The following is a 133772-nucleotide window of genomic DNA, read 5'->3' on the forward strand; positions in this document are numbered from 1 at the left end:
AAAGAGTCTCTTGGGTTTTAGAAATTGCTACAGACTGAATCCTGTCACTCCAAAATTCCTGTGTTGAAAGTCTAACACCCATGTGGTCCGGGAGGTGGCATAGTTGATAAAGCATTGGACTCTCAAGCACAAGATCCCAAGTTCAATCCCCAGTAGTACATGTACCAGAGTAATGTCTGGTTCTCTCCTCCTATCTTTCTTATTAAAAAATAAATTAAACCTTAAGAAGAAAGAAAGAGAGAGAGAGAGAGTGAAAGGAAGGAAGGAGTTCGAGCCCCCGGCTCCCCACCTGCAGGGGCGTCGCTTCACAGGCGGTGAAGCAGGTCTGCAGGTGTCTGTCTTTCTCTCCCCCTCTCTGTCTCCCCCTCCTCTCTCCATTTCTCTCTGTCCTATCCAATAACGACGACGTCAATAACTACAACAATAAAACAAGAGCAACAAAAGAGAATAAATAAATAAATATTAAAAAAAGGAAGGAAGGAAGGAAGGAGAAAGAAAGAAAGAAAGAGAGAGAAAGAAAGAAAGAAAGAAAGAAAGAAAGAAAGTCTAACACTCAGTACCCCAGAATGTGACTATCTTTGGAGACAGGACTTTTAAAGAGGTTACTATAATCAAAAGAGTTTCACATGGGTGAGCCTCAACTTAGTACAATGAATGTGTAAGAAGAGATGACCGAGACTCACAGAGGCGCAGAGAGAAAGCCATGTGAAGACAGAGGACCATGGACGCGTAAGAGTTGCGGCTTTCAGAAGAAACAAAAATGGCTGGCACAATGACGTCAGACATGTATCCATTAGAATTGTAGGGAAGCAAATTCCCATGGTGTGAGCCGCCCAGTTCACGCTCTGACAATCAAAACCAAGAAAGCTGGAAATCACCCCAGTTCAGGAACTACTCTGTGAATCACAGTCCTTCTCCCCCCAGAGATGTGTTCTGCTGGTCATGCAGATCAGTCTGTGATACCTGACTTCGCAGAGAGAAAAACTCCTACTAAGGACATGAAATTTGCCTATGCTGACTGGACTGAGTATTTAGGCATTGATTTAAAAAACAAGATCTGAATAAGTTCCTTGCATTTCCACTGAAATTACAAACCCCAGTGAGATTGAGGCTCTTAAGCATTTCACATCTGAAAGAGCAGATAAAATACACAAATAGGATCACAAAATGTAAGACAGCATGTCACTGTAAACAACCCTAAATATCACATACTGTATTCTGAATTTATCCCTTCATTAAAGTTTAGATTGCCTTAGTATTATGGATGAACTTACTTTGATATTTTGCTAGTATTTCAGAAATCCTGGTTTGATATCTTCTAGGTCACAATTCTCACCAGACTCTAAAAATTCATGAAGATTATGGATTTTATTTTTTTTAACATTTCTGGATTAGGGCACAAAATTTGGTTTATTTCCCATGTGATTCAAACCCAAGTTAATTATTACAATGCTGAGTTTTCATTATCATCAAACACAGTTGCTAAATTACCTAGATATTTTTAAGTCCACTCCTTTCTTGAGATTTAAATTTCTTACAAGAACTTGGTATTTGCTGCTACAAAAATAATTTATTTAAATTTCCACTTGACCATGATTGTACAGTGGTGGGTATAGACTGATCTGCTAGGGTTATAAACAGCATACATGTCTATCAATGTTTTTATTACCATTAGGGGAACCACCAGGATTCCATTCCTCAGGAGCTGAATCTGTGTTTGGCAACCCTCTGCAGGATATTGAGAAATGTATCACCCTGAAATACACCACTAAACACTCTTTTTATTTGACTAGTGATACCTGATGTTGATGAGCTATCAGGCCCCCTTCCCATCTACCATATTCTATGCCTCCTGCTAACCCATAAGTTAGAAGCTCTTGGCCATTCATAGACAGTACTCATTACAATTAAATTTATTATAACTTGATGCTGAAATCGTCGCATCATCATCATCATCATCATCAGTACCTATCTTCTGCCTGAACTTAAGTCACGTGAAAAGTATCACCTAAAATGGCTGGGCAGTGTGGCACACTTGGTTGAGCTCACATGTTACAATGCAGAAGGACCTGGATTCAAGTCCCTGGTCCCCACCTGCAAGTGGGAAGCTTCACAAGTAGTCAAGCAGTGTTGCTGATCTCTCTCTATCTTTCTCTGTCTATATCTCTCCCTACCCTCTCAATTTCTTTCTGTCTCTATCCATTAAATAAAAATAAAATATTTCAGAAGGTATCTCCTAAGTCCTTAAATGAAAAAAAAAAAAACTGGTATAGTCACAGGCCCTTTGGAATATAACTAAAATAGGCCTACTAGCTATCTACAAAACAGAGACCCCTCCAACTAGATTCATGATTAGTCAACAACTTGTTTGACTTTATATGTTAACTCTCTTTTCAGCCACCAGGTTCTAGATGCTACCATGATGCCAACCAGACTTTTCTGGACAGACAAGCCCAAGAACCCTGCCCTACTAGGGAAAGAGATTGGCAGGCTGGGAGTATGGATTGACCTATCAACACCCATGTTCAGCAGAGAAGAAATTAAAGAAGCCAGATCTTCCACCTTCTGCATCCCACAATGACCTTGGGTCCATACTCCCAGAGGGATAAAGAATTGGAAAGCTATCAGGGAAAGGAATGGAATACGGAATTCTGCTGGTGGGGATTGTGTGGAGTTGTATCCCTCTTCTCCCATGGTTTTGTCAATGTTTCCTTTTTATAAATAAAAAAAAATTTTAAAATGGAATTACCCTATTATACAGCAATATCACTCCTAGGCATTTATCCAAATGACACTGAAGCACTAATTCAAAGAGACATATGTACCACTATGTTCATAGCTACATCATTCACAATAGCCAAAGAGTGGAAGCAGCCTACATGTCCATCAAGATGACTAGCTAATGAAGTTGGGGGATATATATTCCATAGAATACTACTCTGAAGTAAAAAAAAAAAAAAAATTGTATTGTGTCCTTTGGGACAAAGTGGATGGAACTGGATGTGGTTATGCTTAGTGAAATAAGTAAAGAGATAAAAGAAAACTACCAGATGGTTTCACTCATGTGGAATCTAGAGAACTGATATGCATGAACTCGAAAAACGAAAAGAAGGAAGCAAACTGTTTGTAAGACTTGTGTAACTATTGTGGTTATCTTTGGGAAGTGGGATACAGAACTTTGGTGGGGGGTGTGGTATACTGTATACACTGTAATCTTACAATTTTGTAAACTACTATGAATCACAAATTTAAAAAAAAATTAAGATATCTCCTAATCAGTTGACCTTGGAAAGCGGCTTGTTCTAAGCCCCCAATTAATCCACAGCTGCTTCCCATCCTCATTCCAAAGGGAGCAGAAAAAGGGCAGTTCCAGCCACATAGGCCTGGAATCTCTTGGGCTGAGCGGTGGAATTGAAAATAATGAATGGCATTTCCTTTCCCTTCTTTAACTTTGAATCCACCCAAAAGGCTGAGGTCAGAGGTAGGTAATCGAGTGGGATTCTGTAAGGCCACACCCAAGCTGAGCTGTTCTGGGGGCTCATATAACCAAGCTTGGCTCAGAGTTAGGAGAAAAATCCCCTGTAACTGTGATAATGAAGAGGATGATGACAGCAATGCTAAGGGTAGTTTTGGGCTACCCATTTATTTATGCCAGACCCTATGCTTTTATTTTATATGTATCATTGATAGACATACTGCCTCATTTAATAGTCTACAAAACACTCCTTTGAACAAGATAGAATTTGCCTTTCCTGTATAGAAGGTGCAGCTCAGAATGGCAATAAGCAGTAGGGCAGGGATAGCATCTAGCTGGAAGCATGTGTTTGCTTTTTTTTTTTTTAACTTTAACTTTACCACTAAAGCAAAACACACATACTGAAAAGTATCATTTGTTCTCTAGTGTAGGAAATGATGAATTATTGCAAATGAAGAACCTATTAGGGGCTGGGCAGTGGCACACTCTGTTGAGCACACAAATTACAGAGCACCAGCACCAGGGTTTGAGCTCTAGTTCCCCACCTGCAGGGGAGGACACTTCATAAGCAGTGGCGTAGGTATGCAAGTGTCTCCTCCTCCTTCTCCTTCTCCTCTGTCTCCTTCTCCTTCTTCTTCTTCTTCTCCCTCAAATCTCAATTTCTCTCATTCCTAGCAAATTAAAAAATAGAAGTAAATTAAATTAATTGGGGCCTGGCAATGGCACACATGGTTAAGTGTACATGTTACAGTGTGTGAGGACCTTGGTTCAAGCCCTCAGTCCACACCTGCAGAGGGAAAGCTTTACAAGTGGTGAAGCAGGACAGCAGGTATCTTTCTGTCCCTCTCCCCCCTTAATTTCTGGCTGTCTCTATCCAATAAATAAAGATAATAAAAAATAATAAATAAAAGTGGGGCCAGGCAGTGCCATACCCGGTTTGTAAAGTTGAACATCTCATATGGTTACTGACCATGAGAACTGCTTCATCATTCAAGACTTCCTTTGCCTATTTTTCTTATAACTCACCATGACTATTACTGGTTTGCAGGTTTTTTAGAAATAATATTCTTAATGAATGCTTTCCCAGATGTGCACTTTGCAGATCTCTTTTTTTATTCTCTGGGCTGCCTTTTCTAGTAGGAAGGGAAATGTGTAGCATGTATTGTCTTTCTGACTTTTGGAAGTCAAACTTTAGTCCTACTCACTGCTTAAACATTCCTTAACTACTATCTTATTACTCCAGTTCATTTATTCTGTTTCTGCTCTCCTATTTTTGTAATTTAATGATATATAAACTTACCCTTGCTTGTCTCTTACATATCTTGTGACCAGACCATATAGCTTGGCTACTTTATGTGTTACTTCCATGCCAAGACTTTAAATCTAGGGCAGAAATCCTTCTTCAATATTATCTTTAACACATACCAACATATTCAATGTTAGTGAGAAGTCAGTTTCTTAATCTATGGTTTGAAAAAAAACCTTAACATTTCAACAAGTATCTACTATCCACTAAGAAAAATAATGATAGGGGAGTTGGGCAGTAGCACAGCAGGTTAAGTGCAGGTTGCGCAAAGCTCAAGGACTGGCATAAGGATCCCGGTTTAAGCCCCTGTCTCCCCACCTGCAGGGGAGTCCCTTCACAAGCGGTGAAGCAGGTCTGCAGGTGTCTATCTTTCTCTCCCTCTGTCATCCCCTCCTCTTTCCATTTCTCTCTGTCCTATCCAACAACGAAGACAACAATAATAAGTACAACAATAAAATAGCAAGGGTAACAAAAGGAAATAAGTAAGTAAATAAGTAAATAAATATTTAAAAAGAAAATATAAAGTAAAAAAGAAAAAATAATAGCAAACAGAGGGTTGGGCAGTAGCGCAGCAGGTTAAGTGCATGTAGCGCAAAGTGCAAGGACCGGCATAAAGATCCTAGTTCCAGCCCCCAGTTCCCCATATATACAGGGGAGTCACTGCATAAGTGGTGAAGCAGGTCTGCAGGTGTCTGTCTTTCTCTCCCCCTCTGTCTTCCCCTCCTCTCTCCATTTCTCTCTGTCCGATCCAACAATGAACGACATCAACAATAACAATAATAATAATAATAATAATAACCACAAGGCTACGAAAACAAGGTCAACAAAAGGGGGGGAAGTGGCCTCCAGGAGCAGTGGATTCATAGTGCAGGCACTGAGCCCCAGCAATAACCCTGGAGGCAAAAAATAATAATAATAGCAAATAAACTGTTGAAACTAAATATATGGGGGCTGGTGTGGTGGCACACCTGGCTGCGCATACAAATTACAGTGAGCAAGAATCCAGGTTTGAGCTCCCGGTCCCCACCTGCAGGGGGAAAATTTGCAAGTGGTGAAGCAGTGTTGCAGGTGTCTCTGTCTCTCTCCCTCCCTCTCTATTCTCTTGCCCTCTCAATTTCTGACTGCCCTTGTCCAATAAATACAAAAGATAGAGAAGAAACATTTTTAAAAAGAAATTAAATACATGTCTTTAAAGAAGTCTTGAATACAGCCATGAAAGTATTCGTCCAACACACCTACTTTCTACAAGAGATTACTACTGGAGGGGGTGGTGAGAGAGTTTACTTTAACGTCAGCAGATGTTATTTGTTATTCCAGTCGCCAAGTGTTCTGAATACCACCTTCACCCTTAATTGTGCATTTTTATTCATGTCTAGAAACACTTTTCAACTAACATTGGTATAGTTATCCTACACTTTACTCAATGTGCTTATGATTTTGTTTTGCTTTTTTTGTTTCTGTGAGTCTCTTTGGTTGAGGACCACCCACTCACAAGTCTGAATAAGCCTAAAATGGTAAGACAGGGTCTCTGAAAATCTTATTAAGTTCATAATTAGCTACCTGGTCCATGCTTCCAAGCAAGGACAAGGGCACTGTAGATGGTGGTAGTGATGTATATTTTCAGGCATTGAGTGACACATTAGAAGCAACTAGATTTTGCCATTCACCGTTAAAACTGCTTTAAAAGCAACATATCAGTGTTCAATTTACACTTTCTGCTCTCTAACTCATAACAATGTCTGTGAACCCAGATAGAGTGTTTTTTTTTTTCTAGCAGTGAAATCTGAGCTTTATGCAAGAAAAACAACAACAAAAAAGATAAAAGCTCATTTTATTATTCCTTGGGAAGACTATTAAATGAAATTTCATTGCTTGTCTTCTGGGCCTGAGATCAAGCAAAATGTGCTGTGTTATCTCTTTGGGTGTGTTCTGATGGAGTTTATTACTCTTAGATATCAGATCACACAAGGCTAACATTCTTGGGAGGAAGAGGTCCACATATAGCACACATAACAGAATTTTTTTTCTGTATCTGATAAATCAAAGAAAATGGATTCAAGCTTGCTCCGCTAATGTGACATTTAGGAAGATTCATGAAATCTAGAGTCTCTAGAGCACATGTTAATGTATTATTGCAGCAAAGTTGGCGGAACAATGTTGCACGGCATGACCAATTCAGTCATTATTAAAACAAGGACACATTCACTATAAAGTGCTTTTTCAAGTGTTTCATCTATTATGGGAAAACAGCACTGGATAGAAACAATGCTTAGAAACCTGAGGTGAGATAGGAAAGCAGATGTTCTTCTTACCAGAAGGTTTAGTTGCATCTAACAAGCTGGCGATTGTAGCTTCACTAAATCCAGTGGGAAAGGCCCTGGAGAAACCAATGCGAGGCTGGCGAAGCTACCTGATAAAAGTAGTTCCTGTCTACTTCCTGCTCCACGATATTCAGCATAGCCACTAGTGGCTACTTCACCTCTACACACATTATAAAATCTAGACAAGAAGAAGTCAGGTGAGGGACTGAAGCTTCCTGCTGGCTGAGGTGCCCATTGTTTGTTAGTATCTGGGAAAAGTTTCCATGAGGAAACTTCTATCTCAGTTCTTTGGACAAGGGCTCAGATGATCACTCAAGCTAAAAGAGAATTTTTGGAAGTATTTTAAAGGAGATTATGTTGTTTTCCTTCCCCTGACCTCCACAACCATCACCAAAACCATACACACTTTGGGGCCAGGGGGTGGTTCACCTGTTTGAGTTTACATGCTACAAAGTGCAAAGACACAGGTTTGAGCCCCTGATCCCCACCTGCGGAGGGGGACTATTCGAGTGGTGAAGCAGGGCTGTAGGTGTCTCTCTCCCTCTTTATCACCTCCTTCCCTCTCTATTTCTGGCTGTCTCTATCCAATAAGTAAATAAAGATAATAAAATTTTTAAAAAAAAGCACACACATATTTCTGATCCTCTTAGCAAAGAAGAACAGATACTAGGTATGTAAGTCAGCAAGTCTAGCAAATCTAGTTGTTAAGTGCTAAACTTTGCATTTTAAGTCTTGTTGTCAGACAGTTTTCTAAATCTGTTTGTATTTAAATGTACTTATCTATTTTAATGCCTTTGAAAGTGTACCATAAAAATTACAAGTAGATCTCCTTTTCATTGCAGTTTGTCATCTGAATCGATTTTTCAATAAGAAAGAACAATGTGTGGTCTGGGAGGTGGTGCAGCATTGGACTCTCAAGCATGAGGTCCTGAGTTCAGTCCCCGGCAGCACATGTATCAGAGTGATAGCCGCTTCTTTCTCTTTCCTCCTAACTTTCTCATTAATGAATAAATTACATATATATATGTATATATATGTATATATATATCCAGTATTATCACTGGGACTCAGTGCTTGCACTACGAATCCATTGTTCCTGGTGGCCATCTTTTCTATTTTATTGGATAGGACAGAGAAATTGAAAGGGGAGGGGAAGACAGAGAGGGGTAGAGAAAGATAGACACCTGCAGACCTGCTTCACTGATTGTGAAGTGACCTCCCTGCGGGTGGGGAACTGGGGGCTCGAAATGGGATCCTTGAGAGGGTTCCTGAGCTTTGTACTATGTGCACTTAACCCAGCATGCTACCGCCTGGCCCCAATAAATAAAATCTTTTTAAAAGGAAGGAAGGAAGGAAGGAAGGAAGGAAGGAAGGAAGGAAGGAAGGAAGGGAGGGAAGGAGGGAGGGGAGAAGGAAGGAAGGAAGGGAAGGAGGGAGGGGAGAAGGAAGGAAGGAAGGCCACACCCAATTGATGAACTGCAGTCATTATAAATAACATATCTTGTTGTGACGCAATATACCGGCCGACCATAGGAAATCAGACACAGTGCTCTGCTGACATCACCTTGGTCACAGAGCATACAGTGATCTGTGCAAATGCACAATGAACTATGGGTGGATCCAGTCTGTGCAAATGCACAAAGCATTATGGGTGGACTGAACAGACTTAGAAGCACAGCCAGCTGGAAGTCCAGTCTCTTTGGCTGCTGCTTCTTCTCTGGTCAAATACATCTGAGCTGAGGCTGTTTGAGGCGCCCGCCATGACTACTTCTCCTGGGAACTGAACACGTGTGATTCAGCCAGCTGGTAAACTCTTTTCTTTTTTAATTTTTTTACTATCTTTATTTATTGGATAGAGACAGCCAGAAATCAGAGGGAAGGGGGTGATAGGGAGAGAGACAGAGAGATACCTGCAGCCCTGCTTCATCACTCATGAAGCTTTCCCTGGGGGCTCAAACCTGGGTCCTTGTGCATTTCATAATACAAGCGCTCAACCAGGTGTGCCATCACCTGGCCCCCCAGCTGGTAAACTCTTAAAGACTCCTCTAAAGCCATGAGTAACCTATACTTCAGCTGACAATTGTTTATCTCGTGGGACTGAACTTTTGATAACCAACTCTTGGACTTTATGGGCTTAGTGTATATATATATTTTTATTTATAAAAAGGAAACACTGGCAAAAACCGTAGGATAAGAGGGGTACAACACCACACAGTTCCTACCACCAGAGCTCCATATCCCATCCCCTCCCCTAATAGCTTTCCTATTCTTTATCCCTCTAGGAGTATGGACCCAGGATCATTCTGGGGTGCAGAAGGTGAAAGGGTTATTCTTAAACCCTCCTGATAATTGCTTATCTTGCAGTGCCTAAAATATATGCCCCATACCTCTGTACTGCCCTAATAAAACCTTTATTCATTTAAACCTACTCCCAGCCTCCACTCATGCCACACAGCTGCAGCAAAAGTCCTTTTAATTTTTTTTACAACAATATCTGGGAAAAGGTTTGTACAAGTGTCCCAATGACAAAAAAATATGTGGAAAAGATACTCGCTTTTTAAGGTTGTTGAATTATGCAAATTAAAGTTATAATGAAGTACTGTTACATACCCAGCAGAATGTTTCAGAGTAAACAGAGATAATGCCAAATGTTAGGGAGGATGTGGAGCAATGGAAACTTTAACACACTGTTGACTCTAGGATAAATATGGCGACTTAGTACAATTTTCTCTCAACCTGCAACTATGAGCTACTGAGTAATTCAGTTCCTAGCTGCATCTTTACCTATGCCCACCAAAACATATGCACCAAAGTGTTTGTATCTGCAATCAAGAAAAAGAAACTAGCCAAATGTATACCAACAGTGGAACAGATAAGTAGTAATATAGTCACACAGTGGAATAATATACAACAATGACAACACAAACTACAACTACACAACCATCTGGGTCACCACAGATTTGAACAAAAGCCGGACAGAGTCACAAAAAAGGACTTAAGGTGTGAGTTCATTTACAAAAAGTTCCAAGATAGACACAAGTGTCCTGTGTTATCCAACAAGAAGACAGAAAAGCAGTTGGCATTCCGAGAGACAAATAGTGACTTAACACAGGAAGAAGAGGACTTCTGGGTTCCTGATATTGTCCTAGTCCTTGATCTGGATGAATTCACTTTGTGGGGGAAAAACTTCAAGGTAGGTCTTTAGATCCATTCACTATTCAGTATGTATGTTACATTTCAGTAAAAGAAGAAAAAATGGGGGGCTGGGTGGTAGCAGAGTTGGTTGAGCGCATATGTTACAATGCGCAAGGACCCAAGTTCAAGTCCCCGGTTCCCACCTGCAGGGGGAAAGTTTTTTGAGTCCTATTCTTGAAAACAAAATATCTATGAATAAAATTAATTGATCCAGGGCCAATATATATATTTATATTTAGCACAAGAGCCTGTGTAACCTCGGAGAACCTATTGGTCTGAGCTCGCAATCATGACCCCAGCTGGGAACATTGTAGGCTGCATTCAATTCAGGACCACTTTCTGTCATCCAGTGGCAAGGCAGGATGACCCAGCCTCCCTTTGAAGACTGGGGCAGTTCCTACTATCATTGCTGTACAGTAAGGGAAAGGGCCTGAGAAGGCCCATAAGGGAATTTAAGATGATGCTCCTAATGTAAGTGACTATTGGTGGTAGAGAGAGGGATCCATTAGAGGTCTAGGCCCAACATATTTGTGTGGGAAAACCAAAGATGCCCTGATGAGGCCCCCAGAGGAGGAGGTGGTAGGACATTGACCAAAAAGGCCATTATTAAGTGAGCCAGTCCAAGAGACCTCTTTTTAAAGGAACTTTTATTTTAGGGAGAAGAAAATAGTCAGAAAAATGAGAAGGATTAAGATATAAGGAAGGTATATGAAGGCATATCAAGTAAATAAAACAGCACATTTATGTTGCGACCCCAATAGGAGTTTGGGACTATTAGCATACGAATGATGTCAGCCTGAGGCTGGGACACAAGGGAAAGTCTAGAAATCACAGACTCTCTTTGGCTGCTGCTGCTTCTCCTGGTCAGAAGCATCTCGGTGGAGGTGCTCCAGGTATCTGCCATGGCTACTTCTCCTGGGAACTGAACACGTGTGACTCTGCTGGCCAGTAAACTCTTAAGACTCCCCTCTAGGCATGAGCAACCTTTACCAGAGCTGGTAATTGTTTATCTTATGGGACTAAACCTTTGATAACCATACACAGACTTTGTGGACCTAGCGTATCCTTAACCCCTGATGATAACTACTTATTTTGCCTTTTACCCATTTCACCCTAATTTTAAACCCGTGTTCAGTTCCCTGCAGTTCCTTTTACGTGCTGCAGCAGCCACACAAACTCTGTTTTAAGTAAAATAACATGTTTATACATAGAAACATTAATGCAATAAAAATTGCAATTGATGCTGGAAAACCAGCATAATCATTATGCAAAAGACTCCTATGCCTGAGGCTCTGAGATCTCAGGTTCAGTCCCTAGCACCACCATAAGCCAGAGCTAAGCACTGCTCTGATCTCATCTCTTTCTCTCCTTGATAAAACTTAATTAAAAAAAAATACCTCGGCGATGGAGAGGAGGAGATGCAGAAGATGGAGATGGCGGGGATGCGGGTGATGCAGAAGAGGGAGAAGGAGAAGATGGAGATGGCGGAGATGTGGGTGATACAGAAGAGGGCCATCTCCATCTTCTCCATCCTCTGCTTCTGCATCACCCGCATCCCCGCCATCTCCATCCTCTGCATCTCCGTCTTCTGCATCACCCGCATCCCCGCCATCTCCATCCTCTGCTTCTGCATCACCCGCATCCCCGCCATCTCCATCCTCTGCATCTCCGTCTTCTGCATCACCCGCATCCCCGCCATCTCCATCTTCTGCATCCTCTGCTTCTGCTGGATTCGGGTGACGCAGAAGAGGGAGATGGAGAGGTTGGAGATGGCGGGGGGAAAAAAACTCAATTGAGGACCTGTTACTGGTACACCCATTTGAGCACAAATTTTTCCATAAGCAAGGACCCAAGTTCAAGTCCCTTTTCCCCACTGCAGGAAGGACGCATCATGAGTGATTAATTAGATCTGCAGGTGTCTTTCTCTTCCCCTGTCTTCCCCTGCTTCTCAATTTCTCTCTATCCTATCAAATAAACTAGAAAGAAATGAAAAGAATAGGAAAAAAAAAAGTAAAGTAAAAAAATGCTGCCAGGAATGTTTTGTGGATGTTTTTGTGCTGGCATTGAGCCCAAGAGATAATTCTCGTGGCAAAAAAAAAAAAAAGAAAAAAAGAAAAGAAAGAAAAAGAAGGAAGAGAAGGAGGAGGAGAATAAAAAAAGAAGTAGGAAGAGGGGAATAACGGGTTGGAGATAATTCATTATGATTATGAAGAAGACTCTCAAGCCTGAGGCTCTAAAGTCCCAGGTTCAATCCCCAGCACCACCGTAAGCCAAAGCTAATCAGTGCTCTGGCTGCATATTCTCTCTCTCTCTCTTTCTCTCTCTCTCCCCCCCCTCTCTTGCACACACATTAAAACAATTTATTGAAAAGGATGTTTAATGGGAGTCGATGGGCGGTAGCGCAGCTGGTTAAACCACCTGGAGCAAGGATCCCGGTTCGAGCCCCCGGCTCCCCACCTGCAGGGGAGTCGCTTCACAGGCAGTGAAGCAGGTCTGTATAGGTGTCTTTCTCTCCCCCTCTCTGTCTTCCCCTCCTCTCTCCATTTCTCTGTTCTACCCAACAACGATGACATCAATAATAACTACAACAATAAAACGAAGGCAACAAAAATGGAAAATAAAAAAAAGAAAAAGATGTTTACTTTAAAGCCTTGTTCTATTAAATATACAAAATAAAATAAAGATAACATTAAAAAACAAATAGCAACTCTCTAAATTGTACATGAGTGAAAATTAAATGACTACTTCCTTATTAGACAAAAAAAAAAAAAAAAAAAAAAGCCCAAATTAAGTTCTGTCAAGTTTGGAAAGAGAAACATTTAAAACTGACAGACAGAGGAAGGTGGGTGTGTTAGTGAGCACTGCAAATTCCTTTTCACTTTCCATATACCTAACAGAATTCCGGAAGCTGGCTTTGTGAAAACTGACAAATTGCCTTGGGTCACACTGATCTAGAGGTTATGCAGACCCAGAGCACAGCTGGAGTTCCTACCTAAAAAAACTGCAGCTTCTCTGATTCCCTGGTCACCTAGAACCTTATCTGAGGAAAATGTGGAGGCTTCCTGAGACAGCCAGAGCCTGCAACTACAACTTCGCTGCAGGCCCTTCCTCTCTAGCCTGCACCTGCAACCTGTCCCGAGCCCTTCCTTCACCCCCTACTCTCTATTCCTAAAACCTCTGTCCTCTGAGATACTACAATGATTTTTTTTTTTTGAGACATGAGTGCCTGCCATTGTTTCAGGTTTTGCTAAGCACCAGATTAAATATAGATTTTCTTTTCCTCTTTTTTTTTTTCCTCCAGGGTTATCACTGGGGCTAGGTGCCTGTACTAAGAAGCCTTTGCTCCTCGTGGCCATTTTTGTTGTTATTGTTGGATAGGACAGAGAGACATTGAGAGACAAGGGGAATACATAGAGAAGGAGAGAAAGATAGATACCTGCAGACCTGCTTCACCGCTTGTGAAGCCACTCCCATCAGGTGGGGAGGTTTTAACCGGGATCCTTGAGCAGGTCTTATCACTTTGCACTATATGTGCTTAACCACCTGACCCCCAAATATAGATTTTTCTTAAACCAGCCCTTGCCTCTTGATTAACTGACTTTTTGAGTGGCATGAGACAAATCTTCATTTGGTAACAAAAAGGAAAGGAAGGAGGGAAAGAAGGAAACAGGGAAGGAGGGAGGGAGAATAGATAAATACCAATACAAAGAAAGTTAACTTACATTAATGTTCACAAGATGGATTTGAAGACAAAAAGTATATTAGTGACAGTGGGCTATTAAGAGCTAAACTCAGCAGAAAGAAAATAGTCATTTTAACTGAACACTCTAAATCTATTTTTTTTAAAGGCAAAAATTCGGTTTCAGGGCAAAGTAGCCAAATACAGAAAGTACTCCTTTTCTTTTTACTATAAAAATCAGAAATAAAACAATGAGTCACTACATTGTTGGTGACTTTTTTCCCATTTTCTAAATTTTCTTGAGTGTTGTGATATTACTTTCACTTAAAACACTTTATCCCCCCAATGCAATATGGTGGCAATTTTTTAAAATTTTTATTTTATTATTATTTAATATTTATTTATTTATTCCCTTTTGTTGCCCTTGTTGTTTTATTGTTGTAGTTATTATTGTTGTTGTCGTTGTTGGATAGGACAGAGAGAAATGGAGAGAGGAGGGGAAGACAGAGAGGAGGAGAGAAAGATAGACACCTGCAGACCTGCTTCACCGCCTGTGAAGCGACTCCCCTGCAGGTGGGGAGCCCGGGTTCAAACCGGGATCCTTACGCCGGTCCTTGTGCTTTGCGCCACCTGCGCTTAACCCGCTGCGCTACAGCGCGACTCCCTATGGTGGCAATTTTTTAAAAAAATTAATTGAGGGCTTTGGTGAGCTTGATTGTAGTTTTCACTATGTCTAGAATGAGTATATGACATTTTTAACTGGTACTCCAATGTTTACCAGGCTGAGTATATTTTAAAAGTCAGTCTAACTGGTTTTTTGGTTTGGTTTTGTTTTTTGTAAAAGTACAACTTACTGGTAGGTATAAATAACTCATATTTAAATGTATCCTTTAACTCATACATTAAAAAAAAAAATAGCCTATCTGATGTATTACACCAAAGTAAAGTACTCTGGGGCTGGGGGACAGTCCGTTCAGGTCCTGGAACATGATGAGGGAGGAAGACCTAGGCAGGGAGTTAGAGTGTTATGTGAAAAACTGAGAAATGTTACACATGGACCAACTACTGGATTTGACTGTTGACTACAAACTATTAATCCCCACAATAAGGACAAAAAATAGCCGTGTTCACCAGTTTGCATTCCAAAGAATTAAATGTTTGAAATATTGCATAATAATTCACTCCAAATTTATTTTACTTATTTACTTATTTAGCAACAGAGACAGTAGGGGCAGAGTACAGGAGAGGGGCTAGGTGAACCGCAGCTCTGAAAACTCCCTTCAATATAGTGGGGGCTGGGCTCGAACCTGGGCCACACACATGGTAAAGTGGGGCACTATCCAAGTGAGTTATTTTGCTGACCCCACTCCAGATTTAAATTACAACTATGGGGTGGGGGGATGGGGGTGGGTGGGTAGTAGAATAATAGTTATGCAAAGAGACTTTCATGTTGAGGCTTCAAAGTCTCCTGTTCATTCCCGGCACCACCAGAAGCCAGAGCTGAGCAGTACTCTGGTTAAAAATGATAATAAAATAAATTACAACTACTGAAGGTGAACGTCTATATCATTTTAGATATTTGCATTACCAACAGACTCGCCTGTTTTTCTATTTGTGGTATAATATATGAAAATATAAGATTGTATAAATAAACAAGGCAACTGGAAACTGGTTCTCAAGGAAAAAAAAAGACAGAAGACTGTTTATTGATGTAAACACAGGAATCTGAACAAAAAGTACAGGACACTTGGTATGCTGGAAAACAGAGTTCAATTCTGGCACCAGAACCAGCTCATGCTAAAAATTTCTAGGCTCTGATATGTGTAGGATTTCTCTTTTATACAAAAAGAAAGGCTGACAAAAAAAGATTCACAATTAGGTATATTAGGACTAAGAGATGGGCAGAGCCTTTGAAGGTCAAAGGCTGTCCAGACTTTTACAAATACCAGAAGCTGACTTTAAATCTTTCAGGGCTTTTACAAACACAGGAGGAAGAGGGGGTTAGTTTTGGATTTATGTGTGGCTTAAAGAAGGCTGGTACAAACAGTTGCCCTTAATTTCTATACACTACTTCACTGAAAACAGTCAGTAAACACTCTTAAATATCACTCAAAAGAGATACATTGTAAATCCCAGCTAATCTACTAGAGAGTACGTGTTTTTTTTTGTTTTGTTTTGTTTTGTTTTTAATAGTTATTTAGATTCTACTGCTTGCAATTTGGGGAAAGTTAGAACTCAGAAAGTTGTTATTTCAGTGTATTTTTTAATATAAAAAAATGACAGGCACTTTAAATTATTTGTTCTACTGAATCGGTATGTTTTATAATAATTTGATATTTAATATCCAAAATATTTAGTTTATCTAATCCTTTTGCTGTCTAAAAAAATAAGAATGGAATGAATTTATTTCCAACTCCTTGCTATAACAGTAATAAAGACAAAAGGTTGGCTGTAAAGTTCAGAGTAGATTAATAAAACTTAATTTCACTGGTCCAGGAGGTGGCACAGTGGATAAAGCATCAGACTCTCAACCATGAGGTCCCAAGTTCAATCCCCAGCCACAGAGTGATGTCTGGCTCTTTCTTTCTCCTCTTATGTTTCTCATTAATAAATAAATAAACTCTTTTTTAAAAAACCCTTAATTTTAATATCTTTTTTTTTTTGTCACTGACTACTTACTACGTAGATTTGTGTATACAAAATAACACAGAAGTGAACAGCTTTGATGGATTCTCAGTGATCATAAGCATTTTATCAACACGCTATCTCATTAACTTTTAGGATAACAACCTGCTAAAACCTTAGGATAACAACCTGCTAAAACCAAAACATTAAAACCTTCAAACACCCCTCCAAAAAAGAAAAAGAGAGAGAGTAGTAAACAAGTACCAGTATGTATAACCAAATTAGGTGGGAATTTTCTGGTACTCCGTTTAAACCATCAAAGTAAGAGTGTGAGTGTGAGTGAGTGAGTGAGTGAGTGTGTGTGTGTGTGTGTGTGTGTGTGTGTGTGTGTGTGTGTGTGAAACAGAGGGGGGGGAGAGAGAGAGAGAGAGGCGCAGAGGCAGACAGGCAGTCAGACAGTCAGACACACTACTTAGTCTCAACTGGGTAAGATTCAAAACTTGTCCCAATAGTCACTGTGCATTGCAAGACAGCAGCAGCAGCAGGGGGGGGAAATGACTAAACTTCAGAACCAATTAGATTGTTTAGCAACCCGCCACCTCCAACCCCCCCTTTTCCCCCTTCCTGAACTACATCCTTGGGATCCACCTGTCTCAGCTTGTCACCTTCCAGGACAAATTCCAAGTTGCCAAACCAACTTCCCAACGCCTCCAAAGCGTTTTCTGCTTTTCTTTGATCGGAACATCTTTTTTTGTTTTTCCTGCTCATTTAAGATGGACAGGGTGACCAAACAGCCCGATCCCTGGTCTAGCTCTGCAGTGCTCAGGGGTCACTCAGACTCAGTCCTTCTTTGACTTTGCAAACACGAGCTATTCTGAGAGCTGGCTCCTCCTTTTTAATTATTTTTTTTAAAACCCTTGGAGAGCAGAGACATTTCTAGGGTCAAATCCTTTCTTGTACTATATAAATAAGAGATATTTTATTTATTATTTATTTATTTATTCTTTGTGTTCTCAGCGACATGCAAGTCCCAGCAGGAACTTTGTTTCCCACCAGCAGCCGCTTTGATGGCTTCGCTCGGGATTTACGAGCCATTTGGCTCCACGTGATGGGCGGCTTGTGAGTGCAGTAGTGGTGGTGGTGGGGGGGTGTCGTCGCCCGGAAACCCGCACTCGGCGAGTCCCGGCCCCCCAAAGAGGCAACAATGGGAGACTCCCGAGTCACCCACGACACTCTGACAGGGAGGGGGTGCAAGGATCGGGGAGGGCTCCCCGGCGCCGCCACCCCAGAAACGCCGGGCTGAGCGCGCCCCCGCCGAGAGCACAGGCGCATCCCGTCGCCAGGGCAACGCCGCCACCCGACACCGAGCTCCGGATTCCGCCTCGGAGTCTGGCCGCTGCAGGACCAGCAAGCGGAGTCTCGCAGCTCGACCCCACCGCGGGGACTCCCAGCAGTGCCCTGCGCGGCGGTTGCTGGGGGGCCGAAATCGAGAGGGTGAAGCGCCCCCCCGCCCCCTCACCCCCCACAGTGGTCCGGGGTCCCAGGCTGAGCTTCTGCCGGCGCCGCCGCCGCCCCCGCCCCCGCCCCCGGACGGTGCCGCCTGCACGTGGCGCGGTGATTGTCCCGCGCGGTATCCCTCCGCGCCCCCGACTCAGCCTCCCCCTCCTTCCCGGGACCCTCCCGGTGGCTCGCCGCGGAGGGATCGCACGCACGCGTGCGCGCACGCAGCCGCCGAGCAGCGAGGTCGCCGCGGTGAGGAGCCGCCGCTGCAGCCGCCTCAGTAGCCACGGTCTCCGCGGCAGCCCCGCCGCTGGGTAGTCAGCCCTGCGGCTGCGGGCGCGCGGGCAGGCGGCTGGGCCAGCGGGACCGGCGTTCCGCGGCGTCCCGCGGCGTCCCGCGGCGTCCCCTCCATCCGAGCCCGCAACCCCGTGGGGAGGGGGGCGGGCGGGGCCTGCGCAGAGCCGCCTCCTCCCCGCCCCCGCCCCGCCCCCCGCGCCGCGCCCGCCGCCGCCGCCGCCGCCGCCGCCGCCGCCGCCGCCGCTGCCGCCGCTGCGCCCGCCGCGCCCGCCGCTCCCGTCCGCGCTGCAGTGCGAAGGGCTCGAAGATGGCCGGGTGGCAGAGCTACGTGGACAACCTGATGTGCGATGGCTGCTGTCAGGAGGCCGCCATTGTCGGCTACTGCGACGCCAAATACGTGTGGGCCGCCACGGCGGGGGGCGTCTTCCAGAGCATCACGGTGAGGAGCCGGGCCCCGGCCGGAGGGGCGCGGGCCGGGGGCTGGGGGGCGCGGGGACGGGGTTTGCACGGAGCCCGAGCCGCGGGGCCGCAGCGGCAGGCGGGGACGACGCGGCCCGGAGCCGGGGGCAGAAGGGGGCGGCCGGGCTCCCTCCCCCACCCCCGGCCGGCCCCGAGCTCCGCTTCCTCGCGGCCCGGGTGGCTGCGGCCCCGGCTCTCCTCCGTCTCCCCCCTCCCTCCTCCCGCATCCGGCGCAGGTTCGCCTCCCGGGGCCGGCGAGCTGGGTGCACCGACCGCGTAGACGCTTCGTGAGTCTCCACTCGGGCTCCGCGGTCGCCGGCTTGCTTGGCTTTTTTTTTTTTAATGTTCCAAGATGGCGAACTGCCATTGATTTTTTTTTTTTTTTTCCTTCTCTCTCCCCCACCGATGGGGAGTCATCGATACACCGTTATCCCCAATTACGCAACAGAGATCCATCGAAGTCGGGGGTGGGGGGTGCCCCTGGCCGCCAGGCTCCTGATAATCTGCTCGGACGGAGGGGAGGGGAGGCGAGGCGGCCCCTCTCCGCGCCACTCCCGCCCCAGGCGATGGCAGCAGATGCCCGGTGGGACTCGATGCTTGGGGCTCGCCCCCACCCCGCACATACACACACGTTTGGGGGGGAGCATTGGCCCCCCAGCCTCCCTCCAGCCCCGCTGTGTTGTGAGCCCCTTGCTGCACGGCTCCCCATCTCACATCAGGGGCGCTCGGAGCAAAATGCGAGCTTCACGTCCCATCATTTCTTAGCTCCAAGCTCCTCTCCACATCAGTCAGCCGCCACCCCCAAATGGGGATCCTCAGCTGGCCGGTGCTGCTGCTCACCCCCCCCCCCAAACATAAGCACACACACTCAGTGTGCTTTAAAATCTGGGAGGTGGGGGAGAGCCCGAGTGCCCCAAGGTGTCCAGTGACAGCCGTGGGCCCTGATTTCCTACAGAGAATTGGCATCTGGCGATCAACTTTCTTCCCCCGCGGTCGTCCTCTTCTTTGTGTGCGAGTTCCCGCTGGCTGGCAGCGAAGATTGCGGGAGTGTGCTTGCAAATGGCTGGGGCCTGCTATGACTCTGCAGTTCTGATGGGGGCGACGCCTGCCTTCCTTCCTCCCTTCTTATTCAGGGAATGTTAGAAGGCTGCACGTTTTCTCCTCTCCAGCTCTTGCTGGCTACCACCTCGAGTCTCTCTCGTCTTCACTCTCCCTCCATTTTCTCTCTTCCTGTACCGTGACCGGTGCTCTGCGACTCTGCAGACAGAATCCTTTCCCCCCACCCCTTTTTGCATTTGCCCAGAAAGAAAACTGATTATTCCCGTGGGAGGGGAAAGGGAGATTAAAGAGAAAAAAGGGAGAAAAAAAAAAGTGGTGGCTAGAAAAATAGAGAGGAGGAAAATATGAATTTGCTGAGGTGTAGGAATTGAGGCTGCTCCTGTGGGGGGAGAGTTGATGCTATTCCTAACAGTAGACGTGAGCAGATAGGCGTAAGCATCGGGCGTTATTTCAGGAAACATTCAAGCAGCTTTAAATTTGACACACCGTGGCTGGTGTGAGGGAACAGGATAAACCAGCAGTTGTTGAAAGTTTGTAGGTGAATCTTTACCATTATATAAGGACTTCAAGCACCTCCTGACTTGGTAGTTTATAAATAACTCCTAAGTTAGCAGTCCCATGTCAACTACCAACTATTTGAAAGATTGTCTTCTAGACTGGCTTTAGTCAACAGACCCCATTCACCGTTGAGTCTGCAGTCTAATGAACTGATGTAAAAAGCATGTAGCCAACCATGCAGAATTAAGTAATTGTGTAGGAAAAGTCGTGAGACTTGATTTTCTATTAGTGAAATGGGGACTTCATGTAATGGTAGAATCAACTCTGGCCCACAATTTTTCCTGCTATATCAGGGTTTGAAAGGAATTAACGACAATTTCATTCTCTCTCTTTTTCTCTGTCTCTCTCTGTTTGGGGGGATGCCACAACAGCCAGTAGAAATAGATATGATTGTAGGAAAAGATCGGGAAGGCTTCTTTACCAATGGCTTGACTCTTGGCGCCAAGAAGTGCTCGGTGATCAGAGATAGTCTGTACGTCGACGGCGACTGCACAATGGACATTCGGACAAAGAGTCAAGGTGGGGAGCCAACGTACAACGTCGCCGTGGGCAGAGCTGGCAGAGGTAAGCAAGGTGTCCTTTCTGTTAGAAGTTGCACGTCACATTACAACTTATTAAGCAGTTTCTTTAACATTTTAAATAAAGGTGTTAAGTCCATAATGGCTGTTAAGGTGGTTTTTGTGAGCTGGCCAGCACTGAAGGGGAAACCACTGTCCTGCTTTAGATTTATTTCCACAACCGCAGCTGCGGGTGTAGCTGCTGTAATACAGAGTACTCACACCAAATCTTCATTTTCAGCTTGAGGAAACTTAAAATCTAAATTTGTCTCTAAAACTGCTTGAACATGCACAGGGTTAATCTTACGGTGAATCCATATCCTTTACTTGCTTAGTCTTAGCTCTTTTGTGTCTTTGACATCTGTCTGAGTCCTTTTTTTTTTCCCCTTGCTTTTTTAATTATTTACTGTTAAACGTAGAACAAGGAAAAACTAACATTGGCTCTTTTCTGTTGGAAAGATTGCTAATAAAGAGAGAAGTAACCAGATTGGAGGTTTCTGGAGTAAATTGGTATGATTATGAAAATAATTTCAGATGTTAGTCTGTGATTGCGATTTTTAAAGTAGGAAAGTGCGTTTTGTTTGTACACTTAGTCCAGTACTTCTGGTGTTTCCTGATTATTGCCAACACTGCAGAAATTCTAATCGGGTTACAAATGCATTTAAATGTGCTGACTTGTGTAAATACCTTGCAATTAAAAGGGCTTTTGTAGCTTCAAATGGCACACTTGGCACATCCGGTTACGACCACATCTGCCAGGGGCACTGCCCTGCTCTGAGTTATGCAGTTGGTGGCTGTGGTCCTCCCAGCTCCCTCTGATGGTCCCAAAGGCTACTCATACTTTGATCCGAGTTGACGCTCATGAGAGTCTCTGTAGGAAAACCAGATGACCGTGAATTAGTAGACATGTCTTTGCAAACATAGTTGAGCCGGGATAATTGTGTTAGCGCATAGCTTTGACTATGTGATGTGAAACCAGGGGTTTCCATACTTAATAGCGCTAGTGACATCTAGTGGTAGCGAATATAAAACCTCACATTATTTGGGGGATAGACCTTTGAACTGTATCACAGAAGACTGTTGTTGGAAATAATGTAACTCAAGGCTTTAGAACAACGAGGAGGATGTCAGTGAGCACACATCCCAAGTACTTTAATTTGGCCTTTTCTGAAAGGACACTGAAAAATCCCGTTTTTAATCAAGCATGTTAAGTTTTGAGAAGGATGTTATAACTGATCACCTATTTTTTTTTAAGTTTGTATTTTGGAGGCCGGTGTAAATGTCTGTTAATTGGCACATTAGCCAGAAGTACTTTGCCCCCAGGTAGAAGACAGATGACCGTCTTTTCTGTTGATAGCTCATGTAGGTGTAAACAGTCTTAAGAAGTGCTGCAAGTGCATTAGTCAGTCAGTCCTTCAAGGTACAGTGACTAGTTAATGGAGTTTTTAGCATATTGCTAGTTGCAGAGTTCTTTTTAGTTCTTTTTTGAGACCTAGTTGACTTCAGTGCTTGACAGTTCATGGAAAACTAACTTAATGTTAACTTATTAATCGGGGTCTGTCTGCTAAAAACTTGTGTGACTTTCTTGATTAACACTTCTTTTGAAACACTTTTCTTCTTTCTCTTTCAGTCTTGGTCTTTGTAATGGGAAAAGAAGGGGTCCATGGAGGCGGATTGAATAAGAAGGCATACTCAATGGCAAAATACTTGAGAGACTCTGGGTTCTAGCTGCTAGGCAGACTGTTAAGTATTAGGGGAAAATTGCTCTTAAACTTTCCTAGCTGTAAGCTTGAGTCTTAATTCTGGAAAATTTATTAGCAATGCAGGGTGATGGGGTATGAACCTGTGTCTGCTTTGTATCCCTCTGTTGGTGGGGAAAGGTGTCTTTCTTTCTGCCCTCCCCCCTTAAATAATTCTGTTCACTTTTGTTTTGTTTCCTTGTGTACTCCAGCATTGGTTATAGTCATGGGAAAGGAAGGTGTCCACGGAGGCACACTTAACAAGAAAGCATATGAACTCGCTTTATACCTGAGGAGGTCTGATGTGTAAGCAGCCTCTCCCCATCTACCTAGCAACTGTCTTCATCACCGCCCCAATTATGGTCACAGTGCTACCAGAGTGTAGGTGGTAGCTTATTTCCCTTTACCTTTTTTTCTGATGTCACGATTCCTGTTTGCCCAATGGACATTTGTATGTTAACCACTGTATGTAACCAGTCCTTATCTGGCAACATAATTGCAGCACAATAATGATTTGCATGATACCTTGAAATTTGGGGGGAGGGGGCATGCCAAGTTGGGCAGCAACTTTGTCTTAGCAATTTACGGGATATTGATTACTAAAATAAGTTCATCTTAAGCAAGGTGCCGGTTGTACAATCTCTAATTTGATCAGTGTCTTTTCAGCACTTTGAGCATTTACTTGGCTCGTTAGTCTTCCTTTTGTAGCGCATGGTTGGGAGGAAAAATTGCATGCGACTTTCCTTTACTCCTCTCTCTTCCCATCCCTCCCTTTGCACATAAGGTGTTTGGTTTGCTTCCATCTTCTTTTATGCAGTGCCTGGTTGATTTAACCAATTAATCTCCCTTCTGTCGATGAGCTTTTCAGAACTGGAGTAGTTTGCTTTTGGCATTGCTGTTGCACCTGAACAGAAAGCCTTTTTTTCAAGTGTCTTAAAAGGCACAAGGAAAGTGCAACTGCAGAACAAGAGCAAAAGACACTTCCTCCCATGACCTTACCATAACCATATAACCATACTGATCGAGCCCCCAGGGACATTCCATCGTTGCAATAGCTCAGATTTGTGTGCCTGTCTTTTTCTTTGCACACCAGCTCTGTTCTTTAGTACAATTGTAAAAGGCTGCCATTATGGACATTAGGTATCCCACCATAACCGTCTGGAGTGTGTCCAGTTTGTTTTTCATAGGACCAATTTTTATTTGCAGCTTGAGTTTTTATATGAAGTTGCATTACTGTGGACCTGGCTGTCTTGTGATGAGTTTTTTCCATATGTATTCTGTGCCATACTGTTGTTAAAATGAACTGTTGCTATTGTGAGATGGATTTTAACTGACCTATTAAAGGTTTCTTTCGAATGGCACTACTTTAGGGACATTCTAGTATTTGCTTCTATTGTTTGGGCCTTGTGGATAATGTACAGATTTAAAAACAAATCTTGTTGCTGATTTGTCCATTTCTTTCCCTGCACTTTGTTACATCTGGGATACAGTCTAACTCATCTGATTTAATATGCATTTAAAAAAATGCCATAACTATTAAACACCTTGTTTACAGACAGATGAAATAAATTTATTCCAACCAAATCTTCTAGACTCCTGTTGTTTATGAGTGTTGGCTTACTGTAGTTAACTTTTCTTTTTGACAGAATGGTGAAGGGCAAAGTTGGCAACGAGCATATGATCGCTTTTAAAAAGTTCAGCTCCCAGCCCACCCCACTTCCTGTAGTATTTATTAGAAGTAAAATGCCTGGGGATTTCTTTTTATTGAGCTTTGATCTATTAAAATGGCTGTTGGTCCTCTCAGACTCATCTTCAGGCTTATGAGAGGAAAATTGATCTACTATAAATTACATATTCCTCTTCTTGCTAGTCTCTTCATGTGAAATCTAGTGAGCATTCAGGGACTCAATGTACTAATGAGTTCTTCTATGTTGAGTTGTGACTTACTTAAATTTGGAAGCTGTGTGGGCAGACTGGAGTCAGCCATCAAGGACTCTTCCCACATTCAAGAGACATTCCTTGGGCAGCATGTAAAGTAGTTGGGATGACCTTGCAGTTTCTGGCTTTGAAGTGACACATTAACTATGGCTATGTAATGGTCAGATTTAGTCCCAGCGGTCTTAAAATTCCTGATGTGTGTTGAAGCTCAGTAAATATATTACTTACTATTATTATTTAGAGAAATCATTACCATGAACTGTAAAGCAGAAGCACTCAAAAGTTGGTGGATCCTAAGTGACCGTAGGAAGCTAACAGTGATGCAGAATCTGGACTCTGGAGTTCCAGAGTTCCACCGTCATGTCCAGGAGTCCCTGTAGAACCAATAACCAGGCCAGTCATTCTGAACGGCCTGTATGCTGCCCTTTGGGAAACAGTGCATAGGGAGTGAAAATCTTTCTGCTTTACTTAAAATAGACTTGCATGACTTTTTTTTTGATGGTTGTCATTCATTACTTCTCAATTTGTACATACCTGGATGCAGAAGTACAAAAGATGAGATTTGAAGCTAATTGGGTAGTAGGGCATTATTTAGCATGACTGTGAGACTACAAATGTCTTAACTTCTTGATATGTTAAGATGCCTTTTAGGAACAAAAATAAGCAAATGAAAATGAACACTGCGCTTGGGTTGTGACTCGAGACTTCACAGCAATACACAATTTAGTTGAGAAGAACAGTTAGGAAAACCAGTTATACAAAACTGTGGCCAACATTGTGAAACCCTTAAAGTGGGCCTGGAAGTAAGTGAAGAGATGTGTGTATGTTGGCTGTGTTAAGTTGGAGAGCCGAAGACAACAGAGGGCAACTGTATGACGAAAGTAGTAAACAGTGAAACCAGACATGCCTAATCAGGCATCATTTTGCCTGAGTAATGAATGCAATACTGATGACTGAAATAAAATAATATTAAGCAAAGTGTTGGCTGTACAGTTGCTAATTTGATCACTTGTCTACCATAATTTAGATACTAGTATTTTTTTTTTTTTAACTTCTGGGAACTTAAGAAAATGAAAGTATTCAAACTCAAACACAGAACTACTTAAAATAACTAAATTTGGAAAACAGATTCACTTTCAAGGATATGGATTGAAGAAGTGATTATCTTTAGGATTAACCATCAGACAGTGACGACAAGATACCAGTGAATGTGAAGTAACAGGATATAAATAAATGTTACATAGGTTATAATACACATCTTTTGATATTTCTTGAGGGCAGTCTATCAAGGTAAGTTTATCTCTGAGTTTAATTTCTTCATGACTGGATTTCCCTAAGCAGGAAATATGTTAATTAGATGAACTAGTAGCCTAACCAGTGCCATTAGATAAGACATTTCATACATTTCAGAAAGAGATTAGGTCTTCAAACTGAACTATGTATTGAGGACCGAGGGGATACATCTTAAATACATTACACTGATTTTTGCCTTAATTTTCCCTCTTCTTGATGCTTAACATCTATTATTGTACATGCATTGATTATTGTACATGCATTAAGCTCAATGTTTTGTCCTCATACTCTAGCATAAGTAAAATGGAATTATATCCATGATCAAAGACATTTAGAAAGAGTACAGCTCGAAGCCTGGGGTGCTGTGCAGTGGCTGAGAATCGGGGTCCCAAGTTTGGTGCCACATTGGTTCTCATTAAGTCTTTAAATAATAATAAAGATTAGGGCTGTAGCAGTATGTCAAACTAAAACTTTGCCCAAGGACCATGGCAAATCGGTACAAGGAGAGAGAGAAAGATCCCACAGTGCTATCAGCTTCTCCCAGTGGGGTGAATTGCTGCTCTGCAGTGTGTGCAACCCAGGTTCTAGCCCAGCTCCCACTGCGTTGAAGGGAGCTTCAGTGCTGGAGTCTCTCACTGCATCATCCCTGCCTCTGCTTAGGAGAGGGAAATGAGGTAGTACCAATACTAGGTTTCCAGTTCTTTCATTTTCTAAAATGGAAATACCTACTTTTAAAATCAGGATGTTCTTTAAAAAGCAGTTCAGAAAGTGGATTCTACTAATAGTGTTTGATTTCTTTTAAAATGTACTATTATTTTTTTCTTTTCACAACAGAAGACTCACACCTAGTACACTTTATATTCTGTAATAGGGCTTTGGTTTAACTTAAAATCTCCCATATCAATACATACTTTTATCTTTTCACGTTGTATAGCAAACTTCCGTAAGGATGTACCATAGTTCCAAGGGTATCATAATGTTCACGCTAGTTTGAATGACCTTAGCCATAATCTGAACTTTTGTGAGGGGTGGAGGAGGTAGCATAATGGTTAAAAAAGAGACTCTCATGTCTGAGGCTCTGGAATCCCAGGTTCAATCCCTCATGCCACCATAAACCAGAGCTAAGCAGTGCTCTAGTAATCAAAACAAAACAAAAAAACCACCATAATCTTTAATTTGGGGGAGAATCACCTAGGTGACCGTCAGTTCCATTGTATACAATTCTAGGGGGATACGTGTTTATCTGAACCTCAGTCATCATCTTGTCAGCCTTTTGGCTTAAGATGAAGTGTAGTAGAGAGTAATGTGATTATTGTAGTACTACAATAAAATGTGGTTGTTAAAGTGGAAAACATGTTTATTAACATTCAAACTCCCTTCATACAGGCCATATAAAAAGTCAGCATTTTGATTATATATATTTTCTATATAGTTACAATGAATATAATTTAGCTCTTCATAATACATTGTTTAAATACATCATTAGCTTCTGTTAAACGATAAGCATTTATTTTCAAACCTAATACTTGAACAATTTCCTCTGTACATAAATTAGCAGGGCTGATTAGCATAAGATGCTCTTTATTTAGAGGTATATAATCTTAGTATTAATAGTTACTGAAGTTTGGTATATCTATACAGTTTTTTTTTTTTGCTTTGATCACAACATAAAACCCTTAAAGATAATGAAAGTCAGTATCCAGAGATCAGACTCTAGATTTCATCTGATAAAAAAATTATATATAATAGTTAAACTAACAATAATGAATTTGAAATTTGTACTAGTACAGATGGAAATGAAAGTCAGTATCCAGAGATCAGACTCTAGATTTCATCCGTTAAAAAAATTATATATAATACTATTATATTCAAAGTCTTAAACTAACAACAACAAAGAATTTGAAATTTGTACTAGTGCAGATGGTTCCTGTCAGGATAAGATTACTTGAGAAAGGAAAAAGGCAGCTTTGAGTTTGTGGTGTAGATAGGAGGAAGAATGCTAACTTGCCTTGTCATCTGTCACTAGTGATGGCAATTTAGGAAAATACCAGAACAAACCTATTCCAACTCACGTACGTAACTTTATAGAGGTGGGAGTTGGCTTAGCTCATGCTAGGCGGCCACGGTACTGATCTTGCGTGTGAAACTTGGAATATTTGTATACTGTGATCTAGACCTTAACTGCAGGCTATTGTGAGTTTTATCATTTTGGCTATATTTCATTCCAGAAAAACTGATTTGATGCTTGGGTTACAGCACCAGTCTATTATTAGTAAAAGGAAGTGCACTCTTGTAGATAAATACCAGATGGGTTAAAAAAAAAAAAAAACCTATTTCAGTAACTTGATTAAACTGTAGAACACTGAAACACAAGTTATTTCTACAGAAGTTTCTGAAGGGAGTGGGGGAGGGATCAAATTATATACCTAAAAGAAGCATTTTAAAAGGAAACAATCCAGCCACCCTCTGAAGGTTAAACAGTATTTGCCATGTTGTACTCTTGTTCACCATTAGGTTGTAGTTGGACCACAACACTGTGTTCATTAACTTCATTTTCTGCATCACTACTGTCAGTATCTTCATTATCATCTTCCTCATAATCTGAAGATTCTGTCATGTTCTGATGTGAGTGGGATTCTGACAAAGCCCCAAATGACTGAGTGCTAACCGAAGCCAGAGGTCTAAGTAAAGGAGTATGTTCTGACACTTCATTTTCTTCTTGACTGCTGTCTGTGTCAGACTCTGAATCACTTTGAGAAGGAACGACTTTTTGCTTGCAGACTGGACAGGTTTTTTTGGTTTTCGTTAGCCAAGGGTCTACACACTTGCAATGATAAGCTGTTGAAGCAAAATACACATCTGTTAGTATGCTGAGGTTCAGAGTTTTACTATTTTTTTAGCAAAGCTTTTTTTAAAAAAAAAATATTTACTTATTCCCTTTTGTTGTTCTTATCGTTGTTGTTGTTGGATAGGACAGAGAAACAGACCTGTGAAGCGACTTCCCTGCAGGTGGGGATCAGGAGGCTTGAATTGGGACCCTTACATCGGTCCTTGCGCTTTGTGCCACCTGCACTTAACCCGCCTTACTACTGCTTGACTCTTGCTCTTTTTTTTTGGCCGCCAGTTTGCCTACCACTAGAGCTCAGAGCCTGTACAACTCTTCTGAGGGTAAGAGGGAGGGAGAGATGGTCAACTCTGTTTCACCACTTGTGCGGCTTCTCTCCTACATACAGGTCGGGGTGGGGAGCTTGAACCTGGGTCCTAGCACATGGTAACGTGCACTGAACTGGTGAGCCATCACTTGACCCCAAACAATATTTGTAGTCTCTTGCCATGTTGATTCTGGCGCTAAATATGTTATATACATTGTGTGGGAGAAAAGATGTTTATAACACTTTATCAATGAACCTACATTCCTTAGTGGGACTACTAGCTAGTAATTAGTAACAGAGCTCTAGTAAGTATTTTCTGCCTCTACTATTTAACCTAAATGTAAATTATACTGTACATTCAAAGCAGTATGTAATTACTCCTACCATGGGAACAGGGAAGGATTCTAAGCTTGTCTCCATCTTCATATTCATCCAAGCAAATGGCACACACATCATACTCATCTCCTGTGGCAGAAAATAGTAAATAGAATCAATTAAACGATGTGACATTCTTACCTTTTCACATTTTTCAAGTTAGGGTCTCTTTAAATGATACCTTTTGCTTTCAGAGCAGGGAACTCCTTCAAGTTCAGGAACTTGAAGTTTCAATTTAATTGTATTTACTTGTCTTGGTTATTTTTGTAAGGGAGTTTTACAAAGAACATAATTCCATTAGCTTTATATTTAGATACTAATGTTGAAAAATGTATGTTGAATACAATGAAATTTTACTATTTAGATTTCTTAAATATTTAAAGTGTAAATATTTTTTAATAAACATAAAATAAAGACACACTTGTACTGAGACACACTGACCTTCAGATCTTAAATTTTAACATTTATCAATTCTGTGGAACTTGGAAATATACTTTGCCTTCAGTGTCTACTTGTTTCATCTGTGAAAAAGCTCTTAAGGATTGTGAGGCTGAACTGAGTGTGAACAAAGGGTTGGGCACGTATATCACTGAATGGCATCATTAATATCATTATCTTTGAATGGAAACCTTTTATTAAAGGTATAGTAAAGATTATTAATTCATAGCCCTTTATAGAATGCAAGTGTAATTAACAGCTTTTTGAAGTTGCATCAGTATTGCCTTAGAACACACTGGTTGGTTGGTTGGTTGGTTGGTTTGGTTTTTTTTTGCATCCAGGGTTATGATGGGGCATGGTGCCAGCTGCTGCTCCTGGTGGCCATTTTTTTCTCTTCCTATTTTATTTGATAGGACCGAGAGAAGTTGAGAGGGCTGGGGGGAATAGAGAGGGGGAGAAAGAGACATCTGCAGACCTGCTTCACCACTGGTGAAGCTTCCCCCCTGCAGGTGGGGAGCTGGGGCTCAAACCTAGGTCCTTATACATGGTAATATGTGCACTTATCAGGGTTCGCCACTGCCTGACCCCAGTACATACTGCTTTCAATTCATTGTTTTCCATTAAAGGCACATATTAGGTAAAAACTTGATTTTCCTATTAGAAACAGTAATTCCTGGAAAGATAGACTGGATGAACATGATGTAAGAGTGATAGATCGATCAGGGTTTTTTTTTCTTTAATATACCATAATCACTTAAAATACTATATTCAGGAGGAGTCCAAAATAGAAAGCTTTAATGAAAATTACTTATTTTTGTTCATTACCTTGAGTTTAATTAAAATGGTATCATTGAATATATTCTTTGTCAAATACAAGGTTCTATGTTAGAACCTCATGTGGAACCGGTGAGACTATACCTATCACTATTAAGAGGCAAAAGACGCCGGTATGTCTATAATCCTACAATCGATCCATTTACATGGACTTTGAGGATGGTTTTAAGATTAATTCAATCTTAATAGATTACTCAAGCTTGATTTTATTGTGAAAATATTCATTAGAAACAGTATAATTGAAGGGGCTGGGCGGTAGGGCAGCAGGTTAAGCATACATGGTGCAAAGCTCAAGGACCAGCAGAAGGGTCCCAATTCCATCCCCCAGCTCCGCACCTGCATGGGGGTTGCTTCGCAAGCAGTGAAGCAAGTCTGCAGGTGTCTTATCTTTCTCTCCTCCTCTCTGTCTTTCCCTCTCTAGATTTCTCTCTGTCCTATCCAACAACAACAACAGCTATAACAACTACAAGAGCAACAAAAATGGGGAAAATGGCCTCCAGGAGCAATGGATTCATAGTGCAGGCACCGAGCCCCAGCAATAATCCTAGAGGCCAAAAAAAATAAAATAAATAAAAAACAATATAATTGAATAGGCTGGTCCAATGCTGTGCAAGTCTCCAAGTTTCATTTTATTAAGATAGGGAGGAAAAGATTCTCCCCTTGAGCAGCCAGATAGGAAACATAACCCCAGCTCACATATTACCGTGTACAAGGACCTGGGTTCAACCTCTTCTCCCCCCCTGCATGGGGGAAGCTGCATGAGCAGTGAAGCAGGTCTGCAGATGTGTCTCTTTCTCCCTTTCCTCTCTCAATTTCTTTCTCTCCTATCAAATAAAAGAAAAATCAAATTTAAAAAAAAATGGCCACTGTGAGCAGTGGATTTGTCATGCAGGCACTGAGATAGATAACCATGGTGTCACTAAATAGACCTGGGTTGAATCTAACTCTGAAACCATCTGTTTTCTTTTAAGCCAGTGTGGTAACTCATTCCCTCAGCAATGGGAATGGGATATAGGCAGTATTCAGGTTTGGCCATGAATTCAGACAGTTACACTTCAGAGTCACTGAGCTCTCCTATCCATTCTTTGCATTGTTCAGGAGGTGCACGTGTACTGACCTCCTGTATTTTCACTCTGAAGATGCCAAAGATGTAGTCAGTGCTCATGAACCAGGCTGGAGGCTCGTGCTCTGATGACTATTAACCCCTATGGTCTTAGACTTAACGATGGAACAGCAAAGCGCACGTTAGAATGAACCTGACCATTTTGGTTCTTAGCTGTTTGTTACCTTGCCTAACTGACTTGAATCTCTGTGTCAGTTTTTCAAAGGCAAAACAAAAATATGTTTTGAGATTATGGACTACTGAAAGAGATGATACAAATGCCATAGTTTAATAGTGACTGGCACATAATAATACGATCTCTGTCTGCCAGAACCAGCCCGACAGTCACACTGGTTTGTCTTTCACACGGTGCACTGGTGGCTGCTCCCTCGCAGCCTAGTGTGCCGCTGTCTCCTCAGGTGAACTGGCAGCGATTACTCAACTGGTTTGTTGTACTTAAGGGTAAGTATGTAACTTAATTAAATATTCAGCAGCCCTTGAACTGTAAGTATGAAAGACTTCTGGCCTTTGAAGCTAGGTTAACTATATTAGGGACACTTAATAAAGCAGTGTTATCCCCCCCCCTTTGGCAAGATGTGAGGAGATAAAGGATGGATGAGAAATCTAAAGGGCTGAACAAAACTACATATGAATAAAAGTAAGAATTAAAGCAGAATCCATTTTATAGCACATTTTAAAAATACCTGAAACTAAAAATGGTCAAAAAAGCAACATGTACTGTGACAACTTCAAAAACCAATCAGTGAATTCTCATTCGTGGCCAAAACAATTGTTGGGTGGATTATATTTACTTTTAACTTAAATACAAAGTTAATATACTCATATATGTTAATTTTATTTACAACTTCAGGTTTGTTTTTTTTTTAAATAACCAATTCTGGGCTGGGGAAACAGCATAATGGTCATGCAGAAAGACTTTCATGTCTGAGATTGTGAGTTCCTAGGTTCAATTCCCAGCACCACCATAAGCCACAGCTGAACAGTGCTCTGGTAGGGAGGGAGAGAGGAGGAAGAAAGAAAAAGAGAGAAGGAGGGTAACTGAGAATGTTTTATGGTTAAAAAGTATGTAGACTTGACTGAATATAGATCCTAAGGGAAAGAGATACCAAGAGTATGCCCAGGCCTGCTATTCAGTTTATCCCACTGTGGGGCTGGTTAAGTGCACATGATACTATGCACAAGTACCCAGGTTCAAGCCCCCGCTCCCCACCTGCAGTGGGGATGCTTCACAAATGGTGAAGCAAGTCTGCAGGTATCTCTCGCCCTCTGTTTCTGTCCCATCCAATAAAGTATATGGGGGGAGGGTAGAAGGAGGGAATGGCTGCCAGGAGCAGTGGATTCTTAGTGCATACACTGAGCTCCATCAATAACCCTGGAGGCAAAAGAAAAAAAAGGCAAGGGGACCTTTCAGTGTCTAATACATACAGATTTTTATCAACTACAATGATTTAACAAGTATTTTAAGTACTTTTCCGAGGGAAGAAAGAACATCTAATTTATGAGTTTCAAAGCAAACATACTGACCTTATAAAGAAAAGTACCTTTGCCACTTATTCTCATATTGTCAGGAAAGACAACAATGACAGCTATCCCTAGTCTATAAAAATAAATATTAGGGGGCTGGGCTGTAGCACACTGGGTTAAACATACATAGTGTGAAGCACAAGGACCTGAGCAAGTATCTAGTTCAAATCCCCAGCTCCCCACCTGCAAGGAGGTCGCTTCACAAGCAGTGAAGCAAATCTGCAGATATCTTTCTCCCTCTCTATCTTCCCCTCCCCTCTCAATTTCTCTCTGTCCTATCAAAAAAATAAAAGAATAATTTTAAAAAATGGCCACAGGAACAGTGGATTCATAGTGATAACTCTTGGGGCAAAAAAAAAAAAAAGAGTTAAAATAAATTTTACTTTTTGTTATCTCTTCTCTATGTCAGCTCCCATGAGATATGAACAACAAAAAATTAACAGAATAAATATATTTAAAGTCAGATTTGCTTGATACTTTTTTCTGATTATTTTTAAGGTCTGAATGAAAGAAATGATACTTTTAAGGTTAGATTAAAGGCAATGAAGTATAATTCTAAAAATCAGGCATATTAGTAAATTGAAACAAAAATTAACTGTGATAAAAAATTTTTATGTAATCTGGGGGGAAAAAAATGCTGTGTTGCTGTCTTCTAGTCCAAAACAAAAATCTTCCTCCTATAAAAACTGTCTTGAGAGATCTAAATGAGTAATCAATTTAAAATACCCGTAGCTTAAAACTTCACATATAAACCCCATTTTTCATGAGTTACATCTCAGGAGTCAGGCTGCTTCACATCCTTATGGAGTAGGAGACAAAGTCCCCTCCAAGATTCCATAATGTTTAGAACAGGGGCTAATACATGAGAGCTGGGTTTTTCACTTCCATTCGTGACGTCAGGCTAACAAGGAAGCATCTCCCTTTCAGCTGGAACCTGCTGCATGAACTTGCCCTACTTCACCACCAACACTTGGTCTGTTCTCAGTAACCAGCGAGGAACCATTTTTCTGTCATCTGAGCATGTCATTTTTCTTTTTTTTTTTCTTTAATATTTTATTTATAAGAGGGATAGAAGAAGAAAGAGAACCAGATGTCACTCTGGTACATGTGCTTCCAGGGATCGAACTCAAGACCTCATGCTTTAGAGCCCAACACTTTATCCACTGTGCCACTTCCCGGACCATTTTTCTTTTCAAAACCCACTCACATTTTACTACCACTCAATAAAATAACTAAAGTCCTCAGCATCTACTTTTCCAACCTCATTTCTAATTCTACCTCTAGACCACCACATCTAAGTGTATACTCTTTTTACTGGTCCCTGAATGTACCAAACAAAACCTCTTATTTGCTGTTGCTCTGCTTGAAATATTCTGTCCCCACACCCATTTCTTCCCTCACAGGATTGACATCTGTGTTCAGATGTCCTAGGGAGAAGAGCCCTACTCTGTCTGATCTGTAGTAGCTGGGAAGCCCTCATCCCTACTCATTTGCCCTACTTCTATCTAATTTTCTTTCCTTCATTTGTCTTCACTAAGCTTCACAAACAAAGGCAGGAGTTATTTACTGTCTTATTTTCTTAGCACCTAGTACAGTAGCTGGCACACAAAAGGATTCAGTCAGTATTTACTGAAGAGCTGTATGAGTATACATTATTCCCAGGAATTCCTGATTTCTGCCTATAAGGGAAAAAAACACTTCCCCCAAGCATGCTACTGCTATTTGGGGAGAAGAAAAATTTTCATCATATCACAAATGAAAAAAGCTCGGACTAGGAATAAATGATAATCTAGAAATGAATGAAATCTAGACTTGTGTAGTATATGACCTATGTGAATTATGTTGGAGACTGGATTGAAGATTTTTTGATTGAACTTGTGAATTCCTTTTTTATAAGCTAGTCCTAAAATGTGAAAAACATGAAGAACATCAGTGTTTGTCACCAGTACTGAACATGACAGACTTCTCAGACTCAAGATTATAACTGCAAGCACCAGGATCAAAAAAATTCATTACTGAGAATTCTGGCAAAAGAACTAATCTTAAAAAAAACTAAAAATTATCTATGATAACGAGTATTCATGTGGAACCCATTTGACTGCTGTGATTTACCAGTGAATAAGCACCAAAATGTGTTTGCTCTGCCACTTCAAGAGAAAATTTATTTAGTAATTGGTTTTATATTTCTCATAATTAGGCTCCAAATGGAATAATCATAGAAATGCTGAGATAAAAGTTTCACACTGTTAAATAATTTGTATAAATTAAAAACTATCTACTGACAATGAATACAACAGAAGATTAGCAAAGGTTTAGAACTCTTAATCACTGCTGCTAAGTTTAATATTTTTAGGATCGCTGACTGAATTTAAATAGTTTATGATTTTACTATAACTTGAAGCAGTATACAAATATTTGAATTACTACTGAGTTAACTCCTATACTAAGTATGTATCTTAGAAATTTTTTAAAAAGCATCTGGAGAAATGGCTCAGCTGGTGGTGTTGGGCTCTCACACCTGAGGTTCATGGTTCAACTCCCATAACTACATGTACCAGAGTGTGCTCTGGTTTCTTCTTCTCCTCCCTCTTCTCATATAAAGCTTTCTTTGACATGTAATCAACAACAACAACAAAATTGAAATAATAATACAATTTATGCAAAAAAAATGTCTTCAAGATGCTAACTAATAGCAAATAGTTTTTAAAAGGTGAGGAGTATCACTTTTTATATTAGGAATTCAAGGGGAAAAAGAAAAGTCATTTTTCATTCTAAAGTATTTATTTTCAGTATGTGAAGAAACTCAATCTGAGGTCTTCTGTTAAATTTTGTAAAACAGTGACTAGGTAAGTGGCTCAGTGGTCAGAATGCTGGACTTTTATGTGTGAGACCCAGATTCAATTTCTGGTACCACATATGCAGAAGTGGTGCTCTGGTCTCTTGTAAATTGAAAAAGAAAAAGATAATAAAGCGCTAGACATATGATAGTTCCTCCTTGATTTATATTCACCGATGTAGCCTCAGAGTTTGGGTAGTTCAGTGTGTCCAGAGTACAGTGTCATATATATTCACTGAGTGCATAAAAACATGAGAATCTAGAGGAGCTCACACGTGTCAAGATGGCATGAAGTAGATGTAGTAGACTGAGGGTTGGGAGACTTCCAGTTTCTGTTCTGGGATGTAAGTAGCTTGGAAGGAATCACTTCTATGTTTAGGACAAGGGAAAAGCTGACTAACATCTTAGATCGATTGAAGAATTGAGATCACAGAGAAAAATGATGCCCTAAGAGACTAATAAGTTATAGAGAATCAAAACTTTCTGGTGTAGAAATCCAAGCACTAAAACTCTGAACAGTACCAGGGTAGAAAAACTAACCACTTTAGTGGCTCAGTAGAACAAGTGTGAGAGTTAAAAAAAAAAAAAAAACCAAGCAAGGCTTTCTAGTCCAGCATGTAAGGAACCTACATGTCACTGCTTTATCCTGATGACACCAACTCAAAAATAAAAAGTCTTCTTATTTCTACCAAGAAGTAAACTAACCAAGTAGCCTTGCTCTGCTCCTAATCTCTAGCTGGGGATATGAACAGGTAAGTAAGTACAAAGAATCACAATTTGACAGAACAGAAATATGTTTATCCCTAAGCATAAACCTCCAAAGGAATTAACTACTGAGGTAAAAAAAAAAAAAAAAAAGCCTGAAATGGAGAACTGCCAGTGGCTCAGTGTGGGCAAATCTAAGTGTTCAGAGTTCCAGGGGAGCCCACAGATTGTAAGTTTTATTTAATGGAGTTCTACTGGGCTCTCACAGTGATGCTGGAAAAAGATCCTTGGGATTCTGGCAGGGGACAAGAAAGTAACCACTTTAAAATATGCCAGTGGGACTGTAGAGACATAGCTCACCAGCTAGGGTGTATGACTTACTTTACGTGTAACTCGGATTTGAGACCTGGCACCACACAGGAGGTGCTGTGGCCACAATGCTATAGAGTTTCTGTCTCTGAATGAATGAAAATTGGCCCAGAGTGCTGAACTGTACATGCATGTAGCTACTACCCTCTCACCCCTGCTCCCCCCAATATATTTATCTCTTCAAGAGCACTCTGATCTTTTTTTCTTTAAGTATTTATTTTATTTATTCCCTTTTGTTGCCCTTGTTTTATTGTTGTAGTTCTTGATGTCATCATCGTTAGATAGGACAGAGAGAAATGTATAGAGGGGGATGACAGAGGGGGAGAGAAAGTCAGACACCTGCAGACCTGCTTCACCACTTGTGCGCTTAACCCGCTGTGTTGCCGCCCGACTCCCAAGCACTCTGATCTTAATAAGGCCTGCTCTCAAGAGAAACAACGTCAGACAGTAACCTATTGGTGTTACTAGTGTCTGGTCCTATCGAAGATGGAGAAATTGAGAGGCATCTTTGAAGTTTATATCCCAAAGCCTGAGACTCACTAAAAGCCCAAGAAATACTCACGTGATGACAGATCAAAGCCCTTCTCCAATACCTTAATACCACACCAATGCTTTATCTACTGGCGAATATTCTCTTCACTCAGAACATCATGTCAGGCTCTCAGAAAGCCCAGAAATAAGCTCATACAGAAGGACTGTTACTTTCTGACAAAGGAGCACAGAGAATAAAACGAAGAAAGAGTTGTTTTTTTTTTTCCAATAAGTTGTGTCAGAAATAAAAGGGGGGGCAGTTAAATACAGAAAAATAAAGCAGGATCACTTAATCTCACCATGAACAGTCAACTCAAAATGTATTGAAGACTTGGATGTTAGACTGGAGGCCATAAACTAAATAGAAGTAAACATGGGAAACAACAATAAAAAAGACCCTTCCAAAAATTGGGGAGAAAAGCTGGACACTTCATCAGAGAAGACATAATGAGCACATGAAAAAGTGTTTATTACTAGGAAATGCCAATAGAACTGCTTAGCCAGCAATGCTAAGGTTCCACAGGAAGAAAGCAAATGACACAGATCTGACACGGGAATACATGTAAAGAAAGGGTGAGCACTACAGAGGACTAGCCTCTGAGTGCAGCTCAGAAGAAAAGTCAACTAGCTATGTACGTCCTTTTTAGCCCAGAACAATATCATCTTTCATAGGTAAGTTTGTCTGCTTTCAGTAAACACAAATACCTAAAAGGAAGACTTAAGTGATTTCTGTAGTCCAGGAGGTGGTACAGAGGATAAAGCATTGGACTCTCAAACATGAGGTCCTGAGTTCAACCCCCAGCAGCATATGTACCTGAGTGATGTCTGGTTCTTTTTCTCTCTTTCCTCCTACCTGTCTCATAAATAAATAAAATCTTAAGAAGTGATTTCTAACGGTCTTCAAACTGCTTTTGGCCTGTAACTAACTTTGAATTAATCCACACTGAATAATGACAATGCAGGCTTTTTTTTTCCTTTCTGAATCTCTTTTCACATGATATTTCTCCCTTGTGGTGTTAAATTCTGTGTTTTTCATAAAACGATGGTTAAGGTTAAGAGTAGACTTTTAAAATATTACTTGAAAAATAAAAATTTGGAAGATCTAAGTTTTAACATCTCTAGCCATCCTCTTTCTATTGTGCTTTTTCTCTACTGAATTAGAAAGCAGAGCATTTTGTTTTTCCAACATATGAAACTAAAAATCCTGAGACCCACTAACCAGAAGGACTGAACAAGTGTGTGCCTACACTAGCGGCTCAGCAAAGCACAGGCAGCAGAGACTGTGCTGAGTGGACTGTAAGGCCCACATCCCTTCCTAGTTCTCAGTACTGTTGGCTGACATTCCTTACTTTACCCCCTTCTTTCTCTGTTTTTTTTTTTTTTTTTTCTTACACCAGAGCACTGTTCAGCTCTGGCTTATGGTCGTGCTGGGGACTGAACCTGAGACTTCGGAGCCTCTGGCAGGGAAGTATTTTTGCATAACCAGTATGCTGTCTCCCCTGCCCCGCCCCTTTCTCTCACCTCTCTGACTCTCCATTTGCTCATCATAATACCATCACGGTATCCACTTCATAGAAATATAAGAATTAGATGAGGTGACAGATAAAAGTTATCCATATATTTAGTCAATGCTAGTATGATGGGGTAGAAAGTGGGAACTTAGGCAGGGGCAGACCAGCCTAGTACAGAGATGAGTTTATCTACTGGTGATCAGAACTGCTGGCACATGGTAATAGTGAAGAACATTCTGGTCCATTCCATGATTGTCCTTAGATTCCCTGCAGACCATATACCCCTTTGTTGCCTTCACCAGGGCACACACTGCAGCCAGAGCTGAAGAGTAGGCAGGGTAAATGGCAAGGACACAGAAGGTGGCACATGCCTGAGTATGGTCACCATATGTTCTTAGATAGTGATTATTTAGGAATAAAAGTATCTACATACCTTTCTTGAATTTATGTATAGGGAGTTTCTTAAGTTGATCTTTACGGAGTCTGTTTCTTCTAGCTCTATGTCTGTCCTGAACAAATTTCGTGATCTAGTTATAGAAGAGACAGGGTAAGGAATCATATTAAACACACAAATAGAAAAGGGCCATTAAAATGACAAACATCTCTTAAATTGCTGGACAGCTGCTGCAAAGCAATTCAATCATGTACTAATTGCAGTATTATTAATAAAATTACATGAGTGACTAGTTGCCCCATAAAATTATCTTTAAAGTTTTAGTCACTGGCCTAGATTATCTTTTGGATTTACTGACAGAAACATAAATAGCCTAAACTCTCTATAGAACTGAGTTTTCTCACATGTAGAACCTGAACTGGAATTGGCCTATTGCACCAAAGTAAAAGACTCTGGGGGAGGGGGGGAGAGAATACAGGTCCAAAAAGGATTCAGAGGACCTAGTGGGGGTTGTATTGTTATATGGCAAACTGGGAAATGCTACACATGTATAAACTATTGTATTTACTGTCGAATGTAAAACATTAATTCCCTAATAAAGAAATTATAAAAAAAAAAAAAAAGGAACCGAGTTTTCTGAAAAGCCCTTATAATCAGCATGCTTCTTTAGAACTTGGATTCTACATATCTTGAGAAAGATCATGACCTGGCAGACAGAGGCCAGCAAAATAGCTAACTCAGTGGAAAACAAACTTTACTGAGCCACAGACTTGAGCTGGCTTACCCAAGCACATGTAAAGACAGTTCTGGAGTAGAGCAGGCCTTCCCTTCAGCCTCCCTCAGAACTGCAAACCAGTGTGGGGGACGGTGGGGGGTAACTAATAGATTGGTCCCAAGAGAAAGTTGGAGCCAGGCAAGCATGGCCAGTTTGTTCTTCTCAAATGTACCATGTGGATGACATCTTTCTTTTCTTGCCATGCAGGCTTTTTCTTTTTTTTTAATCTTTGTTCAGTGGGTAAATTGCCAAAAATCAAGAGGGAAGGGGGTGACAGAGAGGATGAGAGACAGAGAGACGTCTGCAGCAATGTTTCACCACTTGTGAAGCTTTCCCCTGGCAGGTAGGAACCAGGGGCTTGAACCCGGGTCCTTGTGAATTGTAATGTGTGCGCTCAACCAGATGGGCTACCACCTAGCCCCCCCACCATGGATGACATCCTCATCTCTCCTAAGACCCAATGAGTAAAATCACAGGGAAGTGCTAGAAGTTACAGTAACTGAGTTCCCCTTCAAGGTTGGTTTAAAAAAAAAAAAAAAAGTGGTCCGGGAAGTGGCACAGTGGATAAAGCATTGGACTCTCAAGCATGAGGTCCTGAGTATGATCCCTGGCAGCACATATACCAGAGTGCTACCTGGTTCTTTCTCTCTCTCTTTCTCTCTCTCTCTCTCACCCTATCCTTCTCATTAAAAAATAAAGTCTTTAAAAAAATACTATAAAGTGAGGAAGTAAAGGACAACTCATATGTGGAATACAGAGAATAAAAAAAAAAAAAGGCCAGTCCATATCTGAGACCTTGAGAGAACTATGGTAGTTATCACTGGGGGTGGGCTGGAAGGTTGGGTGAGGAGAGGGAAGGCACACCGGACCTGGGTGGTGGGAATGGTGTGCAACTATAAACTTGTGATTTTAGAATCTTGTAAATCACTAATTTTAAATTTTAAATCACTAGTATATCACTAATTTTAAAAACAAACCCTATTAGGAAACAAAACATTAAACTAAATTAGAATAAAACAGTATCAAAAGGTATGAGTTACAAGCAATTGTTAGAGAAATGTATAACCAAAATGCATAAACTCGAAAGAAAAAACTAGCAATTAAATATTCAATGAACAAACTAGAAAAAGCAACAGTAATAATCTAATCAAAGTAGGAAAAAACAACTCTAAGAAATTCAGGAGAGGGCTGGGGTAGAAACTGTAATGGTTATGCAAAAAGACTTTCATGCCTGAAGCTCCAAAGTCCTAGCTTCAATCTCTTGCACCACCATAAACTAGACTTAAACAATGCTTTGATTAAAAAAAGAAAAGAAAAAAAGAAAAAAAATTCAGGAAGACAAGTATTCTTTAAAGTACAGTTTAAGATCCTTGTGGGCAGGGGTAGATAGCACAAGTTATAATGCAAAGAGACTCTCATGCCTGAGGCTGACTCTAAAGTCTCAAGTTCAGTCCCCTGCACCACCATAAACCAGAGCTGAATAGTGCTCTGGGGTGGGGGAACAACACATATATCCTTGTGTTACACACTCTCTCAGTGAATCCTTCATCTTCCCTTCTAGCCCTTCCAGGAGCTATCACAGTTCTGCTTCCCCCCTCCCCCTGTCCAAGTTATCTTTTCCTTTTCCAGAATTAGTCATATAATATGTACTCTTTTATGAAAAGTTTCTATCAATACAGTGTTTTTTAGAATCATCCATACTTTTAAGAAATCACTTAAAATTAATTTACTAATGTAAATGAATTTACCTACCATGAAAATGACTATCAAGATGAGACAGATGCCCACTATGATAAGGAAGGGAATTAAGTAGTATTCTAGGGGAAGAGTAAACTCTGGAACTAATATAATGTGGCCCCTAGAAGAAAGAAAGAAAACACACACGCTTAGAAATACTAAGATTTGTCAAATTATGCTGATAATTTTTTTAAAGTACAAACCCCCCACACACAAAATTTAGACATCCAGGCTTCTAGACATATTTCACTTATCAACATACAGCTACCACTCATTTAAGGGGTACTTCCCCCCTTTCAGCTTATATGTCAGCTTATATATGTCAGAATAACTTACCTATATGATTAGAGTAAGTTCAGATGAAATAGAGAAAAATCAACCATTCAATATTTCCTGTATCCACCCTAAGTACTATATTTACTGAATTCAGAAACCTGGCAAAAAGTGTGCACACTTTAGTTTGTAAGGTTAGCGCTAAAATCAATGGCACCACCTTGGTAGCATGTCAGCAAGAATCTTCTTCACTCTAGGTCAGCAAGTCAGTGTGCCTGCTTTGTTAAGCACACAACCCAGGTTTCAACCTGGTCCCACAGCACTAGGGAAAGCTTTGGTGATGTGGTATCTTTCCCCCTCTCTTTTTCTGTCTGAAAATTGGCTCAGAGCAGTGAGACCCTGGCAGTCAAAATAAATAAATAAAATAAATAAATAAAAAGAATCTTCACTCCAAGCAAAATACTGTTCATCAGTCCTGTTATGGAAACACTATGGAGCCAATACTGATGAAAACATACACCCTTCTCCCCGCATGCTTTATGTGAACTTGAAGCACCAGCTATGGCACACACAGCCCTGGTACTCTGTGAAATATGGAGTGGGAAACTCATAAAGGAATTTGCGAGTTGAAGATCTCTCTATTCTCCACTGTGTACTTGGGAAAAAACTACAAAAATGTTATGTTGCGGGGGGGGGGGGGGAGATGCTAACCACATTAGTTATTGGGATATACTAGTGCAGATTGGCAGAGACTTGTGAAGTGAAACTGGGATCAAAATAAACACACTATTTGTGTGGTGTGAATAATATTAGATGGCAGCAAAATCTTGCTTTAGAAAGTATCAAATTGGGGCCAGGTGATGGCGCACCTGGCTTAGTACATATGATCTAATGCGCAAGGGACCCAAGTTCAAGCCCCCTGGTCCCCACCTACAGGGGGAAAAGCTGCAATGTCTCTCTGACTTTCTCCCTTTCTATCTCCCCCTTCCTCTCAATTTCTGGCTGCTTCTATCCAATAAATAAATAAATAAAGATAATAAAAAAATTAGAATGAAAATATTAAACTGGCGGAGTTTACAGTTAATGATACTTAGATACTTTTCCAGATTTGGAAGCTACTCTCTTCTCTGATCCAGCTGTCTAGTCCTATTTCCAACTCTGACACCATCTTCCCCAGACAATACCTTTAGCCCACCTACATGTTATCTGTCAGGCTCAGGCAAAAACTAGTAATGGCATGGTCCCCTTGGAATATTCCTAAAATGCACCTACTAGCTTTTTTTTTTAACTTTAAAAAAATTTTTTTTTATGATCTTTATTGGATAGAGACAGCCAGGAATTGAGGAGGAGGGAAGCAAGAGAGGGAGAGAGACAGAGAGACACCTGCAGATCTGCTTCACCACTCACAAAGCTTTCCCCCTACAGGTGGGGGCCAGGGGCTCGAACCCAGGTCCTTGTGCACTCAACCGGGTACAACACCACCCGGCCCTCTATCTACGAGCTTTTTCCAAAATGGAAACCCTAAATCTCATCTGCTATATTCTTGCCTTTAGGTTCCTGACTATTAAACAATTTGTTCTGCTTTAGATCTTAATGCTTTTTCAGCCACCAAGTTCCTACCATGATATCAACTTGACTTCCCTGAGCAAACGACCCCACCAGTGTGTCCTGGAACCCCCCTCCCCCCCGCAGCCCTACACTATTAGGGAAAGATAGAAACAGGTTGGGAGTATGGATCAACATGCCAACACCCATGTCCAGCAGAGAAGCAATTACAGAAGCCAGACCTCCCACCTTCTATACCCCATAATGACCCTGGGTCCATACTCCCAGAGGGATAAAGAATAGGAAAGCTTCCAATGGAGGGGGTGGGATACAGAGCTCTGGTGGTGGGAACTGTGTGGAATTCTACCCCTCTTATCCTATGGTCTTGTCGATCATTAAAAAATCAATAATAAAAACAAAATCCTCAGTGTGGAGAGGGTCCTGTGTAGTGGCTGTGCCATAACCAGCTGCTGCACTGTACTCCACAGCTTCACAACTACTTTCTCCCCACTGTTTAAGGAGTTAAGCCAGGTCCTGAAAACACCAGGGTGAAATGAAAAACAGAAAGTCTCATTATGAATGGAAATGAAAAACAGATGGATCCTTCCACCACCACCCTCCCATAGAAATGTTTAACAACACGGTGCCTAAGGAAAATAGCAGAAGGGCAAATTATTTCTACTCCAAAGTAACTGCTAAGCTTTTCATGCTGTGATTCATTACATTTATACCCAAGAAGCTTTATCAAAGTTCACCAAAATCAAATAAAAATGATGAGGCTGGGAATGTGTCCTGGAGCTCCGCTTCCCCAGAGACCCACCCTACTAGGGAACGAGAGAGGCAGGCTGGGAGTATGGACCGACCAGTCATCGCCCATGTTCAGCGAGGAAGCAATTACAGAAGCCAGACCTTCTACCTTCTGCAACCCTCAATGACCCTGGGTCCATGCTCCCAGAGGGATAGAGAATGGGAAAGCTACTGGGGAGGGGGTGGGATATGGAGATTGGGTGGTGGGAATTGTGTGGAATTGTACCCCTCCTACCCTATGGTTTTGTTAATTAATCCTTTCTTAAATAAAAAAAAAATGATGAGGCTGGGGAGTCGGGTGGTAGCACACCAAGTTAAGTGCAGGTGGTGCAAGGCGCAAGGACTGGCATAAGGATCCCAGTTCGAGCTCCCAGCTCCCCATCTGCAGGGGAGTTCATTCACAGGCAGTGAAGCAGGTCTGCAGGTGTCTTTCTCTCCCCCTCTCGATTCTCTCTGTCCTATTTAACAACAACAATAACTACTACAACAATAATAATAATAAAAGACAACAAGAGCAACAAAAAAGGAAAACAAATTTTAAAAATATATATAAAATAAAATAAACGATGAAGCTGTTCCTCCATAACCTGAGTATTTTCCCAAAACTACTAAAATGGGGGGGGGGGGTGTATCTTAATCACTCCCTAGCTGACAGGATGATAAAAGCTTTATCTGTAGTTTTGTAGCTTTACATGACTCTAGAGTAACTGATATGCTGTAGGGAAGATAGCATAATGGTTACTCAAAGAGACTGTCATGCCTGAGGCTCCAAAGTTCCAGGCTCTATTACCCTCCCCCGCCCCGCCCCGTACCACCACAAGCCAGAGCTGACCAGTGCTCTGACAAAAATAAAGTAAGTAACATGTGTCAGTATAAAAAAGTGAAGAGCAGCAGATCTGATTGGCTCTAAAGGATACTATCTCTTCTAGCATGAGGCCAGCTATGTAAATAATGTCCTTATTGGCACAAGTCCCCGAAACACGGGGCTGAGATACATATGACAGCAGTGCCACTTTTAAGTACAACAGCCTGTCCGCGGGGTAGGTGCAGGTCAGCATAACCACCCCAGCCCTCCCTGCTATAGAGAGCACCTTATCTAATGACTTTTAATACAATTAAAAAATTATGCCCCCTAATTTAATAAGACATTATGTGCATATGACTGTGAACAGCTTAAAATACCAAAGTGTACAGGATACTGGGGGTCGTGTACAGCAAATGATTATTTGAAAAAGACTTTCATGTCTGAGGCTCCTGGGCTCCAGGTTCAATCCCCAGCACCACCATAAACTATAGTAATATGGGGGGGGGGGATGTAATAGGGAAAATGAGAAAAATGGTAAATAAAAGATCTTTTGCCCTTGATGCATTTTCAAATTCAAGCATTTACGGATTTCTCCCCTAAATACTTAGACATGAATTTTCTTTAGCCAGTTTCCTCTTTTCACAAATGTATATAATAACGAGTAATAATGGACTCTTAAAAGGTTGCTGTGAAAAAGTAAGTGGATTACAAGTGTAAAAACCTTGCCGAGTGTCTGAATTCTCAAGAAATACTCATCAAAAGCATGATCCTGCCAAAGGTTTGGGGAATCTGTTCAATGGAAGAAACTCTCAAGTGCTTCTTTAAGATTACTGCCTTCTTCAAGAGTTGAGACAGGCCTTACATTAACTTCAGCTTATTGGTGTCTTAGTAATCAGATTTTTTTTTTTTTGTGGGTGAGAGGTTCACAAAGGAATTACTGCAAATTAAACATTTTAAACTTGGTAACAAACTTTTGTTTTTGTAAAAGTAAGCCACTCAACAGTTTTGAATTCTGTGCTTATAAAATGGGAAAATATCTTAATGAAAAGTATCACATAAATGTAAAATCCAATTAATTTTATTAAACTATAAAAGAGAAAATTTTGTTATCTTTTCAGCAATATGGATATTGCTAGCATGAATATATATTTTAGAACATAATCAAATAGAGGAGACAGTATAATACAGTAGATTCTTATAATCAGAATGACTTAGGAAGAGCAAAATAAACAACTCTGATTTTAATTTATATGTAATTCTACTTATGATAAAGAATTTAAACAGGATGATTATTTTTATAGACTACTTACCCTTTTTCATAAATGAATTCATCTTTCAGAGAATTAGCTGAAGATTCACCAATAAAAACAGATGGAATGTCAATTTTCTTTAGTGCATCAACTGTATAAAATAACAAAATTATTCTTAAAAAATCATAGCATAGAATCAACTTAGCTTCCTTCATAAAAACTGGAAACAATTACAGTCAACCTGACTGGCCATACTGTTCAATTTTTTTCGAATTGCAAACTTACTATCATCAAAGTAGTCAAGAAAGATTACTACATTTACAATAACAAGGGCTCACATTTGACATATGCACATTACCATTTTATGATACTGAAATGTAATTCTGAATTTTTTATATTTCCATTTGATTATTCCTCTAAAGACATTAAAGAAAAGGAAGAAAATTTGAGTTCTGTCTCCACTTTTCTACAAACTAAATTCCTACTTAACAATAACACCCATTTTTTACATACCCATTCCCAGGACAGGCGTAAACCAAAGAACATCAAGAAAGAGCACTCTACTTATCTGCAGTTCTCCAGAGGAAGGGATGACTAGAGTTGAAAAGGGCATAGAATAGTAAAGCTGGGCAAATTGCTACTTCCTCTTAAGGCTGCATGGGAAAACTCTGTGCTTTGATTGGGCTCTTAAAAGATCTGACTTTTACCTATCTACAAAACCAAAGCCAATGCCAATAAAGGAAAATCTTGCAAAAATTACCCATTACTCAAAAAAAAAAAATCAATAAAAACATTCTTAATATCCCTGATTTTCTACTGTTCTTGCTATTTTTAATCTAAGCTAAATTAACAGATTTGAATTTAGAGCAAGTTCATGGGGCCAGGCAGTACAGCAGACATATTACAATGTGCAAGGAAGGCCCAAGGTTCAAGCCCCTGGCCCTCACCTGCAGGAGAAAAGTTTCACATGCGGTAAAGCAGTGTTGCAAATGTCTTTCTCCATCTCTATTTCCCTTTTCCCTCTTGATTTGTCTCTATTAAATAAATAATATCTTTAATTATGTAAAAAAAGTTCATTTGCTTCCCTTTGGTATATTTTTCATAATAACTGTGTTCTACATTTCTTTCAAAATATATAATCATCAAAGCACAAGGACCAGCATAAGGATGCCAGTTTGAGCCCCTGGCTCCTCACCTGCAGGGGAGTCGCTTCACAATCTGTGAAGCAGGTCTGCAGGTGTCTTTCTCTCCCCCTCTCTGTCTTCCCCTCCTCTCTCCATTTCTCTCTGTCCTATCCAGCAACAATGACATCAGTAACAACAACAATAACTACAACTATAAAACAGCAAGGGCAACAAAAGGGAATAAATAAATTTTAAAAATACATAATCGTTATTTATTTTAAAGGGGGTACAAATAAAGAAGTGTGGTGGTCTGGAATGTGTTGCAGTGGACAAAGCATTAGGCTCTTAAGCAAATCAGCAAACAAAACAAAAGCCTTTCTTCCCAAAGATAGAGGTTTTATTTGAAATAACAATCTTACAAGTTTCAACAATACATACGTACAATATGTAACCACCACCACTATGACCAAGACACAGAATGTCCTATCACACACACACCCCTTTTACAGCCAACCCCTCTACTGCTCCCCTGCCTACAGCCAAACCAACCTCAGCCCCCACTGATGTGCTTTTCTCTAATCCTGGTAAAAGACATGTTTTTTAAACCTTGGTATTCTTCATAGAGTAGCCTTTATTTTAAGCTTCCAAATTGTTGTGTCTTATGAAAACCAATTATGATCATTCATTCCCACATACCCCTCCCCTCAACATAGACTGACATACACATATTTCATTTAAGCCTCAGGAAGGAAGGCAGGAATCAAAGTGGTTAAGATGCCTTTTTAAAAGGTTTATTAATTTTCACGAATAAGAGGAAGAGATCAAAGCAATGTTCAGCTCTGGAGAATGGTAGTGCTAAGGACTGGACCAGAAGTCTCTGGAGGCTGAGGTATGAAAAATCTGATGGTCACCACGTCATTGTCTCCCTGGCCACCAAAATGTTTAGTAAAGGAGTGTTTTTCTCACTTTCTATAGCAATACAATCAGTGAATACTAGGACTGTGGGAATGGCCAGGGATTGAATCCAAAAACTCAAATGAGTAAAGCATGCAGCTTACCACTGAGCTAAATCCTTGGCTCAAATACTTGTTTTCATTCAATGGGATGACAGAATAATGGGGTTAGGGGAGCATAAGCTTTTGAAAATCACTGATAGACCACAGGTACCTTATCATGCAAATAGAGAAACATCTACTTCACCATCTTTAATAGCTCAGGATATAATGCTATACAGCCAGGTATATTTTATGAGGGCAATCTCTATTTTGTAAGAGATTTCTATTGCATGTGGGTTAGAGTTTATTTGAAACTATACTGTACTGTACAATGTCTTACTCTTGTCAAGTGCATGAACCAGATCTGAACCTGGCCCCCACTGCACTGGAGGAAGCTACAGTGTTTTGGAATATCTCCCCCCCTTTTTGTAATTTTTTTATATTTATTCATTTATTCTCTTTTTTGTTGCTCTTGTTTTACTGTTGTAGTTACTATTGTTGTTATTGATGTTGTCATTGTTGGATAGGACAGGTACTAAGGTAGAACGTACACATCATTCATATGTACTTAATGATTTCATATCCTACTTCACATAGAGGTTTTTAATATTTATTTATTTATTCCCTTTTGTTGCCCTTGTTTAATGTTGTAGTAATTATTGATGTCGTTGTTGTTGGATAGGACAGAGAGAAGTGGAGAGAGGAGGGGAAGACAGAGGGGGGAGAGAAAGACAGACACCTGCAGACCTGCTTCACTGCTTGTGAAGTGATTCCCCTGCAGCTGGGAAGCTGGGGGCTCGAACCGGCATCCTTATGCTGGTCCTTATGCTTTGTGCCACCTGCACTTAACCCGCTGTGCCCTCCCCTCCCCTTTTTATCTGAAAAAGCAAACTTGGAGCAGTAAGGCCCCAGTGATGACAAAAGAGAAAAAAGTAATAAAAGGTCTTCATTTTTATTAACGATACTCCTGTAAACATAAGGAGAAGCTTTTGGTTTACAATCATTTCCAAATGACATCACTTTAGCCAGAGGGTTAACGAAAAGGAGGAAATGAAAACATCAAGAGTCATCTTGGAAACTGCAACATCAACTAGTGAAAAACCAATCTAAACATGTTCTAATTCACAAAATTCTTTAAAAAAAAAACAAAACACTAAATTCTATTTCTGATCCATGACTCTGGCATATGCACTGCCAAATAGTCTACGTACCATGACGTTGAGACAACTTTAAACTCAAATGGCCAGCCCCAACCTCTCCAGAGTCATAATATCCAATTGCCAGATTAGTACTTGGGCTTTGATTGAAACAGGTGTTTCAATCAAGCTCCATGTTTCTCAAACAAAATTTCAATGTCTCTTTCTTAATTCAGATGTACAAGTCTTTCTCTTGGAGTCTTTCTCTTGAGACCTTTGCCCAAATGGCAATGCCTCAGAGAAGCCTTGTGTACCTCCTTCTCCTACCTGACATTCTACATCTTTACCCTGATAAGTGTTTTTTTTCTTCATAGCACTTACCACTATTGACAGAGAATAGTCCTCTCTGGCTATGTGTTCACTTCCTCTCTTCCAATCTAGAGTGTAAGAATAATAACAATGATGACTGAATAAATATTAAAGAATTATTAAGAACCAGGCAGTCTTCTGGATATTTTCAATGTCTTCATTCATTCAATCTTCACAATTACCCAGCAAACTAGGTATTATTATCACCTCCATTTCACAGATCAGAAAAGTGAGGCAGAGATGTTAAGCAAAGAGCTAGCTCACTGTCACACAGCGAGCAGGAGGTACAAGCTGGGATTCAGTAAGGTGTCCACAAATATTTGTCAAAAGAAGTAAGCAAGGGAGAAGAGATGGAGCAAACTCATATCGATAACTAAGCCTGACTATGCACTTAGGAATCCGCAGAATTGCGACTCAAACGTGAGGCTCATTCCTATCTAGGCTCCTCCTCCCTCTACCATGCCGTGGGCTTCCTGATGTATTTTCATCCTTCCTATTTTCACACCCTATCAAGTCCAGTAATATAAATCCACATTTCCCAAGTCTGAAATTGATGGTCTTCCCACCATATTCTGCTGCCTTCTGAGGATGACAAATGTCGATGGCTCACTAGTCAGTTCATCCCATGTCCTGGCTAAAATAAAATGTGATGGCAGAAACTGTCCCGAGACACTGAGGAAAGGGAATTTTAGTTTCTAACAGGAGGTATCTGGCTTGTTAAAATAAGAGAAGATTCTGTTAAGTTTTAGTTTTGAGTGATCTGTCAAACAGGAGAGAAGAAAAGTGATACCTGTACTTACTGTCGTTGGATCCCATGCTAATGAGGTCATCAGAATCAACATTGTGAACTATGGCTGCTTTGTATCCTGCCCTCTGTGCGTTCAAAACCTGCATCCAAGAAAGCACTGGTGTGATAACCAAGAATATGCTCCATTATAAAATCGCAATTTTTAACAAGCAAAACTCAGCCAGTCTATTCCATGTTTCTAGTACTAGATTATATATACCTTTCAATGCTTTAAAGTATACTCTTGAAACCTGACGGGTGATTTGCAATTCAATACCAAGTATTTTTTATAGGTATCTTCTTGATTTCACTCAAAAAAATAAGTGAAATGAGAAGCAAATAAAAAATACAGGTGAGTGCTAAGATACAAAAAGAATTCAATGCAATAAGCCTACCTAGCTCTAAAGAGGTAGAGACTTGCTGTGATTAGGTCAAGAGACATTAGCCCTGAGGAATTCAAATGTACCTCCACTTGCCAGTGGGATAAACTTGGGCAAAGCATCTTCTCCCTTAATCTTCTGCTTCCTCAACTTTAAAATGGGAATACTTTCAAATATTATCAAGTATCATAGTGCAAATACCATGACTGACACATAGAAATTAGTCAAGCAAAAGTTACTCCTACTTCTGTGATTATCAACCGTATACTTAAATAAATACTTAACACAGGGCCGGCTACTCTAATATTAGGAACAACAGCAAGAATATTGATCGTTGAACATTTTAGTGATACAAGGAAAGATCACCACAAACTTTTTTTTTTTTTTTTTTTGTCTATGAGTGTCAGCTTTATTTCCAAGGGGATTTTTCTTAACCAACTAAAACTGAGATCTCATAGCTTCTTCCCCTAAATATTGTCATTTTTCTAAGGAAATAAAAATCGCTTACAATTAACTTTATAGTTTCTAAACCTTTCTTTATTACTGCCTTTATTTATTATTTATGCACTAAGGAACTATTTATGAATCATACAGCCCAAGAAGTATAGACTACACTTTGTTCTTACTTAAACTATAGCTGATTGAGACTGCAATTTTTTTTCTTTTTTTAATTTTTTTAAATCTTTATTTGTTGGATAGACAGTCAGAAATTGAGAGGGAAGGGGGTGATAGAGAGGGAGAGAGACAGAGAGACACCTGCAGCACTGCTTCACTACTTGTGAAGCTTTCCCCCTGCAGGTGGGGACCAGGGGCTGGAACCTGGGTCCTTGCGCACTGTAATGTGCGCTCAACCAGGTGCACTACCACCTGGCCCCCATGGCTATTTCTTTATCCGATGCTTAATGACAATTTAAAAAAAAAAAAAAACTATTCCCCAAAAGCTAACCAGGTAGTGAAGGAAGAATGTTTCTATCATATTTTCAAAAAACTGTTCCCACAGATACAATTAAATAAAAAAGTAATTTAATATATCAACAACTATGATTCTCTGAAAGTATAAAACAAACTTTACAGTTCTTTTTAAAAACCCACGAGTTCACATGGTCATTGAAACTGCTTTACTTAACCTATCTCCCTGCAAAGGGCACATGTACAAGATCACAAGTTTGGACACAGAGAAAGGGAGTCTCAGAAACCACGATAACTAATGAAAAATAAATAGTTCAATTCAGCAAGTATTTGTAGGGTTTATATGTGATCACTCAGGTAAATCCAAACAGTCGCCACCCTTAAAGAAATCTCAGCACTCATAGATCTCCAAATTGGCCAGGTTCTCCCTTGCCTGTGTATTTGCACGTTACTTCCATCATCTGTGCTTGGAACAGGCTTTGTCTTCTGCATGTCTAGGAGGCGCTCAATTCTGTCAACTTCATGAAGCGTACCTGTTCTACATCTGTCCCCAAGCAGCCATGTAATTGATCCCTGCTTAGAATACTGACGTCAATTTGTTTATATTCTTTTTTTTTTTTTTTTTGCCCTGCCTTCAGGGTTATCGTTGAGGCTCGGTGCATACACTGTGAATCCACTGCTCCTGTCGGTCATTTTTTTCATTGTTTATTTTGGATAGGACAGAGAGAAATTGAGAGAGGAGGGGAGAGAAACACAGACAGACACCTGCAGACTTGCTTCAATTCTTGTGAAGCAACCCCCTGCAGGTGGGAAGTCGGGGGCTCAAACTGGGATCCTTGCGCGTCTTTATGCTTTGTTATGTGTGCACTTAACCCGGTGCACCACCGCCCAGCACCGTTTATATTCTTCTTAGAGATCTGATCCAGTACCCTATATCACATTCTCTCACACACGTACTTTTTCTAGAACAAATGCTCAAAGAAGTATTCTTAAATCTCCATCTTTCTGTGTGTGAATTTTTCTGGAAAAGGGGCAAAATAAACAATGATTTTACATGAGGCTTTTCAATTTCTCATATTGCTAGGAACCATGAAGATAAATTAATGAATTTAAACAAACTACTATGTGTTAAGTAAATCTAAATAAAAGCTTATTAAAACTGCAAGAAGCAGCTAAGGAGAAATGTTTCTTTCACACACTGAAATGTAATTGTTTCAATGAATACAATATAAAATTTTCACCTTTTTAAATTTATTTTCCCTTTTGTTGCCCTTGTTTTTTTATTGTTGTTGTTACTGATGTCGTCATCGTTGGATAGGATTGAGAGAAATGGAGAGAGGAGGGTAAAACAGAGAGGGGGAGAGAAAGACAGATACCTGCAGACCTGTTTCACCACCTGTGAAGTGACTCCCCTGCAGGTGGAGAGCCGGGTTCTGGAACCGGGATCCTCACGCTGGTCCTTGCGCTTAACCCGCTGCGCTACCACCCAACTCCCTACAATATAAAATTCTATCAATAGCAAAAGCTGTCCTGTTATAATTATTATAAGATAATAATTTTTAATAATAATTATAATTATTATAATAATAATTATAATAATTATAATTATTATAAGATAATAAAGCTAAAATAGAAAACTGCTAACTCAGAATAATTCCATAAGTACAGTGTGAATCTGTAAAAACACAGAAACATGTTTTCAAAAATTTAACAAGGTTTCCCAGGGTTTTTACTGTTTAATTGATTTCCAAAAAAAAATTTTTTAAAAAAGGAACGAAAATCAATCAAGGAATACATCAGCATATGGACCAACAAGGATGTGATACAAACAAGGAAAATTTATCCATGTTTATGAACTAGAAAACTTATGTGTCAAACTACATTTTTAACAAAGCAACAGCTGGCACTTTTAAGAACATATGATGCAGAAGTAAAACCTAAATCACTTAGTAAGCATGTGAAAGGTTTGACATTCATAAAATCCAACTGAAAAACACATGGTATCCGAGGAAAGCAAAAAACTGAAAGAATCATGAACAAAAAGCTTGTAGAGTAAATAAACCAAATCCAAAACAGGCAACAAAACTGAGATGGTATAAAAAAGCCTCTACATTGCTAATCTGCCTTCTTAAGAAGTTGGATGGGAAGCTTCATGAATGATGAAGCAGTGCTGCAGGTCTCTCCCTTTTTTTTTTTTAATTTTATCTTTATCTATTGGATAGACAGCCAGAAATCAAGAGGGTGATAGAGAGGGAGAGAGACAGAGAGACACTTGCAACACTACTTCACCACTCGCAAAGCTTTCCTCCTGCAGATGGGGACAGAGGGCTTGAACCCGGGTCCTTGTGCATTGTAATACGTGACCTCAACCAAGTGAGCCACCACCCAGCCCCCAGGTCTCTCCCTCTCTATTCCCCTTCCCTTTCAATTTCTCTCTATCCTATCAAATTAAAATAAAGTTAAAAAAAAAAAAGGTGAATGAGCACTAGGGATAGTAACAGGCAGAGAGTATGGATGGATCGACCTGCCAATGCCATGTCCAGTGGAGAAGCAATTACAGGAGCCAGACCTTCCACCTTCTGCACCCCAAAGAATTTTCATTCATACTCCTACAGAGGTAAGTGTTAGGGGAAGATAACCAAAGGGCTCTGAACTCCAATTCTATCAGGACCCAGAGAGAGAAGAGGAGGGGAAAAAAAAAAACAGAAGGACACTCAAGGAGTAGGTTTGACTTAGGAAGAAAAGGTGGGATGATGAAAAAATGGATATATATATATATACATATATATATATATAAATAGTCATACAGATATAGATAGATAGTTATAGAAATAATAGTCAACCCGTATCTATGATCTTGGAAGAACTAATGTAGTTTCCAATGGAGGGAATGGGGACAGAGAAATCTGGTGGTGGGAAAGGCATAGAATTATACCTGTTATCTTTAATTTTGTAAATCACTATTAAATCACTAATAAAAAAATAAACTAAAAAAAGAAGTTGGATGAGAGCTATTAGCTCAAACCGTGATAAATGCAATAAATATTTTTACGTCTAGTCAACAACTTTTTAAAATTTTTATTAGCTTTTATTTACTGGACAGAGACAGCCAGAAACCTAGAGGGTAGAGAGAGATAGAGGGGGAGAGAAAGGGAGACAACTGCAGCACGGCTTCACCACTTGCAAAGCTTTCCCCCTGCAGATGCGGACCAGGGGCTCAAACCCAGGTCCTTCTGCATTGTAACATGTACGTTCAACCAGGAGTACCACCACCTGGCCCCTCTAGTCAATGAATCAATTGTAACTAAATTAGGTAAAGCAGGTAGCACCTACCCAAGAATTCTAAGAAAATACGTGATTGCTGACTTGTTTTGTATATAATACTGCTAACGGAAGAGTCTTTGTAATAATACAGGTTCAACAAAAAAAGCCCTGGACATGACACATCGGTTTATTTCCAGACTGAACAAACTGATAGTACAGGACTGACACTAATAAAATAGACCATAGGAGATGAAAAGTTGATTATGTGGTCAAGATGATCATGAGGAAATAGCATTTAAGGAACATATGAGTGCAAGGAAAATGTAAATATGAATTTATTATTATTTCTTAGAAGCAGAGAAACTCAGAAGGGAGGAGGAGATAGAGGGGGAAAGAGACAGACACCTGCAGTCCTGCTTCACCACTCCTGAAGCTTTTCCCTTACAGGTGAGGACCAGGGGCTTGAACCAGGTCTTTGCACATTGTAACAGGCGCCACTGCCTGGCCCCTACATGAATTTTAAGAATACATACACCAAAGAGTTTTACTGATAGAAGACGGCTCTATGTACTGAGGTTTTACATATGTACTACTACCTCTAATAATACAAGTCTACAATTTAAATATTTTTTCTAAATTTTGGAAATGATAGACTTCTACAACTGTCCTAAGGTCACATTTAATGCTGAGATTTGAGCTCAACTTTACATGATCAGATAGGGAAGTGCGGAGTTTGTGGTCCAGAAGGTGGTGCTGTGGATAAACCATTGCATTCTCAAGTGTGACGTCCTGAGTTCAATCCCTGGCAGCACATGTACCAGAGTGAAGTCTGATTCTTTTTTCTCTCTCTCTCTCCTCCTATCTTCTTTATGAATAAATAAATAAAATCTTGAGAGAGAGAGAGAGACTGAGAGGGTCCATCCTAATCTCTGCTGGCCGGCCTGTGGTCTCCAGGGTTCACTTGTGGACCAGAGCATCCTAGAAGTCCCATCCTCCAGTGAGGGCCTCTGTGGCCCTTTGCACAGGTGCTTCTGGACATCCCCACAGCTGATGCCCTGTCCCAGACACCCCGCTTTACAAATAGCCCACCCCACCTGCTCTGATGGTTCCTTCCCCATTGAGGGTTCGGTCTAAGGGTTGAAACGAGCTCTGTCCAGTTCCCTCCAGCCTGGGTGCCAAGCCTCTGCTTCCCCTGGAGTCCAGCTGGTCAGCTGAGCTCAGCCTGTGGGTGGCCACCTGCCCCCACTGAGTGTTCCCTGCCATTCTAGGTATCAGCCAGTGTCCCTGCTGGTGGGGCTGTGGCCGAATCTGCCACCAGCTGCACCCCTGCGGCAGCCAAGGAGAAGAAAGTCTAAAAGAAGGATGAGTCTGAAGAGTCGGACAACGACATGGAATTCGGCCTGTTTGATTAGAGCTCCACTCCCCTGCAAATAAACAGCCTTTTCCAAATAAATAAATAAAAACAGGAGTATGGAGTCTCCTGATGAGTCAACATGAGAACTGAGATTGCTAGTTTTACTTAACAATTCTACAAATTTCTGGGAAGAGTCACTGAACTGAGAAGTCATCAAGAATAGGGCAGTATAACCATTATACTATCTTCCCACCCTCTACTCTAGTTTCTTAACAAATGCTCAACAGAATCTTCCATCTTTTTTGTTTGTTTAATTTATTTGTAGAAAGAACCACAGCACCAATCACTCTGGCATATTCCATGTCAGAGACTGAACTCAGGACCTCATCCAGGTTCAATCCTTTATCCACTACAACACCTTCCAGGTTGCTAATCTTTTCTTTCTTTCTTCTCCTTGCTCTTCCTCCTCTTCTTCTTCTTTTTTTTTTTTTTTTTTTTTTTTTTGTTTTGCTTTGCTTTTTTCTCTTTTCTTTTCTTCCTTTCTTTTTTTTTTTAACATGAGTACTGCTCAGCTCTGGCTTATGGTGGTGCTGAGGGGATTGAATCTGGGACTTCAGAGCCTCAGGCATTAGAGTCTGATTGTGTAACCACTGTGCTATCTCCTTCATGTTGTCTTCTTTTTGTGTGTCTTAATTGTATGTGTGTGAAATCAAAGCATTGTTCCCTCATATTTATTTATTTACCACAGGGACTTGGTACTTGTATGATGAGTCCACCACTCCTGGCAACCATTTTTTCCCTTTAAAAAAAAAAAAAAAAAAGACTAGTGCAACATTAATCTTATACACAAAACTTAGTATTAACCAAGGAGAGAAGTGCTAAAAAAAAAAAATTGTAGAGTTCATAGAAACTGAGAAAGAGAAAAGCTGTGGTTGAAATACTTGTGGTAAATTTTATGGGACCAGTTATATTTTGAGAAGAGGAACTTTAGGTTAACTGTGATAAAAAGCTGGGGAAATTTTTTCAAATGAGAGGATGAAATAACAAGATGAAAGGGAACAAAACAGACAAAGCATAAAAAAAAGGGCCTAGGCGGAGCTACGAGCAGCAGATCGCTTTCTCTCCTCTCCTATCCTCTCCCGGATCAACTAGGAATACCAAAGGAGACCACCCGGACCAAAACAAGACAGGACTAGAATGACCACAGGAACCCAGTAAATCACCCGTGAGTACAAACACGCGTGGCTGGTGACAGAGAGGAGAGAGGGGCCTAAGGAGAGATTAAGTGACTGCTCACAGTTCAACAGTTTGTCAGTGGAGACACCACCTCCAGTCTGCTCCACCAACAAGGGGACAGCTGAAGGGAGGAAAGGACTCCCCAGAGACTCACCAAGTGCAACTCTGAGTCTCCATTGCTACTACCCTCAGAATCTGGAGCAGCAACAGGGAGGGACACCAGGGCACAGAGATCTAACCGGGAAACTCAGGAGAAGACCTATACCTCTGTGGCATAGCTGAGGGGCTGTGAAAGTCTCTTTGCATAACCACTGGATTATCTCTGCCACACCCTGCTTTATTTCTTGGTCAGGAGTCAGTGATTAAACAAAGAAGCCTATTGATAGTTTAAAAGCCCTCAGGCTCCCATAGCCTACAGGGGGAAAAAAAAAGGCTTTTACACCACTGAACTCCAACTCAGGGATTGAAAAAACTGTTAACTTATATAAAATGGTTAAAACAACAAGAAAAAATATTGGAGACTCGAACCAGGACAAGAGTCCAGCTAAAAGTCCTCCAGAGGGTGAAGCACAAAACAACGAGTTCAACATCCAAACATTAGCCAAGGAAATAATAACAGGAGTGAGTAAAGAATTTGAAAAAATTGTAATCAGAAATGCAGGAACAACAAATGAGAATATGGAAGAAAATTCTAATAATCTCATGGTTATTAGAGAGCTGAAAGCTGAAATCGCTGAGCTAAGAAGGCAACTAGCTGAACAAGCTAAAACAGTATCAGAGCAGGGCAACAAAATAGATGAACTCCAGAAAGCAGTAGAGGGCAGAGAGAATAGAATCAATGAGGCTGAAGACAGAATTAGCAAGATTGAGGATGAATTAGAGACAACTAAAAAAGAAGTAAGAGATCTCAAAAAGAGATTAAGAGATGCTGAAAACAACAACAGAGTCCTATGGGATGACTTCAAAAGAAACAATATACGCATTATTGGCTTACCAGAGGAAGAAAGAGAAGGGGAGGAAGAAAGCATTCTCCAGGCCATAATAGCTGAAAATTTCTCTAGTCTAGACAACACCAAAGACATAAAGATTCAAGAAGCCCAGAGGGTCCCAAACAGAATTAACCCAGACCTAAAGACACCAAGACATGTCATACTTAGATTGGAAAGGAATAAGGATAAAGAAAGGATCCTCAAGGCTGCAAGAGAAAAACAAAGAGTCACCTACAAAGGAAAACCCATAAGATTAGCAGCAGACTTCTCCATACAAACACTACAGGCCAGAAGAGAATGGCAAGATATCTATCGAGTGCTCAATGAGAAAGGCTTTCAGCCAAGAATACTATATCCTGCTAGATTGTCATTCAGACTAGATGGAAGCATCAAAACCTTCTCAGACAAGCAACAGTTGAAGGAAGCAACCATCACCAAGCCTGCCTTGAAAGAAGTTCTAAAAGGTTTCCTATAAACAACCAGACCACCACAAATAGAACATATATCAAAACACTCTAAAACTCTACAAGAATGGCGTTAAAATATCTTCAATCTTTGATATCAATAAATGTGAATGGCCTGAATTCACCTATTAAAAGACACAGAGTAGGAAGATGGATCAGAAAACACAACCCAACAATATGTTGTCTACAGGAAACTCACCTAACGTAACAAGACAAACACAGACTTAAAGTGAAAGGATGGAAAACTATCATTCAAGCCAATGGCCCACAAAAAAGGGCAGGAACAGCTATTCTCATATCTGACATGATAGACTTTAAAATAGATAAGATTAAAAAAGATAGGAATGGACACTACTTAATGCTCAGAGGATCAGTCAATCAAGAGGACTTAACAATTATTAATATCTATGCACCTAATGAGAAGCCATCTAAATACATCAAACTTCTACTGAAAGAGCTACAGCAATATATTAACAGTAACACAATCATAGTAGGGGACTTCAACACCCCACTATCTCAACTTGACAGATCATCCAGGAAGAAAATCAGTAAAGACATAAGGGAGCTAAATGAAGAGATAGATAACCTAGAACTATTGGACATTTTCAGAGTCATTCAGAGCAAGTTGTGGTATATATACACAATGGAATACTACTCAGCTGTAAAAAATGGTGACTTCACCGTTTTCAGCCGATCTTGGATGGACCTTGAAAAAATCATGTTGAGTGAAATAAGTCAGAAACAGAAGGATGAATATGGGATGATCTCACTCTCAGGCCGAAGTTGAAAAACAAGATTAGAAAAGAAAACACAAGTCGAACCTGAAATGGAATTGGAGTATTACACCAAAGCAAAAGACTCTGGGGTGGGTGGGTGGGTGGGGTGAATACAGGTCCATGAAAAATGATGAATGACATAGTGGGGGTTGTATTGTTAAATGGGAATCTGGGGAATGTTATGCATGTAAAAAAAAAAAAGAAGAAGAAGTAGAAACGCAAAGCAGAAATTGACTGAGTTTGGAGTATGGCACCAAAGTAAGAAAGCAGAGGTACACTAGAGTTTGCAGTGAGTACCTCCCTAATACTTCCTCTCCACTTTTCCAAGCTTTGGGTCCATGATTGCTCAACTATTTGTTTGGCTTTGTATGTTAACTCTCTTTTCAGTCACCAGGTTCCAGGTATCATCAGGATGCCGGCCAGACTTCCCTGGATTGAAGACACCACCAATGTGTCCTGGAGCTCAGCTTCCCCAGAGACCCATCCTACTAGGGAAAGAGAGAGGCAGACTGGGAGTATGGACCGACCAGTCAACGCCCATGTTCAGCGAGGAAGCAATTACAGAAGCCAGACCTTCTACCTTCTGCAACCCTCAATGACCCTGGGTCCATGCTCCCAGAGGGATAGAGAATGGGAAAGCTATTGGGGGAGGGGGTGGGATATGGAGATTGGGCGGTGGGAATTGTGTGGAGTTGTACCCCTCCTACCCTATGGTTTTGTTAATTAATCCTTTCTTAAATAAAAAAATAAATAAATAAATATTAAATAAATAAATAAATAAAATAGGGCTAGGGAGACAGCATAATGTTTATGCATATGCATAGACTTTCATAAAAAAAAAAAATAAATAAATAAAAAATAAAAAAAAGGGCCTTACTGAGTAAAGTGATATTCGAATGAAGAACAGCAGGTGTCTATCTTTCTCTCCCCCTCTCTGTCTTCCCCTCCTCTCTCCATTTCTCTCTGTCCTATCCAACAACAACGACCTCAATAATTACTACAACATTAAACAAGGGCAACAAAAGGGAATAAATAAATAAATATTTAAAAACCTCTATGTGAAGTAGGGTATGAAATCATTAAGTACATATGAATGATGTGTATGTTCTACCTTAGTAGACACAGTACTTATCAATATTGATTTTCTAAATATGGTAACTATCTTTTGTGAGTATGTTAGAGAATGCTGATAGACAGAAAAGAGACTGGTTAACAAGATGTACAAGATGGGACTATTTTTAAATAGTTTAAGGTAAAACACCAAGCACTAATTCCAGCTTCAGTTCATTCTTATATTCTTTACTCTAGCAGAGAAACTTTTAAAAAGGTAAAGCTGATTAAGAATTCTGATCTCTGAGGAGTTGGGTGGTAGTGCAGGAGGTTTAGCGCAGGTGGTGCAAAGCTCAAAGACCGGCTTAAGGATCCCAGTTATCCCAGTTTGAGCCCCCAGCTCCACTGCAGGGGAGTCACTTCACAGCTGGTAAAGCAGGTCTGCAGGTGTCTGTCTGTCTCTCCCCCTCTGTCTTCCCCTCCTCTCATCATTTCTCTCTGTCCTATCCAACAACAACAACATCAATAACAACTACAACAATAAAACAACAAGGGCAACAAACGGGAATAAATAAATATTTAAAAAAAGAATTCTGCTCTCAAAAAAAATAAAAGGTAGCTAGGAAATGGTTTGTTCATATGAGAAATACAGAGAACTGAAACATATTGTGGACTTGCAAAAAAAAAAAAGTAATCCAACTGTCTTTAAGATTGTGAGAATTATAATGGTTATCACTGGGGTTAGAGGCAGGAGGTTGAGTACAAAGAACTTTGGTGGTGTGAAACTACAACCCTGCAATTTTTTAATCTACAATCCTGTTAAACATGATCAAATCACTAATTTTTAAATGATAATTGAGGAAATACTGTAATGACTATGCAAAAATACTTTCATGCCTGAGGCTCAGAGATCTCAGGTTCAATCCTCAGCATAACCATAAGCGAGAGTAGAGCAGTACCCTGGTTAAAAAAAAAAAGTAATGATTTTTTATAAATAAGTATAGGGGTTGGGGACCAAATGAACTCTGAAGGGCGATGATGGTGAAAGGTGAAGTAAACTGACATCAATCTTGGGAACATGTGAAAAAAATACAGTCCTGTAAGTAATGATTTCCTCAGTTAAGTGACCTTAATTTTTTAAGATTTCCTCAGTTAAGTGACCTTAATTTAAAATATATATATATAAGTATATATATATACATATATATATAATCTGTAGTAAGAATATGAATGAATATATGCATCTGAATTTAAATTTGCTTCTTTTGAGAATCAGTTAGCAAATTATGACAACAGAAAATATAAAAATGTGAAATAAGTCAGAAACAGAAGGATGAATATGGGATGATCTCACTCTCAGGCCGAAGTTGAAAAACAAGATTAGAAAAGAAAACACAAGTCGAACCTGAAATGGAATTGGAGTATTACACCAAAGTCAAAGACTCTGGGGTGGGTGGGTGGGTGGGGAGAATACAGGTCCATGAAAGATGATGAATGACATAGTGGGGGTTGTATTGTTAAATGGGAATCTGGGGAATGTTATGCATGTACAAACTATCGTATTTACTGTTGAATGTAAAGCATTAATTACCCAATAAAGAAATAAATTATTTTAAAAAAAAAGAAAATATAGTCATTGTTTCCTCCTATATACATACTTAAGGTCACTTAACTGAGGAAATCTTTAAAAATTAAGGTCATCTATGACTTAATCTATGGTTATTTAAGTCAGAATTCAAAACTTAGGTTCAAACTTTCGTTTCTCCATTCCCTTGTTTATAGTGCTATCAGAACTTTTTATAGTGACCTTTATAAAGTTAATTCCCTGTACCTAGGGTTCCAACATAGTAGGTATGCTACTGTGACATTGAGTTCTCAGTAAAAATAGTTCTGTAATTCTTATGAATTTCCCTGTACATTTGTATGTGTTATTAACTCAATAGAAATAAAACCTTGTTCTCTAGAATAAAATACAAGCATACAAGAATTCCAAGTAAAACTGTCACAAAAAGTACATGGCTTTAATATCAAAGCTTTGAGACATTTATTATAGCGGCCAAAAATTTTCAACCCTCTTTCACATTATTTTCTAAGAGGTGACCTTTTGACAAGTGGAGTACTACAGCTGTACATGTTTGTTTGAGGTTAAAGGTAAAGGAAAAGTATTTGTTTCACTAGAAAATAGTTTGGGTAAGGCTGATTTAAATCTTTTGTGTTTCACATGCGCAGTCATACTTGTTTCAACTACAGCAGAAGACAATTCAGAAGAATTCCTGAAACTTTTAAAAACTGACTTTATGCTAACTATGTCTGTAACAATACTATAGTGTCAGTGAATGAACCCAAGGTCTTGTGCACATGGTAAACTGCTGAGCTACCTCCAAATTTTATCCAGTATTTTCAGGGGTTGGGGGCATGGAAGAGACCAAAGAGCCTTCACCTTCCATTGATGTTTTCCATGATGCTCTCAGAGGGTGTCAGGGGTCAAAGTGAGGGCAACAAGTAGGGTAAGGCAAGTTTACTTTACCCACAGAGTCTTCTCCCCTCAAGTGGCAGTAACTTAACGTCAATCATTGATATATGAGAGTGTACTGATTTTAACACTGAGAAACAAAACGTAGCATTAAAATTGCAAGTAAAAATCAAATTCCTAATTTAGAAGTATCTAGACAGAAAGTATACTTCTTGTTGTCCCTACCATTTTGCACTGACACAAACAAAAGGTTTATAAGAGTCAGTATTTTTCAAATTGCGCTGGTTAAGGAATAATTTAGAGGATCTGGATGTTCTTTATTTTAATAATAAAAGGAAATATTATTTACCAGAATGGTACAGAAAGTACTGTTCCGTGAAACTCTACTATTATCTATTATGTATGTGCAGGGATATGAACTTAAAATGAATTCTTACTATGAGCTGCAGTTATAAAGTTAGCTCTTACTGTTCTGTAGGTGTCTACAATTAGAAAAGAAACTGGTGTTTTTCTATATATTGTAATAATTATATTCTACAGTATACCATCGTGAAAGAAAGGTCTATCTAGTGACCTTCAAAGGTGGTTGCTATATGAAGCTTTTACACTGAATCTGGTACATGATTCTTAATAAAGATTAAAAATAATCATTTCTCCCAAGAATGTTAAGAACACCCAAAGAAGTCTTTATGTATAGCTATCTCTCGTGTTTGATATTAGTTTGACATTTAAAAAAAAGCCTTTGAAAACATTTTATTTTATTTATTTTTTTGCCGCCAAGGTTATCACGGAGATCCAGTGTCTGCACCATGAATCCATTGTCCCTGGTGGCCATATTTTTCCATTTGTTGTTATTGTTGTTGTTGGATAGGACACAGAAAAACTGAGAGAGGAGGGGGTGATAGAGAGAGAGACCTGCTTCACTGCTTACAAAGGAACCCCCTGCAGGTAAGGAGCCAGGGACTCAAACCAAGATGCTTGTGCAGGTCCTTGCACTTCGTACTCTGTGCACTTACCCCAGTGTGCTACCACCCAGCCCCCACAATTTTATTCTTGTGGCATGGTAGGTGTTATAAGAATAGAGTACAGGACTGACAAGTGTGAGGTTCTAAGTTCAACCCCAAGCATAACACATGACAGAGTGATGCCTTGCTTCTTTCTCAAGCATGTTAATAAAGTTTTAAAGTTAAAACAAAACTACTTTGTAAAGAACTATGTAAAAATTAAAACCTCTAAATGTTAAATAAAAGCTTTTCTCAATGTTTCCTTTTCTACTTGTAGTTGAAGTTTAACAAAGGCCTGCACAGAGTATTTTCTTGTTATCTGTACAGATTAGAGAACCTATGAAGATGAAGCAGCTAAGCTGATATTTAATGGCTACTGACAGCATTCAGATTCCAAGCAGATCTTCATTACTTTCCTCCATGTCACCACCGCTGAAAAGAAAGCTTGTTCTAAGAACATGTTGTGCAACGAAAGAATAACTCTCTATACCTACTATCAGCCTACTAGGAATTTTCAGTTAATGCCAGAGACTCGCATTAAACTTGAGAAATAACAGGTGGAGCAACTGCAAGAGAATTTTGATACTCAGAGTCACTCAGTGACAGACCTGAGTATACTCCGCCTTCAGCACCTAGTCATTTTGGTTCTAGGCATTGCACTACAAGCCCACCATTCAGAACTGGGAGGGGAAGCATTAACTGCTGTGCTCAAGAAGACAAAGTTAAAGAGGCAAACCCACAGAATTTTATGCTAGAGTCAAGCAAGAGGAAAAGAAAATAATAATATGGAACAAAGGGGAAAAAAAAAAAAAGACTACACTGTAAAGAAATAGAAAATGCACAGTGATGCAAAGAGTCATTCCTGTTGCAAGATTTTCAAACACAAGACCAAAAATGGAACACTTTAATAAGCAAACACTTTAAAAAAAAAATAATAAGCAAACATTGTATGGCATATTTAATATCACTTGACAAAACACGAGAAATTATTGTAAAAATATCCCAAATAGATAGATCCCTTACAAAGATAACATATAACTGAAGATAATATGATCCAAAATGTACTTAATGAAACCTGATTAAATTTATTAAAAATCAATAGCATTAATAGGGAACTGCTACGTTTCTCTCTTTCCCTCTCATACCTAGGGCCTCGTGCATGTACAATTTCACCACACATCTGCTTTTTCGTTTGTTCAGAGAGATTCAGACTACAGAACTGAGTTTACCCAAAGGGGCAGGGGAGTGTGTCTCCCAGACTTTATGGAGAGATACTGGCACTTTGGTGGTGGGTACAACATATAGCAACATTCTGTAGTGTGTGCGCTTAACCAGGAGCACCACCACCTGGCCCCTACAGTCACATTGTGAAGAGGTATGAAATTGTACCTTTAATACATAGTCTTGTACCTAAATAATATTTTTAATTATGGGAGGTTTTTAACTATGAAGAAACTTTTGTTGTCACTAGGGTTTCACTGCTCCAGGTCAACTTTAGATAAATAGTGACAGAGACAGAGAGAAAGAAAGAGAGAGGGAAAGACACCACAATACCAAAGCTTCCTCCCACCAATGAAGACCTGAAAATTTATGTATACAAATGTTTTAAAAGTACAGTGGAAATATCTTGAGTTAGTGACAAGTGACAGTTTTCTGGTAAGTACATTTGGTTATACAATTGCATAGCTCTGAAAAGTTCCTTTTCTAGTAACTTACTGCTCTTGAAATAAGCAGGATTTTTTTGTTTGTTCGTTTATTCTCCCCCACCCCGGGGGGGTGTGACTGAGCGTTGCCACCTCTCTGAGAAGTCTCATTTTCTATTTTCCTTTCAGCCACTTCAGAGATGGAAAGAGAGGGGAAGGGGGCCAGGCAGCGGCACACCTGATTAAGCACACATGCTACAATGTTCAAGCCTCTGGTCCCCAGCAGCAGAGTGATGAAGCAGGGCTACAGGTGTCTCTCAGTCTCTTTCCCTCTCTATCTCCCCCTCTCTTCTCAATTTCTGTCTCCATCCAATAATAAATACATAAATAAATAAATAAACAAAATTTAAAAATTAAGAGAGAGAGGAGGAATCTGATTCACCACTTACAAAGCATCCCCTGTGCATGGTACACCACATGATGCTGGGGCCTTCAACCTGGATTCAAACATAGTGAAATGTACGCTCTATCAAGTGAGCTGTAAGGGCTGGCGGTGGTGACCCACTAGTACACACAGGACTAAGTGAGCAATCTCTCTCTCAGCCATGTGTGTGTGTGTGTGTGTGTGTGTGTGTGTGTGTGTATTACAAGGTACATATGGAACAAAACACAGTGATACATTTCAGTAGGATTCCAATTCAAGGCTTCCATGAAAATTCTGCTTAGAATGCTACAATATCAATTTTTCTAATTAAAAAACTGACTATACCCTTAATTTATTTACCAGAGTCACCAATGTTTTATTTTTTAATTTCAAATATCAAAAACTCACATTTCCAAACAATTACTCTTTGTCCCAGTCAAGAACTCCATTGTACAGAGATAAACAGAGTATAATTGTTTTGCTTTTTTTCTAAGGAGATGCATTTTTCAGAGGATAATTTTTATCAGCATGAGTAAAAGTGATTGTTTTCAGACGAGGCAGCTGCTGTGTAACCAGCAGGTCTTCTCACTGGCCTTCTGGTACACCATATAGCAAATACTGACTCTGAGCATGAGTTCGGCTGCATCTCTTCAAGGCAACACACAGATCCAGACTCAAATCTGCTTCTTGCAAGATGGTGACAAAATTAAAGCAGCGCTATCTTAAATATTACAAACCATGCAATTTCCTTCCCTTGTTGAACTTCTGTTGTTTTATTAACTCTCTTTGAATCACAAATCATCTATTTGTACAACAAAATAATTTTATGTTGTCACTTTTTTTTTAATTTCACCACTTCTATTGATTAGAGGAAAGAGAACAAAAGATGTGATAGAGACAAAGACCAGAATACTGCTCAGTTCTGGCATAAGGTGGTACCAGGGATTGAACCTGCAACATCTGAGGACTCAGGCATACAAGCTAGTGCTCTACAGGCTGACTTATTCCCAGCCCATCAGTAATACATATATTACATGTGAGAGAGGAAAAATTCACATGGAATAGAAATAAAGAGATAAGCTGGTGGATACAGTACTATGCTAAGCATGAAATTTTTATTTCTGAGATGAGAATCCTAAATTTAAACTTTAAAATATCTGTGTATTTAATGAGAGAGACCAAGGCCCCACTCTGGCATGTACAGTGATGGGAGCCAAGTATGGGTCTCCGATTTGCAAAGCATATGCTCTACCCAGTGAGGTATCTCCCCGGCTGCATTGGTTTTAACTTTTCATACATGTTGCTTCACATGTACATGTCTTTTAAGAATGCATTATACATATAAGTGGAAGTTTTGCCACTATACTATACCATACCATACCATACCATACCATACCATACCATACCATACCATACCATACCATACTATACTATATTATACTATACTATACTATGTAGTAGAATTTAATAAACGTACTGATGGTCCTACTATCATACAAGTCAGAATGGAAATATAATTAAAAACATGAATTCTAAGTATGGTACGCTTATATCTAAGTGGAAAATAGCTGACATGAGAAACACAACAAAGGAGATATTTACAAAGCAGAAGGGGGCATACTTAGATTTTTTTCCTGCCACAGGAGGTAGGATCCTCAGCATTTAATGATACAACAGAAATATGGGTGGCAACAGTCTTCTTGGAAAGGGACAAAGAGACGATTAGCTAGGCAAAGAAGACTGAGAGACTTCATGCAGGTGGCGTGGCTGGAGCGTGAAATTCAAGGCAGAAAGTGAAAGGAGACGAGTGAGAGTGACAGCTCAATCCTCAAAGCCCACTGGCAGTACTCTCAGGATGAAAACTCAGTCAAAAGGAGGATTTACATGCCTACCTATTCATCCCAAGTTGCATTTTTGCCCTCAAAAAAAAAAAATACTAATTAGCAGTATTTCCTTAAACTTGAATTAACTCCCACCTCATCCTTAAAAAGAAACTTAAAAGGAACAAGCATTCTAGCTTCTAGTTACCAGAGATTGGAGTGAACCCCAAACTACATAGCATAATAGTGCAATCAACCCTGAAATGGGCAGAATTCATTTCTTTTAATTTATTAGCAGCAAGAAATTCATGAAATTACAATGGCATTTCACTTTTGTTGGAACAATCTAATTATAGTTTCATTTTGGATTAAATTTTAAAATAGTTTCAATGCAAACTACTATGAAAAACATCCACAGCTCTGAGGAGCAGAAAATCTACCACATTTAGTAGCTCTCATCTATTTCCCACTTAAAGGCAACTGAGATTTAGATTAAACTTATATGCAGTGGTAACAATAGCTATTTGTTACAAAGTGCTTTACATTTTCAAATTCCCTTACAGTTATGATTTTACCATGTTAATAAGTTTATTATGGGGGCTGAGGAGTTGCACATCTGGTTGAGAACATGCAAAAGGACTTGAGTTCAAGCTCCCAAGTCCCCACCTGTGGTGGGGGTGAAGTTGGGGTGGGAAGATGCTTCACAAGTAGTGAGGCAGTGCTGCAGGTGTCTCTTCCTCTCTCTCTCTCTCTCTCTCCCTCTAGCTCCCTTTTCCCTCTCAATATCTGTCTGTCCTATCAAATTAAATAAATATTTTTAAAATAAAAAGTTTATTATGGAGGTGCTGTTTCTTTCATGAACTGAAAGGAGCTGAGACAAAGCCCAGGCACAGCAGAAGTCAGTGTAGCCTTCCTTCCCTACTCAAGATAAATCATCTAAGACTAAGCCATTGTAAGTACATGAGACAATATCCCATGTTCATTCTCTAAAGTACATGCAAGACATTAAATGACACTCAGGTCTAAGACAGTTAAGTAAAAGTAACATCAGATCAATTTTACAGCAGTCTCAATATGTCTAGTCTACCAAAGGCAGCCCAAAAATGAATTTGTAGTCATCTCAGAGATGGCACAGTGAACACTAGACTCTCAAGTCCTGAGTTCAATCTCTAGTAGCACATGTACCGGAGTGATATCTGGTTCATTCTCTTTCTCTCTATCTCCTCTTTATGAATAAATAAATAAATAAAATCTTATTTTAAAAAAACATGAATTGATTGGGAGGGAAGGTAGATATCAAAATGGTTATGCAAAAGACTCTCATGCCTGAGGCCCCAAAATTACAAGTTCAATCCCCCGCACCATAAGCCAGAGCTGAGTGGTGCTCTGGTAAAAACAAACATACATACATAAACAAGCAAAGAAACAAATAATTTTTTATTCTTTTTTTTCTCCAAACAAATAATTTTTTTAAAGATGGATTTGTAAAGACAGTGTTATAAAGCATCCCTGAACCATGCCATTAGATTAGCAAGGATGAGAGTGAGGGAGGTACAACAGCAAACATTGTTTTAGTATCTGAAATACCAAGGAGACAACATTTGCACAGGTGACAAAGGAAATCTATTACAAAAGGGAAGTCTCAGTGTCAAGACAGACAGAGATAGCGGGTGAGTGTGGATACTGGAAGGATAAAGACATCAAACTAAGCACTAGCATTTCTGTTCCCAGATAAGATTAAGCACAACTCTTCACCTTCAGTCACCAATCACCTGAAAAAGCCGTCGAATCTACAGTAATTACGTCCTAGTCAAGACATTTGCTTTCAGTCAATCTAACTAAAACTGTGAAGTATGAAGCTGATGGTGTCCTTCCTCTTTGTACTGGCTGCTGAACATTTAGAGCAAACTTTGTGGCAGATGAATCAGATGCCAGTAAGCTCGCTCCTACTTCCCTGCCTTCACCAGCTCATTCCTTTTGCCCTCACTCCTCAACTTTTAAAATTTGGATGACTTGTGTAAGTGTTCTAAAGTCCTTTCCGAAAGAAGGGGAGAATGAAAATCAGTGAGTTAGGCAAACAGTAACAAAGAAATCAAAAAAGTAAACATTACCTTTATATCAAAATTACAGTCAAGTCTTCTGATTAGCACAATGAAAGTCCCAGACGAATTGCCCTTGAGTGGTGGAGGCACTATGGGCTCACAGGCATTCTCTGGTTTTGAATTAATCAAAAAACCCTGCAAAGATAATTAGCAGTAAATTTTTATTATCGTAATTAATTCTTTATTGGGGGATTCATGCTTTACAGTTGACAGTAAAAACAACAGTTTATACATGCAGCAGTAAAGTTTTTTTATTAGAACTTTTCACTCAATAAGTCAATTCAACTTATAGCCACAGACATCTTTTGTACTTGCTTCATGCACTTTGTACTGTGATGGATGCATTACCTGGTAATAGCAACAATTTCTAATTGCCCTCAATCTCAGACCTTCTGAAGTAGCACTTAGTTTTTATAAATTTTTAAAGTGTATTCTGTATTTGTAAATATTAAATTTTTAAGCATATGTGAACTTATCACTACAAAGATAACCACCTTTAGCATATTGGTATATTTTCCAACATCAACATTTATAAATCAAACAAATACTTTTTAAATTATATTTACATCTCACATTACCCAATAAGAAAAGTGCATGTTTAGGGAAATTTATTCTTTTTGTTTTTTTCTTCAGGCTCCGTAGAGACTGTCAAAAATTGCCAACGCCGACTATATTTCAAGTCGTCACGGCAGGGTATTGGGAAAAGTTTTCAATTAGCAATAATCGCGCCTCAGATAAACCTCTTTGGCTACAATACTGCCACTGCGCAAAGCTAAGGCAATTTATTCTATAGTAATACTAGCCTAAGTTTATTAGCCTCAAGGTGAAAATGTGACCTGCTACCTTCATATCAAAACTAAAAATCAGAAATAATTCAAATAAGTGAAACAAAATAATACAGAAAGTTAACAAAAATGATATTGTAAATGTCTTCACTACTCTCTTTTCTCATGTTCTTTAATAAATACTAAATTATTGGATCGACCTGTCAACGCCCATGTTCAGCGGGGAAGCAATTACAGAAGCCAGACCTTCAACCTTCTGCATCCCACAATGACTTTGGATCCATACTCCCAGAGGTTTAAAGAACAGGAAAGCTATTGGGGGAGGGGATAGGATACAGATTTCTGGTGGTGGGAATTGTATGGAGTTGTACCACTCTTATCCTATGGTTTAGTCAATGTTTCCTTTTTATAAATAAATACTAAATTATATAAAGAAATTTATTAATCTGGTATTGGATTTATAATGTATATGGAATGTAGCATATATACAAATAACACAAAAGAAAAATAGGTATATAGGAACAATGTCTCTATTAAGTTAGAATAAATCTAAAATTGATTCTCACATATATAATAAGCCTATAGCAAACCACTGAAAATGATGCAAAATAATATATTAAAAAGTACTAATATGTCAAAATAATATAAAAATATCAACTTAATGCAAGGAAAGCTATAAAAGAGAAAAAGGTAACAAAATAAATATGAAATGTACAGAATACAGAAAACACAAAGGCAGATGTAACTCTAACTGGGGCCAGGCAGTGGCATATCTGGTTGAGTGCACATTGCCGTACATAAGGACTCAAGTTCAAGGCCCCAGTCCCCACCTGCAGAAAGGAAGCTTCAGTCAAACAGAATTGAAAATATCTCTCTTTCTCCATATCTCCCTCTCCCCTCTCAATTTCTGTCATATCAAAATTGTAAAATAATAGTAATAATAGGATGGAGCAAAATCAGTGCTTACAGAAAAATATACACCAGCAAATACCTATATTAAAAAGAAGGGAAACCTCTAAATAACAAACTAAATTTCCACTTTAAGACACTTAAAAAAAGTAGTCTTAGTCTAAATGAAGTAGAAAGAAAGAGTAATAATTAGAGTAGAAATTTAAAACTTTTGAGCTTCAAAAAATACCATCAAAAAGAGAGGGGGGAGAGGCAGAGAGGGAGAGAGAGAAAGAGGAGGAGGAAGATGAGGAAGAGGAAGATGAGGAGGAAAGAAAAAACCAGCACACCTGGTTAAGCACACACATCACTATGTGGAAGCACCCAGTTCAAGTCCCTGATCCTCTCCTGCAAGGGTTTCCCCCTTCATGAGTGGTGAAGAAGGGCTGCAGGTGTCTCTCTGTCTCTTTCCCTTTCTATCTCCTTCTCCCCTCTCAATTTCTGTCTCTATCCAATAATAAATAAATAAAAAGATTTTTTAAAAAGAAAAATGTAAATCAAAAAAGAGAAAACAAGCTAGAAAACATTTACAAATCATTTCTGACAAGACAAATATGTAGACTGTATTTCAAAAATAGCACATTTAATTTCATAAATATCCTCTCCCAAACATCATTATTTCAAATTAACCTGTACAGTTTGCTAATTACTTTATCATCAGTCATGGTGTATAGCAAAAAGCAAAACAAAAAAATCAGTAATTCCTTTCTTACTCAAAATGAGACTGGAAGATATAAAGAGAAATCAAGAACATACCTATTAACATTTTTTTGATTTTCTATTACCAACCCCTGAAAAACAACAATATGTCTAATAAAATTTTAAAGGACACAGCCTGAAGATTTACTTAGCACAGAAGCAGTTTTTGTGGAGATTTAGATGTCATGCTTTATGAATAAGAGGGAATGTGGAACTTCGCATTTAGTACCTTGTATTTCAGAAAACTAAGTAAGTGTGCCCTCTGGTGGCCCATTTCTCTTATCTAACACATTACACACTACACCACCATCATTACCAGGCTTTTGGTCTTTTTCTTCTTCTTCCTCAGTGAGGTAAAGGGATTCAGTACAGCTGTTGGCACACAGGTGCAATTTCTCATCTCCCTATGGTAGGCATCTGTAAAACACTCTCATCCTCAACTTGGGTCTTTTTCCATCATCATGTACAAAGACCCCAAAGCTCCCTCAACCTCTGCTCTTCTCCCTCTTTCCCCAGTTTCATACTTTAGTACAATAAGCAAAAATTCAGACAATGTTGCTCCAATCTAAAACAAAGACTCAACAGAATGGAAATGCAGAAGCTCAGAAGTGTATGACTATAGGACAGGACAGGAATGATACAACTACAATTTGTTGCATTCAATAAGATAGTTTCCTTAAAAACATGAGTAATGGTGGGAATTACAATGGAATTGTACCCCTCTTATACCAGAATCTTGTGAATCATTATTATTAAATCACTACTTAAAAAATTATTAAAAACATTTAATTGAGGGGGTCAGGCAGTAGCACAGCGGGTTAAGTGCATATGGTGGGAAGTGCAAAAACCAGCTTAACGATCCTGGTTCGAGCCCCTGGCTCCCCACCTGTAGGGAAGTCGCTTCACAGGTACTGAAGCAGGTCTGCAGGTGTCTTATCTTTCTCTCCCCTTCTGTCTTCCCCTCACCTCTCCATTTCTCTCTGTCCTATCCAACAGTGACGACATCAATAACAACAATAACTACAACAATTTAAAAAAAAAGTAACAAAAACAGTCTGAGAAACTATCGGTGAAATTCTATATTGTTTTAAACCTTTGAAGAGCAACCAGAAGGAAATAACACTTTAAACATGTGTGCCAAAAAAAAACAAAGCAATTCTCTATTCTGGGAAAAGATCTTAATGGAACTAGTCAAACATACAAGTGTGGTGATATTTACAAAAACTGGACAACCTAAATAAAAATCCACTATTAAAAATTAAACAAGCCAATGTTCAAAAACCCTCATTTGCAAACCAGTACTGAATCACTAACTGAAGAAGAAGGAGGAGGAGGAGAAGAGGAGGAAGAAATGAACAAAGAAAAAATATTTCCTCCTCATTTCTGTATACTGAAATCACATAGCCATTGCAAATGAAAATGCAAGTGCTCGGTTACCGTAACAGGTGTTCTAGATAACCAAGTCAGTGGAAAAGGCAGTTAACTAAGTAGTGTCTTTAATGCTAAATAGAGATTCCTCTCAGAGTATGTTTATACACACAAACATATATATATATAGGTACACATATATAGGTAATACCACACATTCATACATAATGCTCTTCAGCCACCAAGTTACATTTGCTACCATGATACCAACCTGACATCCCTGAGAAGACAACCTCACCAACATATCCTGGAACCCCACCTCACCAGAGTCCTACCCTACTAGGCAAAGATAGCAACAAGCTGGATTCTGGATCAACCTGCCAACACCCATGTCCAGCAGAGAAGCAATTATAGAAGCCAGACCTCCCACCTTCTGCACCCCATAATGATTCTGGGTCCATACTCCCTGAGGGATAAAGAATAGGAAAACTCCCAGTGGAGGGGATGGCATACAGAACTCTGGTGGTAGGAATTGTGTGGAATTGTATTCTTCCTGTCCTACAATCTTGTCAATCATTATTAAACCAATAAAAAGAAGTGTGAAATGTTCAATGCCAAAAGGCATTTGGGTGCCAGCTCAGAAGAAGACAGTCATAGGTAATTTTCACCTTCTTTGTCATACTTTTAAAGAGTATGAGCCCTTTATAAATAAATATGTACAGTTATATAACACTAAATATAAGAAAACTATTTTATTCTTTAAGAAATAAGGGAAACTAATAAAAATCACCCTATTTAGTACCTTTTGCCTTTACCATCTATTACTATTTTCTTACCTTTAAGCCTTCAGCTGGAAGTCTGTAGCCAAATCTTGCTGGGAGGTCATCAAATGTTTGAGTTGCATTTTCAAAAGTATACTACATATAAAATTAAAAACAATCAAGTTACAACCAATTTATCCATAATATTAAAAATGTCTATTAACTTAAATAGTCATTGAAAAAATTCTTGTTTACTTTTATAGCTTATAACAATAAAACTAACTTATAAATGCACAGCCACTAAAATAAGGAATACAAATACTCTGCTACATACACAACTGTTTAGGTTAGATCTTTTTTTTTTCAACTGAGAAATTGAACCTGAGACTTTGAACCCTCAGGCATAAGAGTCTCACTGCTTAACCGTTATACTATCTCCCCCACCTAGGTCCTCATTCTGTACAATTATTATTAAACAGAAGCAATAATTTTTTGACAGCATACCACCTAAATAGTTTGAGTTTTTACCACAGATAGTTCCCTAGCAAGAAGTTTTGTAGACAGATTATTTTCCAACACGAGTTCCATTTTATTAAATAGAAAAGATTTATAGGGGGCTGGGCAACAGCACACCAGATTAAGTACACATAGTACAAACTGCAAGGACCCGCCCAAGGATCTGGGTACCAGCCCCCAACTCCCCACCTGCAGGAGTGTCACATCACAAGTGGTAAAAAAAAAAAGTCAGCAGGTGTCTTTCTTTCTCTCCCCCTCTTTATCTTCCCCTCCTCTCTCAATTTCTCTCTGTCCTATCCAACTAAATAATGGGAAAAAATGGCCTCCAAGAGCAGTGAATTTGTAGTGCAGGCACTGAGCCCCCTCAATAACCCTGGAAGGGGAAAAATGAATAAATAAAAAGAAATAATTTATAGGCTTCTGGCTCATAAAAGATGCTTGGGGGGGGGGGGGCTGAGCAATGGTACACCTGGTAGAGTGCACACATTACAGTGTGCAACTACCCAGATTCAAGCGCCTGGTCTCCAGCTACTCAGGGGAAGCTTCACCAGAGGTGTCCTCACCAAGTGTCTCTCCCTCAAGCCCCCCCACTATCAATTTCTCCCTATCTCTGTCTAAAATAACATTAAAAAAACAAAAGATGTCTTTCCCCAGGAGAAGCAGCATCTAGTCATATTTTAAGGTACTGTCACTGTATAAAAGACAATGTGAGCATTTTTATCTAAGGCTGAATAATGAAGAGCTAAGTATCCAACTCTTTAACCGCTTTCCCCTTCCTTGTTGATCCAGACTTCTATGTTTCTCTATATTTCCATACTCAACCAAAATGGTAATTTCCTGTGTGTTTTTTAAATATACTAGTAACAGTAATAAAGTGAGTTTTCTGTATTATTTAAGAAAATTTCAAGCAAGAAAGACTGCAGAAACTAAACACAGGTAACTAAGTAACATCTGAAACACAGTTGAAACTGATATATTTGAAGACAGCTCATAAGCTATGAGACAAAAAAAAAACAACAGAAAACACATTTGTTTTGAATATAGACTTTAAAGAGGTAGAGGGTGGTCAGGAGAAAACAAGAATGCTATATGCAGGGTGGGAGGCCACGATGTCACCAGAGAAGTCTAGTGCAACTAAGAGGGAGACCTGAATAAACCACTAAGAAGTAACAGGACTTCGTAGTATTGCTCTTACATACCATTAGTGTCCTTTCCCAAGTGTATTAACAGACCCAAACTCTACCTTTGCTTCTCACTGTGTATTTGATTGAATAGACTATGAGAGAAATACCTGAATTTGGTCACCAGACCAACCCATTCTGTCATGCCTGGGATAAACAGCTTGGCTGTATATTTAGAAGCCAGCAATGTTAAGCACAGTTTCTTACTGTAACAGTAACTGAACTTTGCACAGCTCTCTATTGTTTATAAAGTGCTTCAGAGTTGAAAAACAATTTTTTTTTTCTCTTTTACCAGAGCACTGCTCAGCTCTAGTTTATGATGCCAAGGATTGACCCTGGGACCTCAGAGCCTCAGGCATTGAATGTCTTTTTGCATAATCACCATGCTCTTTCCCAGGCTGAAGAGTACTTTTATATTCTTTACCACATGTCATTTAATATCTTAATTAAGACATCTGATGTAAATCTCTCTTACTTGATTTAATTCAATTATGATCAGATTTATGCTGAACTTCAGAAAGTCTCAAATCTCCTAGACCTAGATAACTTTATCTAGATCAATAGGACCAGACATCACAAAAATAAAAAAGTCCACTAGGGAAAGATACAGACAGGATGTAGGTCTGGATCACTTGCCAATGGACGTGTCCAGCAGAGAAGCAACTACTGAAGCCAGGACTCCTGCCTTCTGCACCCCAAAAATGATTTTGGTCCGTACTTCCAGAGGGGGAGAGATGTTAGGGGCAGATGACAAGAGGGCTCTGAAACCCAGTCCCATCAGGACCCAGAGAGGGAAAAAGGGGAAAAGAAAAGACATTCAGGAGTAGCCAGAGGTATAGCTGTGACTTAAAAGTAGAAGAGGAGGCAGGGCCACAGGGGGGAATTAAAAAATGAGGAAAATATACAGATAGACAGATAATTACAGAAATAATAGTCAACCCATATCTGTGACCTTGGGAAAACTACTGAAGTTTCCAACGAAGGGAATGGAGACACAGAACTCTAGTGGTGGGAACGGTATGGAATTGTACCCCTGTTATTTTGTAATTTTGTAAATCACTAATAAAAAAATTTCAAAATGTATGCAGGCAACCATTTTTTATTGTGCTTTCAAATCAGGAACTAGAGGGCCAGCAAAATAGCTGACTTGAACGTACATGACCCAGGTTCAAGGCTGGCCCCCACCACATTGACGGAAGGTTCAGTGCTATGATCTCTTTCACTCTCTTGCACTCTGCCTTTCTGTATCCCTGTAAAAGTAAATTTAAAAAATTAAAATGGAACCAGAGCATCTAACAGCTAGGTAATAAAATATGAAAAATAACTAATAATAAAATATTCTTTTAGTATTCCCCACTACTAAGCGGTTTCCTTTTTTGGCCATTATTTCAGAAATAAATATCTACCCTGTTTATCTACATGTTTATTTATAGAGTAAAATACACTTTAAAACTGGTTTATCTTTTTTATCTACAATGTAAGAGTCGCCAACCTCTTATAATCAATTATAGTATTTAAAACAAAAAATAAAATATCCCTATCATACAAAGTAGACACATATTCAACACAAAGCATATTACTTCTTTTTATTGGGAAGAGAGTTAGTGTTTAGAAAATAAAAAATGAAATTTTAAAATTTTGATGTAGAAAATTACTTCCCTCAGTAATTACCACTTGACAGTTTCAACTTGCTTATTTTGAAAGGGTCTCTTCCTTCACCAACTCTCTTCTTTGACAGCAGCTTTGATAGGTTATTTAATTTAGAGAATAGCTAGTAATTACTGAGCACTTTTGACACTGTCCTAAACACCTGACCTGATACCAGAAAGTCACCATTATCATTGTCTTCACTGTACACAGTGAAGGTCACAGAATGTTGAAAATAACTTGCCGGGAAGCTAGAGAAAGCTGAATTCTGGTAGTCTGAGAAGAAAAATCCCTTAGCTCCTGAGTCCATACTCCCAGAGGGATAAAGAATAAGAAGGCTATCAGGGGAGGGGATGGGACACAGAGTTCTGTCGGTGGGAACTGTGTGGAGTTGTACCCCTCTTATTCTATGGTTTTTGTCAGTGTTTATTTTTTATAAATAAATTTTTTTTAAAAAATCCCTTAGCTTACTGCCTTGCATTGCCTTTCATAAAATGTTTTCGTAATAAGAAAACTGAGACTTAACAGGTGTTAAATAGAATGCCTGAGGTCATGCAACTATAGAATTGTAGGACTGGAATTCAGTGCTACCACTCAATACAATTCAGATACAACTCAGATTGTAGCTCCATTGCTGAATCAAGAGCAAAGACCATGTGACAACCCAAGCTACCGCCCAATCTATTCACACCACCAATCAATCCTCCTACTCTGTCCACTGACCAAAACCACCCACGTTTCAATTCTTTCAGAATCAAAGATGTGTGAGGAATAAGCCAAAGCCGGGTGTTCTCTCTCGTCTCTCATTTCCCTTGCTCTATGTTACAGAGATACTATGTCCCCGTATAATTATGGCATCACTCAACTCACTTGTGGTCTATGGGAACATCAGTATCAGAATATTCAACACTGGTCTGGTTGTCTTTAAAGTACAGTGTTCTTGTCAATGCTAAAGTCCCATGTATTCAGATATTAAACCAATCTACCATCTCACGCCTGAGAGAATGGCTCCCATCAACACTTAAGAAACGACAGGTGTTGGCCAGGTTGTGGAGAAAAAAAAAAAAAAAAAAACCTGCCACACTGCTGCTGGCAATAAAAACTGCTGTATCCCCTTTGGAAGACTGTCTGAAGAGTCCTTAAAAACGGAATTACTTTATGGCCCAGCAATATCACTCTTAGGCATTTATCCAAAGGACGCTGAAATACTAATTTGAAGGGACAAACAAAACTAGACAAGCAGAAAAGCAGAAGCAAGCAAACTGTAAGACTTGTGAGAACTACGGTGGTGATCTTTGGGAGGTGGGAGAGTGGGGATACAGAACTCTGGTGGTGGGTGTGGTGTGGAACTCCACGCTGTAATCTTACAATCTTGCAACCTACTGTTAATCACAAATAAAAATAATAAAAGTGATTAGCTCAAATGTGGCAACTGGTCACCTGTATATAGTTCAAAATCATGAGCATGTGGTGTATCGCTGAATAAATCATTGAATTTCTCTACAGAATACAATCAAATAAAGTCCTCTGTATCTAGATATTAACTGCATCAGTAGTGATTTCATGTATGCCTTTGGGTCACAAAAGACAAACAAATTAGAGATAAAAGAGAATGAAATGTCAAGATAAACTACAATACTAAAGTACCAGGGACTCCATCAAAGTAGGACATATGAAAGAACTAAATCACCCAGAGAAATCTATTAATCAGTCCACTTACTGAATCCCTACCATGTAGCTGGCATTAGACACCAGAAACAGAGGAGAGTAAGACATAGTCTGGCCTTTCAAATGTTCGTGGTCTATAGGTGGGGCTTACTGACTAGTAAGAAGAGTCCCCTTAATTCTTAGAACTCACCAATTGTCTGGACAATGATTGCTGTGAAGGAATCAACAGTCAAGTGGGAGAATTCAACTACCAAAAAATAAGATCATCTGGCATAGAAATAGTACGGATGTATCTTTTCAAAAGCAGCATCCTAACACCTGTTTGAAATGGAACTGGAATCATCCTGATGTCCAATTGACTTAAATCTGTGTTGCTACAAACTCAGATTTCAGGGAATTCTTAACCAATCAGAAGGAAGTGATAATATTTTCTACTTCCTGGCTCACCTCCTTTGAATGACCCACTTTGTTACCACATCCAGTTCCTCTTCCCAATATTTACTTCCTGTTTTGGACAGTTGTATGTGTCAACAGCCCAGTCCCTTTCAGCTATCTCTGTATTCAGCCTTAGGTCCTTAACTGTCAACATGAGGTATAAACAGCTTCATGCTAATGATTCCTGCACTAGATGACACCAAGAGACTGTCCACACTTCTGTGCCAGAAGACACGGCACACTGCTGGTAACTGTCTTCTATACCAATATTTTGTCTCTACCTTAAGACATACATCTTGGAGGGGCCAGTTGGTGGCACACTTGGTTGAGTGTACAAATTACCATGTGCAAGGACTGAGGTTAAAGCCTCTGGCTGCCACCTGGAAGGGGGGAAGCTTCACAGGTGGTAAAGCAAGTGCTACAAATGTCTCTCTCCCTCCATCTCTATCTCCCCCACCCCTCTCAAATTCTCTCTGTCCTATTAAATGAGAGAGAGAGAGAGAGAGAAAATGGCCACTGGGAACAGGAGGTTTGTTGTGCAGGCACCAAGCCCCAACGAGAGCAAAGTGGCAATAAAAAGAAAAAAGAAAAAATGGGGACTAGGTGGTGGCACATCTGGTTAAACACAGACATCACAGTGTGCAAGGACCCAGGTTCAAGCCCCTGGCAGGGGAGAGGCTTTACAAATGGTGAAGTACAAGTGTCTCTCTCTATCTCCCCTTTCTCTCTCAATTTCTCTCTCTATCCAAAAACAAAAGCAATAATATTTTTAAAACTCTAAAAAAATTTCTTTAAAAAAATAAAAAAGAGTGGGGAAAAGTGAAGGATGGGAGGGTGATTATTAGAACAAAATTTTTAAAGTAAACATCTACTATTGTCAGACAGATATCACAAGTAGATTGCCTTATTTAATCACCACTACACTGCTCCAGTTTACAAATAAAGAAAATGAGGCATGTAATAGTCAACCCATATCTGTGACCTCAGGAGAACTACTAGAGCTTCTAATGGAGGGAATGGGGACACAGAACTCTGGTGGTGGGAGCCCTGTTATCTTTAATTTTGCAAATCAATATTAAGTCACTAATAAAATCAAAAACATAAAAAAATTTAAAAAGAAAATGAGACACATATAGTGGGTAAGTAATTCCATCAGGATCACACAGCTGGCTGCATTCTCAGAGCAGGACACTGAGAATCATTTAAATCAGCACAGAGTTGATCCATGGAGAATGATCCACTTCAGGTGAAAAATCCCAGGAAGGAGATAAGATATAGCAGAGACTAGAAATGAGAAAAGGTGAGAATGGATGGAAGAGAAGCAAGGGAAACAAAGAATACATATACATATAAATATAAATATACATATACATATATTCTCTACCTCATTTCCAAAGTTACTGTGAGAGGGTAGGGGGGTAGATAGCATAATGGTTATGCAAAGAGACTCTCATGCCTGAGGCACTGAAGTCCCAGGTTCAGTTCCCCACTATCAGCCACAGCTGACAAGTGCTTTGGTAAAAAAAAAAAAAAAAGATTTAAGGGGAAAAAAAAGTTACAGTGAGTAAATTCAAGGACTTTGGAGATCATCTGAGAGGAAGCATTTGAATAACAATGGGCTTAAAATTTCCACCCCATCTCAAAAGACCCGGAATGCTCTGGGGGGGGGGGGATCTACAAGCAGTTTCCTAGTAAAGAGGATAACAGACAGTTAACTGCTATGTCTTCAAAATGGATGGATGGCACAGAAAGAAGGCTTACTCTCAAGTTCTATAACAATCCTAGACTCTTCACAAGTGCAGAGTTTCCAGAAAGGCAGCCGATGGTCACATCAAGCTTTGTCCTGACCCTCCTACTTCTCACCTAATATCATTAAGCAAATCAAACACAAAAAGTAAAAAATAAAAATAATAATAACAAAATCAAATCCCTAGGACATCATATATAAGGGTGTGTGTGCGCATTCAGAGTTAGTTATTTTTTGCTTTGTCAGAACCGAGAAGTAGGAAATACATTCTCCCCAGTGCAGGAAAAAGTAAGACAACAGCCTGGAAAGGACTTGGAAGGGTTTTGAAGAGCAATTTCCTCACTAAATACTTCTACCCACCATTAAAGACTATCATGCTTCTTTCCTGTCTCAGTAATGTTAATCTTGAGCTGTAGTTCTCTATAAATATATTGTGTAAAGTTTTAAAAATAGCTAGATACTAATTACTGAGACATACAGTAAACACTGTATATAAATGTGCAGCGTGTGGACATATGTGAGAGTGCACATGCTTTCTAAAGAACAGTTATTATGTCCCAAGCATTATTATATATGAACTCTTATGTCAGGCATGAGGCATTAAAAAGGTGAGTAATTTCCCCCACTTTCAAATAACTGTATATCTGTAGTTAAGCACCTTCCAAAACTCCACCACTTAGGACGTTCTTCGTCACTTCCCATTATTATTATTATTATTATCCTTATTTATTAGATAGCGACAGCCAGAAACCAAGAGGGTATGGAATGATAGAAAGGGAGACAGAGAGACACCTGCAGCCCTGCTTCACCACTCACAAAGCTTTCCCCCAACAGGTGGGGGCTGGGAGCTTGAACCTGGGTTCTTGTGCATTGTAACATATGTGCTCAACCAGGTGCGCCACCACCCTGCCCCACTTAGCATATTCTTTCTGCTTTTTTTTTTTTTTTTTTGGAGGGCTGTTTTCAAGCATAGAGAAATTGTACTTACTGCTAAAATGTCCGCTTCTACAGGCAAGAGGTTTAAAAATGCAAAGAGCTGGACAGTCAGGATGGTGTAGACCTGTGTGGCCGACAGCATGAGCATCCCTATGGACAGCAGCATCTTGCTGAAAGCCACCTGGAAGGTAAGCAAGGGAGTAACACTCGTGAGCTCCAGTGTGGTGTCTCTATTAGGAAGACATCCTTCAAACTGGAACCTAGGTTAACTTTCAAGTAAGAGCTTCTAGTTCAAAAGCATGAGAAATTACCCGGATTTGGACATGAAGGCAGACACACAGGTTTGGTCAATAGCTACACAGCTAACTCATGGTGACTAAGTTCTGTATTTTAACCACAAAACAAACACCCTCCCACAGTTCTTCATTTATAGTACTTTACAGTACTGCTAGGCTCTCTCAATCATGGGGAAAACACCAGCTTTGGATCAAAAGTATATTGTTTTGTTTTTAAGTATTTCTGTTTTACAGTGTTTTGTGGTTTAAAAAAATTGTCTGTCATTCTTTAAATATATTTTGTAATTCACAGGTCATTTTATTTTATTGATTCCAGTATGCTGTATCTACATTAGGTACTGTATTTTTTAAAAAGAGTAGAAACTTATTAAAAAATAACACTTTTTTGCCTTAGCTTCAAAGTACAGGAAATACAAGGAAAAGGGGGGGGGGGGAGTATGCTTTAAGATACCACCAAATGGATGTGTTGCTTTTACTGACTTTGGCTTTGAAAAGGAGAGAGAAACCAGAGACATCTGTAGTACCACCCACTCGTGGACTTCCCCCCTGCAGGAAGAGACTAGGGCTTGAACACAGGTCCTTGCACACTGTAACAGTACTGACTTTTGTCAATTTAATGCGAAAAAGTCATGTATCTGGATGAAAACTGAAAACCAGCATGAAGCTACTGTGCATTAAAGCAGATAAGAACAGGGAGGGGAATAGTTTTAGTGGTTTAGTCCAGGATTTACATGCCTGAGGGCACAGCACCATATGTGCTTTCTCCCTATAAAATAAATAGAAAATATGTGTGGCCAGAACCTGAAGGCATCATTTTGAGTGAGACGAGCCAGAAAGAGAAAGACCAGTATCAAATGAACTTGCTTCTACGCACATGGAACTTAAGAATGAAGGACAGTAAGGTAGCAGGAAGGGAGGGCATAAGGTGAAACTTGGCCTGCTGTGCCAAAGCAAAGGATTCTGGGTAAAAAAAAAAAGGACATGCCGCAGGGAGACTTGGGTCCTGGTGTGTCCCCTAGACACCAATCAAGGAGAGATTAAGAGACTGTGTTCTTACGGTAAAAACTATACTGTAAAGCATTAACTCCCCGACAACTTTTTCTTGTTTTCAAACGAGAGAGACACCTTCAAAAGTAGCTTCACAGGGATAGTGTGTTGCTCTGCCATGTGCACAACCCAGATTCTAAGCAGCCTCCGCTGCACTGAAGGAAGCTTCTGTGCTATGTCTATTTCTCTCCTTTTCTCTTACTTACATTCTCTGTCTCTCTCTCTCCCCTTTCTCCCTCTATCTTAAAAAGAGATAAGAAACAATAAATCCAAATCAAAGAGCACAGTATTAAAGCAATACAATGAAAATGGTTTTTATGATAACTATAGCTAAAATGTTAAGATATTAGGCATATTTTTTAAGTAGCTGCTATTTTCTTGGGATTAATAGTATACAGTCACTCGAGTAAGTCCTTAGGGGCTTTGCTCAGAAATGCCTAGTGAAGTATTTGGAAATGAAATGTGATGCTAACACAATTTGAAAATAGTTCGGGCAGAAAAAATTAAGCCAGAAGACTACTAAGTGGAATTCCAGGTAAAGATATTGATGTTCAACATTCTACTGCCCTCCTTGTCTATCTATATATGTAATAACTTGTATAACTGAGTTTTTAGTGCACTGACAATTTACAGATTGTTTTGAGCGGTACAAGCACCTTAACAAACAATATCCAAGTCACTGAGCCGTGAACATGCAGTACCTATACATTTATTGGAATCTTCTCTAGTTTCTGTGGCAGTGTTTTGTAGATCTTAGTGTGCGAGTCTTTTGCCACCTTGGTAAGTATGTTGCTAAGTTGTTCTTTGGGTTTTGTTTTTTTTCCATGCTATTGTAAAGGAACTATTTTCGTAATTTCCTCTTGAGACTGTTTACTGTTACTTACAGAAAATACAACTAAGCTTTTTAAAGAGTTATTTACAATTTGTTAATGAGAAAGACAAAGAGAGAGAACCAGAAAAATCACTCGGACACATGTGGCGGTGCGTCTCAACTCAGAACCTCACGCTTGATGATTCAATGTTTAATCCATTGTGACACCTTCCCAGGTCCCACTAACTTCTGCACATTACTTTTGTACCCTGAAATTTCACTGAATTCATTTTTTAATCCTAAATGTGTTTTGTGGAGTCTCTACGGCTTAATGCATATAAGATCACATTGTCTGCAAGTAGATAATCTTACATCTTGCTTTCCAACATAGATAACTTTTTATTTTTCTTACTTAACTGTTCTAGGTCTTCCAGAATAATAATGTGTCAAAGTAGTGAAATCAGGCAACCTTCGTCTTCTTGATATTAAAAAAAAAACTCTGTTCTATTACCACTGAGCATGATGTTAAATGTAGGTTTTTCATATACAGGTTTTGTCATGTTGATATTATTACCTTCCATTTTTGGTGTTTTTATCTTGAAAAGACACTGTATTTTGTAAGTTTTTCCAGATTAATTGAGATACATTTTCACATTCCATGCTATTCATGGGGTATATTTACACTAATTATTCCTTTTTTTGTTTTGTTTTGTTTTTTGCTTTTTGTTTTTTACTCCAGGGTTATCGCCAGGGCTCAGTGCCTACACTACAAATCCACTGCTCCTGTGGCCATTTTTTTCTACTTTTTTTTTTTTTGATATGGCAGCGAGAAATTGAGAGGGGAGGGAAAGATAGAAAAGGAGGGGGGAGAAAGACACCTATAGATAAGCTTCAGGCTTGTGAAGTGACCCCCTGCAGATAGGGAGCCAGGCGCTTGAACAGGGATCCTTACACAGGCCCTTGTGCTTCGTACTATGTGCTTCGTACTATGTGCTTCGTACAGTGTGCCACCGCCTGACCCCTACATTAACTATTTCTTTTTTTTTAGATTGATTTATTTATTCCCTTTTGTTGCTCGTTTCATTGTTGTAGTTATTGTTGTTCTTGATGTCATTGTCAGGACAGAGAGAAATGGAGAGAGGAGGGGAAGGCAGAGAGGAGGAGAGAAAGATAGACACCTGCAAACCTGCTTCACCGCTTGTGAAGTGACTCCCCTGCAGTGGGGATCCAAGGTCGAACCCAGATCCTTCCGCAGGTCCTTGCACTTTGCGCCACGTGCGCTTAACCTGCTGCGCTACCGCCCGACTCCTATATTAACTATTTCTTACATATTGAATCACTCTTGCATTTAGGAGTTAATCACACTTGGTCATTCGGTTGTTGAGTTCCACTTGTTCTGTTGAAGGAATTCTGCACCATCATTCATGACAACCACTGATGTGCAGCTTCCTTGTAATGTCTTTCTCTGGTTTTGATATAAGGTTAATGTTAGCCTTACAGAATGAGATGGGAAATGTTCTTTCCTCTTCAACTTTATGAGAGAGTTTAAGAAGGACTGGTGCAAATTCTTCTTTAAGAACTCTGGTAGATTTCAACAATGAAGCCACCTAGTCTTGGCTTTTTATCCTTGGGAGGTTTTGAATTACTAACTCAATCTTCTTACTATTTAGTCATTGATCTACTCAGATTTTCTGTTTCTTTGTGATTCCATCATGGTGGGTTGTATATTCTTAGAAATTTGTCCATTTCATCTACATTATCCAAGTGTTTGCTCTTAACTGTTTACAATATGCTTTCATATTTATTTATATCTCTGTGAAGTAATTATGTTCCCACTTTCATGTCTGACTTTAGTTGAGTCTTCCCTCCTTTTCTTAGTCAATCTAACAAAGTGTTTATTAATTTTGTTGGTCTTTCCAAAGACTCAACTCTAAATTTTGTTGATTTTTCTCTTGGCCTAGATTTTGACAACTAGAACAGCTGACTGTCACATGGGATTATCTATATTACTTAAGAGCAGAGATGCCAATTACTCATTTAATGCTGGTCTGGTAATTGCAAAATTTAAAACTTCCCCAAGCATCACCGTGAATCCTAACTGTACATTTAAATCTACAACAGCACCACACAACTCATCTACAACTTGCATTCTAAAACTTCATTTTAAGAATGAAATCCACTTAAGTGTTTAAGACAAAATTACTTTCAGGAAATTCCTTTCCAAATAGGTTTTAATTCTGAAAATGACTCACATTCATACAGCAACTCATTCAGTACCAAGTAACATGCATGAAACAGCCAATTATCTCTTTTGGAAAGCCTCTGAGTAAGCTCATAATGCAGTTTCTCAAGCTACATTCCTGATCATCACTGGCATTTAAAAAACAGGACCAAAATATTCTCCTGCTAAGATGGTGGTAATATGTCCCAAATTTACAGAAATATTTAATGAGTAGTAATTTCATTTTTCCCTACTAGTGTATTTTATACTAATTATACATCAAGAGTAGCATACTGATGTAAATATTAACAAGAAAACAAGTTTAAAAAATAACTTTTCTCTAAAATGTATAAGAGCAAGTCAAATTTCACTTGACAAGAATTCGCATTCTTACAAATATGCATATATATATACACCAGAATATGGATATATGGAGATACACACACACACACACACACACACACACACACACACAAAACATTATAGTGTTTTACTTCAAAATAGGTTTCTCAATTTACACAACTAAATCTATAAATCACTTCCTTGTATTCCTTTAAAAAAGTGCCATTACCGTCAAGAGTTCTAGCAATTGAAACTACCCATGTATACTATAAAGGATGTTTATGTTTGTTTATTTGTTTGGGGTTTTTTTGTTTTTTTCTTTTCCTTTTTGGAAGAACAGAGGCCTTGTTTCTCTGCCCCTGGATGGGCTTTTTCATTCATACAGAGAGATTCCACAGTACTTTAAGTTCCTCTGGTGCTGTGGCACTGCTGTGTAGTGTCAAAACTCAAACCTAGGTTGTGAGCCTGGCAAGGCATGTGCCCTACACAGTGAGTTATCTTTCTGGCTCCAGTATGAATTTTTTTTAATTTTTAAAAATATGGCTGAGAGGCTGTCCAAAAGTGGTATATTAAATATATATATAAAATCAACTCTGTTGAGTAAAAAAGGAGATGCCCAATAGCTTTTTGTAAGGAAACTAAAGTACCTAGTTTCTCTAATACAAAGCTGTCAAAACTTCATGGAAGACTAGTATAAATTTAAATAATTACTATCAATCAAAGCAATTTTCAGATTTTTTTTTGACAATTCCTTTGCAATTTAGTTTTCTCCAGCAAATGAAACAAGAATAAATTAAAAAAAAAAAAAAAAAAAAAACAGTTGGGGCCCTAATCAGGGAGTCCTGAGTCTCCCAAACAGACTTGATGGGCCTAGACCTCAAATAAATCCCTCTCTGCATTGTTTCCAGTCATCTCTATCAGGAACAACAAAATAGACCCCTTTGTGGGCCCCCATAGGACCTTGCCCTCAACCTGGATCAACAATGGTAGAAGAGAATTTTCCATCCTCGCAAGGGAGGATGGACTACATACTCTATGCTACACCTGAGGAAGATGGGTCGATACTGGGGCAGCTTGGAATGTTCCTACTCATGACCACAGAATGTGAGCTCAGATCCAGAGGGATGTAGAGGTCACACAGGATCCTAAGCTAATTATGGTCCCCAGATCACATCAAATTGATGGGGTGTACAGTAATACTTATACCCCTTTCCCATATTAGGGAGTTACTCTCTCCCCTGATCCAGCTTTCTGGTCCTTTTCCCAGCCATGACATCATCTCCCCAGACAATAATTAGGATTCACCTGCATATCAGATTTCAGGCTCAGGCAAAAACAAAAACAAAAACAGTAGTATAGCTACATGCCCTTTGAAATATCACTAAAATATGCCTACTAGCTATCTACAAAATGGAAGAACCACCACGACCCCCCCCCCCCAATGCTTCACCTGCACTATTCCAGCCTTTAGGTCCATAATTATCCAACAGTTTGTTTGGCTTTGTATATGAACTCTCTTTTCAGCCACCAGGTTCCAGATGCTAGCAGGATGCCGACCAGATGTCCCTGGACAGACAACCCCGCCAATGTGCCTTGGAGCTCCGCTTCCCCAGAGCCCTTCCCCACTAGGGAAAGAGAGAGAGACAGGCTGGGAATATGGATCGACCTGTCAACACCCATGTTCAACAGGGAAGCAATTACAGAAGCCAGACCTTCAACCTTCTGCATCCTACAATGCTCTTGGGTCCATACTCCCAGAGGGTTAAAGAGTAGGAAAGCTATCAGGGGAGGGGTTGGTATACAGAGTTCTGGTGGTGGGAACTGTGCAATCCTATGGTTTTGTCAATGTTTCATTTTTATAAATAAAAAATTAAAAAAAAAAAAAACTTCAGTGGTCCAGGAGGTGGTGCAGTGGTTAAAGCTTTGGACTCTGAAGCATGAGGTCCTGAGTTTGATCCCTGGCAGCACATGTGCCAGAGAGATGTCTTGTTCTTTCTCTCTCCTCCTATCTTTCTCATAAATAAATAAAATATTTTTTAAAAATTCAAAAAAAAAAGGTTAACACACAGGTCTCTTTAACATAGCAGCTGGTAAAGCACACACATTACAACAAGCAAAGACCTTGATTCAAGCCCCCAGCCCCCAAATGAAGAGGAGAAAGTTTCATGGGGGGTAGGTAGCATAAAGGTTATGCAAAAAAAAACTCTCATGCCTGAGGCTCCAAAGTCCCAGGTTCAATCCCCCCGCACCATCATAAGCCGGAGCTAAACAGTGCTCTGGTGTTTCTCTCTGTTTCTGTGTCTTTCTCTCTCTTCATATCAATCAAAAATAAAAAAATAAATAAAATACTTAAAAAAAAAAAAGAAGAAGAAGAAGAAGAAAGTCTCATGAGTGGCAAAGCAGAGCTACATGTCTCTAGCAATTCTTTCTAACCTCTGGGTGTTATACAAACCGTTCCCAATGTTCACTGTATGCTCAAATTGACTGCTTTGCCCTACAGACACAATACAATTGTCTCCCTTATTCATGGAGGACATGTTCCAGGATGTCTTCAAGCCACACATAGTACCATATTCTGTACTATGACTTCCCTATCTATACACATCCACGAAAAAGCTTAATATGTAGTGATAGCAAGAGTGCAATAACAATAACCAAACAGGATGACTGTAATAACATGCTATAATAAAAGTTATAAGAATGTGCTCTCTCTAAATGTCTTATTGTACACAACATTTTCAGACCAAAGTTAATCACTGGTAACTGTAATCAGGGAAAGTGAAGTCACAGATAAAGGGGAACTATACTTGATCATGTCTCTCAAAACATCAACTACAACACAATCAAGGACATTTCTACCATAAGGGACATAACTCATATCTAATTCCTTCCTAAAATTTATCCACATGCAGATATAGGCAGTGAGTTCTATTTTCTATTAAACATTGTTGACCATTATGTATTAAAGTAGAATTAATAAAGTGCGTTATGTGTATGTATTGTTATTCTCTACAGTAATGAAAGTGATAGTCACATGATTAACACAGACGAATTTCACAAGAATAACACCTAGCAAAAGAAGATTTTAAAAATACAAAGACAGGCAAGAGAGCTAGCACAGTGGTTATGCAAAAAGACTTTCCTGCCTGGGGTTCCAGGTCCCCACTATAAGCCAGAACTGAGCAGTGTTCTGGCAAATAAATAAATAAAACAAAAGACGATGACCCTGTTCATATGAAGTCATTTAAAAGGCAAAGCAGATGACACTACTTAAGAGTAGAAATATGGGAGTCAGTCGGTAGTGCAGCAGGTTAAGCGCACGTGGCACAAAGTGCAAGGACCAGCGTTAAGGATCCCGGTTCAAGCCTCTGGCTCCCCACCTGCAGGGGGAGTCGCTTCACAGGCGGTGAAGCAAGTCTGCAGGTATCTATCTTTCTCTCCCCCTCTCTGTCTTCCCCTCCTCTCTCCATTTCTTTCTGTCCTATCCAACAATGATAACAATAACAACAATAATAATAACTACAACAACAATAAAAACATGGGCAACAAAAGGGAAAATACTTTTTTTTAAAAAAGAGTAGAAATATAAATAAAAATGAGGAAGCTCAAAAAATGACAGTGGCTAGCTCTGGGGGAAGAAAGGAGGTAAAGACCAGGGCAGGCTGCTCCTGGAGTGTCAGCCATTGTCTATAACTTGTGGTCAGATGGGAGTTTGCTCCCTAAGCTCATTTTTTTCTAAATGCCCCCTACTGAATCCTCATGACAAGCTGGGTTTGGGAAGCACTGTTCCCAGTTGTAGATTAGCCAGTGGCACGTGGAGTCATTATTCATAAACATCTTGTAAGTCAGAGAAGGGTGAGATAAAGGGTCACTTTACAGAAAAAAAGGAAGAGAGGAATAGGAATGCTAACAAAAACACACTTCACATTTCCCTCAAATACTACCGTTGTTACCAGTGCTGTAGGTTGCAAATGCCAACAATAAGCCACACAGCAAACTAGAAAAAGACAATTGACAATGCAATTGCTTTCACAGATACCAAAAGCTAAAGCACCATTTGGAGAAACATGGCAGATAAGAGTTATCTTACTTATCGAAAATGTACTTCAAACAATCAGCCCCCTGAACCAGAATACTTTATTGTATAATGTTTATATGTTCTATAAGATTTGATTGCCACCACCATCGCAAGAGCCAAATCAGTAACAAAAACTTAACCTGGTACCAGGCACAGGGATAAGCAGATGATGTGAATGTTTCCCCCACCTGATTTTCAGAATAACGTAGTCAAGAGAAACAAAAACAATCCAAGAATAGTAACCGGTGTTGTATGCTTTACATTGGGTTGTTCTAGTTCTCCCCCCTCATCCTGGCAGAGATCCTCAGCTCCGGTCTGAAGGCAGACAAGCTGGAGTACACAGAGATTTGTACAGAGATTGCAACCTGCAATTCCTAGAAGTGAAGCTGCCCAAGAGACCACCACTGGACAACGCACCCCCCCAACAACTAAGACAGTACAGATTTAAATTCGTGTTTAAAATGACATGTCTTCATAACAAAGGTTTCTCTCCTTGTGTATTAATGACCATGTTTATGTTTATGTTTATGTTTAAAGTTTGGTAAACAGTAACTTTAAGGCTAAATTCTTACTAGACAAAGTTAAATGAAAAAGGTTTTCAACGTAATTCTCATAAAGATAAAATTAACTTACATTTAAAGTCTGAGGTAAAAATTAGTTAACAATCAATATATTTTAACTACGTTGGTCTAAACAAAAGATTAAATAGACTTGTTGATACGTAAAACTCTCCATTACCTTCTCTATTAGAAATGGTAGATCGCACAATGGCTATGCTAATTATTCTCATGCCTGAGGTTTCCTTTCCTGAGTACAACTAGGGTGTGTCTCCATCTTGAATGGGTGTAACAAAAGGTTAAAAAGACGTTGTTGATATGTAAAAGTCTCAGATTCCTTCTCTATTAGAAATATGCTAATAACAAGTTTTGTTTCATAGTAAGTAAATTGCAGCCAGCTGCCTTTGGGACTCTAGGCCGTTCCCTGCCCCCATGCAAATGCCCGTCGAGGCAAGTATGCCCCCCAGAGGCAAGAAAGTACACCCCCCAGAGGCAAGAAATGTTTTAAGCTGATAAAAGTTTTGCCCACAGAGGCAAAAATGGCCCCCTCAGGCCTTCTCTTGGCAGCACACTGGTTCTTGTTACTTGCTTACATGTTTCTCCATGTTTGTGCCAGTTTCTTTTTTAAAAAATGCCTGTACGATATAGGTTTCTGTTCACCCCACACCCTTGATACTGTAGTCATTTAGTTAAAAAGAAAAGGGGGAATTGTTGTATGCTTTACATTGGGTTGTTCTAGTTCTCCCCCCCCAAGAGAATTGGATCAGTCCAGTTAGTTTCGCAGGCCCACTTGGCCCTACCCCTGGGAACCCCGAGAGAGGGCGAGAGTTCCAGAGTTGAAGAGTTCCTGAGTTCCAGAGTAAGAGAGAGTGCTTGGCGCTGCTGCGGGGAAAGAGGCAGCAGAGTTCTGTTTGGTGATTAGTTTGGTTTAGTTTATGAATCGTTGTTCCTGAATAAAGAAATACAGCTTCCCTGCCCAGCCGTATGTCTCTGGTCGTCTCTGTTACCCGCCCGTGAAGCTAGCCTGGCCAGCAAGAGCCTCCGAAATTTTAACAACAAACCGGCATTCCAGTTTCGAATATGGTGCTTGCTCTGCGTTCGATCGTACTTAGAAACTGCCTGAGTGAGTGAACAATTCTCTTGCCGGTCGCCTCATGCCAGTCGCATATCTCCTCCTTTCATTTAAGCACAATTTCTTAGTGAAAAGTTGTGCAAGTCCAGTGACCATACATGGTCCAAAAATCAAGCACACAGTTTGCTGCTCCACATTAGTGGTGCAAGGCCACTGAGTAACAGGTTCAGTAACACCAGCCCCAGAGAGAAGCAACTGTTTCTACAGACAGACAGAGCTCACTGGGTAGGGCACTGCATTGCCATGTGTAAGACCCAGCTTTGAGCCTCAGCACCCTATGAGAGGTGCTGTGAAAACGGAGGGAACTTCAGTGCTGAGGTGCCTCTGCTCCTCACCTCCCGCCCCCACCTCACCTCGCGTGCCTATGTGAATGAGAACAGTGGCCAGGAGCTGTGAAATCACACCCTGAAATCAACGCTTGAGCCCCAAGTCCCCTTACAATATGATTCCAGTGCTCTGTTTTTTACCTTTTCTGTACATCACACCTCAGCAGAAGTTTGCAACCTGATAATGTACCCACTCCTAGTTCCTTCTACATTTTATCAGAACACTTCCTGCTTTCAAGTTAGCAAGGCAGCTCACCTGGGCAGTGTGCCTGTCATGTCATGCATACGATCCTGGTGTGAGTCCGTGGCCCGCTGCACCTGGAGAAGTGTCAGTGCAAAGACTCAATCCTATATTGCCCTCCTTCCAGTTATTATTACTGCCAGAAAGGTCAAGTTGTAAGGCAGGTGCATCAGACAGCACTACATCACCACCAACCAGTTTCACTAACGGATGACACCTGGCAGGCACCCTATTTCCAATGGCAAGGAGTTCAGCACTGTGCTCAGGCCCACGGCATGACCCAGCTCACACCCAAACTTCAAGTGTTCAGATCTATCCCTTGGCTTCAGCCCAGGTGCCAATTCTGTATCTGTAGCAGTTTAACCTACCCAGTAAATGAAGCAGAGGGTAGCTGGCTTATATACAATTACTGCACTATGATGGGCTAGCAACTATCAAGATCTAGAGCGGAATGGCAAGGAGGAGGAGAGAAGCCTACCCAAGGGACATGAGGAAACCCAGAGAGTGGTGGTAATGTTCTTAAACTTTTTTTTTTTTTTTTTTTACCAGAGCACCGCTCAGTTCTGGTGTATGGTGGTACAGAGGATTAAACCTAGATAATGTGTTTGTCGTGTCATGCATACAGACCTACTTTGAGCCCATGTCCCAGGCATGAGAGTCTCTTTGTACAACCATTATGCTACCTACCCACGCCCTGTTCTTAAACTTCTTTATGGTGATGGCTTCTCACATGAAAATAAGTCAGTTTATCTAAGCACTCACTTTAAATATGCAGTTTGCTGTAAAACACTGAAGTTGTTTTGTTTGCCCTCTGTTCATTCTCATGATTCCACTCGCAGTGAACTCTTTTTTTTTTTTCCTTTCAATCACAGAAGCAGAGAGAAGGGGGAGAGACAGAGAAAAAGAGATGCCACAGTGCCAATTCATCATTCATGAAGGTTTCTCAGTACACGGTGCTCCTATGTGGTTTGTGGGGCCTTGACTTTTACAAGGTAAAGTGTCTAACCAGATAAGTAATACATTTTTCACCACTGGTTTTAATTCAAAAAACAATAGTAATTAATAAACTATGCTGGAGGAGTAAAGCTGAAGGAAAGTACACCCACCCAAAGCAATGACCTTGGGCAGAGCCCTTCCCCACAGCTGGGGTTTAGTCCTCATGCAAAAGGCTGCAGCACATGAGACAAAAGGAGAACTCTGCTGTGTTGTCAAACCAGGGCTAGTCCAAAGCTGCCAAGCAAACAGGCAACAGTCCTGGCAGGCACGTTCACAGGGGCAACTGGGCCTCTGCAGACTTGATGCCTGAAGTGCACAGGTTCCATTCAGAAGAATCTGGACCAGGGTGCAAACCACCGAGGGTTTGTGTCCTCTGGGCACATGGCTGACCACCCATAGGTGGGGACACCTCTCATAGGAGAAGAAAAGAGAAAACACAGCACACAAGAATTTCATGGACAACCCCTTTCTCCAGTAAGCTCCTTCTTACAGAGGATCCCCCAGCACCTGACAGAGCTTAACACTGTGCTCTTTGTTAAGGAGAAACACTTAGACTCCTGTCCATTACTGGAGAGTAACTATTGAAGAGTCTGTTTGGAGCAAAAAGAGAACAGATTGATAACTGGCATGGCTATCTTTCTGTTCTCACCAGTACTTAAATAAAGCAGTGCTTCTCCCACTGCACAGAGAAAAGAGGAAAGTGAATATATGGCCATTAGTGCACAAGTAAGATACAGAGCCTGGAAGGCCACCCAACAGTCTCTCTGAAGTGCAGTTTACTAGCTAATAAAATATGGATGGTATGCAACCAGCACCACCTCAATGTTTCACTTCGGACTGTGTCCAGAGAGGTCAGGCATGGAATGTCAACCCTCTAGCTTCATTACTCGGGCGAGACCTCTTTTAGCTCATAGGACTTCTTAATTTCATTTCAGGTGGTGCACTTCCCAACAAGGCCTCAAAGCCTAGATCTAGTCCAGGGCCCATGAGATAGGGCAGATGTACATGCATCCATAAGCTAGGGGGAAATATACACCTGAAAGCAGTAGAGTACAATAGTTTGCAGTGAGTCAATAAATGCAGCAAGCAAGCAGAAAGACCGAAAAAAGACACCGTAAAGTACCTAATCAAATACTTTCTACTTAGACCTAGACAACCTCCTCACCTACTTCCCATTCCACTTCCCTCAATCACTCCAAAGCTAACTTTGTCAAAGTAAGGATTACAAAAGCTGGATAAGGGCAAGAGACCGGCATACTTTAAAGATGTCTTTTTGGTCTCTATCAGGCCATCCCATCACCTGAAGCCTTTAGTCAGGGAGTCATGGGATTCCCACACAGACATGATGGGCCTAGACCACTACCAGATCCCTCTCTCCATGGTTACTGGTCATTTCCATCAGAACCCCCTTTGTGGTCATTTCCATCAGAGGCCCCTTTGTGGGGCCCTACAGGACCTTGCCCTCAAACTGAATTAATAATGGTAGGGACTGTTCCATTCTCCGAAGGGAAGTTGAACAACATACTCTAACACCCAAGGAAGAAGGGTCCTGAAATCAGTGCAACCTGGAATGTTTCTAGCCGTGACCACAGAATGCGAGCTCAGACCTACAGGGCTACAGAGACCACATAGGCTCCTGTGCTGACTATGGGCCCCAAATCAAATCAATGGGGTTTACAGTTAACAATATTTATATACTTCTCCCAAATTTGGGAGCTACTCTCCTCCCTGATGCAGTTTTCTAGCCCTTTTTCCAACTATGGCACCATCTCCCCCAAAGAGCACCTTTGGTCCACCTGCATGTTAGCTATCAGACTCAGGCAAAAACTAGTAAAACATGGCCCCTTGGAATATACCTAAAATAGACCTACTAGCTTTTTCCAGAAGGAGACCCCCAAATGTTCATCTGCAATATTCTTGCCTTTAGGTTCACTCATGATTACTCAACAATCTGTTTTGCTTTATATCTTAACTTTTTTTTCAGCCATCAGGTTCCAGATGCTACCATGATGTCAACCTGACTTCCCTGGGCAGATGTCCTGGAGCTCCACCTCCCCAGATCCTTGTCCCACTAGGGAAAGAGAGAGACAGGCTGGGAGTATGGATTGACATGTAAATGCCTTATGTTCAGCAGGGAAGCTATTACAGAAGCCAGACCTTCCACCTTCTGCACCCCATAATGATTCTGGGTCCATACTCCCAGAGGGATAAAAATAGGAGAGCTTTGGGGGTGGGGGGTGTATGGGGTAGGGAGTTCTGGTGGTAGGTAGGAATTATACCACTCTTATCCTATGGTCTTGTCAATATCTCCATTTTATAAATTAAAAAATATATTTATAGTAATTTTCTTTTAAAAAATTTTTTATTTACTTATTCATGAAGATAGAAGGAGAGAGAGAGAGAAGCAGACATCACTCTGGTACATGTGCTGCTGGGGATTGAACTTTGGACCTCATGCTTGAGAATCCAATGCTTTATCCACTGCGCCACCTCCTGGACCATTACGCATCACTTCTTCTAATCTTCACACTACAACAAACAGAGGCAGGTTCCCCAATTTTTCCATAAAGACAGGAAACTGAGCTCTAGAACAATAATATAAAGTGCTTATAAAAACACTGAGTACGCAGCAAGCTCTTTATAAATATTCTCTTCCACTTTGAGCAACTTGCACAATGACACCTACCTCCTAAATGATGGAACAAGATTCAAATACAGTATCATCAAACAGTATCAAATATTTGGTCATGAAAACCCCATCTTTCCAGACTGTCCACCTACTTTATAAACTTGCATTCCTTTAATTACTTGTGAGTTGAAGAAGTTCATGTCTGTCAATCAAATTTACATGGCCTTATAGGAGGTACTAACCTAACACTACCATGACTATTTCTCCCTGGAAATTCAGTTCTTCTATAGTTCAAATGCACTGAGTTGTTGTGACATGTTTTTCTATGCAAAAATGTGTCATGACTTTCCCAACAACTCAATGTATCTCAATCATTGGAAATTGAGCCTGGAACTAGAGTTGCATTCATTCATACAGTTAAACAGCAAAAATACCAAGGCCCTTAGAAATTGTTATAAATAAAATCCTTGTAACTGACTAGAGTTGCTCTGGCTTCAATGAGCACAATGTCCCAAAATTCCAGTTGCCTTTTTAATTTATATTAATGTCACTCTGAAAATTGGAGTGTTTCATAATGTCCAAATATTTCATGATTACTAATACCCTAATACCACAAAATTAACAATTCCTGAAACTTTCAAAGTTGAAAGACTCATCTCAAATAGGACTATAACTCTGCAGTAATTGAAATCAGTGGGATCTAAAGATAGAGCTAGGGAGTTGGGTGGTAGCACAGCGGGTTAAGCATAGGTGGCTCGAAGTGCAGGGACCGGCGTGAGGATCCCAGTTCAAGCCCCCAGCTCCCCACCTGCAGGAGGGATCACTTCACAAGCAGTGAAGCAGGCCTGGAGGTGTCTATCTTTCTCTCCTCCTCTCTGTTTTCCCCTCCTCTCTCCATTTCTCTCTGTTCTATCTAATAAAGACAACATCAATAACAACAACAATAAAAACAACAACAAGGGCAACAAAAGGGAAAATTAATTTTAAAAAAATATTTAAATAAAGATAGATCTAAAATGCCCCATCATGTAACCCACTATGTAATTTCTTTTTAAGACTTTATTTATTTGTTTTCCCTTTTGTTGCCCTTGTTTTCTTTTTTTATTGTTGCTGTAGTTGTTGTTATTGATGTCATTGTTGTTGGATAGGACAGAGAGAAATGGAGAGAGGAGGGGAAGACAGAGAGGGGGAGAGAAAGACAGACACCTGCAGACCTGCTTCACTGCCTGTGAAGTGACTTCCCTGTAGGTGGGGAGCTGGGGGCTCAACCGGGATCCTCATGCCGGTCCTTGGGCTTCGTGCCACATGCACTTAACCCACTGTGCTACCACCCAACTGCCTAAAAATAATAATTAAAAAAAAGACAGATCTAAAATGCCCCATCATGTGATCCACTACGTAATTTCTTAACAGACTAAACAGTCTTAAGAAATAACGTTCACAAATAAACTAGGACTTCACTTAGAAAGTTCTGCAAAACTAGTTCTGCCATGTCTCCAGCCTTGTTCTTGCCATTACTTCTTCTCTGATCATGTAAACTTTTTCTTCTCCAGCCTCTCATTCTGTGTTTTCTCTGTGGCACAACTAAAATATACGGTTCCTCACTCACATTCTTCTTTGTATTGAGGATATGAATGCTAATAGAAAAATCTTTATATATTCAATAGGATCAAGTAATGTTTCCAACAATGATGTGAGAGAGTATGGAAGTCTATTCTTTGTTCTATTTGTGCCTAATGACTATTTAAAAAAAAAAATCAGGTTAGCTTGTTACTTTGGTCTTGCATTATAGGGAATCAAAAGTAGTTCACACTGGTGCACTGCACCAAAGTTAAGAGACTGGGGGGCAGGGGAGGGTTCAGGTTCTGGAACATGATGGCAGAGGATTTAGTGGGGGTTGTATTGTTATGTGAAAAACTGGGAAATGTTATGCAAGTACAAACTATTGTATTTACTGTCAAATGTAAAACATTCATCCCCCCCCCCCCAATAAAGAATTTTTTTTTAAAGCAGTTCACAGATGGGTAAATCGTACTGCTTTTTCTAACATTATGTCCTACCCAACTGCCCCGCACCTTAGAAACTCAGCCCTTTTATTTAAGGCTAAAGGGTGTTTATATGTTTTATCCTTTATCCCCATCATCTTCATTTTACAGAATGAGAAAACCAAAAGCAGAAAATGGATGGCTCAGGGACTCATTCACAGAATCTCTATTCTCCCCCATCAGGCCATGATGTATTCTTCTCTATTCTTCTCTTATCCTTTGAGGCTCTTCTTCCATAATTGTGGTGATAAATAGAATAAAGTATTTCTGAATCCCTTCTCATAATAAGTTTATTAAATTTTTTCTATCTGCCATCTGTGCTAACAGGTTCAAATCCAGCCCCCACAACACTGATGGAAGCTTTAGTGCTATGGTCTCTTTCAAACACACACACTCTTTCTGGGCCTCTCTATATCTAAAAAAGGAAAAAAAAATTTTTTCTACTAATCAATGCACAAAGCAGGCATGAATAAAATAAGAACTTTGAAGATGCTGCAATTCAACATCCAACATATGTGTAAAATGCCTGGCATGGCATAAAAATCACAGCTTTCTTCCAAGTGTTTAGGTAAGAATTCCTGTCTTCCCTTTTACTGGCTCTTTTTTGAAATAATAAAATAGAAGTATTGATGGGTTTCCAAAATGTTCCCTCCCCATAATTTTCTTGCATATCCTCCCAGGCCGCTAAATATGTTCACAGGAAAGACAGTAGGTGCCTCTCCATTCAGTGATAAATTTGCATTCCTGAGAACCTTCTGGAATCATACCACTCATGTGAAACTTTAATCCACTGCAGGATTGCCGATTTAGACTATTTCCCCACAATGCGAGCACTTGGTCCTTTCCCCTTTTGTGGAATACAAACAGCCCCCAGTTCCAAAGACCTGAGCAAGTCGGCTCCAAAAATAAAATCTCCAGAAATTCTCCTCCTAAGTCCTCTGTCACCAAAACTGTTCTGTATCACAACAGGCTTATTTTTTTTTTCTTATTTACTGAAAGCACTACTATCCCTCTTCTCCCCAACCCCCCCCCAGAATTTGTCTCAGATTAAATTTATGTCAGTTCTCAACATTAGTGTCGACATTTCTCAAACCTATAACCTTTTATTATAATCCCATCACGACAACTTCTTGACTTCAACTACTACAAGTAAACTATCTCGCCTCCAAGCTCCTACTCACACTCCTTGTGTTCCAGATTAATGGCCATAAGAAGCACATCTTTGTTATGTACAAACTCCACAGCCTGACAGATAACAATCTCCATAACCTGTACCCGTCTGTTTCCATCCATTTACTGGCCTGGTCCTCAAACATACAACCTTGGCAAACACCCTCGGCTCTCCTAGCTCTATACCTTCGATTACTCCCACTACCGTCAAACTGCTACCAAACTTTCAAACAACAACATCTCAAAATAGAAGGAAAACTGCTGAGGCACAGAGCTTACTGAATACACACTTTGTACAGTTTTACAGGTTATCCCAATCCCATCAAAAGCACAGTGGTTTTAAAACTGTATTTCTAAGTAGAAGAAAGTGAGAGTCAAAGGAGCTTACTCAAGATCATCTAACAACAAACAAGAGAATCCCAAGTAGCCCCGTAACATTACTTTTGTTTTAAGCATAAATGACATGAGATGGTGCAGGGGGTGGCCCCTCAGGTAAAACACAGGACCCGCTTATGTGAAGCCCAGGCTTATAGCCCTAGCCCCACCCCCTCACGAAATAACTCTCATTAAATAAATAAATACATCTTTAATAATGCAAATAGGCAGATCTTAGAATCTGGATGCCTAGGTTTATTTTTACTTGTTAATTTTTTGGTTTTACATGGGCTTCAATGGTCTGAGCTGACTTTCTCAGATACTATCAGAGAGATAGAGAGGGAAATTATAACCGTTATTTTATAATGTATTAAATCACTAATAATAAGATAAAATAATGTGTTGTATATGCTCAATAATTACAAAATCATCATTTTTTTTGCCTCCAGGATTATTACTGGGGTTCAGTGTCTGCACTATGAACCCACTGCTCCTGGAGGCCATTTTTTCCCATTTTGTTGCCCTTGTTATTGTTGCCATTGATGTTGTTGAATAGGACAGAAAGAAATCTAGGGAGGTGGAGAGACAGAGAAGGGGAGAGAATGATAGACACCTGCAGACCTGCTTCACCACTTGTGAAGCGACCCCCACCACTGCAAGTGGGGAGCTGGGTGCTCAAACTGAGATCCTTAAGCCAGTCCTTACACTTTGCACCATGTGCACTTAACCCGCTACGCTACTGCCCGACCCCCAAAATCTTGAATTTTTAAACAATAATTAACCACCAAGCTATAGTAAAAGAAACTCAACTTTTTTTTTTTTATGTATCATGTGCTACTGCCATATGAAAAGCCATACGGCAGTAATATGTTAAACGGTACAAAACACTATCATGGCTCAAACTCAATTAACCTTCTGGCAAACATTAAGTCCCAGATTTAAAAGGTCCAAAATCAAACTTTTTACTTAACCATCAACCATTTTCTATCATTCTCACATGAAGCACAAATATGAGCTATATCTGACCACACCATTTCCTTTCCTATTTCTTTTATGCAGCAACTACAAAACATAAAATGCTTTGCTATTCAATTTAATGTGAAGACACAAATACCCTCAGACTTGTCCTTACTTCACTAAAATTAAAGGAAGGGAAGTGAAAGCTAGTAACAGGTAAGTTTCCTCACAAATTCTTGAGAAGGCCAGGGGTTTGGGTCAATGGTAGGAGGCATACATGAGGCCCTGTGAGGACCTGGATTCAGTAACAGATACTACATAAAAAAGAAAAAAGAAAAAAATGTATCCTCACAATGGCAGGAAAGTGCCTTATTCATTCATTTTCCTCTCATAAAAAGCAATTGAGAGAAATGATCTTTAAGTAGAAGCACGAAACTTTACATCAGGCTCAACCTGACGCTGTTGACTGGCTACGGAAGAAGGGCAAACGCTAGAAGAAGAAGTAGAAGCACGAGAACTCACTCTATAACCTTCCCACAACCAAAGTTTTGTCTGCATGATTGGCATCAAACTGGCTGATTTCATTTACAGGAAGAGATAATATAGTAAGTAACATAACCAGTCACTCTTAACAGAAATAACTGGAAACCATTTCCAAAAAATAAAATAAAAACAACCTTGACACTTAACTATGCAACAAACATACTTTATTTCACTTAATTCTCACAATTTTTCCACTTACAGAATGTCACGGAATAAGCGGCAGCGCTGAAGGCTGAAACCAGCCTAACTTGTACATTTGGAGTCCAGTGTTTTGCCATAATTCACAATTACACAGCATGCATTCACATCTTCCTCTTCATACACACGTTTAAAAAAAAAAAAAAAACGAAGTAGACAGAGGGTAGATAACATAATGGTTATGCAAGCAGACTCTCAAGCATGAGGCTCCAAAGTCCCAGGTTCAATCCCCCACACCACCATTAGCCAGAACTGAAGGGTGCTCTGGTAAGAAAAGGAAAAAAAAAAAAGGCTTCATAAAATATTTATTCTTCCTCCACGAGTTGTCCAGATACTGTATGTTTTTCTTTTTTTCTATTTCATTTTTTGAGTGTATTTTAACACCATTCCCGCCACCAAAGGTCTGTATCCCATCCCCTATAGTGAAGCTGAAAAATCTACTTTCACCCTCCACCCAGAGTTTGTTGGTTTTTTTTTTTTTTTAACTTTGTTGCAATACTCCAAACAGTCAAATTCTACTTTGCGGGTTTTTCTTTTTCTTTTCTCTTTTCCTCCCCCCAACCCAATCCCTCCTACCTCCCTTCCTTCTTTATGCTAACACAGCCAATGCAACTAAGCCTGTGCCAAAAATCCAGTAATGCACTTCTTACCTCCTGTTTAAAGTTTTAGCTGCTCCCACCATCCAATTTATGGGACTCCGGAGTGGAGCTCATCATCTCCGGCCCACGGAGAAATCGTGTTTAGATAGTGGGAGCCCTTGAAAGCCCCTCCCGGAGCCTCTGCTCCTCCGCTCGCCCTAGCGCGCAGGCACACCCCTCCTCGCTGATGCCTCCTCCATCCCCAGCTGCAGCTGTTCTCCCCGGAGAACAACCGCTCCTTGTGGACAACGGGAGAGACCCGCGATCGTCAACCCGCAGCACCGATCCGAGCAGCTGCCCGCGGTGCTGAAACTGCGATCGAAACCGCGCAGGCCACTGTCGCCGGCGGGCGGGGAGGACAGGACCGAGGCGTGTGTGTGTCCGAAGCGGTCGGGGGACACTTCGGGGGAGGTCACCAAAGTGGCCAGGGCGCTCTGGGACCAAGCTGTGTCCGAGGCCGGGGGCCCCGCTTTCAGGGCGGGGAGAGGGGGGCGTGGGGTCGGTGCCCCCCCACACAGACCCGCCTCCGCACCCCACCTCAGCCCCTGCTTCCATCCAGGGCGGACAGAGGGGAAGGGTGGAGGAGGAAGGGCCCGGAGACGAAGACACCAGGCAGGCAGGCAGGCACCCGCCCGCCCGCCCTCCGTTTGGTCCAGAGTCCCCGCAACTCCAGTCGCCCCGCGACTTTGCGCAACTGCTCGATCGGGAGAAGCCTCCCGAACTTGCCCCGAGGGGAGGGGAAACGCAAACGGGCGACTGACAACTTTAGACACACACACACACACACACACACACACACACACGATGCAGGGCGGGGGTGCGGTCCTCTGAGAGCTGCCTGTTTTTACTGTTGTTATTCCTTTCGAGCAAGACTGCCTGGTTTTCACGGCGTCCGGCCAGGGAGGGCTGGAGCGGGGTGGGGAGGGGAGCCACTCAGCCCCCAGCCACCACGCACCCCCACGGCCGGAATCAGGCCCGCGGGGAGATCCCGCCACCCGGCCCCACTTGGCCGGGAAGGTTCTTACCTGGAGGCCCGACCCCGCACATACAGAGGCCGGTGGCCGCGGCGCTGCGGGCGGAGCCCCTAGCAGGACCTCATGACCGAACATCCGCCGGGGCCCACAGCCGCCAGCGTCCGAGGGGGATGGGAGATTGAGGCGGAAGTCCCGCCTTCACACGCACTTGATTGGCCCATAGTCGGAGAGGCGATCGCCCATTGGGCTGAAGAGCTGCTCGTCAAGGCTGTTTCAGACTTTCACGCCGCGGTCTCTCCGTAGCTCCAGCAGAGCTGGGGCTAGAGGGGGAAGGCTGGTTACTCGCCTGGGTCGCGTTCTGGGCCGCGTGATCTGTGCCCCAGGCGGGGCGGAGGAGTTTGCTCCGGGCATGGACGGCAGGGAGACGAAGCGGGACCCGAGCGACTGCCCCTGTGCGACCCCATCTGGGGCCGCCAAGGCTTCCGCCTGAGCGCATACACCCGGCAGAGACCGCTTCCCGGCGACTCTGGGAGGCACTGAGCCTTTGAGTCCCGTCCTGGGGTCCGAGGTCCCCAGGGCGACTGCGAGACCTTGGTGCCCTGTGCCACCCCACCCACCCCCTCCTCCCGGGACTCAGAGAAAAGCAAAACGTGAAATGAAGCTCTAGCTCACCCTTTTAAAATCCCTTGCCTCCTTTGATGAGATAAAACAAAACTCTCCTCCCCTACCACTCTTCTGATCAGCCTTTTTTTTTTTTTCGTCCCGGGTGACTGTACATTGCAACTTAAATGAACTAAATTAGATCATTCACACTGGTGAGCCAGTTACCTGCTAGCCACTTGAAAGAGACGATTGGGGCTTGCTGCAAAGATTGCGCTGGACTCCTGAGTTAAAAGGCCAGGACACTTGTGGTTCTATTTCCCCTCTTCAAAATAATGCTTCTGTAAATGGCTTTGCGTGCTTTAGGGAAAGGGAGGTGGGGCTACCACACAGTGCCATTAGAGGTCACTTTGTAGCCTTGATTACTTTGGGGAATCTGGAGTGTCTGACACACGGAGTTGAAGGGGAAGGTTCTTTCCCTGCTGTCCATCCATTCTTTTGTAACTTTTTTTGTTTTGTAACTTGTAACAGTAGTTCCCCAAATAAAATTTAAGTACAATATTTTAATTAGGTGACAATAAAAGTCATCAAAAAATTTTTTTCATCTAGCCTACGTCTAAATAATCGACATGTTAAAATTTTATTGACTGTGGAGACATCAATATCTGACACAGTTCTGTCTTCAAGAAAACCATAAACAAAAGTCAGAATTGAGGCTATTATTACAAAGGCTGTTGTGTAAACATAATTACAACATTTCTTTAAGCATTTTTTTCCCCAGAGCACTAGTCAGCTCTGGCTTGTGATGGTGATGAGGATTGAACCTGAGATCTCAGAGCTCAAGTCTTTTTGCATGATCCTTATACAGTCTTTCGAGCCCTCTTTAAGCATTTTTTGACTAAATTATCTCAAATTGATTTTTATTACATCAGTGATTCCATTTACATGGCATTAAAAAGTACAAGGAATAATATTGTGCACATTTATGGGTTAAAAAAAGAAAAGGGAAAAGTCAGAAAGACAAAGACGAGTATGGGATGATCCCACTCATAAACAAAAGTTGGGAAAGAAGAACAGAAAGGGAAACTCACAGCAGAATCTGAGTTTTGAGTAGGGCACCAAAGTAAAAATCTCTGGTGGGAATGGTGTTAATATACACTCCTATTAACTTACAGTCTCAAAAACATTGTAAAATTTAAAAGGGGAGATAAAGGACAACTCTTCATTTTTTTAAGATTTTCTTTCTTTCTTTCTTTCTTTATTTATTTATTCATGAGGAAGATAGGAGGAGAGAGAAACAACCAGACATCACTCTGGTACATTTGCTCCTGGGCATTGAACTTGGGACCTCATGTTTGAGAGTCCGATGCTTTATCTACTGCTACCTCCCAGACCACTGTTTATTTCTTGAGAGCTTGTTTGGAGGTTCTAGCAGGGGAGCGCAGCTACTCTTATACCCTCGACCGAAGATCAGTAGGTCTCTATTCATCTCTATTTGGGGACGGCCTTCCTCTTCAACCAAGCACGCAGCTTCGGGAGGGACGCACATGGAGGAAGGGGACACCTGCCTCTAGCCAGCCAGATCAGCCGAATCAACCCTGGCAATCAATGGGGTGACAGATGTCACAGCCAGCTCTCACATCCACCACTGTTTATTTCTTAAAGGCAACTGAATATATAGTTTTTCTCTGTCTGACTTGGTTCTGCTCTTCATATTCTAATAGATTTAGTCCTCTCAGTTCTGAGGAAAGTAATGTTCTGTTTGTTCAGAATTTTTTACTATGCAGAAGCACTGCAAGAAAATGCAAACTGGGTGGTCCGGGAGGTGGCAGACTGGATAAAGCATTGGATTCTCAAGCATGAGGTCCTAAGTTCAATCCCTGGCAGCACATGTACCAGAGTGATGTCTGTTTCTTTCTCTCTCTCTCTTTTTTTTGCCTGTCTTTCTCATGAACAAACAAATAAATAAATAAATAATTTTTTTCAGAGGTTTTTTTTTTTTTTTTTTTTGCCACTAGGGTTATCACTGGGGCTCAGTGCCTCCATGATGAATCTACTGCTTCCAGCAGCCATTTTTCCTTTTTTAAAATTACTTTTATTTTATTTTTTAAATATATTTTATTTATTTATTAATGAGAGGGATAGGAGGAGAGACAGAAAGAACCAAACATCACTCCAGTACATATGCTGCCAGGGATTGAACTCAGGACCTCATGCTTGAGAGTCCAACACTTTATCCACTGAGCCACTTCCTGGACCACTTTAAATTATTTTTTATTTGATAGGGCAGATAGAAATTGAAAGAGATAGAGAGGGAGAGGGAAAGAGAGACACTTGCAGTCCTGGTCATTGCTTATGAAGCTTCCCTCTCAGGTGGGGAATGGGGGCTCAAACCTGGGTCCTCAAGCATGGTAAATTTTTTTTTTTTGAATTTCTCAAAGAGCCTGTCAAACAGTTTACCCTATATTACACCTACGGTTCTGGTTCTTCTCTTTACCCACTGACTGTTGAACTTCACACCTCTTTACTGCTGTTTATAGAACTTTATCTACAGATGCATGCTCAGAATTCTTCTGGTCTGGCAATATAATTCTTGCTCCTCACTCCCAGATGGGATTTTTGGAGACCCAGGAATGCATGCTCATCTTCCAGAGTTTAATCCATTCCATTACTTCTCCTCCATTGCATTCTGATAAGGACATCAGAGTCATAAGCATTTATATATTTTATATTCATTTCTCTTTTTAAATCTATTTTTTCTCTAAAAAAATTTACAGCAAATCTGGCATTTAAGTTTACACAGAACTCTCTAATAAGGTGTTGTGCCCTCAGAACTTGGGAATTCAAACCAACTGACTTTTGAAATCAGTATTTCTACTTCAGGACCTAAACTGCTTAGAGATTTTCAAACCCAGTTCTACCCTTTGAATTATGACCTGAAGCAAGGGAGTAATCAATGTGTTTGACTTTCTTTTCTTTTTTTTAAGTTTTATTTTATTTTTTTTTAATAATTTATTTCTTTATTGGGGAATTAATGCTTTACATTCAACAGTAAATACAATAGTTTGTACATGCATAACATTCCCCAGATTCCCATTTAACAATACAACCCCCACTATGTCATTCATCATCTTTCATGGACCTGTATTCTCCCCACCCACCCACCCACCCCAGAGTCTTTTACTTTGGTGTAATACTCCAATTTCATTTCAGGTTCTACTTGTGTTTTCTTTTCTGATCTTGTTTTTCAACTTCGGGCTGAGAGTGAGATCATCCCATATTCATCCTTCTGTTTCTGACTTATTTCACTCAACATGATTTTTTCAAGGTCCATCCAAGATCGGCTGAAAACAGTGAAGTCACCATTTTTTACAGCTGAGTAGTATTCCATTGTGTATATATACCACGACTTGCTCAGCCACTCATCTGTTGTTGGACACCTGGGTTGCTTCCAGGTTTTGGCTATTACAAATTGTGCTGCCAAGAACATATGTGTACACAGATCTTTTTGGATGGATGTGTTGGGTTCCTTAGGATATATCCCCAGGAGAGGAATTGCAGGGTCATAGGGTAGGTCCATTTCTAGCCTTCTGAGAGTTCTCCAGACTGTTCTCCACAGAGGTTGGACCAATTGACATTCCCACCAGCAGTGCAGGAGGGTTCCTTTGACCCCACACCCTCTCCAGCATTTGCTGCTGTTACCTTTTCTGATGTATGACATTCTCACAGGAGTGAAGTGATATCTCATTGTTGTCATTATTTGCATTTCTCTGACAATCAGAGACTTGGAGCATTTTTTCATGTGTTTCTCGGCCTTTTGGATCTCTTCTGTGGTGAATATTCTGTCCAAGTCCTTCCCCCATTTTTGGATGGGGTTATTTGTTGTCTTGTTGTTGAGTCTGGCAAGCTCTTTATATATGTTGGTTATTAAACTCTTGTCTGATGTATGGCATGTAAAGATCTTCTCCCATTCTGTGAGGGGTCTCTTGGTTTGGGTAGTGGTTTCTTTTGCTGTGAAGAAGCTTTTTAATTTGATGTAGTCCCATAGGTTTATACGTGCCTTAGTCTTCTTTGTAATTAGATTCATTTCATTGAAGATGTCTTTAAAATTTATGCGGAAAAAAGTTCTGCCAATATTTTCCTCTAAGTATCTGATAGTTTGTGGTCTAACATCCAAGTCCTTGATCCACTTGGAATTTACTTTTGTATTTGGTGAAATATAGTGGTTCAGTTTCATTCTTCTGCATGTTTCAACCCATTGTTTCCAACACCATTTGTTGAAGAGACTCTGCTTTCCCCATGTAAGAGTCTGGGCCCCTTTGTCAAAGATTAGATGTCCATAGGTGTGGGGGCTCACTTCTAGGCTCTCAGTTCTATTCCACTGGTCAGTGTGTCTATTCATGTTCCAGTACCAAGCAGTTTTGATGACAATGGCCCTATAATACAGTTTGAAATCTGGGAGTGTGATGCCTCCGGTTCTGTTCTTTTTTCTCAAGATTGTTTTGGCAATTCTAGGTCTTTTCTGGTTCCAGATAAACATTTGTAGCATTTTTTCTATTCTCCTAAAAAATGTGCTTGGGATCTTGATGGGGATAGCATTAAATTTGTAGATGGCTCTGGGTAATATATTCATTTTGATGATGTTAATTCTACCAACCCATAAACATGGAATATCTTTCCACTTCTTTGTATCTTTTTCAATTTCTTTGAGTAGTGACTCATAATTTTCAGTATACAAGTCTTTCACTTCTTTGGTTAGGCTTACTCCTAGATATTTTATAGTTTTTGTTGCTATAGAAAAAGGAACTGATTTCTGGATTTCAATTTCTTCTAACTTAGTGTTTGCATAGAGGAATGCCACTGACTTTTGAATGTTAATTTTATAGCCTGACACCTTACTGTATTGCCTGATGATTTCCAAAAGCTTCTTGCTGGATTCCTTAGGTTTTTCCATGTATACTATCATGTCATCTGCAAAAAAGGAGAGTTTGACTTCTTCTCTTCCAATCTGTATGCCTTTAATTCCTTGCTCCTGCCTGATTGCTATGGCAAGAACTTCCAACACTATGTAGAATAGTAATGGTGATAGTGGGCAGCCCTGTCTAGTACCTGATCTGAGGGGAAATGCTTCCAGTTTTTCACCATTGAGTATGATGTTGGCTGATAGACTCCACTATCTTCAGGAACTTTCCATCTATTCCCATTTTTTGTAATGTTTTGATCATAAAGGGATGTTGTATTTTGTCAAAGGCTTTCTCTGCATCTATTGATATGACCATGTGGTTTTTGGTCTTGCTTTTGTTGATGTGGTGGATCACATTGATTGACTTACGTATATTAAACCAACCTTGCATGCCTGGGATAAACCCCACTTGGTCATGATGAACAATTTTTTTGATATACTGCTGTATCCGGTTGGCTAGAATTTTGTTCAATATTTTCGCATCTATGTTCATCAGAGATATTGGTCTGTAGTTCTCTTTTTTGGTTGTGTCCCTGTCTGCTTTTGGTATCAGGGTGATGTTGGCTTCATAGAAGCTGGCAGGGAGTATTCTAGTGTCTTCAATCTTCTGGAAGACTTTTAAAAGTAGAGGTATTAGTTCTTCTTTGAAAGTTTTGTAGAATTCATTTGTAAAACCATCTGGTCCAGGACTTTTATTGTTGGGAAGATTTTTGATAACTGTTTCAATTTCATTAGCTGTGATGGACCTGTTCATGTTATCCACTTCCTCTTTACTTAGTTTTGGAAGTTGGTATGTATCTAGGAAATCCTTCATTTCTTCCAGGTTCTCTAGCTTAGTGGCATATAGTTGTTCATAGAAGCCTCGCATGATATGTTGAATTTCTGCAATGTCTCTTGTGATATCTCCTCTTTCATTTACTATCCAATTTATTTGGGTCTTCTCCCTTTTTTGTTTTGTGAGTCTGGCTAAAGGTTTGTCGATTTTGTTCACTCTTTCAAAGAACCAACATTTACTTTCATTGATCTTTTGTATGGTTTTCCTATTCTCAATGTTATTTATTTCTGCCCTAACTTTAGTGATTTCTGTCCTTCTGGTTGCTTTAGGATTCCTTTGTTGTTCTTCTTCTAGGTCTTTAAGATGTGCAATCAGGCTGTTTATTTGTGCCTTTTCTTGTTTCCTAATGTGTGCTTGTATAGCTATGAACTTCCCTCTTAGGACTGCTTTAGCTGTGTCCCAAATATTTTGATAGCTTGTGTCTTCATTTTCATTGAACTCTCGAAACATTTTGATTTCTTCCTTGATTTCCTCTTTGACCCAGAAGTTATTAAGAAGTGTACTGTTGAGCTTCCACATTTTGGGACTGTTACTAATCTTTTGTTGATTGTTAAGTGTTAGTTTAATTCCACTGTGGTCTGAGAAGATGCTTGGGATGATTTCAGTGCTCTTGAATTGGCTGATGCTGTCTTTATGGCCTAACATATGGTCTATCCTTGAGAATGATCCATGTGGATTGGAATAAAATGTGTACTCCAGTTTCTTGTGATGAATGACTCTGAAAATGTTCAGTCGTTCTAGTTTATCTATCTCTTCATTTAGCTCCCTTATGTCTTTACTGATTTTCTGCCTGGATGATCTGTCAAGTTGAGAGAGTGGGGTGTTGAAGTCCCCTACTATGATTGTGTTACTGTTAATATATTGCTGTAGCTCTTTCAGTAGAAGTTTGATGTATTTAGATGGCTTCTCATTGGGTGCATAGATGTTAATAATTGTTAAGTCCTCTTGATTGACTGATCCTCTGAGCATTAAGTAGTGTCCATTCCTATCTTTTTTAATCTTATCTATTTTAAAGTCTATCATGTCAGATATGAGAATAGCTGTTCCTGCCCTTTTTTGTGGGCCATTGACTTGTATGATAGTTTTCCATCCTTTCACTTTAAGTCTGTGTTTGTCTTATTGAGTTAGGTGAGTTTCCTGTAGACAACATATTGTTGGGTTGTGTTTTCTGATCCATCTTCCTACTCTGTGTCTTTTAATAGGTGAATTCAGGCCATTGACATTTATTGATATCAAAGATTGAAGATATTTTAATGCCATTCTTGAAGAGTTTTAGAGTGTTTTGATATATGTCCTGTTTGTGGTGGTCTGGTTGTTTATAGGAGACCTTTCAGAACTTCTTTCAGGGCAGGCTTGGTGATGGTTGCTTCCTTCAACTGTTGCTTGTCTGAGAAGGTTTTGATGCTTCCATCTAGTCTGAATGACAGTCTAGCAGGATATAGTATTCTTGGCTGAAAGCCTTTCTTATTGAGCACTCGATAGATATCTTGCCATTCTCTTCTGGCCTGTAGTGTTTGTATGGAGAAGTCTGCTGCTAATCTTATGGGTTTTCCTCTGTAGGTGACTCTTTGTTTTTCCCTTGCAGCCTTGAGGATCCTTTCTTTATCCTTATTCCTTTCCATTATAAGTATGACATGTCTTGGTGTCTTTAGGTCTGGGTTAATTCTGTTTGGGACCCTCTGGGCTTCTTGAATCTTTATGTCTTTGGTGTTGTCTAGACTAGAGAAATTTTCAGCTATTATGGCCTGGAGAATGCTTTCTTCCTCTCCTTCTCTTTCTTCCTCTGGTATGCCAATAATGCGTATAGTTTCTTTTGAAGTCATCCCATAGGACTCTGTTGTTGTTTTCAGCATCTCTTAATCTCTTTTTGAGATCTCTTACTTCTTTTTTAGTTGTCTCTAATTCATCCTCAATCTTGCTAATTCTGTCTTCAGCCTCATAGATTCTATTCTCTCTGCCCTCTACTGCTTTCTGGAGTTCATCTATTTTGTTGCCCTGCTCTGATACTGTTTTAGCTTGTTCAGCTAGTTGCCTTCTTAGCTCAGCGATTTCAGCTTTCAGCTCTCTAACAACCATGAGATAATTAGAATTTTCTTCCATATTCTCATTTGTTGTTCCTGCATTTCTGATTACAATTTTTTCAAATTCTTTACTCACTCCTGTTATTATTTCCTTAGCTAATGTTTGGATGTTGAACTCGTTCTTTTGTGCTTCACCCTCTGGAGGACTTTTAGCTGGACTCTTGTCCTGGTTCGAGTCTCCAATATTTTTTCTTGTTGTTTTAACCATTTTATATATTATGTTATGAGTTCCCTTTATCAGTACTTTTCAAATTATTGATCACTATTGCCTGGATTGACTTGTGTCCAAGTAATTTAATTAAAGGTTTTACCGTGGTGGAAGTTAACAGTTTTTTCAATCCCTGAGTTGGAGCTCAGTAGTGTAAAAGCCTCTTTTTTTTTTTCTTCCCTGTAGGCTATGGGAGCCTGAGGGCTTTTAAACTGTCAATAGGCTTTTTAGCTTAATCACTAACTCCTGACCAAGAGATAAAGCAGGGTGTGGCAGAGATAATCCAGTGGTTATGCAAAGAGACTTTCACAGCCCCTCAGCTATGCCACTGAGGTATAGGTCTTCTCCTTAGCTTCCCGGTTAGATCTCTGTCCCCTGGTGTCCCTCCCTGTTTCTGCTCCAGATTCTGAGGGTAGTAGCAATAGAGACTCAGAGTTGCACTTGGTGAGTCTCTGGGGAGTCCTTTCCTCCCTTCAGCTGTCCCCTTGTTGTGGAGCAGACTGGAGGTGGTGTCTCCACTGATAAACTGTTGAACTGTTAGCAGTCACTTAATCTCTCCTTAGGCCCCTCTCTCCTGTCTGTCACCAGCCACGTGTGTTTGCACTCACAGGTGATTTACTGGGTTCCTGTGGTCATTCTAGTCCTGTCTTGTTTCGGTCCGAGTGGTCTCCTTTGGTATTCCTAGTTGATCCGGGAGAGGAGAGGAGAGGAGAGGAGAGAAAGCGATCTGCTGCTCGTAGCTCCACCTCCGGAACAGGAAGTCTCTCATAAATAATTAATTTTAAAAAAAGAAAGAAAAGAAAAGAAAATTCAAACTGGAAGAAAACAGATTGGACAAATGTATTAATTTTCTAAGTAAAATAATAAAGGTGATAGATATCTTAGTTATGATATTCAAGGACATAAAGGGTTGACATGGCACATGACATTAATAGCCACTAGTTATCTTCTTAGAAAAGCAAGGGGCCAAATGGTGTCACACCCAGTTAAGCACACATATTACAAAGCACAAAAACTGGGGTTCAAGCCCCCACTCCCTACCTACAGGGGGGGGGTGCTTCATGAGTGGTGAAACAGGTCTGCAAGAGTCTATCTCCCCCTCTGCCCTTCTCCCCTTCCTGTCTCAATTTCTCTATGTCCTGTCTAAAAAAGAAAGAAAGAAAACCAAAAAAAAAAAGAGGATAAAGAAAAGCAAATATAGGAAAATGATGTTTGAAAATTTTGTAGATGATTTTTTTAAAAAAAATCTTCAAAACAATATGTAAGTTTGTAGCATTTCTGACCTCCAAAGTAATGTAAGTCTGAAGCAACAAAAAAAGAAAAAACAAGAGACCCAGTTACCTTGTTGTCTAAATAGGTTTAGAAGTAGTTCTCCATAAATAATGAAAAAACTCACAATCTTTTTAAGCATAGAGACATTAAAATGACCTTTAGGAGTCTGGGAACCAATGTAATGTGTTTGTTACAGGCTTTGCATGTCTGAGACCCCAGAGGTCCCAGGTCCCAGGTTCAATCCCTAGGACTGCCAAAAGCCAGAGCTGAACAGTGCTTTTCTCCTCTGACACATAAAATATTGGGTTATCAGAAAAGAAGGTGATAAACTATTGTTCCTGTGTAAAAATGCATCATGACATTTCCAACAACCCAGTAAACAGATCTTTTTAAAATAAATAATTCTAGCTATTATTAATGTTAGAACCAGAAAGGTAATTTTAGATTCAAAATAAAAGATATTTTCATTTTGAAACCAAAAAGAATAAAGTTACTGTGGTACACGAGTAACTAAAATCCACAGATTAGTTAGTGCAGAAAGTAGACACAACTGAAAAAAGCCCACAGAACTCAAAAATTGTTTTACGGAAGTTTTGGTCAAAGTATAGAAGAGACTAGTTCATCACCAAGTTCCAAACTAATGAATATTCTCATTTTGTAAGATAGTAAAGGAAAAGTTCAAAAGACACAAATATCAGCCAAATTTCAGTGAAATTTATCTTCGAAGAATTCAGAAAAAGCAGGGGCCTGGTGGTGGCACACCTGGTTGAGTGCACATATTACAATGGGAAGGACCTGGGTCCCCACCTGCAGGGGGAAAGCTTTGTGAGTGGTGAAGCAGTGCTGCAGGTGGCTCTCTGTCTCTCTCCTCTATCACCGCCTTCCCTCTTGATTTCTGGCTCTCTCTATCCAATAAATAAAGGTTAATAAAAAAATTTAAAAAAAAACACAGGGCAGGGTGGTAGCACACCTGGTTGAGCACACATGTTACAGTGCACAAGGACCCAGGTTCGAGCCCCAGGCCCCCACCTGCAGGGGGAAAGCTTTGCAAGTGGTGAAACAGTGGTACAGGTGTCTTTCTGTCTCTCTCCTCCTCCCTGTCCATTTCTGGCTATCTCTATCTAATAAATAAAGATTAAAAATTTTTCAGAAAGTTAAAAAAAAGAAAAACACTAAAAAAGTTTAGAAAACTCAGACCAAAAGGTAAGGTCTGTTCAAGGTCTTTAGAAATGACCTTGTCAGTTTCTCTTGAGATGAGGTGCTTTAATTTCATCTCTAAAATGACCAATATATAATTCATTTTTCCTTTTTTTTTTAAGATTTATTTATTTACAAATGAGAGTGAAAGAAAAGGAGAGAACCAGAAATCAATTGTATGTCTCAAAGTTTCTCAAAAGACAAACTGAATCTTTTTAATATATAGGCTATGTATTTGATATGCGGACTCTCTCAAAAGTCTATACCAAGTAGATTAGAAGCATCCAATAGCACAGCTATATACAAGATACTGGGTACTGTACAGCAAACCATAACAAAGGGACTTTTCAAAGTTAACCCAATTAACAAATAATGTGATGATAATATTAACTATCGATTGTCTTTTTGAAACCTAAGACAGCAGGAACCTCACATCTTCACTATAGAGCCCCTACTTCCCCCAGTCCTGGCACCCTTGGATAGGGCCCACTTTCCCGTATGCATCTCCCAATCCAAACCAAATAATATTGCATCCGCCGATCACAACCTAACCAAAGCAACGATTGCCACCTCAACATGCTTCACCTCAGACTGTATCCAGAGACTTCACGTGTGGAATGACAACCCTTCAGCTTCATTACTCGGGTGAGACCTTTCCTTTTATACTACACTCTAATTTCATCTCAGGTAGTTCACTTTCTAACAAAGTCCCATAACCTAGATATACACCAGTTTCTGTGAGAGAGAGCTTATGTTCACACGTATCCATAAACTGCTGCAAAATATATACCTGAAAGCAGAAGTACACTAGAGTTTGCAGTGAGTACCTCCCTAACACTTCCTCTCCACTATTCCAAGCTTGGGATCCATGATTGCTCAACAAATTTTTTGGCTTCATATGTTGACTCTCTTTTCAATCACCAGGTTCCAGATGCCACCAGGATGCTGGCTAGGCTTCCCTGGATTGAAGACCCCACCAATGTGTCCTGGAGCTCAGCTTCCCCAGAGACACACCTTACTAGGGAAAGAGAGAGGCAGACTGGGAGTATGGACCGACCAGTCAACGCCCAGGTTCAGCGGGGAAGCAATTACAGAAGCCAGACCTTCTACCTTCTGCAACCCTCAACAACCCTGGGTCGATGCTCCCAGAGGGCTAGAGAATGGGAAAGCTATCATGGGAGGGGGTGGGTTATGGGGATTGGGTGGTGGGAATTGTGTGGAGTTGTACCCCTCCTACCTTATGTTTTTGTTCATTAATCCTTTCTTAAATAAAAAATTAAAAAAAAAAAAAAAAAAAGGAGAGAACCAGAGCATGATTCCAACACATGCAATGCCAGGGATTGAATTTGGGTCCTCATGCTTGAAAATCCAACAATTCATCTTCTGTTCCACTTCCCAGGCTACCAGCTTTCCCCTACTTCCTGGAGGCATTGAGAAACAGTCTCCTTCTATTTGCTGGCAAAATAGTTCAAAGTAAGCATGTGGCAATGAGGGAGTAACCCAGTGGTGGAATGCAGGCCTTGCATGCAAAAGGCCCCAGACTCAATCCCCAGCACCACATATGGCAGAATGACGCTCCGATCTTCTCTTTCGCTCTCTACTATTTCTCATAATTAAATAAAATCTTTAAAAACTAACAAAATAAGTATGAGAAAATTTATAGGACATAGTGTAATAAAAAAGGACTATGAACTAAAATAGTCACTTCGGGAAGCAACTCAGCATTATCAGAGAAGATTGAAAAAGAGAATTTTCTATGGCATAGAAAATCCAATCCAGAGAGTCAGGCAGTAGCGCAGTGTCAAGCACACCTGGCGCAAAGCGCAAGGACCGGCTTAAGGATCCTGGTTTGAGCCCCAGCTCCCCTCCTGCAGGGGAATCGCTTCACAGGCAGTGCAGCAGGTCTGCAGGTATCTATCTTTCTCTCTTCTTCTCTATACTCCCCATCTCTCTCAATTTCTCTCTATCCTGTCCAACAACGACAACATCAATAACAACAACAATAACTACAACAAGAAAACAGCAAGGGCAACAAAAGGGAATAAATAAATAAATAAATAAAAGTTAAAAAGAAAAAAAGAAAATTCAATCCAAAGAATATACTTAAAAGTAACACGAACTTAATATCTAGATGCATTACAGCAAACAGAAAAAAGACTTAAAAAAAAAAAAAACAGAAACTCTAAGTAAGTGCATGCAAAGTAATAACAGCAAGCTTTTCAATAGCAACAAAAGGTAGAGTACTAAAATATAATTACTATAGTTGTCAAAGTATACTTGTTTGTATGGGAATCCCAGGACTCCCCAACCAGAGGCCCAGCTGATGGGGTCCTAGTTGGGGAGTCCTGAGATTCCCACACAACCAGTGTACTTTGACAACATGATGAGCCTGGACCTCAAATAGATCCCTCTCCCCATTAGCACTGGTCATATCCATCAGGAACAACATAATGGACCCCTTTGGGGTCCCCCATAGGACTTTACCCTCAATGTGGATCAACAATAGTAGAGACTGTTCCATCCTCTGAAGCGGGGTTGGATAACATATTCTATCTACCACCTGAAGAAGATGGGTGCTGAAATGGGCACAACTCAGAATGTTCCTACTGATGACCACAGAATGTGAGTTCGGACCTACAGGTATGTAGAGGTTTCACAGGCTCCTCTGGTGAATATGGGCACCAGATCAAGTCGATGGGGTTCACAGTCAACAATATTTATACACTTTTCCCATGTTGTGGAGCTACTCTCTTCCTTGACCCAGCTTTCTAGCTCTTTTTCCAACCATGACATCATCACCCCAGACAATAACCTGGGTCCACCTGCATATCAAATGTCAAGCTGAGGTAAAAACTAATAAAGTCATGGGCCCTTTGGAATATACCTAAAATAGACCTACTAGCTATTTCCAAAACGGAGACTCCAAATCTTCATCTGCAATATTCCAGCCTTTAGGCTCATGATTAGTCAACAATTTGTTTGGCTTTATATCATAACTTTTTTTTTTTTAGCCACTAGGTTCCAGATGCCACCATGATGCCAACTGGACTTCCCTTGGCTATGTCCTGGAGCACTGCTTCCTCAGAACTCTGTCCCACTAGGGAAAGAGAGAGACAGGCTGGGAGTATGGATCGACCTTTCAAGGACCATGTTCAGCAGGGAAGCAATAACAGAAGCCAGACCTTCCACCTTCTGTACCCCATGGTGACCCTGGGACCATACTCCTATGGGGTTAAAGAATAGGAAAGCTGCAACTACCTGAACAAGCTAAAACAGTATCAGAGCAGGGCAATAAATAGATGAACTCCAGAAAGCAGTAGAGGGCAGAGAGAATAGAATCTATGAGGCTGAAGACAGAATTAGCAAGATTGAGGATGAATTAGAGACAACTAAAAAAGAAGTAAGAGATCTCAAAAAGAGATTAAGAGATGCTGAAAACAACAACAGAGTCCTATGGGGTGACTTCAAAAGAAACAATATACGAGGGGCCAGGAGGTGGCGCACCTGGTTAAGCGCTCATATTACAGTGCATAAGGATCCAGGTTCAAGGCCCTGACCCCCACCTGCAGGAGGAAAGCTTCACAAGAGGTGAAGCAGGGCTGCAGGTGTCTCTCTGTCTCTCTCCCTTTCTATCCCCTCCTCCCCTCTCAGTTTCTCTCTGTCTCTATCCAATAATAAATAAATAAAAATATTTAGAAAAAAAAAAAAAAAGAAACAATATACGCATTATTGGCATACCAGAGGAAGAAAGAGAAGGAGAGGAAGAAAGCATTCTCCAGGCCATAATAGCTGAAAATTTCTCTAGTCTAGACAACACCAAAGACATAAAGATTCAAGAAGCCCAGAGGGTCCCAAACAGAATTAACCCAGACCTAAAGACACCAAGACATGTCATACTTATAATGGAAAGGAATAAGGATAAAGAAAGGATCCTCAAGGCTGCAAGAGAAAAACAAAGAGTCACCTACAGAGGAAAACCCATAAGATTAGCAGCAGACTTCTCCACACAAACACTACAGGCCAGGAGAGAATGGCAAGATATCTATCGAGTGCTCAATAAGAAAGGCTTTCAGTCAAGAATACTATGTCCTGCTAGACTGTCATTCAGACTAGATGGAGGCATCAAAACCTTCTCAGACAAACAACAGTTGAAGGAATCAACTATCACCAAGCCTGCCCTGAAAGAAGTTCTGAAAGGTCTCCTATAAACAACCAGACCACCACAAATAGGACATATATCAAAACACTCTAAAACTCTACAAGAATGGCATTAAAATAGCTTCAATCTTCGATATCAATAAATGTCAATGGCCTGAATCCACCTATTAAAAGACACAGAGTAGGAAGATGGATCAGAAAATACAACCCAACAATATGCTGTCTACAGGAAACCCACCTAACTCAACAAGACAAACACAGACTTAATGTGAAAGAATGGAAAACTACCATACAAGCCAATGGCCCACAAAAAAGGGCAGGAACCGCTATTCTCATATCTGACATGATAGACTTTAAAATAAGTAAGATTAAAAAAGATAGGAATGGACACTACTTAATGCTCAGAGGATCAGTCAATCAAGAGGACTTAAAAATCATTAACATCTATGCACCCAATAAGAAGCCATCTGAATACATCAAATGTCTACTGAAAGAGCTACATCAATATATTAATAGCAACACAGTCATAGTAGGGGACTGCAACACCCCACTCTCTCAACTTGACAGATCATCCAGGCAGAAAATCAATAAAGACATGAGGGAGCTAAATGAGGAGATAGATAAACTAGAACTATTGGACATTTTCAGAGTCGTTCATCCCAAGAAACTGGAACACACATTTTACTCAAATCCACATGGGTCATTCTCAAGGACAGACCATATGTTAGGCCAGAAAGACAGCATTAGCAAATTCAAGAGCATTGAAATCATCCCAAGCATCTTCTCAGACCACAGTGGAATGAAACTAACACTTAACAATCAGCAAAAGATTAGTAATAGTCCCAAAGTATGGAAGCTCAACAGTACTCTTCTTCTTCTTCTTCTTCTTCTTCTTCTTCTTCTTCTTCTTCTTCTTCTTCTTCTTCTTCTTCTTCTTCTTCTTCTTCTTCTTCTTCTTCTTCTAGCGTTTGCCCTTCTTCCGTAGCCAGTCAACAGAGTCAGGTTGAAAGCTGTCAGGAGCTGCTTGTTGCTGGCTTTGAAAGTGACTGGGATCCATGTAGATTCAGTCGGCTAGGAAGGATCATCAGTTTCCCCAATGAATGGGTACTCACGGGATGCACCACGAGAAGGTCAATCCAATGTACACTTCTTAACAACCTCTGGGTCAAAGAGGAAATCAAGGAAGAAATCAAAATGTTTCAAGACTTCAATGAAAATGAAGACACAAGCTATCAAAATATTGGGAAACAGCTAAGGCAGTACTGAGAGGGAAGTTCATAGCTATACAAGTACACATTAGGAAACAAGAAAAATCACAAACAGCCTGATTGCACAACTTAAAGACCTAGAAGAAGAAGAAGAACAAAGGAATCCTAAAGCAACCAGAAGGACAGAAATCACTAAAGTTAGAGCAGAAATAAATAACATTGAGAATAAGAAAACCATACAAAAGATCAACGAAAGGAAATGTTGGTTCTTCAAAAGAGTGAACAAAATCGACAAACTTTTAGCCAGACTCACAAAACAAAAAAGGGAGAAGACACAAATAAATCAGATAGTGAATGAAAGAGGAGAAATCACAACAGACACCGCAGAAATTCAACATATCATGCAAGGCTTCTATGAACAACTATATGCCACCAAGCTAGAGAACCTGGAAGAAATGGACGATTTCCTAGATACCTACCAACTTCCAAAACTAAGTAAAGAGGAAGTGGATAACATGAACAGGCCCATCACAGCTAATGAAATTGAAACAGTTATCAAAAATCTCCCCAAAAATAAAAGTCCTGGACCAGATGGTTTTACAAAACCTTCAAAGAAGAACTAATACCTCTACTTTTAAAAGTCTTCCAGAAGATTGAAGACACTGGAATACTCCCTGCCAGCTTCTATGAAGCCAACACCACCCTGATACCAAAAACAGACAGGGACACAACCAAAAAAGAAAACTACAGACCAATATCTCTGATGAACATGGATGCTAAAATATTGAACAAAATTCTAGCCAACCGGATACAGCAGTATATCAAAAAGATTGTTCATCATGACCAAGTGGGGTTTATCCCAGGCATGCAAGGTTGGTTTAATATATGTAAATCAATCAATGTGATCCACCACATCAACAAAAGCAAGACCAAAAACCACATGGTCATATCAATAGATGCAGAGAAAGCCTTTGACAAAATACAACATCCCTTTATGATCAAAACACTACAAAAATGGGAATAGATGGAAAATTCCTGAAGATAGTGGAGTCTATATATAGCAAACCTACAGCCAACATCATACTCAATGGTGAAAAACTGGAAGCATTTCCCCTCAGATCAGGTACTAGACAGGGCTGCCCACTATCACCATTACTATTCAACATAGTGTTGGAAGTTCTTGCCATAGCAATCAGGCAGAAGCAAGGAATTAAAGGCATACAGATTGGAAGAGAAGAAGTCAAACTCTCCCTATTTGCAGATGATATGATGGTATACACATAAAAACCTAAGGAATCCAGCAAGAAGCTTTTGGAAATCATCAGGCAATACAGTAAGGTGTCAGGCTATAAAATTAACATTCAAAAGTCAGTGGCATTCCTCTATGCAAACACTAAGCTAGAAGAAATTGAAATCCAGAAATAAATTCCTTTTACTATAGCAACAAAAACAATAAAATATCTAGGAGTAAACCTAGCCAAAGAAGTGAAAGACTTGTATACTGAAAATTATGAGTCACTACTCAAGGAAATTGAAAAAAGACACAAAGAAATGGAAAGATATTCCATGTTCATGGGTTGGAAGAATTAACATCATCAAAATGAATATACTACCCAGAGCCATCTACAAATTTAATGCTATCCCCATCAAGATCCCAAGCACATTTTTTATAACAAATGCTACAAATGTTTATCTGGAACCAGAAAAGACCTAGAATTGCCAAAACAATCTTGAGAAAAAAGAACAGAACCGGAGGCATCACACTCCCAGATCTCAAACTGTATTATAGGACCATTGTCATCAAAACTGCTTGGTACTGGAACATGAATAGAACTGAGAGGAATAGAACTGAGAGCCCAGAAGTGAGCCCCCACACCTATGGACATCTAATCTTTGACAAAGGGGCCCAGACTCTTACATGGGGAAAGCAGAGTCTCTTCAACAAATGGTGTTGGAAACAATGGGTTGAAACATGCAGAAGAATGAAACTGAACCACTATATTTCACCAAATATAAAAGTAAATTCCAAGTGGATCAAGGACTTGGATGTTAGACCATAAACTATCAAATACTTAGAGGAAAATATTGGCAGAACTCTTTTCCGAATAAATTTTAAAGACATCTTCAATGAAATGAATCTAATTACAAAGAAGACTAAGGCACGTATAAACCTATGGGACTACATCAAATTAAAAAGCTTCTTCACAGCAAAAGAAACCACTACCCAAACCAAGAGACCCCTCACAGAATGGGAGAAGATCTTTACATGCCATACATCAGACAAGAGTTTAATAACCAACATATATAAAGAGCTTTCCAGACTCAACAACAAGACAACAAATAACCCCATCCAAAAATGAGGGAGGACTTGGACAGAATATTCACCACAGAAGAGATCCAAAAGGCCGAGAAGGGAGTCGGGCTGTAGCGCAGCGGGTTAAGCGCAGGTGGCGCAAAGCGCAAGGACCGGCATAAGGATCCCGGTTCGAACCCCGGCTCCCCACCTGCAGGGGAGTCGCTTCACAGGCGGTGAAGCAGGTCTGCAGGTGTCTCTCTTTCTCTCCTCCTCTCTGTCTTCCCCTCCTCTCTCCATTTCTCTCTGTCCTATCCAACAATGACGACAACAACAGTAATAACTACAACAATAAAACAACAAGGGCAACAAAAGGGAATAAATAAATAAAGTAAAATATTTAAAAAAAAAAAAGGCCGAGAAACACATGAAAAAATGCTCCAAGTCTCTGATTGTCAGAGAAATGCAAATCAAGACAACAATGAGATACCACTTCACTCTTGTGAGAATGTCATACATCAGAAAAGGTATCAGCAGCAAATGCTGGAGAGGGTGTGGGGTCAAAGGAACCCTCCTACACTGCTGGTGGGAATGTCAATTGGTCCAACCTCTGTGGAGAACAGTCTGGAGAACTCTCAGAAGGCTAGAAATGGACCTGTCCTATGATCCTGTAATTCTTCTCCTGGGGATGTATCCTAAGGAACCCAACATATCCACCCAAAAAGATCTGTGTACACATATGTTCTTGGCAACACAATTTGTAATAGCCAAAACCTGGAAGCAACCCAGGTGTCCAACAACAGATGAATGGCTGAGCAAGTTGTGATATATACACAATGGAATACTACTCAGCTGTAAAAAATGGTGACTTCGCCGTTTTCAGCCGATCTGGGATGGACCTTCAAAAATTCATGTTAAGTGAAATAAGTCAGAAACAGAAGGATGAATATGGGATGATCTCACTCTCAGGCCGAAGTTGAAAAACAAGATCAGAAAAGAAAACACAAGTAGACCCTGAAATGGAATTGGCATATTGCACCAAAGTAAAAGACTCTGGGGTGGGTTGGTGGGGAAAATACAGGTCCAAGAAGGAGTCAGAGGACCTAGTGGGGCTTGTAATGTTATATGGGAAACTGGGGAATTTTATGCATGTACAAACCATTGTACTTACTGTTGAATGTAAAACATTAATTCCCCAATAAAAAATAGAAATAGAAAAAAAAATTGATCTGAGCTGACAAAGCCCTAGTCTGTTTATCTACTAAGAGTTTAGCACTCTTGATAAATATATCTCCGTCCCCAGCTAAATCTGCAGATAGCTAGGTGTGAACTCTCTTCCTAGGATCAGCCCTTTGGGTCAATTACTATGGAGACTGAATTACAATTTCCATTCACCAAAACTGCTATCAGCAAGTTTACAAATGTCATCAAAGAGGCTGTAGCCTGACTCATACCTAGTTTATAATCTGTAGTTTCTTCCCTCCTATTGAAATGTTCTAACTAAAGGGTCATGATAGTAATAGGGTGCCCAGAGTTTAGTACAACTTGTTCCTCTGCTTCCCAGAGTAAAGTTCTGCACCTTATAAGTCTCTTCCCAATTGTAGTAGGTTGTTGTGGCACAGCGAGGATAATGTGTTTGATTTTACTAAATGGGCATCAGTTAGGGGCCAGGTAGTGGCACACCTAGTTGAGCGTACATGTTACAGTGCGCAAGGATCCAGGTTCGAGTCCCCAGTCCCCATCTATAAGGGGGAAAGCTTCACAAGTGATAAAGCAGGGCTGCAGGTGTGTCTCTGTTTCTCTGTCTCTCTATCACCTCTTACCCTCAATATCTGGTTGTCTGTATCCAGTAAATAAGTAAAGATTTTTTAAAAATGGGCATCAGTTAAAGTTAGACTTTAAGAGTTCTGTATTGATATAAAACATCCCAACTAGCACAATAATGCTTACTCTACATTCTCTAATTAGCCTATTTGTGCTGTTTCGCTTAACAATAATTATGTTTTATAACTGCTAAATCCCCCAGTATTTTTTTTTTGTAGATTTACTTTCTGCTCAAAGCATGAGTTTATTCTAGCTATCAATAGAACCATTTCACTTCCTTCAGAGGGGCTCTGCATGTAGTGATGAGCTCTAGTCTGGAAATTCTCCTAGCTTCAATCCTGATTTTAGTTAAGACTTATCAAACTTAGCAGCTTAATAAAAGGCTTCTTCCCATAATTTGCTCTGGGAAAACTGCTTATAAACACTAGCCATGTGTTCAGATGATCAAAGATACTAGATATACTAGGCAGTAATAATAATTCACTCAGGAGAAGACAAACATTACGAGTAAGGCCATGAGTGGATTTCTATTATTAGTCCTTCCAGTCTTGACTTAAAATCTTTCGCTGTAACACCATGATACTATAATTCATAAGACATTAAAGGAATGGAAGGGATCTCTGAATACTTGTATTGGGTACATAGACAAGAATCAGAATGGAATTTAATACTGTTAATAGTTGAATGGTTCATGTTTTATTTACATCCATGTGTCTATGTGTGTGCACACACGCAAGCATGCATGCCCATCTACCAGAGTTATTGCTCGGGCTTGGTGCCTATACAGTGAGTCTTCTGCTTCCAGAGGCCTTTTTTTTTCTTTTTTTTCCAGTAGAAACAAAGAGAAATTAAAAGGAAAGGAGGAGACAGAGAGAGGAGAAATGGAGAGAAAGAGAAAAAGGTAAGAGGGGAGAAGAGAACAGAAAGCATTGTTCCAGTTGTCATGAAGCCTTCTCTCAGCAGGCGGAGACTGGGGGTTGAACTAGAGTCCTTGTGCATAGTAATGTGTACACTCTACCAGGAGCCCCACCACCCAGTCCCTTATCACTGGAAAAAAAAAAAAGAAACTGGAATACACATTTTACTCCAGTCCACATGGGTCATTCTCAAGGATAGACCATACGTTAGGCCACAAAGACAGCATCAGCAAGTTCAAGAGCATTGAAATAATCTCAAGCATCTTCTCAGACCACAGTGGAATTAAACTTACCCTTAACAATCAACAAAAGATTATAGTAATAGCCCCAAATGTGGAAGCTCAATAGTACACAGCTTAACAACTACTGGGTCAAAGAGCAAATCAAGGAAGAAATCAAAATGTGTTGAGAGTTCATTGAAAATGAAGACACAAACTATCAAAATATTTGGGACATAGCTAAGGCAGTACTGAGAGGGAAGTTCATAGCATTATAAGCACACTAGGAAACAAGAAAAAGCACAAAGAAACAACAGGTTTGAGCCCCCGGCTCCCCACAGGGGAGTCACTTCACAAGTGGTGAAGCAAGTCTGCAGGTGTCTATCTTTCTCTCCCCACTGCCTCCCCTCCTCTCTCAATTTCTCTCTGTCCTATCCAACAAAAATGACATAAACAATAACAACAATAACTACAACAATAAAACAAGGGCAACAAAAGAGAACAACTAAAAATTTTTTAAAAAACTAAAAAAAAATCTGGAGCTGGTGGTGGCACTCCTGATTGAATGCACATTTTTTTTAAAGAAAATGTCTCTAATTGTATTAATCCAATTTTTTAAAATATTTATTTATTTATTCCCTTTTGTTGCCCTAGTTGTCTTCTTGTTGTAGTTATTATTGTTGCTGTCATTGTTGGATAGGACAGAGAGAAATGGAGAGAGGAGGGGAAGACAGAGAGGGGGAGAGAAAGATAGACACCTGCAGACCTGCTTCACCGCCTGTGAAGCGATTCCCCTGCAGGTGGGGAGCCGGGGGCTAGAACCAGGATCCTTATGCCGGTCCTTGCGCTTTGCGCCAAGTGCGCTTAACTGCCCGACTCCCTGAATGCACATTTTACAGTGTAAAAGGAGCCAGGTTCAAAGCCCTGGTCCTTTGCAAGCTTTGCGAGTGGTGAAGCAGGGCTGCAGGTGTCTCCTGTCTCTCTCCCTATCTACCCCATTCCTCTCGATTTCTGGCTGTCTCTACCCAATAAATAAATAAAGATTAAAATTTTTTTTAATCTTCCTTCATGGGAGCCAGGTGGTAGCGCACCTGGTTGAGTGCATACGTTCCAATGCACAAGGACCGGAGTTTGAGCCCCCAGCCCCCACATGCAGGGGGAAAGCTTTGCAAGTGGTGAAGCAGGGCTGCAGGTGTCTCTCTGTCTCTCTCCCTATCATTCCCTTCCCTCTCTATTTCTGGCTATCTCTATCCAATAAATATATAAAGATAATAATAAAAAATATTTTTTAGGGTGGAGGTAGATAGCATAATGAACAAAGAGACTCTCATGCCTGAGGCAGCAAAGTCCCAGGTTCAACCCTCTGCACCACCATAAGTCAGAGCTGAGCAGTGCTCTGGTAAAAAAAACACAGTGAAAAGCACTGGACTCTCAAGCATGAGGTCCTGAGTTCAATACCCAGAAACACATGTACCAGAGCGATGTCTGGTTCGAGCCCCCGGCTCCCCACCTGCAGGGAAGTCGCTTCACAAGCAGTGAAGCAGGTCTGCAGGTGTCTTTCTCTCCCCTTCTCTGTCTTCCCCTTCTCTCTCCATTTCTCTCTGTCCTCTCCAGCGACGACATCAATAACAACAACAATAATAACTACAACAATAAAAACAAGGGCAACAAAAGGGAATGAATAAATAAATGAAAAACTTTAAAAAAAATTAAAAGGGGAGTTGGGCGGTAGCGCACGTGGCACAAAGCGTGAGGACCTGAGTAAGAATCCTGGTTCGAACTCCTGGCTCCCCACCTGCAGGGGAGTCTCTTCACAGGTGGTGAAGCAGGTCTGCAGGTGTCTATCTTTCTCTCCCCCTCTCTGTCTTCCCCTCCTCTCTCCATTTCTCTCTGTCCTATCTAACAACAATGACCTCAATAACAACAACAATAAAAAGGGCAACAAAAGGGAAAATAAACATAAAAAACATTAAAAAATTAAAAAATATAAAAGAATGACCTCTGGGGCTCTGGAACCAGGATTTGAACGTAAGTCCACTGAAGGGTATGTGAGTAGAGCATATGATGTGAAAGAGAAGACTTTGGTTTGAAGCCAAATGCCTTTCTCCTGTGTGTTCTGAGAGAAGTAATGTAACTCTATTATTTCTCATTTTCATCATGTCTTTTCTTTTTTTTTTAAGAACATTCATTTTTATTATCTTTATTTCTTGGATAGAGACAGCCATAAATTGAGAAGAAGGGAGAGACAGAGAGGGAGAGAGACAGACAGACACCTGCAGTCCTGCTTGGCTACTCACAAAGCTTTCCTCCTGAAGGTGGGGACTGGGGGCTCAAACCTGGATACTTTCACACTGTAATATGTGCACTCAGCCAGGTGCATTACCACCCGGCCCCCATCACATTTTTTTCATTTATTTATTTTTTTCTGCATTTTAAAATATTTATTTATTTATTCATTCATTCATTGGATAGAGACAGCCAGAAATCAAGAGGGAAGGGAGTGATAGGGAAAGAAACAGAGAAACCTACCTGCCATACTGCTTTACCACTCAACCAAGCTTTCCCCCTACAGGTGGAGACCCGGGGCTCAAACCTGGGTCCTTGTGCATTGATTGTACCATGTGCACTCAGGTACCCGGCTCCCATCATGGTTTTTTCTGTGCCAGCCTTTACTCTCCAACACATCAACCTGATCTATCTTAGCTATCCAAAGCTCGGCTTGCAGGGGTTGGGTGGTGGTGGGCCTGGTAGAGTGCACATATTACAGCACATAATAACTCAGGTTCAAGTCCCTAGTCCTCACCCAGCACAGGGAAGTTTCATAGGTGGTGAAGTAGTGCTGCAGGTATCTCTCACTCTCCCTTCCTATCTCCCCCTACCCACTCAATCCAAAATTAGTGAAGTAATTAGTTTAAAAGTTCAGCTTCAGGACTTAAGGAAGATGGCGGACTGAGAAGCCGCTAGCGGCGTGAGCTCTGATTACATCTTCTGGAAACGGTTCTAGATGCCACCAGGATGCTGGCTAGGCTTCCCTGGATTGAAGACCCCACCAATGTGTCCTGGAGCTCAGCTTCCCCAGAGACACACCTTACTAGGGAAAGAGAGAGGCAGACTGGGAGTATGGACCGACCAGTCAACGCCCATGTTCAGCGGGGAAGCAATTACAGAAGCCAGACCTGCCACCTTCTGCAACCCACAATGTCCCTGGGTCCATGCTCCCAGAGGGCTAGAGAATGAGAAAGCTATCATGGGAGGGGGTGGGTTATGGAGATTGGGTGGTGGGAATTGTGTGGAGTTGTACCCCTCCTACCTTATGTTTTTGTTCATTAATCCTTTCTTAAATAAAAAATAAAAAAAAAAAAAGTTCAGCTTCCAACTGACTGTTGCTGAGGGAAAGAAATTGATTTTTTCCTAGTCTTTTAAATAAGCTCATCCAGGTTAAAAATACATATTTATCTGTTTGTTTATTTATTTATTTTACTTGATAGGACAGAGAGAAACTGAGAGGGGCAGGGGAGATACAGAAGAAAAGAGTCACCCATAGCACTGCTCCACTACTCACAAAGCTTCCGCTTTGTAGATGGGGACTAGGCACTTGAACCTGGGTCTTTGCATGAGTTTTCTTTTTTTTTTATGTTCATTTATTCATTTTTATCAGAGCACTGTTCAGCTCTGATCTATGGTGGTGCTAAGGACTGAACTTAAACCTGGGACCATGGAGCCTGAGGCATGGAGTCATTTTGCATAATCATTATGCTATCTCCCAGACCTGTCCTTACAAAAGGCAACAAGTGCATTCAACCGTGTGTTATACCCACCCTAAGAAAATGTTTTAAGACATGCATACAAGAATGTTAGCCCCTTTTTTTATCTTTATTTGTTGGATAGAGATAGTCAGAAGTAGAGGGGGTAGGAAGAGATAGAGAGGGAGAGAGACAGAGAGACACCTGCAGCACTGCTTCACCACTCACAAAGCTTTCCTCCTGCAGGTGGGGACCAGGGTCCTTGTGCATTGTAACATGTGTGCTCAACCAGGTGTACCACCATCTGGCCCCAAGAATGTTAGCTTTGTTATTGTACTTATATTGTAGGGTGCCTTCCAAAATCACTATACTTTAAAGTGAGATTTTAGCTACTGAAATGAATGAGTTAAAAAAAAAAAAAAAAGCTCAGTGGTCAAAGGGCATTTTCCATTTTCCGCATATTCCCCAATGATGGTGTCACAGAGGGCAGTGCTTCTCAAACTCTGTGATGCACAGGAACCCTGGGTGCCTGGTAAAAGGCATATTGTGACTGAGGAGGTCTGTGTGGAGGCCGAGGCTCTGCACTTCCATCCTAATGCTGCTGGTTCCCAGACCAAACTTCTAAAGCATCCATTTCTGCAAGTGAGCCTATCTTCTCTAATACTTGATTAACTTTTTATTCTTTCTATTCTTGTTTTCTTTGAGGACCACTAAGAACTGGTTTAAAGTGCAGACATTTCAACAAGTATTTTGAGAATAACACCAAGCAGTGACTACAGCGATAACAAATATCTCCCAACAGTCTACAAAAGATACACATGCTGTTCAAGAACCAGAAGAACACTGGGCTGGGGGTGGGCAAGATACCAGAACAGTAGCAACAACATCCTACAGTAATGTCTGTTCGGTCAAAATGTTGACAGCCATAAGAAGATGCCAATGATCCCGGTTCAAGCCCCCGGCTCCCCACCCGTAGGGGAACCGCTTCACAGGCGGTGAAGCTGATCTGCAGGTGTCTGTCTTTCTCTCCCCCTCTCTGTCTTCCCCTCCTGTCTCCATTTCTCTCTGTCGTATCCAACAACGACACCAGTAACAACAAAAAGAAGAACTACAACAATAAAACAACAAGGGCAACAAAAGAGAATAAATAAATAAATAAATAAATAAATATTTTTTAAAAAGAAGATGCCAATGGGTTGGGTGGTGGCACACCTGGTAGAGCACACATGTTACAGTGTGCGAAGTCCTGGGGTCGAGGCCCCAGGCCCCACCTGCAGGGAGAAAGCTTCATGAATGATGAAGCAGCACAGCAGGTGTCTCGCTTTATCTATCTCCCCCTCTCTACTTTCCCCTTCCCTATTGATTTCTCTCTGCTTCTATCTAATAAAAATAAAAGATGATAAAAAATTTTAAAAAAGAAGGGAGTTGGGCGGTAGCACAGCGGTTTAAGCGTAGGTGGCACAAAGCTCAAGGACCGGCGGAAGGATCCCGGTTGGAGCCCCTGGCGGTGAAGCAGGTCTGTAGGTGTCTATCTTTCTCTCTCCCTATCTTCCCTATCCCTCTCCATTTCTGTCTGTCCTATCCAATAACAACTACATCAACTACAACAATAAAACAAAACAAGGGCAACAAAAGGGAATAAATAAATAAATATTAAAAAAAAAAAAAGAAAAGAAAAGGTGCCAGGCGGTGGCGCACCTGGTTAAGCGCACACACTGCAGTGCACAAGGACCCAGGTTCAAGACCCTGGTCCCCACCTGCAGGGGGAAATCTTCACAAGTGGTGAGGCAGGGCTGCAGGTGTCTTTCTGCCTCTTTCCCTCTCTGTCTCCCCCTCCCCTCTCAATTTCTGTCTGTCTCTATCCAATAAAAATTAATTTAAAAATATTAAAATTTAAAAAAAGAAGAAGATGCCTGTATGTTGCAATGCTTGAAACCTATGAGGTGTAAAGAATTAATTTGGGGATGGGGGTAGATAGCATAATGGTCTGCAAAGAGACTCTCATGTCTGAGACTCTAAAGTCCTAGGTTCAATCCCCCACACTACTCTAAGCCAGAGCTGAGCAGTGCTCTGGTGTAAATAAATAAATAAAATAATATTTTTAAAACACTTTATTTTGTAATAAAATGTTTTCTATTTTCTCAAGTCCCTCCTCGTTGGAACTCAGATTGGGCATAAGAACAGAATCAATCAACAAGTGACTCACTCACATTGTGCTAAGTGCTGCTAAGAATAACATAGGGACCAGAGAGATATCTCGGTGGTACAGCACATTACTTGAATACTTGATGTCCTAGAGGTCTCAGAGGCCCAGGTTCAGTACCCAGTACTACCATATGCCAGAGCTGAGCAGTGCTCTGGTCTCTCTTTATTCTGTTGTATCATAGAAATAAATATGTTTATTCTTTAAAAGGAGAGGAAATGAAAGATGTTGATTCTCTCCTATGTCTGGAGGCATTTCAGGAAGTGAAGACATCCATACATAAAAAATACACATATATCGGGGAGCCGGGCGGTGGCGCAGTGGGTTAAGCGCACATGGTGTGAAGCATAAGGACTGGCATAAGGATCCTGGCTCAAGTTCCAGGCTCCCCACCTGCAGGGGAGTCGCTTCATAAGCGGTGAAGCAGGTCTACAGGTGTCTATCTTTCTCTCCTCTCTGTCCTATCCAACAACAACAACAGCAACAACAACAACGATGATG

General features: G+C 40.3%; 2 protein-coding genes and 2 non-coding genes across 10 annotated transcripts; 2 read left to right on the forward strand and 2 right to left on the reverse strand.

Annotated features, from left to right (window-relative positions):
• The first annotated feature begins 18242 nt into the window (after nt 1-18242).
• Nucleotides 18243-57412, forward strand: PFN2 (profilin 2). 3 transcript variants are annotated; one of them, XM_060197536.1, is made up of 4 exons: nt 18508-18837; nt 20846-21038; nt 32234-32364; nt 57218-57412. In XM_060197536.1, exons 1-3 carry the CDS (start codon nt 18706-18708, stop codon nt 32323-32325), a joined length of 417 nt encoding a protein of 138 aa, XP_060053519.1. In that variant the 5' UTR covers nt 18508-18705; the 3' UTR covers nt 32326-32364; nt 57218-57412. The 3 variants fall into 3 exon arrangements, with proteins under 3 accessions (XP_007518118.1, XP_060053519.1, XP_007518119.1); XM_007518056.2 differs by lacking the exons at nt 32234-32364; nt 57218-57412 and adding an exon at nt 22662-24354 and having other exon boundaries at nt 18243-18837; XM_007518057.2 differs by lacking the exons at nt 32234-32364; nt 57218-57412 and adding an exon at nt 22983-24354 and having other exon boundaries at nt 18560-18837.
• On the reverse strand, nt 27333-106503 carry RNF13 (ring finger protein 13). 5 transcript variants are annotated; one of them, XM_060197533.1, is made up of 11 exons: nt 105603-105755; nt 104590-104815; nt 84028-84156; nt 75921-76001; nt 71294-71419; nt 51410-51497; nt 47046-47136; nt 42321-42426; nt 39833-39926; nt 29538-29618; nt 27333-28839 (listed from the first exon to the last, which is right to left on the reverse strand). In XM_060197533.1, exons 3-11 carry the CDS (start codon nt 84139-84141, stop codon nt 28475-28477), a joined length of 1146 nt encoding a protein of 381 aa, XP_060053516.1. In that variant the 5' UTR covers nt 84142-84156; nt 104590-104815; nt 105603-105755; the 3' UTR covers nt 27333-28474. The 5 variants fall into 5 exon arrangements, with proteins under 5 accessions (XP_060053516.1, XP_016041475.1, XP_007518115.2 ...); XM_016185989.2 differs by lacking the exons at nt 104590-104815; nt 105603-105755 and adding an exon at nt 106380-106503; XM_007518053.3 differs by lacking the exon at nt 104590-104815 and having other exon boundaries at nt 105603-105750.
• LOC132540630 (small nucleolar RNA SNORA52) lies at nt 56863-56990 on the forward strand. Its single transcript, XR_009551820.1, has one exon. It is a non-coding gene; the product is annotated as a small nucleolar RNA SNORA52 (small nucleolar RNA).
• Nucleotides 71918-72058, reverse strand: LOC132540532 (U4 spliceosomal RNA). Its single transcript, XR_009551733.1, has one exon. It is a non-coding gene; the product is annotated as a U4 spliceosomal RNA (small nuclear RNA).
• Nucleotides 106504-133772: the final 27269 nt, after the last annotated feature.

This window comes from Erinaceus europaeus, chromosome 9 (assembly GCF_950295315.1).
Source record: "Erinaceus europaeus chromosome 9, mEriEur2.1, whole genome shotgun sequence".
Taxonomy (NCBI): domain Eukaryota; kingdom Metazoa; phylum Chordata; class Mammalia; order Eulipotyphla; family Erinaceidae; genus Erinaceus; species Erinaceus europaeus.

What these genes read in the sequence shown, in the direction of transcription:
- PFN2 (XM_007518056.2), top strand. Translation starts at nt 18,706, where the DNA reads ATGGCCGGGTGGCAGAGCTACGTGGACAACCTGATGTGCGATGGCTGC. An exon ending in GCGTCTTCCAGAGCATCACG is followed by an intron (nt 18,838 to 20,845) that starts GTGAGGAGCCGG and finishes ATGCCACAACAG; the next exon opens with CCAGTAGAAATAGATATGAT. An exon ending in CGTGGGCAGAGCTGGCAGAG is followed by an intron (nt 21,039 to 22,661) that starts GTAAGCAAGGTG and finishes TTTCTCTTTCAG; the next exon opens with TCTTGGTCTTTGTAATGGGA.
- RNF13 (XM_007518053.3), bottom strand. Translation starts at nt 105,686, where the DNA reads ATGTTCGGTCATGAGGTCCTGCTAGGGGCTCCGCCCGCAGCGCCGCGG. An exon ending in ACTGTAATTTTGATATAAAG is followed by an intron (nt 51,498 to 71,293) that starts GTAATGTTTACT and finishes TCTTGGATGCAG; the next exon opens with GTTTTGAACGCACAGAGGGC. An exon ending in TCTTGATAGTCATTTTCATG is followed by an intron (nt 39,927 to 42,320) that starts GTAGGTAAATTC and finishes TTCTATAACTAG; the next exon opens with ATCACGAAATTTGTTCAGGA.